Raw genomic sequence first — 117,409 nt, forward strand, 5'->3', positions numbered from 1 at the left:
GTGCGCACGAGGTGGCGCGAGGTTTCGTTGGCTGAGCCGCTGTCGCACTTCTTAACTCAGACGCTCACTCGTTACGACGGTCCGGAAGGGACAGGCTGGTGTACTATCGAGATATATGAAAAGCCATGAGGATTGCGCAGAAGTACGACAACAGGACAACAAAAGACAACAGGATGAGCGCTCTCCTGTTGTCTTTCCTGTGTGTGTCGTCCTTCTGTGCAATACCCATGCCTTTTCAAGTATGAGTCCAACTAGACCGTCAACAAACTTGGTGAACTTCACTGGGCTAGAAAGGGCAACATACGCAGCCCCAAACAGGATACTGAGCAAATGGCAGTCAGTGGCGTGGCGACGGCTGCAGGCCGATTGTTTCCCCAATCTAGTGGCTTACAGCCGATGTTACTCAGGGCTCTATACAGATAAATTCAAGGCGTGCGGTGACAGCGCTGACCTACATCACATGATATCGTCGTGCCCTCTCCGGAGAAATGACTCGCAAAAGAGTAAGGCAGGACAGTCTGCCCTCAACACAAGTTCAAAGGAGCAGCGGGAGACCGCGCTACTCAGCGCCGACTTTGTAACACTAGTGATGCTTTTGCCCGAGCAGGTCTGCTGCTCAACTTTTTAAAATAACTGTTTGTCCGAGCGCAAATCACCACCGTGGCAACCTTGATGATGCCAAAGGGACCACGTCGACCACGACAAGCTTACCGACAAGCTTCTTGCTCCCCGTTCGGCGGTAGACGTGAGAAGTTTTATGAGAATACGATGCTAATTCTCTTGCTTCCGGCCGAAAGCTGATTGGTAGTGTCTTAATTCGAGAGCCTCACTGGGTCTGATGACCACCTTGAAGTGGCTTTTCGGCAAGGGTGGTGACAATGTGTGTCCCTCGCCTAACATTAAGGCATGCGAGACAGGTTCACCCTGCGGGACCCACAGTATAACCATCTCTGTAAACCGAAGTGTGAACTGTGGCAAGATGATCACCTCTCCACCAGCAAGGCCTGGAAGGAGCCATTTCGAGAAGCCTCTTTTCTTCGAAAAAAGCGATGGGGGAGAAAGAACACCCTCACTAAGCAGAACACTAACCGCAGGTCTCGCAGCAGCACCCGGAGAGGGTGGAGCGGTCGCACGCCCCACTTCAAGATCGGCCGCAGCTCAGAGGAACTGTGCAAGATCGCGGTCAGAGCCTCTATTCGAGAGGCGACATTTTCAAGGTCACGGCGAAGATCTTAGGTTAGATGCCCAAACGTTCTTTCTGCAAGCACTCAGTCCCCAAACCCCAGTCCAGTGAATGTGATCAGCTGTAACATGACATTAAAACACTTAGATCAAAGTTACGATTGCTGAAAGCTCTCGTGACAAAACAGTAAAGGGTGGCAATTGCCCGAATCTCCTAGACAAGCCGCCACACCCTGCAAACGACACCAGACGCACCCCTTGGGAGCCCCGCATAGGAAAATGCCACGAAACAGAAAAGAAAATGAGACCGTACGCCTCAAAATCCGAAAGCAAAGACTCCGAACACCATCACGAATAAAATTTTTCAGAGGAGTTTCGAGCAACGCATCATTTTGCGCTAACAAGTGCTACCAATCACGACCCCGAGTGGTAAATTGACTGATGAAATAACGGAGCTATGATAGCGGGTGCAAAGAACAGAGATAAAAATTGATCACATTGAGCTACAAGACCTCACAACAGCCGGTTGTAATTAGAGAAAAGATAAGCCATATCTTCGTCCATGACAGGCTGATACAATTAGGGAAAGTTCTACAAGCAACACTGAACGCTAACAGATTTTGAAGCTCGCAGCCCGTATCCTAATTTCTCAATGCAATTGTCACAGTTATAAACATGACCAAGTTTGTTACATAAGCCAGTAAGTTTTATCATAACAAACAATGCCCCCGGCGTCCTAGCTATACAACAAACGAACCACATGGTTGAAATTCTCGCATATGCAACGCAATCGGTGGAGAGCGACAGGGTCGTATGGGCGCTCATCTGAAGAAATACCACAGCAATCAAACATCCATTGTCGACAAATACAGATGGCCAAATTCTCACTGAGCTAGTCCCCTAGAAAACATAGACCGAAAGCAAATTTAAAGGGGCCCTGAAAGGAGTTTTGAGCGCACTAAACTGACTAGCGCAATCGTTAGATTGGGTCGTCAACATCATCTGTGCCAAGTATTACTATTTTACGCGCAGCGGAAAGCTCACACTTTTGTTGCAAAGTTTGTCGCTTTTTTCTCACCCTTCCCTTCGTCTTTTTGGACGCCGCCATATTCACATGTCTACGTCATCGATTCCCAGATGCTCGTCATGAGCTAGACATCCTGCTATTGGGCGGCTTTTTCACGCACTTCTGGCAAAGAGATGAGTCGTCTGCTCCGCGTCGGCTTGCCGGCTAATCTGCCAGTGGAGTGCCGGAGTGCTTGGTCATTTCACGACAAACGAAACAAGTGTAAACAAACGCTTAACCGTTTGTATTGAATGCAACAGGGCCATAACACGACATGGATATTCTCTTACATGAGTACGTTTCATAAAGAAATCGTTGAAGCCCCGAGGCACTTCTTTCTTGCAATCGCAGAGAACGCCCTGAGCCGAATGCCCGGGTTTGACGCATACATTTTATTCAACTTCCAAACAATCCAGAGATGCGTTTCAAACGAACACAACGTCAGAACATGCGTTGCAAGTTCGAACCGCGATTGACAGACGATGGGTTGCCTCCTCCTGCCCCTCGTAAATTCGGCACTCACCTCGCGCGCGGTTTGCGGGGACGAACAGCAAGTCACTTCATTCTGGCGCACAAGCCGAGATGGCTTTTAGCCACGCACACTGCACATACCACATGCGAGGTTGAGTCGTACGTCGGTCGAGGAAGATAATCCATACCATGGGAAGCACTATCCACCCGCAGAAGCACAACGTCGCATTTCATCGCGAAACAAAGGCGTCCACAACACACACACCATCGCCTCCTGTAATGCCAAACGCATCTCGCACTTCCAAATGGGAGTGCCTGCAGTGCCAATATGCCGCGAGGTGGGGCCCCAAGCTAAACCGGGATCACGCAACCGTAACTGACTTATAGAGCGGTTTGTGCCTTGTTGCCAGGGCAACCGATGTTTGATATTGTTAAAGAAATGGCGCTCGCTCCAGCGCTAGAAAGCTCAGAGCCGCTGCGGAGCATGTTTTGCCAACGTTGCCGCTCTCCACCACACGTCGCCCCAAGCTGAACTGGCGTAGGGAGCCTACATGCGCCGCGCCTTCGTCGTGGCGCATGTAGGCTCCCTAAACTGGCGTTTTGTGCACGGGTTCTGTATCGGTTTAAAATGTCTTTTCCACATGCCGCCGGCAGGAATTACCACCGCCACAAAATAAAACCCTGCACCAGCGGGGCCACATCTGATACGGCGCTTTTTGGATAAACAGTGCGCTGTGCATCCAAGGGAGCGAGCGCACGATCCCCCCGTGCGGCTGCGAGTTCGCCGCCGATAAAAAGTCACGTGCCGCCGATAGCAATTAACTCCAGCAACGTACACCGCGAAAGGGCAAGGCCAGGCCGCCGCACACATGCGGCCAGATTTTTCGTTCGCTTTTCCAGCCTTGAGCGGAGTGCGGGATTCATGGTGTCAACAAAGCTTGCCCGTAGCAGACGGCAGTGTGAGCAGCGCAATATCGGAAGTACGTCACCGCCGAGGAGCGCCGCATCATGGGAGGGAAGGCTCGCTCGCCGTCAACAGCGGAGGGTAAGTTGAAAGGAAGAGGAAATGCGGAGCGAACAATAATGCGCGGTTTTTGATTTACGATTTCTCAGCTAATACTCATCGCTTTAACAAAATTCTTGCGGGAGGAGATTGTTAATACATTGCTTTATTTGGTTACATGTACATCCACGCATCGGGGGAAGGTATTTCAGGACCCCTTTAAAAACTATAGAAAAGTTTGTCTTCAATATCAACTGGTGTCCGAAAAGCAAGGGTATTGTAGGTTTAGCCGAATTTCGCTGGGAGCAAAACGTCCAGATTGGTCCAACGAAGTTATCAATGTTGTAGCATTTCCTAAATTCGCAGTACTTCCTATTTTCAAACATGGGACAACCACTACCAAAATAGAATAGAGGAAACTCACACTAAGGCGAAAGATATGTACGGAGCGAATGTCTACGCAACCTTCCCGAGCGTCACGGAGACTTATGTCTACGATTGCAGCCCATTTGCTTCTTCCTTATTTCCGCAACGACATTTACTTCATCATTGTTGCTATAAGTGTGAGCTTCCTCCATTTTAGGAGAAATAATCTTTGGACATCACCTTGGAAGGGCGTACCCTGGGACGAGCTTTTTCTCGTCCCAAGCACGCGTTGTCACGATTCGAATGGTGGAGTATTTCTCGTTCCGAGTAACTGCGGCCATGATTCCGGCGAACACTGAAATTTTTCACCAATCTTGGCCAATCTTCTTAGGTGCGTGTGCTTGGCTTGACAAAGGCGTGGGGGGTGGGGGGCGCTAGGCGGTCGTCAGCACCCACTCACGAACGCTCGGCAGTTTCATAATTTTTGCAACTTCCGGGCGGTCGCCGCAATCTTTGCCGATCTTACTAAGTGGATATGCTTGGTTTGGCAACCGTGCGCCTGTACGCTGGGTGGTCTCCGCGAGGCACGCACACACGAGGGCGTAGCATTTTCGTGGTCTTTTAAAGACGATAGTCTTTCTTGGGCTACTTAAACCCAGAAATTTCGGCCTGTGTGTCTGTTTGTATGTCTGTCTGTGTGTGACCCAATTCAGCCACACAGCCATAATAAAACAAGCCCTGCGCGCAACAGTCGTATATAGTCACAGCTAACTCTGCCCGTCTAATTCCTGTGTAATGTTGAGACTTGTCAACATTGTTGAACACGGATGAGACATTACGCAAATATAAGACAACACAATATTTCACAAGTGATATTTGCAGTGTTCGTTTATAAATCATCATAGATGAAATACTATATTATGAATACTATACTAAATGAAATACTACATCCACTGCAGAAAAAAAAATTCATTCAGCCGTCGCCTTGTGCCGGCCGCGCCACTATAGCTTCTGGCGGTATTTTAAGAATCCAAATGGCAACAGTTATGAATGGTTCCACTAGGTAGCCTCCACGTTCTGTTCGGAACGCTTGTGGACTAGGGAAACGCGGAACTATAAGCATTTAGTAGGGGCACCTCAATTCACGCGCGTCTCCACCGTACGGCAGCGCTGGCATCGAGGCACCCGGCCTGGAAGAGTGGAACGCGGTAAATTTAAATCGACTTGAGGAAAACTTTAGCGAGTTTACCTTGAGAGGAGCGCGACAGAAGAGGAACAGCATGAGAGGTGAGCGGAATAGCAAAAGGAGGGGTTTACTTGGCAAATGTCGGCAAATTCTATTGTCTTTTGTCGACATTTGCAACAAAAGGAGCAGATAGGCGGCCAAGTTTTTTTAAACTATCGGCAGGTCTCCGCGAGGTACGCGCTCTCATGCGCGTGTTTGGCTTTTTGTTGGTATTTTAACTATGAAAATACAAAATAACCATTAGCTTAGCAGCGTCGCTGTTAAAAAACGAGTGCGACAGCATTCAGAAATTATAGACGTCGAAAAAACTACCCTTGCTACCGAATTTTAAGTACCAAGGCGAATAGGCCCGATCGTACCATGGGATACATACTTGCACCTAACTCTTACAGTTAATTCCGCACATACTAGCTGGCGGAACCGCGAGGATACCTTGAGAAACGACTACGTGATTATTAAGACATCAGGCGAGGGCCCCCAATATTGAGGAAAGTCCGGATCGGTAAAGTTGACAAATTGGGGCGTTCCGAAACAAACGAAGCAATGAAGTACACGCGCCCATAGAGCATATACAAAGATGCCCTGCACGGGGTACCTTGAGCGCTCTTGGTGACGGTATTGGTGACACCGCCGACCGCGAGCCTCCATACATAAGTTGTGATGAACCGTGCCGATGTGTTTTAAGGTGAAGGGTAGAAACCTCAAACGGTGGTCGTCGGAGCCCAGGTACACCTCCGGCAGATGGGCTTCGGCGGAAGGTCTGGTGAACTCCTGATCGAGGTTAATGACAAGCAGCAGTCCACCAAGCTTCTAGCTCAGACTAGACTGGCTGATCTAGACATCAGGATCACGCCCCAACGGAGCCTAACCAGCTCGCAGGGTGTGATATCCGAGACAGATCTCTTGAATGAAACGGATGCGGATCTCCTTGCGGGCTTGAAGGATCAGGGCATCACCGGCGTGAGACGCATCACCATCCGCAGAAGCGACAAGGAGATTACCAACAAGCACATCATCTTGACCTTTGACCGCGCAGTACTTCCACAACATATAAATGTAGGTTTTATGCGGTGCTCAATACGTCCCTACATCCCGAACCCTTGGCGCTGTGTTAAGTGCCAGCGGTTCGGACACGGTACAAACTCTTGCCGTGGCCGAACGACCTGCGCAAAATGCGCGGCGCATAATTCTCCGAGCGACAACTTCCCATCCGATACCCTCATTTGTGTGAACTGCGGGCTGCCGCATGCAGCGTACTCCCGCAAATTTGAAAAATTTCAAACGGAGAAAAAGATCATGAACATCAATGCCACTGAGAACATCACCTTCCCAGAGGCGAGAAAGAGATTCACCTATTTCCCCATGGGGAGGTACGCCGACGCAGCTCGCCGGGGCGCAGAGCGGCTTCTGGTTTCCACAGGGACCCAGTTCAGCGAGTCTGACCTGGTCCCTCACCCGCCGCCCGATGGGTTGCTTTAGGCAACCCAACCCGTCCGTCACCACGCCGCTTGCTGAGGAAGCAGCAGTTGGGCTGCCAACCCTCTCAGTTGGGACCGATGCCGCTCCCGCCACTGCCCTCCCGTCCTCCAGTACGTTCGAGAGTGCCGAGGAGATCGACACCGGGGGCCCCGCATCGGCTCCCACCGCCCCCGCACCGCCCGTGCCAGCCCTGGCGCCCTCGACCCCCTCCGCGGTGGCGGCTCAAACTAAGTGAAGGGTCCCCTAAGGGGGTCCAAGTCCAGAAGGCGCGGCCTGTCGGGCAGCCCTATGACAACTTACGAGGAGATGGATGCCGGGCCGTTCCTGCCTGCAACGCGGCGCAAGGAGCGGCCTGCGATGTCGAAGCCTACAGAGGAGGCGGCGGGAAAAAAATTAAAGCCGTTACACTCAACGTGAAAGCTGTCGTAAATGCAGAGCAGTAATTCGCGATAACGGCCTGTGGCACCGTTATCCGCTTGCTGCTACTACCCATCACCCTTTTCGCCTCCATGTCTGACTTCTCTCTTGATGAATTGAACGGAGGTTTGTCCAAAGCAGTTCAAATTTCCCGCCTTCGCAGTGCTCGCGCGCCCCCTTCCTGGAACGAACAGCGCGAGCGGTTCTCGCACGTGCCGGCACCTTACTGCGCAGTCCACAACGCGTTGTTCTTAGCGGTCCCATTTCCCCGCGAGGGGGACTCGAGTAAATGCGTCGCATAGGGGGTGGGTGTATTGCGTTAACGTTTAGTGTTTGGGGAGTTGGTGGTAGTGAATGCGTTGTATCAGCAGCTTCTTGACGTAGTTTGAATGAGTCAAGGATATAAGGCGCGTTCGTAGCCTCCCATTCTGTGTCGGCTTTGTGGCGCAGTGGGTAGAGCACCATGTACATGGCGTTCTGCCCGCAGGGTCGAGGTATCGAAACCAGGCACCGGATAATATTTTTTTTATATAGTGTAGGGAGGGGTGCGGACAACGACGGTGCGGACTACGACGGACGCCAACGCGGGTGACATCGTGAGTTACTGAAATGCTCTGCATTTAATAAACTTTATTTATGGGAGCCTTAGGTGCCGATTCCGGGCACCCGCGTGGTGGGGTGTTTCCTCTAGTCCGGGATACTAGCGCAGGCCAGGCCTGGGTGGCCTGGCCTGCGCTGGCCACCCAGGCCCTCTCCACCAGGCTACGCTGGGAGGAGAGGTCGGAGCTGGTCAGCTGTGCCACCCACTGCTCGTATGTAGGTTGGGGATTAGGAGTAAGGGACGGAGTTTGTTGACACCCCCATAAGGGATGGTAGAGGGTGCCAGGGTGGGGGCAGTATTTGCAAGATGCGGGGTATAGGGTGGGGTAAATTGCATGGAGTAGGGTATTGTGGTGGTAAGAGTTCGTTTGCAGTCGTTGGAATATTGTAGCTTCGGTTCTGGATAGGTGTGGGTTGGGTGAGGGTATTGTTGGCGCCCGCACCGGTAGTGGGCGAGTAAAGGCCCAAAAAGCCCAGTCCGAGAGTAACAGCCCTGAAAAACGACACGTGAACACACACACACACACACACACACACACACACACACACACACACACACACACACACACACACACACACACACACACACACACACACACACACACACACACACACACACACACACACACACACACACACACACACACACACACACACTCCAGTCATTTTAAATGCAAATAATGGGAACAGAAAACATCACCAAATGGTACTTAGGAGGCCTCCTTAAAAATCTTGACAATGTGCATTACATGCTGCATGCCCGTCAGCCAACTCACCTCAATTCCAAACAGACAAATTTCTTAAACAGGTACATGTTATTCAGAAAGGACAGGGTTGGCTGCACCCACTCTTCGGGCGGTGTGGCCATTGTCGCCAAGAAATCATTAGCATGCCAGCCTCTCTCTTTAAACCCTGTCCTTGAGGCTGTAGTAATTCGTACAATAATATTTAATAGGTTGATAACGGTATGCTCTATTTACATCTCTTTTGATTTTGCACTTCTGAGCTCCCATTTCGAGGCACTGGTTGACCAGCTATCTGAGGCATATATCCTCACCGGTGACCTTAATGCTCACAACTCTCGTTGGGGCTCCTCCCGAACGGATGCCCGAAATCACCTGATATAGAAGTTTCTAACATCGTCTGGAGCATGACGTTTAACAAAAAACAGCTTACTTAACATACGTTAGGACACAATACATACTCGCATCTTGACTTGGCTATTGGTTCTGCAGTTCTCTTTCCATGTCTTGAGTGGGGTGTGGGCACGGCCCCATATGGTAGTGACCATTTCCCCACTTCACTAACGTATATAGGTACAGGCCCAAGCAGTCCATCTTCCCATAGGAGATTTAATGAATCAAAAGCAAACTGGATCACATTCACAAAACATATGAACTACACCACACATCCATTAAACACCTACACGTGGAGGAAGCCGCCAAACTCATCACGGCGCACATCCTCGACGCTTGACAAAAGTGCATTCCCCAGGCCTCCACTGGGTCCCGCAACCCAAACAGGCCCTGGTGGAATGAGGACTGCAGGCGGGCGCGAAAGGCGTAGAACAAAGCGTCGGGTGTCCTTCGCCGGTTCCCCACGTCGGATAATCTCATTTCTTTTAAATGTGCAAAGGCTTTCGGGAAGTGTCTGCGTCGTGAGGCGAAAAGGGAAAGTTGGCACGCCTTCCTCCCTTCCATAATCTCATAGACAGACACTCACAAGGTATGGACAAGAATAAGTAAACTTGAAGGACAACATACACATATCCTGCTCCTGGTCAGTACAACAGGGGACACACTCGAAGACCAGGCTAACACACTTGCACAACATTCCCAACACGTTTCGACCTCTGCACACTACACACTTCCCTGAAACATAAAACCGCTTGCGAAAAGAAGTCCCTACATGACAATAACAAGTCAAAATCTGGTTAAAACTCTGAATTCACACGCTGTGAGGTGAGGGCTGCCCTGAGCACATGTAAACCTTCAGCTCCAGGCACAGGTAAGATTACATGCACCATAATACAACACCTACACCCAGACACTTTTGAAACACTCTTACACCTATACAATTAAAATTGGTTTCTGGGAAAATTCCAAAACCTTAGAGCGAGGCTATTGTAGTGGCGTTCGTGAAGGAGGAAAAAGGACCCTTTCTTTCCCGCTAGCTATCGTCCCATCGCCCCCACAAGCTGCCTGTGCAAGTTTCTCGAGAAGATGATCAACAGGAGACTCGTGTACTTCTGGGAGTACAATGGTCTTCTGGAGAGCTGTGAGGCAGGCTTAAGGGTGGGGCGATCTATCAACGATCAACTTGCTGCGCTGGAATCTTTCATAAAAGATGCATTTGTACATAACCAGTTCTGCCATGCGGTATTTTTTTATTTTTAAGAGGCTTACGACACAGCCTGGTGATACGGCATCCGTAGCGACCTCAAGTCCGTTGGAGTGTCAGGTAACAAGTTAAACACCATTTCTAGTTACGTGTCCACCAGGACATTTCGTGTCAAGGTTGGGTCATCCCTGTCCGGTATACATGTGCAGGAAAATGGCGGGCTGCAAGACGGAGTTTTAGGCTGCACATTGTTTATTGTTAAGATGAACAACACCCGAAATGGACTGCTGCCACCCATTTCCTGTTCCACCTATGTAGAGGATGTACAAAGATCTTTTAAATCATGCAACCTGTCAATTGTTAACGTCAAGTACAGGTCGGTGTTAAGAATTTTGCTGGCTGGGCGGATCTTAACTGGTTTAAACTAAACCGGGGCAAAAGTACTTGTGTTCTGTTGCAAGCGCGGGATTATTGCGGACCCTGAGATTACCCTTCGCCATGCATCTATTCCTGCAAAAAAGGAGCACAACTTTTTAGGTGTTATATTGGATGAAAAACTCATATTCATCCCACACATCAGACAACTTAACCATAAATGCCTGAAAACAAAGAACATTCTGGAGGTCCTCTCCCACAAATATTATGGTGCAGACAAAGAACTCCTTCTCCGTTTCTTTACCGCCTTGGTCGGGTCTCGGTTAGACTACGGTAGTGTCGTGTATGGGTCGGCCCAAAAACAGCACTAAAGATGCTTGATCCAGCGCTCAACTTGGGCCTGCGCCTTGCGTCTGGTACGTTCCGCACTAGCCCAGCCCAGAGCGTGTACGTTGAAAGTAACAAATGGTACCTGGAACTTCAACGAATGTACATAGATTTATCATATACTTTTAGGAATTCATCATTGAATGACCATCCTTTTAAACCTGTCCTCAACAATACATCTACAATCCAGCGATTCTCAAATCGTCTATCTGTTTCTTTGCCCCACACACTGAGGGTGAGGGAGGGAGCCTCAATTCTTTCCGTTGGGTTTTTAGATGTATGCACATAATCATCATTTTCTGATGTTGTACCACGATGACAACTGCAGCCCGTTTGTTGTGATGTTTCTTTCATAAAAAAGATGAAAGCAGGGTTCCGAGTGATGCGATTATACAGCACTTCTTGTCCCTGCAGGGTAAATTTAAATGTGCCGAATTTTACAGTAATACCTCAAAAAATTCAAATATGGTGTCTTGTGCCGGGCATGGTCCTAACTTTAATTCACCAAGAACAACGAGCGTACGCACCGCTATCTTTTCAGCAGAAGCCTATGGCATTTTAATCACTCTTCAGCAAATCTAAAAAAAACAACTTCCTAAGTCTGTCCTTTAAGACTCTTTGAGGGTTGTGGATGCATTGTTGTCACACAGAAATAGAAAGAACCACATTGTTAATCTAGTTTTAAATGCCATAATGTATGTGTATGCTAATAATTTTCACCTAATCCTGTGCTGGGTTCCAGGCCATGCTGGAATCGTGGGGAATGAGACCGCGGATCGAATGGCCGCTGCTGCTGAACATACAAAACACCGACCCCAAGCCACACATAAGGCAACACCTACGCAAAACGTTGCAAGCCAACTGGCATACACAGACAGACAACAAGTGGCACATAATAAAACCACCCTTTGGATGATACGCTACTGACTCACACAACAGATTCATCGAAGTTGCCCTAGCTAGATTACGAACAGGCCACACACACGCGGCACACTCCCATCTGCCACTCGATCTCCAAGACACTTGTGTAGCAGATGTGAGGAGGGCCTATTTGTAATTCACATTCTCAATACATGCAAAGCAATCCACAGAAGAAGACGCAAACATTTCCAGCAACTATGCAGAGAACACACCCCACTACACCCAGCACTGTTTTTAGCGGATGATCCCATGATTCCTCTGTAACACACCTTTAAGTTTCTTAAGGACATATGTTTTTACACCTGATTTCCAATCAAGCGTAGTTTTAAACCTTATATCATGCTACGCGACATCACAACTTGGGCTTTCACACCCGATATCCTCGTTGTCTTTTACTGATTTTACTTTTTTTAACGATTTTAGAGTTTACGTTTAGATCCTTCATACCTAACCACCGTTTTGGCGCTCTTTGCCCTAGTCGGCCTTGCGCCATAAACACCCAACCATCATCATCATATACATAGATGGCCACAAGACATTGCTAGTAACGTAAGATAGCACACAAAAACAATCCAAAGGTCCGACCTAATCCCAGAAGTGGATAACTACCTACTCCACCACCTGAACGCCAGGCGCAGTTTCTACGAAGATGGCAGCGACAGCGACGAAAAACAAATCTCCCAACCTGACACCCGGTACCATATGGTATAGGAGTGTCAGAAAACCCCATCTTCTACCCCCAATCCTCACCAAACGTACGAGCAGTGGGTGGGCCAGCTCCGACCTCTCAGTAAAGCGTAGCCTGGTGCAGAGGACCTGGGAAGCCAGCGCGGACCAGGGCTTCCCGGACTATGGGAGGCCCCGCACCGCGAGGGCGCCAAGCATCAGCGCCTGAAGCTCGCGGTAATAAAGTTTTCACTCACTCACTCGTAATTTCCTTATCCCATCCTAACGTGGAGGCAGCCAACTATGCTCCGCCTCTCAGCCGGCAAAGCTGGACCTCATCAACCTGCAAACTACTCTGGCACCTTATTGAACATACCAAAAGCCGGGGAGAAACGAGGTAGGCCATGGAAATCATCTACCAATTCCCGGGCTCGACAAAGGACCTCATGGAAATTAATACCACAGAGCAGTTTCTAGCCTGCCCTGAAGAACGCCACCATGTGTACATGTGTCCACCCACCCCTACCCTCGACCAGCTATTAACCTCGGCTGAGATACTGGCGTCCCTGGCGAAAGTCTGTCGAAATACATCGCCAGACATGGAAAAGTCAGCACAAAGACACTCGAAAATCTAGAGGAAAGCTGCATCTCAGCCCTGACGGATTTTATGACTGAATGCTGGATCTTTGGTATGGTTACGATTGCATGGAAAGAAGCAGAGGCGAGACTGCTACCAAAGCCGGAGAGGGCACTATGAGTGGACACCCTTCGACCGATTGCTTTTACTTCGTGCATCGGAAAAACTGTACAACACATCGTACTTATCCGACTACGAACGTTATAAAAAAACTGCAAAATTGCCACGCCCGTGATGTTCAGTTTCCGCCCCTGCCTCTCGACACACGACATCCTCCTTCAACTAAAAAGTTACGTATGAGAGGCTGCCAGCATGAGCACACCTAAAGCTATACTCACCCTGGACCTCAACGGGCATTTGGCAAGGTGGTAGCATGCTTACATTCTTCAAAATCTCAACAGTGTCGACATATTGTAGAGAATATATGATTATTGTGCAGACTTCTTCAGAGACGGAAAAGCCGTCAATTAGTTCGAGACGTCCGGTCCGGAAAGATCTCTTGCGGCAACAGGGGAACTCCCCAAGGCAACGTCTTGTACCCCGTATTGTTCAAAATCGCCCGTATGAATTCGCCCATATAGCTGGTTAATATTCCCGGTATTCAACACAGAGCAGGAAGGTAAACATTTATATGTTCAACATTTATATAAATAGCATAGTAAAAATTGATGAAACGGCGAAATTCATTATTTACGCGGATGACAGTACCATCTTACTTTCAGGTTCCGACAGCAACGATTTAGGGGTAAAGTGCAATATTCTGGTTTCTGAACAAATCCACTTGTTCTTATGTCATCGCATTAGTATTAACCCAGCAAAAACTAAAGTAATGGTTTTCCGAGCGAGAAATAAAATAGTCAAGTTAGACGTCCCTATTATGTGTTCAGGACAGGAAATTGAAATTGTTGAAAAATACAAAACCTTAGGTGTAACTTTTTCCTCGACGTTTGCATGGGATTCTCATGTCGAGACTCGAGAACCTTTGCAAACGGCTGTCTTCAGCAGCCGGCGCATTGTCACGTTGTCGTGCCCTACTTCCAACAAAAATCAAACTACAGATTTGTAATGCGTTGTTCGCATCTCATGCAAACTATTGCAGTTTAGTCTGGCTAACTACTACTATATCAAATATCAATAACATTTTTCTTTTACAGAAAAAGGCTGTCCGTCAAATCGGCAGTCTTGATTATTTGGCCCCTACACTACAACACTTTCGCACGTGTAAGATAGTCACGGCGGAGAATATGTACAATTTCCGTATCTTTCGATCATTTTAAACGTCTTCACCCATCAGCGTTCACACAGTTTTTGACAGTTTCTTCTTTAATACATCGCAGCAACCATCCTGTTAACACGCGAAACAATGATATTTGGCAAATTCCTTGTTTTCGCAGACTACAAAAATCAAATGTTGCAACATAACCTGCCTTATATTTTGAATAAATTTGGAACACTATGCAATCCTTCTTTAAGGGAACTACGGGAAATGTTTGTGAATATGTAGTTTTAATGCTTACAAAGTTTTCCTGTTTTTTGTACTTTTTTCACTATTGTACATGGCTGTGTATTTTGCTTATGCATTTCAATTGCTATTTCTTTTTTCATCTGAAGTCGCTTTTTGTTGTTACAATGGCATGCGTGCTTGTAGCGTTTTTACATTTCTCCTATCTATAACATGCATGCAATTGCCAATTGCACGCGCAGTGCTGACTGATGTATCTTTTTTTTCTTTGCTGCCTTGTACTGGCTGTCTGGGCCCCCGTCAAGCTGTTCCCGCAGCTTCTAGCCCAGGCAGCCCAGCAGTATTATCTGGTGAATAAAACGAATTGAATTGAATTGAATTGAATATGCCGTAGACATCACGTAATGGATCCACAATGAGTCTGCGGGCACAATATAAGACTGCCTCCGACCGGCCGGCAATGTACTCCAGGTGTATGAAAGAGGGTACGGACTTACCTTTTGCCCCCCCCCCCAAATTTGAGCTCTTACTCGTACAGAATAGGTGACGCGACAAAGCCAAGAACATAACGATAAACTGGACGAACATAGTATCCTTCCTTCCTGAACTGTTAGGATCCCGGGCATGACTAATCAAGAAACTTGCAAAAGCAAAGCGCAAACAAAAAGTAGAAGCAAAGAAGCAACCACGGCATAAATAATAGGAATGCTCCGAAGGAATGCGAACCAAAACACGGCATGAAAGAGCAAGATATGCTACGTTTGGTACAAGCATTCAACGTTCTTCAAACAAAAACCGTCGTTCCCTACACCATGTTTGGGGGGCGAAAAGCAGAATGTATACCCAATTAACCGCAAGGATGACAAAGAAGTCCGTAGCTTTGCTTACAAGTACATAAACTGCTCGACCGCTAGCATTTGGACCGCACAATTCTCTAGAAGAATTGGCCGAAGCCCACCTCACCACGCACAGAACACAACTAGCCATTAGCATTTTCGCTCCTGTACGCTACGCACTCCACGGCCTGGGCTAGGCACTCCCACAAACCATTAAAAAAACTTTGGACATATCCCTGGACGTTCGATGAAGGCTGAGAGTCTCCACTGCCTCAAAAAAATATACGGAGACTAGCGCCACGGTGTACACAATGCAGCAGACTAAACCCACGGGAACAGCAAAACTGCAGTTGTTGCTAACCGCACTGCCCTCACCACGAGCCTCCGTATAAGGCACTGCAGTAGCATTTAAGCGGAAGAGACAGCGATCGCTTAAGCCATTGCACTGACTCAACCTAGTACCATCACCACCAACTCTCAAGAAGCGTGTCTTGCGTGTCTCTGGATGGTAGATGCGTGTCGTTCGTAAATCCAAAAACCAACGCATGTAATAGAGCACCATCCCCCTCCCGAAAAATATTTAAATAATTTGAATGCCTGCCCACTTATTACTTCGCGGCAATCGAGGAGCCCCTGCCTAATCCCGAGGACTTGCAACCCGAGCACCATTGGAGGATGACGACCGGGCAGATCGCGGTTCGCCATTTCCAGTGACATAGCACAACACTAAATGCTAGCCCGACGCACTCACCCGCCAGGCGCTTGCCCGGTGTCAAAAGAAAAGAAATCACCCTGCATCCACTCCAAAAACACTCCCACATTCTCACAACCTACAAGGCTACACGCCACCGACCTCACAGTCTACAATCCCCTGTGCCGAAACTGTGACCAACGCTGTGCTCTCTATCACGTCGCATAGGTGTGCCAGAATAACCAAGACTTGAATCCAATTTCCCAGCCTCACCTAAGAGCAGCGGGAGTGAACACGCCAGCTCCGACCAGAGTAGGCAGCTATGGCTGATCGGCAGGGCGAAGACGGCAGGCAGAACCAGTGGAGTCCTCGACTAAAGACCACTCCCAGCTACCAGCTTTTTAGTGGAAGAATGTTCCTCCCCCTCCTGGTCCGAAGGTTTGCCCAGAATGCTCGCCGCCTTACCTCATCTTTAATAGCGATCTCGAGTTTAATGGGGGACTTCACAAGGCAGCTGCTTTTACTTGGATTTGATCTGACCACCTTTCCTATTCTAGGGCGCTTGGGATTTTTAGACAGAAGTCTGGACCGACTGTCCCGGCTTTTACACGGGCGCTTTTCTGACTTAAGACCGGACTGGCCGAAATAGCGTAACTGAGCACGCCAGTCGGCGCCGTTATTGCATTAATAAAAGGCAGTGCCTCACCCATCCACCCCACAGTCATTACGACGGAATGGGTCTCCGGCCTAGTCACTTTGTAGGGCAATGCTCGAGCACACGCGCTTACCCGAGAACGCTTGCCGGGTCTGCCCATCTCGTGGCTGAATCTGTTCCAACCCGGCACCCGAGAGAATTTAGATCATCCGCCACGCCGACAGAATGTCTGCGCGCTACGTGCCCGCAGGCAGTTCCGCAGTTCCCCACCTCCCCATCTCCCGTGAAGCCGCATTGGTAATCCGGAAAGCCCAAACGTCCGCTGTTCTCGCTCCACCCCGTATCTGCTACATAGATGGCATCTTCTCGTGCCCTATTTTCCCGACACCCAACTGTCCATCCCGCTCCTTCATGTCACCTTTACTGGGAGTGCGATGCGCCAGATTTGCCGCCACACCTGAGTTGTCGCATCACTTCCTGGGAGGACTGGATGAACCCGGCCATGACGTGCACGTGAAGTCGACGCAATAATTCTTGGCGGCCGTGGCGAAGTATGTAGGTAGGGCATAGCCCAGCCGCTTAAAAAGCAGTCTATTGAACGTTCATTCCCTTCAAATATTATTGCAACTGACGTAGCTACATTCGTTACAAAAAAATTTATTTTAAAAAGCCCGGTAAAATAATTTCGTGTGGCTTTACTTATTTCAGCAATTAGGCTGTCGTAATGTGCATTTTTCCCGAGACTTCATTCACCCCAGTGCTTGGAGACCAGAGTGCTGAAAGGGAAGAAAAGTATTTCTTATTACGATTACTTTCGCAAAGAAAAATATATTAATAAAAATTGCTCGCGTCACCTTAGTCTGATTCCGTGGTTTAAAGGGTCTGTTTACGTGTTTTAAACACTGCCAGTACTTAGTATGACTTTTTCAGTGCAATATCGCAATTCCATCTGTTTTGTGACTTTTTTGTGTTCGGGCGCCAATTACTTCCCATAGCTTGTTTGTGGCCTTACGTGACCTTACATTTGTACCCTTACGTAAGTGTTACGCTGCACGCACTAATCTTAAGACCTTGCCTTTTTAATTACAATTTTGTTAATGTTGTGAACCATGCACTTTAGTTCTTCAAAGCTCTCGGTTGCTGACCCATCCCCTAAGACTGTATGTGCCTTGAAATCAGATACCAACGCCTGCACAGCGTGTAGGATCATTGAAGTGGGTCTCTCGACTGCTTTCAGAGTTTCAATTTTGCCTTATGAATGCCTCCCTTTAAATGCAAGTAGAATAATTTTGTTGTAGCTTCAGTTTACTTTTGATGTTTTTGCTGTTTTAGTTTTTTTTGTTTGATATGCGACTACAGCTCGCCACCCTCTTGCTGGGGTTTTTCGAGTGGAAGTTTTTTTCACATAATAAAAAGAAACTGGAAGTAGCATGGTGCTAGCGCATAGGAGTTCTTCTCTGGAGGCTCGAATTTAACATCTAATTGTGCATGTTTTTTATTTACATACCCTTTTCAGTGGCGGCCTGTATTTTACCCGACACCAAGAATTATATCAACGGTGATTTTTCACAGAAAGGGACAGCTATGTCATGTACAAGCAACGGTTCTCATTTTGTGCGCATGTTTGTTGTTTCAATGTTTGGCAATACCAATACCCGCCCATTGTTGCATCAGCATGGCCCACTGTCACACGATTTCATTCCACAATTAAAACTCAGTTTCCCAGCTTATGTTTATGCCGCTAAATAAAAAAAACTATTCTCCTTCGCCTAAGGTAATATTGTACTCATATTATAGCTATATTAGGTTCAGCAGGTAAGCAATGAAGATAACATAAAAAGACCAGTCTTATTTTATCATAACTAACCGGATTATAATTACCCAGATGACAAAATTTATACATGAATGTCTGCGGGAAGAAAATGTCCAACTGCCTATTGAAGTTCTTGTTTCCCAATCCTATGTCTCGTTCAGGGCAAATAGTTCCCTTATTTTTTCATCCGCGACATAGCATTTGAAATACATTGAACACAGTGGGAATCAAAACTGGGTGTGTCTTATTGGGGTGTTAAGGAAAAGGCGAAAGAAATCCCAACACGCCAAAAGGGAGCGAACACACGTGCAATATATTAATGGCAGAGCTGTTTAAGCTTTCATTTCCGCCATACCGCGGGCCCAGAAAAAATAACAATAAAAAAGATCGAGCGCACGTCAGCGTGCGCCCTATAAAGAGCGGCAGGCGTCAGCCAGATTTGAGCATGGACTTCTTCAAAGTAAGGAGCTCGCCAAAAATCGCAAGACGAAATAACGGGTGCACGTGTGCGTGCGCACTGTGAGGAGCGCCCGGCGTCTGCCAGCTTGACTTTGGAGAACACTCATCCCAGCGTTCATCGTTAGCGGGTCTTGCCCGTTGGAGTGCGTTCGCGCCTGTAGTGGGAAGGACAGACGCCGAGTTACGATGCCTGTTGCCGCGGCTTCTAGCTCGTGCTTACGTGGTACACCTTGGGGGAGAAGTGAAACACAGCGGTTTCTAGCGCGTGCTTATGCGGTTAACTCTGGGAGGGAAGTGAAACCCAGCGGCTCCTATAGCGTGCCTACGTGGTCCTTTTTTGGAGAGAAGTAAAAACCAGCGGCTTCTGGCGCGTGCTTACACGGTCCAGTTTGGGAAAGACGTGAAACCCAACAGCTTCTAGCGCGTGCTTATGCGGTCCACTCTGGGAGAGACGTGAAACCCAGCGGACAAGACTATGCCGAACTTCTAGTCATGGAGAACCTTCAGCAGAAGTTTGAAAACCCATACGCGGTGCAGCAGCCGGGTCTTCGACGGGGGAGAGGGGCCACCTGCTCTGCTGTTCTCCAGCCTTACACCACTAGTGCAAACTTTGCAATATTTTACAACAAAACTTTATTTTTCCTTGCCAAATGCCTTGTTTCTGTTTAGTAGAAACCATTCTTTCTTTACGTAGCAGTGATTACCGCGCTTGATGGTTAAGTGAGATAAGCTGATTTTGATGAATGGTGTGGCTAAACGGTTAGTACAATCTTTGTCATGAAACTTTAGTTTTATTTTGTAGATTTTAGAAATTGAATACTTTCTGAGCGATGTACTGTAACATGAGACAGCACGGACTTCATCAAGCCGTCTATGATTGGCTTTTTGTGTGTACTCCTGGCATTTGTACCCATTAATTTTACGCAGTTTGATCGATTGATGGAATGATTGATTCATCAATTCATGGAATGATTGACTGATCGATTCATGAATTAATTGATTGGTCGATCGATCGATTGATTGATCAATCGAAAATCTTCCACAAAGAACCCAGGTTAGCCAAACGAATACAGAAAAAATGTACTGTAACATGTACGGTACGGTACGAAGCGTTTTATGAGTACACGATCTCAGGTGGACGGCATCATAGCTAAAATTACTAAAGTGGGATTCGCGTGGGCATGCAATGCGCAGAAGCTTAACCGATGGAAATTTGGCTTACAAAGCTGCTACATTCTAGAGTGCTTGCTAGGAATTCCGGAAACCTTGCACCAGAGGCTGGCTGCTTCAAAGTGAAGTTTTATATGGTTACGCGAAAAGAAATTCCGCTGTCCTGTGTACGCAGAAAGCGCTTCGGACACAAACCCGTGCATGCTGAAAAACACCGTATAAGACGAGTTGGAATGTTGGGGAGACAGATAAGCTGGGGTTCATGGAGTGACTGCGTAAATTGCCATTCAAGCGATAACAGCACCCGGAGTGGGCGGAGCAGCGTCCACTTGGCAATGGCAAACACCGGCCACACGTTTGTTTATAATGGTTGGGGCACGCTGCCTACGTAAAAGGCTGGCAGCACATTACAGATTCACTGGTTAACTATGTAAGAGAGTGCTGTGCGGTAGGTCGCCCTTCTTCTCAAGCGTCCCGAAAGCGTGCAATATGAATACCTGATGAGAGGAATGATTTCTTCCCAATACGTGCGTTCGAAGAGGAGCTGGCTCTATGAAGACTGAGTTCATGAGCCCAAGGCACATTCGGCAACAATCACCCATACAAAAACCAACAAGTTCAAGAATATGGCATGCTGATTCCGCATACTGTCACAAGGTCATTACCTTGTGACAGTATGCGGAATCAGCATGACCAGTAAGAACAATATACAATATAATGACCAGTAAGAACAATATAATTGAACATCCTGTCATTGTAAGCGTGTTTAAGTTGCCAGAAGGCCTCACTGTAAAAATAATGTGTGTAGTACGGCTGGTGCCTGGATCCGGTCAGGATGTTTCTTTGCCACTGGAGACCACCTGGCCTGTTTTCAAGCTGACATATTCCCCTCAAATTGCGCTTATCTGGAGGGTGCCCTAACATCACGGCTTTTTAGTAATAAAAACTTTATAGTTTCTCTCTCTCTCTCTCTCTCTCTTGATTCCTGGTCAATCGCTGGGCATTGCTTGCATGCCATTCTTTTTAATAAAAGAGGTGCCCTACATTTCAATTTGCAGGGAGTGGTTTCCCAGGGCGCCAAAACCCATATCTATTGTGTGCCAAATTTTTTCCCTTGATAGGCACAAACACTAGCAGGACCGAGATTCATCTACTGGTTGCCTGCATTCGTATTCGTCTTCTGGTTGTAGCGTTTCGTTACGTTGGCTAAAAAGGGTGCTTCCCTCATGTTGAATAAGAATAACCATCGACTAATTCATATTTATCTGTAACCCTGCGGAAAAGTTATCTGCCTGCAGTTGTTAAACAGTTTTCCAAAGTGTTCTCCAAACTCAGTCGACAAGACTGCGCCACGCTCAATATCCAAGTGGATCATGCAATTCGTGTTTATGCGTACTTCTTCCTTCGGTCAGTCAAGCTTCATGAATTCCCCTTGCAGACATGCTGTAAACAATTTCAAGTTGCCGAGATGGCATCTTCGTGTCCTGCTTTGTAATCTGGAGCTCCTCGCTCCTAATGGGGGGATGCTCCCTTCCTAACACTTCTTGTAGATTTGATTTAAGTGTCTTACACAGGTCCCCTCTATTTCCTCCTCTTTAGGACTTTTGATAATTGCAACAGGCTCTACTAAATCAACCGCATCTTTACAGTTCATACATTTCAGCTAAATGAATTGACTATATTACTCCGCAGATTTTTCTCTTCCTCCATCGATGATGTGAATGTCATCCATTGTTGAGCACCGCTTTCTAGAACCAGCCAGTTCTCTCTGTTTAGGGAAGTATGGGTGGTCGTTTTGGCGGCTGTTCAACTTGGTAACCAACTTCCATAGATCCGACATTAGAATCATGAATGAGTAGTTGTTGAGCTCTTTGGTATCGTCCTTTATGAATTCAGAATTAAGTTGGTTTTTTTTACAGGCTAGGGGTACTGTAAAACTCTTCGAAGATTCTGAATGAAGTTCGGAATATTTTGTGGTGCCTATTTTTTGCACACCTACCACATCTAGGTGACCAACGGTTACCCCATCGTTAACTGCAGCGTTTTCCTCCCTTGTTACCCTTGAGGGCCTTTCTCCTCCCTATTTGCACAGTAGGGGCACTTAGAAGATAAGCTTGTAGTTTCACATGTGTCCCCTGGCCTAAGACTGGTACCGTGCACACTTGTTTATTTCGTTCAGCCCCTTTTATTACCTCATCTATACTGTGTTCAATGTTATCCAATTCGTGCCTGAGTGTGTATGATTTATTTTTGCCAATAGCTAGTTCCTCCTCAATTCCTTGGAAGCTGCAGGCCGCAAGAAAATTTCTTTTCGAGGAGTGCGTCTCCTTCTGAAACAGTGGGCTAAAAATTTTCTTCGTGGTATGAAAGCAATGCACGAAAAATTTTTATCACTGCGTAAAGCTCACATTTAACACTACTTGCTATGTTAGTTGCATTGAAAAGAATGCACATGAATACATTCCATGCAGCAGTAAAAGAATTGATTCTCAGGTTCTTACAGCCCAGTCTCCGGAGGTAACCATACATGTTATGGCCAACCCCCTTTATGACTGTGTTAGTGCTTTCCTAAATATTTCAAAAATAAAACTTACAAACTCCATTGATTGAATTTCGATATTCTGGAAGATGAGATAAATAAAGTCGGTTGATTTTAAGTGCATATTCTGTAGATGGTATTGTCCATCGCCGGCAACCAGTGTTCCCTTGACGCTAACTGTGATGGAGAAGGTCTTGGTGTCCGTTCCCAATATCTGCGGGTATTTACGGCCGCCCCGAATTTGTAGGTCAACGATAATTCTGGAAGAATAGGGACAAAAGACAACAAGTTGAGCGGAATGTTCATGCAGTAATTTGCTTTTCAAATGAGTGAACATTTCGTGTTCGTAACAACACGAATGTGTCGTGTTCGTAACAACACACTGTAGTAAAGATAAACCACCGCATTACGCAAGCGTCGAGTAAAAGAGGAAGACGCAATTGTATACAAGAGACCACAAAAAGTGACAAAGCAAGAACCTATCTAGTTTCTGATGATTTCTACGTGCTCTTACAATGTTGCCATAGAGTTTGTAGCAGCAGCTCCAGCGACATCGCTGGATCGAGCGCCGCTGCTCGCGCTGCAGCCCGAGCGACATGGCGTTACAGGATGCATGGCCGCGTGGTCGCACGAGCAGACGGGACCTCGCGGTGTGCTCACAAAATAGAATCTCTTCTGTCGTGCCGATGAACGGTCGTACTGTCCGAGGCTCCTTTCTTTCTCCCCGACCCTTCGTACCTGCCTCACATCGTCGCTGCTTGTTTGACGCCATTTACAACATGGCCCACCACGGCATTCAGGCATCTCACAAAATCATTGCGTACCCTACGTTTGGCCACGTATGAATGCTGACATTCGAGACTGGGTACGAACCTGCACGCTGTGCGAGCGTTCAAATGTCCAACGCCCTTCTGTTCACCCTGCCAAGCCATTTCTCAGGCCCGATGAACGTTTTTTGTCCCCTCATATTGACCTCGTCGGCCCCCTGCCTCCTTGTCAATGTTACCTGTACATCCTGACCTGTGTTAACCACTTCACACGTTGGCCCGAAACCTGCCTTCTTCCCGACATCAAGGCCTCCACAGTAGCTTCAGCCTTTGTATCTACCTGGCTGACACTCGCCTTGCAAAGTAGCAGACGGCTTACACATACCCAGACCTCAATACCGGCACGCATGTTTTCGTGGGTTACGGACCCGTACGAGGACCATTGCGTCATCATTACCTTGGTCCCTGTCGGGTCGTTCACCGACACTCAACTACTTTTGTCCTGGACATAAATGGAACTGAAGACACCCTGGCCATTGAACGACTGAAGCCCCCGAACCTCGAGCCCCCCGCCGAAACTACTTCGTTGGAACCCGCCGTGCCCACTTCAAGGAGACCTTTGGCGTGTGCACTGGAATTTCGCACGACTTTTTCGCTCGTCACTCCCGCTCCTCTCTGGGGGGGAGCCCTGTAGCAGCAGCTCCAGCAACATCGCTGGATCGAGCCCCGCTCCTCACGCGGCAGCCCGAGTGACATGGCGTGACTGGCTGCACAGCCGCCTGGCGCACGAGGACACGGGGTCTCGCTGTGTGCTCGCATAAAAGAATCTCTTTTGTCTTGCCGACGAACGGTCGTCCAGTCCGAAGCTCCTTTTTTTTTGCCCCGACGTAGCGCCCTACAAGCTCAAAGCATGTTTCCGGCCGACTGTGAAGTTGTGTGTTAACAAGTTTCCTATGAACAACTATATAGTACAGCGGTCTCATTTTTACTGGCTTCTTCTCCCTCTGTCCTGGCGTAAGTCTGTCCATACACTTCGGCTACAAAGTAGCCAAAGAATAAACACGTTCGTGTACACTCTTGCGAGCATGAGGTAGCGAATGGCAGCGGCTAACGTAATGCATGTGTACATGTGCATTCCTGTTACCGAGTGAATCGCAAAGTAAAAATTCAGAAAAAAATATCAGTAGTTTTGTTCCGTGCACATTCACGCCTGTTGAGCTGGAATTCGGTTACTGTCAGAAGATGTTGCCGTACTCGAGTTCAAATCAGCTTTTCTTCACGCGTAAAGGCTGTAATGCAACATGCGCTCAATAAGGCACGTCAAACCTTCATGAGATAACAGTGTTTATGGGGCCTAGCAGGCATCGCGAACACCACGTCAACTTTCTTATTTCATAGTCTTGAATACTGTGATGTTATGGTCACGAGTTTTGGACCATCAGGGTGTCGCGAGATCTTCATGTGAGATGGACCCCGGGTGAAATACGTCAAACGGTTTCTGTCGCATAAATTCAAGGAACGGTAGAAAAACTGTCTCACATTTCCTTGTGGAAGTGCGCAGAAATGGTGGCTGACAGCCGCGGCGACAGAGGGCAGGTAGCGCAACTGCGGTGGACTATCAGCAGCCGGCGACCTCGATGGTGCTTCAGCCGCACCTGCCACGCAGACTCGGACGACGGCGTCTATACTTCATTTGCGCAGGCTGTGCTTTATGGCAGGCTGAGGCGTCGGCCTTGTGCACTGGCAGTCCGTTCGACTGCCGAAAAGTTCACGTCCCTCTAACCAGGCGTCCTAAGGGGAGCGCAATTACGACGACCGATCTCTTCTTTCTCCTCACCAGGCTTTTCCCCCTATGCGCTTTGTGCCATCTCCTTCATGTTCATCTTGATCTTCGTCAGTCTCTTCTTTCTTTGGTCGGTTTGTTTTTGTCTCCGCTACCGTCTCTTTTCTTCGACACCATGCCCACCCTTTTCATTACACTACTCCCCCCCCCCCCCCCAAACAAAGTTGCGTGGGTGACGGCACGCATACTTAAAAAAATATAGAAGTACATCGTAGAAAGCAAAACCACACTAACGGACGGTGACCGGAAGAACTACATTCCGCTAAAGAATTTTGTATCTAAATTTTCGCTTCTCTTACAGCACTGAACTGAGAAGTAGTGCGCTTCTCAGGCGGGATGCTTCATTCTGAATACGAAAGTTCCTTCATTCGGCTGGCGCTTGTAACACAGGAACAGATGGCGATACCTCTGCCCATATGCAAAAGTCAGTTTTAGCTCGGCACGCCACTAGATCGTGTGCTTTGCAGATGACAAAGAATTGGACGTATTTACTGACGTCGGCAAACATGTTTGGCCAAAACAATGAATGCCAGATCCTGGTGGTTGTTTTCCGAACGCCTTGACGTCCAGCTGCCATATGTCCGTGCGCTGAGTAAAGCACTGGTTCTCTCATGGAGCAGGGGGCCATGAGTTGTCGTTATTTCCTGCCGGACGGAAGTTCATATTTGAGATATAGCAAGACATTGCCTCGAAATAACCTGTGCGGGTTACATTCCTGAGGGGCAACGCAATACGTGTTTTCGGGAAGCAGTCTTTCAGCAAGTGGTCTTCAGTTTGCTTCGCCTTTAGTTTCTCTCTCTTATTTTCACTGTTGGCAATGTGACTCGTTGAGCTCAAACAGGAAACCCGCCATATTGGAAAAATCTTCCAAAATAATCCCCGTGAGTAAGATAGCAGCGATGTCCATCACGGTACCTTAAGGTTGTTTGAGGAATGAGATGGTTTTTCTCACATAGTGGCCCTTCAGATTGATTGTGATTTGACAACCCGTGCTCACATAATTAACATCTGCCCCTTGGTTCAACATGCCTGTTAAGCATAGGCGTCACCACCTCGTGCCGCACACGTCATACATTGTATATATGTTGCTGTTTGCTCTCTGGAAAATGTCATTGCAGCAGTCTACTTCCTGTCGTTGGAAAATCTTGTCAGAGCTGTCTACTGAAGCCCACGTGAATAATTGGAGGATGAAAATTGCAGTAAGGGAGGAAACATCTATGCCGCCGAGCTTGCGCTTGGGTGGCCCCGCTAAAAGCTTCCAAGCATTTTTGAGTCCATTAGCAACCCGTACGGGAGCACCGCGGCCCTGTCATCATCGTAGCCGGTCGTCTACTACCAGTCGTCAACATTCCTACTCTACATCAATGGTGACGGGGAGACGGTGGAACTGAATGCTTCAAGTGAGCTGTCTCCAGTTTGCAGCAGTCACCTCCCTTTATTATGCTCTGCACCCTTCAATGCAACCAACTTGCCGTGTCAACTTACAACTAACATGACTATCTCGCTTCCCTCTCGGGCAGCTAGCATCAGCATAAACAACCAGTGGCCACGCCGGGCTAAGCAGAGCCCCTCGGGTGAAGCCCCTGCAGCCTGGAGCTACGCTGACACGCTTGTGCACGAGGCTTCGCACTGCTCTCTTAGAATATTTTCTGCTTTCACGCCAACGAACGAACATGTGGCGTGAGGCTCATTACTGATTATCCCTTAAACTCATTAAAGTTACAACAGTTATTCATGGTATGCCCTAGGAGCTGTATATGTATTTTAAAATCATGTTTACGAAGTCCTAGGACACCTTAAAAGTCATTCATATGTTGTAGGGAGTGCGAAGCTGTTAGTGTGGAATTGTACAACAGATATGCAGGTATTGCGGGCGCCGCCGTTTTGCAGCTGTGGTTGATGTAGGCAGTTCGAGTCCTTCACCGCGTACACAGCACCAATTTAATTTGTAGAACAAGTGCTGTGTTGAAGGTACCGCGGTCATTCTGCGCACGACAATAACGGGGTTTTTATACGTTCAACATGCCTGCTCAGTATCATCACTCTCCTCTACGTTTCGCCAATTGTAATTACCTTTTCACTTACTTTAGTTACTTTAGTTTAGTTCTGTTTCATTAAGCTCTTGGCCCACCACCGTTGCTAGCCCTATTTTTATGTAATTAGCGGAAATGTGCTTTGTCACTCACCAAATTTCTAAACATGCTCATATTTCTAGAATATTACAGCTGGAAAACACATTGATAAGTAGCAGCCTATAAACGTTTCGCAAGGTTCTCCTTTGGTTAGGTGAAATCATCGACCTGCAGGTCCTGAGGGGTTCACCACTCATTTGCAAGTGTCGCGGAACTTGGTTGTAATCCCCCTTTGGCGAAGTCTTACTTACATAACCAACACTCAATTAGCTGGTGTGTTTAGAAGAGCTTCCACGAATAACTTGGCGTTACCACGCATATTTATGGACCTGTTTTTTTTTATTCTCTGCGCGTTTCTCACCGTAATTCGACCTTTATATATGTCTTGCACGCTGAAGATTCAGCTGACACATTTATCTAACGCTTTTGCAGTTATAAATTCATTCGAATGCACACAGTTTATTATCCCAACTGATACTGGAAGCGTTTCCCTTTTGCCCTATACTGATACGCACGAAAGCGAGCCTACAGCTCATCATAGGCAGCCCAAGTTACAGATAAATAACTGAAGTAATTACTCACCCATCTATACTTGTGTCGTTTGGCACGTATGATCCCGTGATAATGGCACGTCCACCAATGCTGATGTGGGTGAGGGTTGCTCGTTCAAGCGAAACGTTCTACCCGCACGGACATTCACAAGGCAAAAAAAGTATCAGGCACGTTGTTGTCTAAAGAACCAATTAGCACATAGGCTTGTAGATTAGAAACTTGAAAGGGATAGACGGATGATGGGAGTAACGTTCAAGAAGAAGAAACGAGTATTTTAAATGCAGAGCATTTCTTAGCCTCGCCTCTTCCTGCGTCGGACGGCGTCCACAGCTCCGCGTCCGCAGCAGGTGCGCCTCTCCTGATTCCCTCCTCTCTCTCAACAGCAGCTGGCACGCGCATGCGTCGTAGCCAGCCCGTTCGCTCCATCGCGGTCTCGGCGTAACGGGTGCGTGATACCAGCGCGGTGGGGCGTGGAAGGGCGCGCGCTGCTTGCGCATGCGCGCTCTCCCCCCCGTACTGCTCTTCCTCTACTGCGCGCGCAGCAAATATAAAGCGGCTAGCGGTCGTTCGTGCTTTAGTCACTGCGTTGCTTCTTCCTTCCTTGGTTGACGCTCGCTCCCACGTTTACTCGTGTCTGCTACTCTACCATCACGGAAGAGGCGATGGAAGCAACACTGCATTCAACCAGTACTGAGGCCCCAATCGTCTGCATTTACTCGTGTTCCCCTCGCGGGAAGGCGCGGGAATTTTTTTTATCACGGAACAAACTCAAAATTCAGGAATCGTGGAAATTAGGAGTTAGTGTACTTAGGCTGAGCAAGCAATTGGGAGAACTTACAGCTGGTATTCGACCATAGTCAGAGAGGGCTGACAGATAGGGATAGGAGGGGAGCACGGTGGGGAACAGGATAGTTAAAAAATATCAAACATTCCTCGGCTGTTTCCCTCGGTGAAGATGTTGATCAGCGGAGCTGTTCATAGTTCTTAAATCAAGTAGTTTTGTATTCCTGAAGCAATATATATACAACTGAAGCATCCGGACAAAAACACATTCGCTTTTGCCTATGACGGGCCTTAGCGGCATTCTGCCAGAGGTGGCAATATTCCCACTTATGCTCGCACCGCGGTTGTTACGGGCTCAGGCGGTTTTTATCGGCCCCAACGGCCGAGAGGTAGTCTCACGGGAGGACACACGATTGGAATTGGAAGCTTCCAACCACCGCCGCGTCCATTGTCGCTTTTTCTCCCGTTGCCGTTCTGGGCAAAGCCGCACCTGGTGTGCACTAAGGATACGCGTCGTTCCCACGAAATTACTGAAGTAGTGCTGATAAGGTTGCTAGGTGACACATGTTGCATTTTATTGTTTCGCACATAGTAAAGTAACCGAGATGAAGTAGGGGACATAACACGGAGACGCTCTGAAGGGAGAAACAAAAGGAAATAGGAAACATCATCGGCCGCCATGTGCTTTCTATCATACTGGTTTATCATAATCATCACCAGCTTATCCACGCCTACTGCAGGGCCAAGGCCTCTCCCAATATTCTTCGATTACCCTGGTCCTGCGCAAACTGCGACCAATTTTCCCCCGCAAACTTCTTGATCTGATATGCCCATCTAACTTTCAGCCGCCCCCTGTCACGCTTGCCTTGTCTAGGGATCCACTATGCTCCCCTAATGACCAACGGTTATCTTGCCTTCGCGTTGCATGCCCTGCCCACGGTCATTTCTTTTTCTTAATTTCTGCTACTATGTTCTTAACACGCGTTTGTTCCCTTATCCACTTTGCTCTCTTCTTGTCCCTTAATGTTACACCTATCATCTTCAGTTCCATCGCGCGCTTAGTCGTCCTCAATTTAAATTGAACCCTCTTAGTGAGCCTCCAAGTTTCTGCTCCGTAGGTGAGTACCGGTAAGATGCAGCTGTCAGTTCAATTCCGGTGAGTTTAATGTAAAATACAGTTAGTCATTCCTTCTCGTGGTGTTGCACCCGTTTCTTCATCATCGTATGGTGCCGCAAAACCAGGAAATGGAGCAGTCGGGCCAATTAAGCCAACGACCAGGGGCCAAGCAGAGTGAAAGTGGCAACGGAGTGCACAAGGTGAACAATCCTGCGGTGTAGCAAGCACAGCAGAAGCTAAACGGAAAGAGAACGGCCCGTCATAAGCAGAGCACACGGCTTATCAGTGAAGCCAAAGCTGTTTTGGATACTGCCCATTCGCAGACTGCGCTCATATAGTGGCTGAATTTCAGCAACGAAGAGGTCAGCAAGCTTAATGCAGAGCCTCCGTGGTCAATACCAGGAGATGACTTCGCTGAGGAGTTTGCCGCGGCGATGAAAGGCAAGGACACCGCAAAAGACCCCCTCGTAAATCTCACTTTAGGCATTTAATGTTATTTAACGTTTTTTTCAATATTTCCCGTTTTCCCTATTTTCTGGCCAAATTTCTTACTGTTATGGTTAAAATTGCACAAATTGTACAAGGTAAACAGCGTTATGAATGTGCCAAACCTGCATTAGGTTTTTGTAGCTGCTTTAAACAATGAAACACTTTTTGAGACTTCGCTGATGATCTGAACAGATAATTCAAAGGGACACTCCGAACAGATTCACAAACCGGTTCAAGCCTGCGAACTGGTTGGCTAATCGGTTCGGGTTGTGATTTATGTAAACGGGAACTGAACCTGAAAACAACAAATTCGCCCGAAGCCGAGCCGTAACTGTATCGGTATTCTTCCTCTTCGTCACAGTGATTTTTGAACTAAACGACTTCGTCGGGCACGGGCCTCTCATCCACTGGTATTTCTCGGTCCTCGTCGTCTGATGCTCTGTTTAATTTTGAGGCAATGAACCAACCAATTCAGCAAAGCCTTCTTTAAGGATTGTTTCTAATGCGACGTATTAGGCAATTACAAAGTGCTCATCTGCCACGTGCTGCTTTATATGCCTAACGATGACGACAGTTGGTGCGGGAAAAAACAGTGTGTACTTGGAATGTTTGAATGCTTTTTTATTTAAACCGTGGTAAAACTCACCAATGTTCTTGGATCTGGCACAAGCCCTTCATTTATTCTAGAGTAGACAAAATGATGCTCTAATGTCTCCATGTCATTCCAGTTAGCAGAGTGATGCTGAACATTATTCCACAAGGCGTTCAGATCCTTCAAGGTGAAGCGCAAAACTGGCATCGTAATGTTATTTAGTGTGGCCTGGAAAATAAAGAGAAAATTAGTTCTGTTTTCAAGACCCGGAAGCATTTCACGTCTTCGGCTCAAGATTCATGAGAGGCTGAATCAAGGTGTTCCACCTATAGATTTGCTTTAAAGGCAAGGTAAAAAATTCGGGCGGTCTCGCTACAGTACAGGTGTAGCCTAAACCGAGGTAAAGGCGACCTCGGGACGTCCCGCCGCTCGCTTCTTAATTCCAACAACAAAGCAGTGAAGGAAATGCACTGACGAATGAAGAATGACCACTCCGTAGGGGCAGAAGCTTGAATAATTAAAAAATAAGCTCTAGCATGGGAAATGTGAGAAAGGCGATGACCCGGCACTGTTACTTCTTGTTCCTGATTTTTAGGCGGACTGCGAGGTGCAATCACATTTCTGCGGAAATGATGAGCAGCGCACTAAGCTGGAGGCATAGCGCCAGGCCACAAATTGTTAAAGCGAAGCCTTCTATACCACACTGATCGCTCTTGATGGCATGCTAAAACACAGTACGCGAAAGTCAACTTTACGCAGTGAGGTTCACAAAATGATGATGATGGTAGGCCAAGGTGCATCAAGGAGCCCAAGAAAACAACGCACCTGTGCTCAAAATGCAACCCAAGTCCCTCACGTTTTCAAGACGACGTCTGTGCGATTGCAATATTTTTCTTAGTTTCTGATTGAGCCATTACGACACGTTTAAACAGTTTGTATATGGGTATTATGTGTAAGTATTTACGCTTCCTCTCAGCTACTCGAACTTTTAAATAACTCGAATGGAAACAAATGAATAGCAAATGTCCACCTGCCTAATTTCCACCAGAGAAAGCTTCACGGTTCTACGATCTTCTCGATAGTAGAAAGGGTCTTTGAGTTTCTCAAATACTTACGTTTGAGAGCCCCCCCATTCTGGTAATGGAGGCCCTCAAGTCATTCAAATAAATCCTTCATTTTCGACGAAGCCATGAAAATTGGGCCTGCCGTGAATGGGGCTGTCAAGACGAATGCAATTTTTTTGTATCTCCAGCAGCCTTCCGGGCTGCTTGCACCTCACTTTCTTTTGTTGACTCTTTGTCGTCTCTAACGGCGCTGCTGCTCCGTTCTCTCGTGCTCAGAGCGAAGGCGTCTGCTTCTGGGGAACGCTTGGCAGCAAAATCAGCGGCAGTTCATTGACACCAATGAACGATCCGCAATGGGACGAAACGTGAGACTTGTGCGGATTGGACGCACTCCGATTCTGAGATCGAAGTCATGCTGATAACATTACGTTGTTGCCAAGTGGAGAGTAATGGGATGAAATCGGCATGAAGGGGGAAGCCGAGGTACAGCACGTGGGTCAAAGGGGGGCTGTCCCCTAGAGACCCCCTGGATCCACCATTGCACCGGAATAACCTAAGAGTAAACTGAACCGTCAATCCTATATCGTGTTTAACCTGTCTAGCTCTGGTATTTTTTACCGCGAGCTCTTTTTCTGCTCGAGCAAAATTGATAGTTGTGGACCTTTCGAAAGGGATTTGGCAATGTTAGCCAGGCGGTGATACTTGAGGAACTAGCCCAAGCCTATCCTAGCAGCCGAGCCCAAACCTGGATTCGCAATTTCTTGCAAAGGCGCCCCATACGACTGCAGAGGTCTCACTCGGGACAGGATCCTGTTACTTACGACCTGGATAGAGGAGTCCCTGAAGGCCAATTTTTGGATCTCTATTGTTCAACTTGGCAATGTCCCGGATAGCGCACCAGTTCGACGCTGAAACTGCGGCCCGCTTCACCATTTATGCCAACGATATTACTATATGGACAGAGCAGCTGACGTTCCTTCCCTGGAAGATCAAATAATCGAACTTCAAGCGGCTTTCCACAGTCTAGAGTCACCATTGTCCGAGATGGGGCTTACGCTAGCTCCAGAAATAACAGAGCTCTATGCAGTGTACGGCTGCGAACTGCCTCCGTCGATTCCTACCATTCAAGTGACAATTTCGAACTAGACGATAATCGCCTCAACAGAACCCATAATGTTGTTAGGACTGCCCATTGGAACGAAAAACAGCCCTAACACGGGGCTGCAGCGCCTTAAGAAAATGTTGAAAGGCATCCTTCAAAACATTCAGTGTCCCTCTAACAAATATGGAGGAGCAACTCAAGCCGCCACACAGACGTTAGCCAGGGCAGTCCCAGTGAGCCCTATTACTTACGGGGCACTGGCTTATGACCTCAATGAAACTCACAGGAAACCATACAGGTGCTACATAGACCACTCTTCGCGTGATCTGCGGACTGCCGTGGCCCACCCCTATCCACAGTTTGGTGCAATCGGCACTCTTCCACCTGTCTCAGGAATCATCGAAGAGGCCATAGCACAGGCCTACTTCAAGCGGCCGCGACCCACCAAGGGCTGTCACTGATTGCATGGGACGGACGCAAAATCCTTACAACATGCACATTTCCAGTGCCCATCGCTCCTTGGACCCGACCGGACTGCGTCACAGCTCCTCACTCGCACCCCATTGGACTCAGAAACCCTCATTTCCGTAGACAACGCATTCTGCAGGTGCAATCGGCGCAGCAGAACGGCGCAGTCAATATATACACTGATATATATTTATCACGGACTCTTACGAGGCCATACAGGCACTTCGCTCCCATACCACCACTAACTGCATGGTGCATGAAATTCTCTTCCAAGTCCAAATTGCTCAAAGGAACCACATAACTGTCTGCTTTGACTGGGTACCTGGCCACGAGCCGAGCTTGACTGGTAACGAGGGGGCTCATGCGGCTGCACAGGAGTGTACAAAAAAATCAAACTCCGCTGGTCTCTGCCGAGGGACCGTCTCGTTCGTCTACACTATCTCCGTCGTTGCGGATTCATGGCTACAAATTGGATAGACGCGTACGACTAAAAAACCTAACTCCTACAGGCTACAGAAGTAAACTTCTGCCATTACCAGGTAGTGGCAAGATCTTCTTCAACAAGTTTATAGCAAACACTGCCTTCATACCGGAAACACTTCGTAACTGGTACACGCTTCAGCTTCCTCCCCGATGTCCTGATTGTCAGTCAGCCTCCCAGCCGACCTCAGCCACTTGGTGTGGACATATCCAGCCTTCAATCGCCACCGTACCTTCACCGCCCCGAATCCTCAACCAGACCCAACTCTACTGGACACGTGTTTACTAGTACAAATAGCGACGTATTCCCTCAAGAGTGGCCCAGCACGACTGGTATAAGGGCGCCATCGCTGACTGGTGTGCTTTTAATATTTACCAATGGACCCAATTAAGACTCGGGCCTACGACTGCCTCAACTATTGGACTTCATCAAGACATCAATGTGGACAAGTGCTTAAATGATTGGTGTTAATTTCCCGCCTTTCTTCCCTTACCCCGCTCGGACGTCTGGTTTTCGTGTCTTAATAAATGTTTTTCAATCAATCAATTTGTAAAAATGCCATTCCGTCAGGGCAGGCTCACACTGGAAACCCCGACAGGAGTCATGCAGCGGCGTGAGCATCGTCCTATAGCAATGACGTGTAAACACCAACACGCATTTGCAACGCAGCCAGGTACGCTAAATCTCAGAAATTCTGAAAAAAGCCACTCATTTCCGTGCGTTGTGCGGTACCAAGCAGCAGTCGGGTAAACCGTATGGTGTGTATTTCGCGGTGTCCCGCCCATTTCAGATTGACCCCTCATTTTCCGGCGTGCAATGTAGCTCAGACATGGAGGCGTCCAAGGCGCGGCGCTGGGGAAAGATCACGTTTAGTGTTTTGATTGAAAATGGGAGAGTGCTCTTCTGGCGCAATCGAATCCGCCTCGTAGCATGTGGGACCAATGATCCGTTCCAGCCAAGAGAAGTATTTTTTAAAAGCCTCTGATCATGTGCGTGCTCAGTTGTCCCATTAAGGTGAAGGGGCACCCAATCGTTTAATAAGAACAGTGTTCATAAAAAATTGTACTTTGTCGAAGACTCCAGAGATGGCTTTGTCCACCACTTGGGCTCAAACGTTTCAGGTTCACCAGGCGCTACACCACGGCTACGCGGAGGATGGCGTGGTTGGCCACTGGGCTTGCTGAACGAAAATTCATCCACTCTAAGCAAAATAGTTTCCTTGTAGATTCTCTCCTCGGAAAAGTGAGTGGTACACGTTTTCCTCTCCGCCAACCAGAAAGAGTGCCACCGAGGTCTCCGCTCCTAAGCCGAACATGCAGACGCTGCGCCGCGTCGCTTTGGCCGTGTGCGGGGATGCCGCGAAATCCTTTTAAGCTACAGAGCGGATGCAGAAAAACCAATGTATCAAAATCATGAAAACTTTCATAATCCAAGCCATCGCTACTGGAAACCAAACGGAGGAAGACGACGAGAACTATAAAGTAGTAGTTGGGGAAACGACAAGCAAAAACCTACATAGCGGCATCTTCGAACGAGTAGAAAATGACACTATCGAGTCAACATTCCCTGGAGGCTCCATTAAGCAGCAGCAGGCTGGAAACACGCGGTTGGTAGGAGAGTCGAGTAAAAGCTGGACAAAAAACCGGCAACGTACGCACTCATAGGGAGAGCGCCTTCCTTAAATCTCACCGAGTCGGCAACAACTCAAAATAACGCCAAAGCCCGTCATTCAGGATGCCACAACTCCATCAAAGAAGGAAGTAAAAATATTGGGTCTAAATAAGCAATAGTGCTAAGAGAATAATTCAACCATTGAAATCACAAACTTTATCGCAAGCGACGGAACTAGCGGCATACAAAACCTGCACGATAAGATTACAAGACCGAGGTGTGGATCAAACGTTTTGATTGTCAGCACTACAAATATAGAGGCAGAAACGCAGTTTGCACAGGTCAAACCAATACACTTGAGAGGAAGAGATTACGACCTAATAGGCTATGTTGCGTTCTTAGAGAACGAAGTGAAAGGCGTAGTGCGCGGTTTTTTACGGCAACACCATCCAAATGACTCAGGCGAGAAATCAGGGTCCGAAGCCAAACCATCAAGATCATTCAAGCCAGAATGCTTGCTTAGGATGTAGAAAACAGATCTTAAGGAAATGCTCTTCCAAGGGCAGTACATTTCTACGGTGGCGCACTTCCGTGTTTTCCATGCACACCTACAAGGTAGCTCTGCGGCATCCGCACGTGGCCCGGTAGCAGATCGGATATATAACGTCACCCTACAATGAACTTCACAGAAACCCGCACGACCACAGCGAAAGGCGCCGTGCGCGGACAACAACACATCACGGGATCAAAAGTATGCGCCCTCGAATTCCGCTTAGGTCCGATTCCCAGCCGCAAACTAATACCCCGACAAAACACGGAAAAAAGAAAAAGAAACAACGCAACACAGACGGAAATGGTTCGGCTTGTAGGGGCCAACCTTGGAATCGGCGCAAGAAACCAAGGACAAGCTAGAGCGAAGCCGTCCCAGGACTACAGAGAATCACCAAGACCTAGCTAGACCAACAGACAGCAACGCAGCAGAAGAAAACACAAGGGAACGGATTTCAAGTGAAGGCCCCAAAGACCGACACCAGGGACTATCCCAACAGGTGAGCTGGCAAAAGGTAGCTGCCTCCTTTAAAAAAGAACACTAAGATCAAAAGACGCCAAAGCAAATGAACAGAGAGAACGAATACATGAACAACATGCCGAAATGGCCAAGCTAAAATAATGCTGAAAGAAAGCAAAAGGGAAGTATCCCGCAGTTCCTGTAAGCCCATAACAAGCATTCCGAATTTTAGCACACAAAACGCCCCAGGAACCATGCCACAATCTAACGTAGCTAACCACCTAGTAAAGGACCCAAACGAAAAAGGACCCTTCTTAGCTCAAATGGAAGAGCGATCAACAACAGCGTCGACCAAATTTATAAGAAATAAGTAGCATACGGTAATCCAAGTCACAGAGGGGAAAAGAAAACAAGACATACACCAAACCCTGAAAAAAGAGAATCAACTAACAGTGCATATTGATCTAGAACGCTCTGGAACAGTCGAAGGCTACGAGGACGGTGATGAACAACGACAAAACATCAAAAGAAACTGAACGGTTTGAAATATGACGAGGGAATTGTCGTAGTCTACGAAATATAACACACCGCCAAGAACAAGATATAGAAGAGAAAACAAGGATCCCGACATTACGTGTATTCAGGATTCAAGGAGCAAAATCAACTTCAGCGGATGTACCCTTTATGCTCACATGACAGGCCTAAAGCCGTAAATTACGCTAAACAGGATGTGACCACGATACGCCATGAACATAAAAAGGTTAGGAGAGGCCCTGACGTCACATTTGTGAAGCCGAGTCCCGCCAAGACTTGAGCCCATGGAGCCCAGCACTCTATGCCATCATCCTTTGCTGTCTCCGGTTCGATTTGACTAACATGGCGTCGCCCTACCTTCCCGCTTCGAAGCGAAAATAGCTTCGTCGCTAATTCCTCGGTGCGATATCATGTTCTAAGATGTTGATTTCTCCTTCAATTTGCCCATTCTAACCCTCACCCAAAGTTCCTATCGAAATATATTCAGACGAGGCAGGCGCTTAGATGACATTTTATTTGTCCTAACCCAATGCATCGAGATGTCAATGGCTCAAAAGCGACCACAAAGGATATAATTGCTGAATAGAAAGGGAGCCTACGACATTGTAGATAGAGAACCTCCATGGAGGCTACTTTAGCGGGAGTAATTACTCCAGGACTTTATACAGCTGCTGCAGAACATTTACGAGAGCGAGGTGGAAAATACCTGGGAAGACCTAAATTGTGCACCTAACTGGCAGTCAAAAAATCTATTTTGTAGAATTCAAATTTGGCGCCCATGGAAGACCGCCTCATAGTCTCTACAATGGCAGAAAGAGGGCGCCAGGAGTGCGCTAGAAGTATGAGTTCCTGTATAAACATCCCCCTAGCGAGGGGCACGATCAAATGCAGAGCATTTCCGGGGGCGCACGACGTTAAGTAGTTTGCGTTACGTTAATGTTGTTGCACGTGTGGAAACTGCTGACAAGAGAGCACTCATCAGCAGTAATTTGAATGAGTCAACGATATAAGGCGCGTTAGTAGCGTCCCATTCTGTATCGGCTTTGTGGCGCAGTGGGTAAAGCACCATGTACATTGCGTTCCGCCCGCAGGGTCGAGGGATCGAAACCTGGCGCCGGATAGTATTTTCTTTTTTATATAGTAGGGAGAACGACGGTGCGGACTACGGACGTCAACGCGGGTGACATCGTGAGATACTGAAATGCTCTGCATTTAAAACAACGCACCCACGGTAACTCTTAGTGAAAGAGATCCCCCACGAACTCTACTGCCGTATCCTTCCCAACACCGCGTAAAATCACTATAGCTCCAGCCCAAGCCGACGTCCCCGGCAAGGATGCTTCTCAGCACCATGCCCTAGTGATGACACAAAGGGCAAGCGAGGCCTTCGGCAAGCGCTGGCAAATCTGTCCCCGCTTGTCCTTCAAAGGAAGTACGCAGCATAACTGCCTCCAGCGAACAATAATCCCTTTTCAGTGAATAACGTCACGAAAGAAAACGAACGCCTCCTTTTAGGCGACCAAGCCTTTCCTCAGCCCACCAAAGCCCACATTCTAGCCCCTCCGCTTTGCTTCTCGCAATTTCGCTTCCGCAATCCTCCGGCTACCTTTTATCATATCACGTGGGGCGGTCATAAGAACCTCCTCACATCCGCCCTGAATTTCTTCTCCACTGAGCACTGGGAGAGGGCACTGTCGAGCTCGAACGCGTACGACCAACTTTGGCTGGGGAAGAGAACGCAAGAAGCCGGGTGGTCTCAAGATGTTATGAAATAGGCACGGTTCGCAAAGGTTAACTGCTCCTTTTCCTACTGAAGCGCTTACTACGTGAACCGGTACAGTCCTGCATCGGATAAAAATGAATGCTTCGAGCACCTCTCATGGGAAACCAAACAAACGTCTTTCCTGGATTCTATCCCTCCAGGAGATTTTTTCCCTTCGCCTACCGCAGCAACCGCGGCTATATATATATATTTATATATATATATATATATATATATACATATATATATATATATATATATATATATATATATATGTGTAAATGTATATACATAGCAATATATATGTATAGATGTATGAATATGTATATATATATATATATATATATATATATATATATATATATAGAGAGAGAGAGAGAGAGAGAGAGAAAGATAGGTCAGCAGTCTACAACGCCAAAGGAGGCATAGGGGTGTGGTTAGGCTCTTTTCCTTATCACTACGGGTAATTAAGTAAACATTTTTTTTTAATTATACAGAAGAAAGAAAGAAAGAAAAGCACGCGCCCAGAGTGGGGACCGAACCCACGCCTTTCGATTACATGTCGAATGCCTTACCAATATATATATATATATTTATATATATATATTTATATATATATTTATATATATATATATATATTTATATATATATATATATATATTTATAAATATATATATATATATATATATATATATATATATATATATATATATATATATATATATATATATATATATATATATATATATATATATATATTTATATATATATATTGTAGGGAAGAACCTGGACATTAGCAGATGGTCAATTTTTCAGTGGCTATGTCCTGACATAACACAGCAGTTGCTGGACAATCTTCCGATAAGGTTATGTGCCATGCAGCGCTTTTGGAAGGAGACGAAGTGTGTGCTCGCACAGCTCGAACCTCGGCCCCAGTTTGCTACGTCCGCTCAGACTCTGCCTGACTTGACGACGTGACCGTTTGTGGGAGTCATAAACGTCACCACATTTTTGGTGGAGGTTGCAGAATCGCGATCTTCGCAAGGCCTGACAGTCTGGAATTGCGCAGCAGAAGACTCCCGGTCACCGACCACATGGCGCCTACACCTCAGCAGCCCATCGTCTGTTCCGGTACGCTCCGGCAACGAGACCCGCCCTTCGTTAGTGGCACCGATGACCGCAATGTGGAAGACTGGCTTGCAATCTTCGAACGGGTGAGCACTTATAACAAATGGGATGACACGATGAAGCTCAATAACGTCGGCTTCTATTTTACGGTACTGGCTGACACGTGGTTTAACAACCACAGATCAACCTTCACTACTTGGCCAGACTTCACAGCTGAATTTACGAAAGTTTTCGGCCGACCGGCAGTTCGCAAACTAAAGGCAGAGCAGCGGCTGCGAGAGCGAGCGCAGCAGGGCGGTGAAACCTTTACGAGCTACATAGAGGACGTCGTCGACCTCTGCAGGCGTGCAAATCCCGCCATGACCGAAAACGAAAAAATCAAACACATTCTCAAGGGCATTGAGGACGATGCGTTTCAAATGCTGCTGAGCAAAAACCCGCAGACTATTAGCGACGTCGTGACCTGGTGTCAGAGCTATGACGAGCTCCGCAAGCAGCACATTTTCACCCGGCAACGCCCTTCGCTGGAAGAACCGCAACGTGGGTCGCTGCCGGCATTAGCTGCTTCTCGTGACCTCTCGGCTCTTCTACCTCATATCGAGCAGTTCGTGCGAGAAGAGGTTTCGCGTCAGCTGTCCCTGCTTCCCTGCGCTACACAGCCTCCTTGCACGTTGGCTCAGGCTGTCCAGCGGGTGTTCCGAGAACGTGTTGCCGAGACCATCCCTTCCGTGCGCCAGCCGCCAGTTGCGCCGGCATCAATTCTTTCACCAGTGGCCGCGCCGGTCGCACCTCCTGTCGTGTCGCCTGTTGAACCATACGTCGAAGCCCCACTCACCTGCGCTTCCATCGTCGCAAGACCGCCGCTAGCACCATTCCCTTCCTTTGCATGTCGCGCGGAGCTGCCAGCAGCGCCTTATCCTCGGATTGCGCCTCGGACCCCGAATCCATGGCGCACCCCCGGCAACCGCCCAATCTGCTTTGCTTGTCGACTTCCGGGACATGTGGAACGTTTATGTCACCGTCGAACCCAACCTCCTGTTGACGCCTACCAGTTCCCAGCCTATGGATTTCCACCACTTTTCGCTCCCGCTACTTTCAGCGCAAACCCCCCTTCGTACTCAGCTGACCAGTCGACTTCAACGCCTTCAAGCCGCCGCTCCTTTTCTCCGCGTCCCCGCTCCGTTTCCCCGATGCGCCCGGGTGCCAACGCCGCAGATGAGGGAAACTAGCGGCCGCAGTTCCGGAGGCAACAAGTGCGCCCACGTCGAAATGCTCAAGTCCTCCGTTTTCGCCCAACAATGTGATTGACGTTTACGTACAAGGTCTTTCCTCATTCGCTCTTATCGACACTGGTGCCGCTGTGTCTGTAATATGTGAAAGTCTTTGTCGTTCCTTGAGGAAAGTCACCACTCCGCTTTCTGGCCTCACCCTCCGGACCGCGAATGCTCAAGACGTGAAACCATTGGCCACGTGCACTGCCCGAGTTACAATCCAGGAAAACGTCTATATTATCCAGTTTATCGTTTTGGCCTCCTGTTCACACGATATCATCCTCGGTTGGGACTTTTTGTCACGACATCACGCTATCATTCGGTGTAGTCACGCTGAGGTTGAACTTTTCCCGTTTGACGACACCGCTATCCCCGAACGTACCGCCAAATTGATTGCCACCGATGATACCGACATTCCGCCCGGCACCTCAGTGCTTGTTTCGGTGTCTTGTGACTGTCTGTCGGACGCCACCGTTTTCTTTACGCCGTCGACACTCTTCAGCGCCTGGAAATGTTTGTCGCTGCCTTTCGCGGTCCTTGAAATTCACTCTGGTCTCGGTACCATCCTAGTTTCAAACCCGTCGTCATGCCCCGCCACATTGGTTTGCAGTGAATGTCTTGGCCACGTCGAGCCAGTTGACGATCATCTCATCGTCGACACATCCGAGAACGCTGCATCACTGCACCTCACCGCGCTTGGGCCTAGTGTAAACTGTGACTCCGATGTCTTTTTACGTTCCCTCGACGACGCTTTAGCTCCTGCGCAACGAGACGAGCTTCTGGCCCTTCTACATCGTTTTCGAGACTCTTTCGATGCCCAACGCGTCAAATTGGGCCGGGCATCCAGTGTTCCGCACCATATTGACACCAGTTCTCACGCACCCCTAAGACAGCGGCCATACCGTGTGTCACCCACTGAGCGCCAAGTCATTGATGAGCACGTCGCGGACATGCTCAAGCGCAACGTTGTACGCCCTTGTACAAGCCCATGGGCCTCTCCCGTAGTACTTGTGACGAAAAAAGGTGGCTCAATTCGCTTCTGCGTGGACTACCGGCGTCTAAACAAGATCACGCGGAAAGACGTCTATCCGCTTCCTCGCATAGATGACGGCCTCGATTGCTTGCAAGGAGCCGAGTTCTTCTTTTCTCTGGATTTACGGTCCGGCTATTGGCAAGTTCCTATGGCAGAAGCGGATCGTCTCAAAACAGCCTTTGTCACACCTGACGGGCTGTACGAATTCAACGTCATGCCCTTCGGGCTTTGCGATGCGCCAGCAACCTTTGAAAGGATGATGGACAACGACCCGCCGCGGTGGCTCAGTGGCTAAGGCGTTGCGCTGCTGAGCACGAGGTCGCGGGTTCGTTTCCCGGCCGCGGCGGCCGCTTTTCTGATGGAGGCGAAAAGCAAAAACGCCCGTGTGTACGAGATTTCGGCGCACGTTAAAGATCCCCAGGTGGTCAAAGTTAATCCGGAGCCCTCCACTACGGCGCGCCTCATCGCCTGCGTTGCATCGGTGCGTTAAACCCTACAATCAATCAGGATGATGGACAACATATTGCACGGCCTTAAGTGGAAAACATGCTTGTGTTACTTAGATGACATAGTCGTGTTTTCCCCTGATTTTGCGACGCATCTTACCCGCCTCGAACAAGTGTTAACCTGCCTTGCCACAGCCGGCCTGCAGTTACATTTGAAGAAATGCCGCTTTGCAGCTCGAAAACTTACTATTCTAGGCAACGTGGTGTCAAAAGATGGTGTCCTTCCTGACCCAGCAAAACTTCGCGCCGTGGCGGAATTTCCCGAACCGACAACAATGAAACAACTTCGCAGCTTTATAGGACTTTGCTCTTACTTCCGGCGCTTTGTTCGCAGTTTCACCACCATCATTGCGCCTTTGACGAAGCTCCTTGGTGGTAACGAGATCGGCGATTGGTCACCCGCCTGCGAGAACGCCTTCAATATGTTGCGCCGCCTTCTTGTTTCCCCAGCGGTACTGCGACATTTTGATCCCAGCGCTCCCACGGAAATCCATACCGATGCCAGCGGTGTGGGCCTGGGCGCAGTACTCGCACAACGCAACACTGGATTCGAGGAGTACGTCGTCGCTTACGCCAGCCGTACCCTTACAAGAGCCGAAGTCAACTACTCCGTGACCGAAAAGGAATGCTTAGCGATCGTTTGGGCTATTACAAAACTTCGCCCGTACCTTTACGGGCGCGCATTCGACGTGGTGACGGACCACCACGCCCTTTGTTGGCTCTCGTCGCTAAAGGATCCGTCTGGCCGCCTCGGTCGATGGGCCCTACGGCTGCAAGAGCATGACATACGAGTGGTATACCGGTCCGCCCGCAAGCACGCAGGCGCAGATGCCCTTTCTAGGTCTCCTCTACCATCCGACGCTGAAGATTTATCTTCTGTGGAGTGCACTCTGGGCCCCCTTGATATCACCAACATAGCTGCTGAACAGTGAAAGGATCCGTGGATGGCTTCCATTGTGAAATGTTTGTCCCGTCCATCGCCAGCAGCCGCACCCCGCTCTCTCCTCCGCCAAGCTGCCCATTTCTCTGTCCGTGACCAACTCCTTTACCGCCGAAACTATTCGTCCGAAGGTCGCAAATGGCTCCTGGTAAGCCCTCGTAATTTACGCGTGCACATCTGTTCTTCGTTCCACGGTGACGCGCAGTGTGCCCTCAGAGGTCAACAACGAGCGAAGTCCAGCCTCTTCCATGCCCTGCCCTTCCCTTCGATAGAGTGGGCATCGACCTCTACGGGCCGTTGCCGTGCACCTCCAGAGTCACCGCTGGCTTATCGTTGCGGTAGATCATCTCACGCGATACGCTGAGACAGCAGCCCTTTCAGCAGCCACAGCCCGGGACGTGGCGTCCTTCCTCCTTCGTTGTTTCATCCTTCGACACGGAGCGCCCCGAGAGCTGCTGAGCGACAGAGGTCGCGTATTTTTATCGGATGTTATCAAAGCGCTCTTGGCCGAGTGTAAAATTGTTCACCGCACTACCACAGCTTACCATCCGCAAACCAACGGCCTAACCGAACGATTCAACCACACTCTGGGAGACATGCTGTCTATGTACTTTTCATCAGACCATTCAAACTGGGATCAGGTCCTTCTGTTCATGACGTACGCGTACAGTACCGCGACGCAGTCGACTACCGGATTTTCACCGTTCTTCCTCCTCTACGGACGGGAGCCGACCTGCACGCTGGACACGGTACTTCCATACTGCCCTGATCCCTGCGACTGAACACCGATTTCCCAGATTTCGCAGTTCGATGAAGAATGCCGCCAGCTCGCTCGTTCATTCACTTCTGAACACCAGCAGCTACAGAAATCTCGCCATGACGCGTTCAGTGCACCACGCGATTTCTCCCCCGGCTCCCTTGTTCGGCTTTAGGTGCCATGTCCCACTCCAGGTCTCTCTCCGAAGCTTACATCGAAATACCACGGTCCTTACCGTATTATCAAAAGCACTTCGCCAGGGAATTATATCGTCGAACCAGTTATGCCCTCATCGTATCTTCGGCGCCGCGGCCGTGAGACTGTGCATGTTCAGCGACTCAAGCCCTACTATGATCTGCTGGTTCCGTCGTCACCATGAGACGCTAGGATGGCTCCCTCTTCTCGCCGGGGCTGATTGTAGCGAAGAACCTGGACATTAGCAGATGGACAATTATCCAGTGGCTATGTCCTGCCATAACACAGCAGTTGCTGATAAGGTTAAGTTCCGATAAGGTTATGTGCCATGCAGCGCTTTTGGTAGGAGACGATGTGCGTGCTCGCACAGCACGAAGATCGGCCCCAGTTTGCTACGTCCGCTCAGACTCTGCCTGACTTGACGACGTGACCGTTTGCGGGAGTCATTAAACGTCACCACAATATATGTATATATATGTAACGCAGGAGACATGGCGTCCGTCGAACCAACACCTTTATTAACAACTTCTTCTTCCTAGTCCACCACTATCACACCCCACCGTCTCTTGGTGGCTAATCTCCCATTCTGGCCAACTGTCCTGCACCATCCACCTGTAGGACTATATATATATATATATATATATATATATGTGTGTGTGTGTGGGATGAGGTAGAGGACAGAGTGGCTTTAGAGATCATTTAGCAGAGCAGAGACAATCACCCTCGGGGGGTATGTGCCGTCAAACTGTCGCCTCAAAGGGAACCAGGAAAATTGCGGGGGCGATAATGTGACGTCGGAAAAGGAGGATGAGGAAGAGAAGATCGTGGGTGCCGACGAAGCAGGGTGGTGTTCGAAAGAGCGATGATTCGGAGAGCTATCCGCAAGGTGCGGTAGCTGTCGTCTACCGAAGCCGTCGTTAAGGACGCCCGGAGACCGAGCCAGGCTGCAATGCCAGCCGCTCGTCGATTGCGCATTATATCGCCGGCTTCGACTGAGCAGCATTGTGTACCCTGTGACCACCTCCAAGAAGTCGCCGAGAACAGGGAAATAGCAGCCCCCACTGCATCGACAGTGCCAACGCACGTGAGACATTTGATTGCTTACCGGTTCCTGTTGGATGTGAACCTAAACGTGTTAGTTTTTTCCCCTAGTAGAACTCTGTGTGTTCAGGATTGACTTGAGTGTCGCAGTATGGTAGTAACTGTACCTTCATATCGTCAGCTAGGTTCATCCAGCCAAATGTTCGTCTTCGTCTTATACGCCGGTCTCAAGCACCTGTCTCGTTTTTGCAACGTTAATCCCGAGGCCTAGCCATGAATAACATCACAACTGGCGTCCGCGACAGGACCTCTTCTTTAAGATCTTGAAGAGGAAGGCTAGATTTCGGGATAAACGGGGCTAATTCAACGTATGGACATTGAGAGGCTGATGACAGTCTGAAGGTGAACATGACTGCCTTCTAATATCTTGTAGACTGTGACTTCAACGAGCGAAAGATACTCGCAAGTTTGAGATTTTCGGTATGGGAATTCAAGAATTGGAAAGGCTTGTTTCTGAAGGAATGAAGGCAGGACTGAAAGGAATAGAATTGCGGAGGTGGGTAAACGATGAGCGTGCAAAATTGAAAGCAGAGCGGGAAGCAGAGTATGAAGCGCAAAAGGAAGCACAAGAAAAGGAGAAGGAAATGCTAATGCAGCAGTTAGCCGCTCTAGAGAAGTTAAAAACGAGAAGGGCCATTGAACGAGCTGTGTTTACAGACGCAGAGGCACGACATATTAGCGTGGAGGACACTGCCACCTCAGGAAGTCCACTTCAGTTCACTACAGCAGATATGCCGGTGCATGCATCTCGTGGAGGCTTCATCAATGGTCTGGAAAAGGAAGTTAAAGTACTTATTATTGGCCAAGGCCAATCTCATTCAGAGGATCAAAGCTTGATACCTCAGTCGAGCAGAACACCACCTCAAACCGTTGAAGGTAACCTTCAGCAAAGCAGCTTGCAGCTCATTGACGGCCCATTACCGCCCAAGATCAAGGTGAACGAAGCAGCAGCTACGGGCGCCAACATCAGCCAAAAGAGCGATACATCGCTTTCCACTGTTTCCAAGCAATATGGAGCTTCGGCGATTGGGTTCTCTGATTTGCAATCCAAGCGTCCACAGAGAAAGCCCCGACTTCCGGTTCCGGCGAGCAAAAAGCAACAACCTGAATGCAATATTCAAGAAGATGCCTTTTTCGACTATGGGTGCGGCAAACCGGAAGGGCCTTCAGACGAACTGGAGCCACAGATTTCTGAGGAGGAAGGTGTCGTTACCTTACTTGTCGAAGCGGAGGCGGTTGCAGTTTAAACCAAGTATCAAGACGCTACGCAAGATTAGCTCTGCACTGCTACAGCCACAGCAGTGGCGAGGACATATGAGCTTCTCAACTGGGCAACCGATCTTCCCAGTGCACCGTACCAGGCATCCCTACTCACGCATCCGTATGGCGAGACTGGGTCAGCAAGACTCCAAGAACTTGTCTGTGCTACCCCAATTTCTTGATGCCCAGAAAAATACCAGAGGACACTGCATGAGCAAGAGCACTGGCTGGTTGTTGATGAAGCTGCGCCGTGTCGTGCTTCACGGCCAGCCCTGCTGGAAATACAGAACTAATCGAAAGGGCAGAACCGATCGGGTTCTCACGGCTTGGAAGGACCAAGGACTGGAAAACTTCACACTCCCGTGGGCTAAATATGAAGTTTGCGAATTAAAACCTTCGAAAGAGCCGCCTAAACACCGACCGATTATGCCAGTCGTCGCCAACTGCGTGACCGGACATTTGTGCACTGTGTTAATTAGTGTGATTTGTCATTTAAGATTGTTTTGTTTGAAAGTGTGTTGGGTCTCCAAGAATTTTCTTAAGTGGGGAGCATTGTGATGAGGTACAGGGCAGAGTGGTGAAAACTTTAGAGATCATTTAGCAGAGCGCAGACAACCATCCTCTGGGGGTATCTTGCGTCAAAGTGTCGCCTCAAAGTGAGCCAGGAAAATAGCGGGAGAGATAATGTGACGTCTGAAAGGGAAGATGAGGAAGAGGAGATCGTGTCTGCCGACGCAGCAAGGGGGTGTTCGAAGAAGCGATGATTCGGAGAGCTATCCGCAAGGTGTGGTAGCTGTCGTCTACCGAGGCCGTCGCTAAGGACGCCCGGAGACCGGGCCAGGCTGCAATGCCAGCCGTTCGTCAACCACGCATTACATCGCCGGCTTCGACTGAGCAGCATTCTGTATCCTGTGACCACCTCCAAGAAGTCGCCGACAACAGAGAAATAGCAGCACCCACTGCATCGACAGTGCCAACGCACGTGAGACGTTTGATTGCTTACCGGTTCCTGTTGGATGTGAACTTAAATGTCTTAGTTTTTTTCCCTAGTAGAACTCTGTGTGTTCAGGATTGACTTAAGTGTCACGGTATGGTAGTAACTGTACCTTCATATCGTCAGCTAGTTTCACCCAAGAAATGTTCGTCTCCGTCTTATACGCCGGTCTCCAGCGCCTGTCTCCTTTTTGCAACGTTAATCCCGAGGCCTAGCCACGCATAACATCACAATATATATATATATATATATATATATATATATATATGTATATATATATATATATATATATATATATATATATATATATATATATATATATATATATATATAGCAAAAAAAGAAAGACACACGTCGAAAAAAGAAAAGGTTTAACGTTTCGGCCGGAGACCGGCCTTCGTCAGAATAACAGCAGCGGCTGTAGTCACACAGCATATAAAGGTGATCGTTGCAAGGTCACGTGATGGGATGACAAAGGAAGCAATTCAAATGCAATATACCGAGGCCGCATGCGACAATCTTTTCGGATGAATACAACATAATTAGTCCGGCACGTGCAGTATAAGAAATCAGCACTGTCAAGCACACACGCGCACAAAACGTAAGGGGAGAGAGAAGAGGATACGGTCACTGATGCAAGCAACTAAGTTTTCCTGCGCTTTCATTTAAACCACGTGCTATTGTCTCGAATTTATATATAAGAAAGAATTCGCGGACTTCCCTGTCATGATGCGTACGGAAGCCAGATTCAAGTATCGTTGCTTAGATATGGTGAAATAAGTGGCCCGCGACCTTGGCATGCTTTGATATCGGAAGGTGAGGTAGTGTAGCGATATGAGCCTTGTGGTTGTTGAACCGCTGCCGGAAGGGAGTTTTGGTCTCGCCAACATACTGCATTTTACAGATATCGCATTCAAGTCGATAAACCACGTTGCTCATGTCGCAAGTATAGTTCCCATTTATCTTTGAACTGAAGTTAGATGCTGTGCTGCTTGCGTTTATGGATGTAGTCATATGATTGCACACCTTGCAACGCGGTTCGTTGCAAGGGCGGCAGCCAGTAGGCACTTTACGTTTGTTATTAGACGATGTAAGCAGGTCGCGTAAATTTTGCGATCTTGTGTACGTTACGTTCTGGTTCTCGGAATATTGATTTCAATCGCTCGCTCTGTAACATGATGTTATGGTGCTTTTTTAGAACGGCATTTACATATTGTGCAGGCGCGGGAAATGTGAGAATCAAGTTTGTATTGGAATAAACCGGCTGAAGAAATATTTTCCTGCAATATATATATATATATATATATATATATATATATATATATATATATATATATATATATATATATATATATATAGCGAATCAGAATAGGAAATTAGGGGCTCGTTGAGAATAAGACAAATAAAGTTTGGCAGTTCACTTTCTTTCTTTCCAAATTCTTTCTCTGTTTCAATGAACTACCATATCCACCCCTTTGCTTTCCGAGGTTTTCTTGCCTGCCAAACTTTATTTCTGTCTTATTTTCAACCAGCCCCTCATTTCCTATTCTGATTCGCTACATGCATAGCAAGGGCCTCTGTTCTATCAGTCTAGGTGCCATTGGAAGCTTAAGAGGGTTCAACGCTGGTCGGCCACTCTAGACATGTCGTAGATACTCGAGTGACGGCCCGGGGGTTAAAAAGAAGGTCCCCCTCACCCTGAGAAGTCGGAGGGGTGCTGGCTACCACCCCCAAGCACAGGAAAAAATTACATTGACATGAATACCCCACTGCAATACCCCACTGCGCTGCTCACAGGTATTTGTAGCGTAAACTACACTGGAGGACGTTGAGCAGTTTCGCGTTGACCTTGAAGGGCCGTGATGCGCAAGCACGAGGAGCATTGGATTGGATTGGATTGAATTGGAAATCCAATCCAATTGGAGTACGGGTGTGTAGAGAATTGGGTCTGCACATTCGCCGGCGAGCGTATTCCAGTGGACTGACGTCATAGCCACGTAGCCGCACTGGTACCGGCGCGTACCCAGCAGTGCGCCTCCGTTGCACAGCAGCCAAGCTTGACGCTGCGCCGGAGCCGCTTGATAGCCGTTTCACGTGGCTCCTGTACAGCCGTGCTGCGCGTGCGCGAGGAGCAGTGACTGAACTGGACTGGACTGGAATTCCCTGGAAATCAATTTAGTAGCAGTAAGCATGATAATCAGCTAATCCTAGACAACCAGGACACCTAAGAATACCCACCTGAACCTTAGCAAAAGCTACGTATATCCGGGCATAGCCGAGCTAAGCCACTGTTAATTTTTTAGCGCTTGAGCACCTGATTGATTGATTCAGGTTTAACATGCCGACGCTACACAGGAGATGAGGCAAGCCAATGTGGAGGGTTCAGGATTAAGTTCGACCACCTGGGAATCTCTACGCTCCGTCGAAATCTCGAACACACGGACATTTATAGCGTTTCTCATCCATCAGAAAAGCCGATACGGACGGGAATCGAAAACACCTTTGGGCAGCTGATTTAGGAAATAGCCACAGAACATTGTGACTCTGCTTGTGCAAATTTTAAACTAGTACGACGCAACATAAGATTATCGACGCTTTTCGCCAATGATACTTTCGAATTTCCTGATGCGTTTTCGGAAAACGCTCTCAGTATACCGCAACTTCTCGTTAACTCAAAGTCATAAAATTATCTGAGAATTTCAAGATAAGCGGATTTTCGAGATAAGTGAGATGCCAGAAAATTTGTTCCCCGGTCACTGAAATGGACGCCAATGCTGCTAGCAAAAGCCTTGCCGACAATGGGTTTCGTAATAAAGGAAAATTATTTCGCGGGAAAGGAAAATTTTATCTATTGCAGAACAAAGAACTGCGTGATGCTCGCCTCTTTTGCGTTCGTATCTGCATCCCAAAAAGCGTTCTCAAGCTGCTGAATGGATCACATCTATTATATGTCCCCACCGCCAGTTGCTATCTTGCTGCGAAGCAAGCTCTGATATTGTTTCTGCCATTGTAGGAGCTTCTGGAGACTTGTGGTCGTCCGCATGATCAGCAGCGTCATCCGCAACTATCTCAACGATGTAAGCGACATCGGCTCGCGTGCAGAAGGACCGTGGTTCCAATCCCAGTGCCAGACAATTCCCAACGGTTTAAATTAAAAAGAAAATCCGCGTGTTGATGGAATGGCAGAATGGGGCTTGGTCTCTGGTCTGACCCCAGTGACCACTGCCAGTAACACACTCCCGCAGAAGAGCAGGATTGGCCACCCTGGTGTAGTAACGGCCACAACTCCCAAGAATACGCCAATAAAACCACGGCCCTCAGTCTCCAGTGGCTGCAAAGGAGCTGACCACGGCGGCGGCCAGACCTGTGACGCAGCAAAGGATGCTGAGAATCTATGGATCCGGACAGGCCCCCATTGGAATCTGAACCTGGCAACGTTTAAAACTAGAACCTTATCTAGTGAAGCGAGTCTAGAGGTGTTGTTCGAGGAATTAGAGGGCATAAATGGGATGTCATAGGGCTTAGTGAGGTTAGGAGGACAGGTGAAGCCTTTACGGGGCTGAAAAATGGACACGTTCAATGCTACCGTGGTCTAGTCGATAGAAGAGAACTCGGAGTGGCATTTCCAGTCAATAAAAGCATAGCTGGCAACATAGAAGAATACTATAGCATTAACGAAAGGGCAGCAGGTGATGTAATTAGGCTCAATACGAGGTACAAACTCAAGGTGGTACAGGGCTACGCGCCCACATCCAACCACGACGACCAGGTAGTGGAACACTTCTACGAAGATGTGGAATCGGCAAAGGCCAAAGTAAAAACAAAGAACACCGCAGTTATGGGGGACTTCAATGCTAAAGTAGGCAAGAATTAGGCTGGAGACAAGGTAGTTGGGAATTATAATCTGGGCTGTAGAAATAGCAGGGGAGACCCACGAGTTGAGTTCGGAGAAGAGAATAACCTACGCATAATGAATACCTTCTTCTGTAAACGGGAGAGCCGGAAGTGGACGTGGAGGAGTCCGAATGGGAACGATAAAAGTGGAACAGACTTCATATGATCTGATAACCGTGGCGTCGTGAAGGATGTGGAAGTGCTCGGAAGGGTAAAGTGTAGTGACCATCGTATGGTAAGATCTCGAATTAAGGTAGATATTAGGAGGGACTGTAACAAGCTAGTACGAAAGAGGCCGAATAATGAGCTAACAGTAAGACGTAAAGTCAAACAATTCAGGATCGTGCTGCAGAACCGATATTCAGCTCTTACCGAGGAAGCAGAGTTTACGACACAGGAAGCCAGCGACAACCTTACACGCATTATCACGGAGTGCGCAGTAGAAGTCGAGGGCACGATGGCTAGACAGGATACTGGTATACTTTCCCAGAAGACGAAAGATGTAATCAGGAACCGGCAAACCTTGACAATCTCTGCGCCATCTGACACAAGAGAACGAGCGGAGCTTTCGACGTTAATCAATAAGCCAAGACAGCTGACATACGGAAGTATAATATGGAGAGGATTGAATACGCTGTAAAGAACGGAGGTAGCCTGAAAGCAGTGAAGAGGCGTCTTGATGTGGGAAAAAAATCAGATGTATGCACTGAAAGAAAAGCAAGGCAATGGCATCCCAAATAGGGATAAAATAGTCACAGTAGCCGAGGAGTTCTCTAGGGATACTGAGCACAGTATCTACTACTACTAAGTACAGTATCTACTATCTACCGGCTATTGAGTACAACAGCCGGCACACCCAGGATAATGCCGAACGAGAAAGTAGTTCAGAGGAGATAGACATCCCACCAGTAACGACCAACGAAGTAAGGAAGCCTGTGAAAGAAAGTAAAGGGGGCAAAGCACCTGGTGAGGATCAGATAACAGCAGACGTCTCAAAGGATGGCGGTGAAATTGTACTTGCGAAGCTGGCAAAGCTGCATACGCAATTCCTAATGACCGCAAGTGTACCGGAATCTTGAAAGAGCGCGAACATCATCCTAATCCACAAGAAAGATGACATGAAGGACTTGAAAAATTACATGCCGATCAGCTTATTGTCAGTCGTCTACAAGGCACTTACCAAGGTAATCGCTAACAGAATTTCTGTAACCTTATATTTCAGTGAACGTAAAGAAAAAGCAGGGTTCCATAAAGCCTACTCAACAATGGACCATATTCACAGGACCAATCAAGTGATAGAGAAGTGTGCAGAGCATACTGAACCCCTATATATAGCCTTCATAGATTACGAGAAACCATGTGACTCGGCTGAAACCTCAGCCTTCATTAAGGCATTACAGAACCAAGGTGTATATGACCATATGTAAGAGTACTAGAGGATATCTACAATGCAATGGGTCCACAGCTAGCATCATGCTCTATAAAGAGAGCAGCAAAATACCTATAAAGAAGGGTGTCAACAAGGAGACACAATCTCTGTAATGTTATTCACAGCATGTTTACAAGAGGTATTCAGAACATTGGTTTGAGAACAGGTGGGAGTAAGGGTTAATGGAGAATACCTCAGTAACCTCAGATTTTCTGATGATGTTGCCTTGCTAAGTATCTCGGGGGACAAATGAAATTGCTAACCATGCTTTCCGCACTGGACAAGGGGAGTAGAGCCGTAGGCCTTAAAATAAAATGCAGAAAACCAAAGTAATGACCAATAACCTCGGGAAAGCAGAGCGGTTTGAGATAGGTGTCGAGGCAGTGGAATTGGTAAGCGAATATATCTACTTAGACCAAATTGTAACCCCGGATCCCAACCATGAGGCAGAGATAATTAGATGGATAAGAATTGGGTGGAGTGCATACGGCAGACATTCTCAGATAATGAATGGCAGCCTACCGTTGTCCCTGAAGAAGAAAGTGTATGACAGCTGCATCTTATCAGCACTCACCTACGGAGCAGAAACTTAGAGGCTCACTAAGAGGGTTCTACTTAAATTCATAACGACTCAGCGGGCAATGGAGTGTAACATCATAGGTGTAACATTGAGGGACAAGAAGAGAGTGGAGTGGGTCAAGGAACAAACGCGTGTTAAGGATATATTAGAAATTAAGCAGACGAAATGGACGTGGGCAGGGCATGTAATGCGAAGGCAATATAACCGTTGGTCATTAAGGGTAGCAGAGAGGATTCCTAGAGCAGGCAAGCGTCGGAGGCGGCGGCAGAAAGCTAGATGGGCAGATCAGATCAAGAAGTTTGCGGGGATAAATTGGTCGCAGTTAGCACAGGACCATGGTTATTGGATCATAATGCGAGGCCTTTGCCTTGCAGTTGGCGTATATACGCTGCTTATGATGATGATCATCATCATCATGAAAGCTCCCCAAGGCACAAAGACTGCCAGAACAGAGGCCCCCCTTGCTATGCACATAGCGAAGCAGAATGGGAAATGACGGGTTCGTACAATAGAGACAGAAAGAAGTTTTGTCAATCAAGAAAACCTCGGAAAGAAAAGGGGAGGAAGTGGGTATCCCACCCGTGGGCATTGTTTTCTCCACTTTCTCTCAGTCTTTCCAAATTCCTTATCTGTTTCAATGACCTACTACATCCTCCCCTTTGCTTTCCAAAGTTTTCTTGACTGCCAAACCTTATATCTGTCTCATTTCAACAAGCCCCTCATTTCCCAATCTGATTCGCTATATGCACAGCGAGGGCCTCTGTTCTGGCAGTCTTGGTGCGATAGCGAGCTTAAGAGTGTTCAACGCTGGTCCACTACTCTAACATGACGTAGACACTCAAGTCATGGCGCGGAGGCTAAAAAGAACTTCACCCAGAGTAGTCCGAGTGGTGCTGGCTACCACCCACAAGTGCGGGAAACCAAAACACCTTAACACAAATACCCCAGAAAGTGGAGGGGCAAATAACTCCGCCGGTAGAGTAGGGGTCATCGCCCCAAGTGCGTGCTGTGGAGGTCGTGGGCTCGAATCCACCCGGCGGGCAATTTTTCTCCACTTACTTTTTCTCTTTTAAAATTCCTTTTCAGTTTCAGTGACCTATTGTATCCTCCCCTTTGCTTTCCGTAGTTTTCTTGTGTGCCAAGCCTTATTTCTGTCCTAATTCAACGAGCCCCTCATTTTCCATTGTGATTCGCTATATGCATAGCGAGGGCTTTTGTTCTGGCAGTCTTGGTGCCATAGGGAGCTTAAGAGGGTTCAATGCTGGTCGACCACTCTCGACATGTCGTAGACACTAGAGTCACGCCCGGTGGTTAAAAAGAAGGTCCCCTTCACCCCGACTAGTGCAATTGGCGTTGGCTACCACCCACAGGCGCAGGAAACAAAAAATACCTTAACATAAATGCCACAGAAAGTGGAGGGGAAAATAGCCCCGCCGGTGGCGTAGTGGTCATCGCAACAGACTCGTATTCTGGAGGTCGAGGGTTGGGATCCCACCAGGCTGGTATTTTTCTCCACTTCCGTCCTCTCTTTCCAAATTCCTTATCTATTTCAATGACCTACCACATCCTCCCCTTTGATTTCCGAGGTTTTATTGACTGCAAAACCTTATTTCTGTCTTAATTCAACGAGCCCCTCATTTCCAATTCTGATTCGCTATATATGTATACATAAATTATACATACATACATATATATATATATACATATTGAAGAGGTGTTTATTGGCAGGGAATGGTAGCGTTCCAGGTGACGGTATTCAGGTAGGCAGTGAGAGGACCAGCCGGAGCGATGATCACAATGCAGCGAGCTATCAGAGATCGTGGCGCGTTCTCCACGAGGCCGGTGCTATATCCTCGTCGTCTACAGAGTCCCCATTCACGACATACCAATTATTGCCCATGGACACCGTATCAGAGCATACCCACACGGGGCATAGTGCGTCCTTCGCAGTGTCTGATAGAATACTCTAAATGGGCGAACCTTTTGCACTACAATTACCCCCCGCGGACAAAAGGAGCCATCGTGGCGACCTAAGGGCAAGATAAAACCATCGGTTCGTGTAACCCATGAGACGTCAACGTGCACAGTTTTGCGACCGTGACAACGAAGGTTCGGAGACAACGGGGGCGGCTCAACTCAGTTCACTGGGGATGTGCGCTCGATTACACGGTACAGACCAAGATATTTGAATAGTAACTTCTGAGCAAGACCAGGAACAGTCGAGGGTATCCACAGCCACACAAGTGAGCCGGCAGCGAACTCAGGGGGCGGTGTTCCACCGTCGTGATGCTGCTTCTGGCGAGATTGCTCCTCGGAAGTCAGGGTCCGGCGAGCTGGCGACACTCTTCGGCGTGCCGAGATGCCTGCGACACAAGGGTACATTCAGACGCATCCGGTCGGTACGGCAGGATGGTGTCGAGCGGACATGACGGCTCGCGGCCGTAGAGGAGAAAAAAAGGCGAAAACCCCAGTAGTTGCTTGAGTGGCGGTTTCGTACGCATAAGTTACGTACGGAAGACCTTGGTCCCAGTCGGTTTGGTCTGCCGAAATATAAGTTGCCAACATATCGCCCACTGTCTGATTAAATCTTTCCGTGAGCCTATTGGTCTGTGGATGGTAAGAAGTGGTGCGGTGGATAACGTTGCACTTTGCGAGCAGGGCTTCAATTACTTCAGATAGAAACACACGGCCTCTGTCGCTGAGCAACTCTCTTGAAGCACCGTGACGAAGAATGAACCGGCGTAGGAGAAATGAACCGACCTCACGGGAGTTAGCGGCTGGTAGTGCGGTGGTTTCAGCGTATCTTGTTAAGTGGTCTACCGCGACGACGGCCAAGCGGTTTCCGGACACTGTGTATGGGAGTGGCCCATACAAATCGATTCCTACGCGGTCGAAAGGTCGTACTGGACACGGCAGGGGCTGCAACGGAGCCGGCGGTTTCTTTGGTGGAGTCTTACGGCGTTGACAGTTTTTGCAGGAACAGACAAACTTGGTGACAAAAGTGTACATTCCACGCCAGTAGTACTGCATGCGGAGACGTCGGTAGGTCTTCAGTACACCAGCATGACAACACTGCGCATCAGCGTGAAAGCATGCGCAAATGTCTCAATGGAGATGGCGGGGAATAACGAGGAGCCACTTCTGGCCGTCTGCGTTATACTTTCGGTGGTACAGAAGCTCGTTACGAATAGCGAAAGTGGCCTGTCGCCGCACAGCTCGAGGGGCATTGGGCGAAGCAGGGTTTTTCAGAAGTCCAAAAGAGAAGTCATCCAGGGATCCTTGCGCTGCTCGCGAGGCATGTCGTCAAGTGACAGAGAGGAGAGAATTCCGTCTACGGACGAAAAAAAGGCACTGTCGGCGGTCACAGGAGAGCGTGAGAGCGCATCGGCTTCGGTGTGTTTGCGGCGTATTCGTCGAAGCCAGGTTTCCGTTGAGCGAGCACAGCGCCCAGGCCAACACCGCTGGCGTCAGTTTGAAGCTGAGTATGGGCCGACGGGTCGAAATGGTAAAGGATCGGTGCACACGTAAGCCCAGAACGGAGCTTTTTGAAAGCCTCGCCACACTCTCAAGACCAATGAGCGATGTCGTTGGACCCGTTCAGAAGCTTCGTTAAAGTTGCCATTATCGACGCAAAGTTCCTCACGAATCGTCGGAAGTACGAGCAGAGGCCGATAAAGATACGGAGCTGCCTGGTGGTGGTGGTCTTAGGAAACTCGGCGACCGCACGAAGTTTGTCAGGATCAGGACGGACGCCATCTTTGGACACAACGTGACCTAGAATTGTAAGTTGGCGGGCAGCAAAGCGGCACTTCTTGAGGTTAAGCTGAAGTCCTACATCAGTGAGGCATTTCAAGACCTGTCGAAGCGGGTAATATGCGTGTCGAAATCGGAAGAAAAAACGACAATATCATTAAGGTAACAGAGGCAAGTTTTCCACTTGAGGCCACGCAAAATAATGTCCATCATGCATTCAAACGTTGCAGGCGCGTTGCAAAGGCCCAAAGGCATGACGGTAAACTCGTACAAGCTATTTGGTGTTACAAAGGCCGTTTTCACACGATCAGCATCCGCCATGGGGACCAGCCAGTAGCCAGACCTTAAATGAAGGGAAGAAAAGAACTCGGCTCCTTGCAAATGGTCGAGGGCGTCATCGACTCTGGGAATTGGGTAGACATCCTTGCGTGTTATTTTGTTGAGTCGGCGATAATCTACACAGAAGCGAATGGATCCGTCGTTCTTTGTGACGAGAACAGCCGGGGACGCCCACGGGCTGTTGGCTGTATGACGCTAAGTTCAAGCATGTCGTCCACATGACGGTCAATAACGCCACGTTGTTTGGCTGACACACGATACGGCCGTTGTCGTAATGGCGGGTGAGTCCCTGTGTCAATGTGGTGAGTAACCGTAGATGAGCGGCCCAAGGAGAATTTCTGGCAGTCGAAAGACGAGAGGAACTCTTGAAGCATGGCGAGAAGTCGGTTTTGTTCCGGCACAGGTAGACTCTCGTCGATTGAGCGAAGGAAAACCGAGGTTTCCGGGGCTGGAGCGGAGGAGTCCAGGAGAGCAAGTGAAACGTCCGTTGAGTGTTTGGGAACGTTGGTGGCGAGGAGGGCGTCAATTTCTTCTACATGGCCCAGGCACTCATCGCGAAACAGTGTAGCTGGAGATGAATAGGGGTTGCAAATAAACATGGAGCTGAACCCACGCTGCATTTCTAAAACTGCGAAAGGAAGCGGGAAGCATTGTCGGCGGCCAAACAGCTCGGAATGGCTGAGCAGCACTGTGGCGTTGGGAACTGGGTCGCACAGAACGGGTACAAGTACGGCAGAGCTAGGAGGAACGTCTGTGTCTTCGGCGTCTACGAGGCGAAAAAGGCAGGGGGCTCGTCCGATGAGGCGTCTTGAACAGAAAATAACTCCAGCTGAGCACGGACGCGGTCGATGATGGAGTGGTGGGTCGACAGAAAATCCTCACCGAGAATGACGTCGTGGGAGCACGAAGTGAGTACGATAAACTGAATGCGGTAAGTGATGGTTAAATAGTGACCCGTGCTGTGCACGCAGCAACGGGCCGGATGTGTTGTGCGCTGGCGGTGCGGAGTGTGAGGTCGAACATTGGCGTCATCACTTTGCGTAATTTGCGGCAGACGTTTTCGCTGATTACTGACACGGCAGCTCCGGTATCGACAAGGGTGAGTACGGTGAGCCCTTCAACAGTAACATCAATGGCATTGTGGGGTGAAAATCGAGAACTTAAGGTTTTCGACGTGGACGCAGCTCTTGCCTCAGGAACTGCGGTGACTAGTTTTCCTCCTGTGTTGGCTCAACGCGGGGACGCATGGGCGAGATAGATCGTCGACGCGGCGAGGACGACCTGCGGCTTTTGAATGTCGGTCGGGCTGCAGCAGAGTTCGACTATTGCATGATAACTATTGCATGATAATTCGTTTCGCCCTCCCTCAAAACCCCTCAAGGTGGTTACGTCAGTTTCGAAAGCAACTCAATCTCCCTGTGGTGTCATTTATTCATTCGGTAAACGTCCGAAATTTATGTATAAAGAATGATTGTCTTTGTTCCCGCTGGACTGAATTAGGCCGGCCTGTATTTTTGCAAACGAGTAACTCGGGAGTCGGAGAGGCCTGGAGAGCGGAAAGTCGGAGAGGCCCTTCAACTGTGACTTGTGATTGTTAAACCTTTTGCGGAAAAATGTATTTGTTTGGCCAATATATTCCTCTTCACAGACAAGGCAACGGAGTTTGCAGATTACATTAGGGGTGTCACAGTTGAGGTTGTCTTTGATTTCATATTTAAAGGTTGACCTGGTGGCCTAGGCAACATTGGTGGTCTCCATGTGGGGGCAAAGTTTACAGCGCGGCTTGCCGCATAGCCGGCAGCCTAGAGTTCGCTCAGGTACTTCTGTTTTTGCCCCGATTAAAAGGTCCTTCAAGTTGCTGGCCCGTCTGTTAACAGCACGGGAGGGCCGCTGAAAAACAGCTGACATGCGCTCACTCTGCCTTATGATATTAAAATGTCGTCTCAAGATGTTGTTTACTTGGGAACTTTTGGACGAGTACGTAAGGGCTAAGTTAGTCTCATGGTGGGTTTCTTTCGGGGTTTCAGTCAGAATGTCTTCTCTTTGTAAATTGCCTGCTCCGCTAATCGCATCGTCCACAATTCCTTCGGGATTGTTTTTGACCAATCAGGGAGGTTTTTAGCTCCTGATCGTGTTTTTTCGAAATCGTTCCGTCCCGAGCATATCCTGCGATACCGGTGTGCTTGTGAGTAAAGGTATACTTCCTTTACAATGAGGGGGGTGGGGGAGGATGGCTGCTGTTGAAGTGAAGGTATCGTTCGTGGTCAGTGGGCTTCCTGTACAATATTATTGAGACTCTCCGTTGGTGCAATATCAGCGTGACATCAAAACAATTATGGTTTCAGTGGATATTTATTAGGTCAGTTGGATTGGCGGATACCGAGAGTTGGTTTCTGATAGACATAAATTCCCTTACGCTGGCCTCATCAGTATTCCAAATGAAGAATATGTCATCGAGGAATCGTTCATAAATGATAGGGTTTGGACAGCATTCTGCAATGAACTCTGTTTTTAATGACGGTATAAAGATATTGGCGTATGTAGGTGCCATTTTGGCACCCATAGCTGTGCCGTTAATTTGGAAGTAGTGGCTATTGTCGCATTCGAAGTCATTGTACTCAAAGACGAGGTGGAGGAGGGTTTTCAGTGTTCCAGGGGTTGCGTCCAAGCAGAAATTATTGTCACCGTAGCATGAGACTGCGGCAAGGATGTGATCAGAGTGAGAAATGTTAGTGGACAGGGACGTAACATCCATTGTTACGAGAAAACTGCCGGTTGGCACCTGGTGGCCTGAAACCTCGCGGAGAAAGTGGCCTGTATCTTTTACGTATGAGGAGAAAGACTGGGGGATGTCTTTAATTAAGTGGTCAATGAAACTTTACATTTTTTCCATTGCCGTTCTATTGCTGGATACAATGGGCGACCAGGATTGTTTTTTTGTGTATTACAGCTGGGAGATTGAAACGTCCTGTCTTAGAATTTTAGGATAGCATCGCTTCATACATCGGATCGGTTATTATCACATCACGCAGCAAGGACTTAAGTGTATCCACAATTTCAGCTTGAAATCGCAATGTTAGGTTGTCTGTGAGTTTGTGGTAGAATGTCTTGTCAGCTAGCTGTCGCTGTCCCTCGCGCTTCGAAGATACATTGAGCTAAAGTTTTAAAGTGAAGTTTTATTGTTTCACTGGTGCCATTGAACGCAAATACACACTGCAGGGAAGCCAACCTTATATTACGATGATGATGAATGGTATAGGGTAAAGTGAACGAGAAAAATCAACTACCGTCTCTTGAACAACAATGATGACAAAACCAGAAACTTTAGTCGTGGAGATAGCCATTTGATCTTTGTTTTTGAGTTTAATCGCGACGATGGTTGAACTTGAAGCTTTCTTGTGATAGTTTCTGGTTGGTCTATCCCAACCAAAGTGTTGCGTACCTCCAGAGTAGCACATATTGCATCCCACTTTGGGATTGGCTGCCGTAATGGGAAGACCGGGTGCGTCTCGTTCTGAGTAGGCTGCCTTTAAGCAACGTCTAACACACCGAACAGAACGTCGACCGCGATCTGATGAAGACGTGCGACCGCTCAAGAAAGCCGCACCTGGACACCGTCGCAAGTCCGTGTGGAGAAAGGAACGACGAGCTGCCGAGACCCGTTCCTATAAGTGGTTTAATAAAATTTGATCCTGATGATGATGATGGGAAAGAGGAAGGCGAGGGGTCTTCTTTTTCAACTTCCTTCCCCACGCGAAAAAGGCTAAAAGTATCACGGCATGCTAGTGTCCATGGCCGCAAGCAGTCCAGTTAAAAGGTACCAAGAATTCAAGTCCGTTGAAGTAAGAAAGGTCAGAGAGCTCGCCGCTTCTGCTTCAACCGATGAAATCGATGCTTAATACCCCGCCGAAGCTTGGAACACTGGCCTCGATGAGCAGCTTCTGAACCTTGCATGTAGCTGAGACGCCTGCAACAGAAGAAGTCACCACTGCTTGTGGATCCAAAAGGCTTTGTTCGCCGGCAGTCTTTTCCGTTCTTCCCAGAAGCTTGCGTCGTTTGTGAAACCATGAGAAGCCTCGGAGAGTTCTTTTTAATCGAAGGCGTTGCTTCCTTTTGACTTCCCTTTGGCCTAACTCTCTCTGTAGTCCTGGGGCTTTCAGCGACTCGGTGTATCCTCTGCATATTGCCACACCGCATCCATTGGGTCCGCTTGCGTCTTTCATGTGCCACGTTGCGAAGCAAACCACTCCTAAATTCATTCTCTATCGGGGTGGTTGTTCCTTTTCTGCCTATCTGTCGGCCTTTCATAAGTTTCATGCGATCTCTTACTTTCACGAACATAAACATGTGCGGACGCTCCAAAAACATGGTAGTGTTTTCGTCTTGCCACTCGGCTATCCGGCTGCTAACTGTTTCTCGCAATTTCTTGTACCTCAGCTGCCGCATTTGTTATTCTTGGTGTCTGATAACCAACGGTCGAGTCGTCAGCGGTGTTTTCTGCTTGCTCTAGTTTGTCTATACTCAGAAGAATTTCAGTTTGCGCTGACCAGTTATCGTCCGTTAGATGGTATGATGTATTTCCGGCGCAGCACCCAATACGGCCGTTCTCCATTGGCAAGATATCTTGCAAATTGAATGCTGAATTGTAGGGGCATCTGTGATTTAGGGGGCCAATGTTGCTCTTTCTATTCGTTGGTTCCATATTTTTCGCATCTGCATCTTCATCCTTTCGGTGCTGTCGGAGGTCTGACCCAATTGTTGCTTTGACGGACGCTATGCGAGCTTGTCGGTTACTCATGGCATGGGTGATCTTCATTTACAGTTGAACTTTCACCGATATTACCCTGCCTCCAAAATCAAAGGCGTCAAACATCTCCGTCTTGAGCTATTCAATCTCCATGATATTTTATGTTTCTCTGTTAATCTTGTCCTGACAATCATTTTGGTCGGTCAAAATTCTTAACAGATTAGTTAACTCACATATAGGTGGTAGCCCGATGCGTAGAAAGTCTTAACAAGTGTTAGTCGCTCCCGCACGACCCGCCGGTTTTCGATGAGGGCCCCCATGGTCCAGACCAGTGTCACAGACGTCAATATTACTGGGGTCACGCTCAAAGGGCAAAAGTCGGCGCCATAGTAGCGGGAGTCACGCAGCCACGAAGGCACCATCCATAGGTCGGCAAAGGCGGCGCAATATGAATGGGTGCGGCTCGCTTCTTCTTCTTAACTGGCCTAAACTTTCTCAACGGGTTCACTGGAACGGCGGGTTCATTTCTGTTCCCCAGAGGTGAGAAGGCGGTCAAAGGTAATAAGACAATTCCGCTCGGAGTGGCTCACCTACGGAGGTCCCTTTGTCCCGGATTTCAGCAAAAAAATGTGGAGAAAAAGACGATGAGGCGCGACACCCATTCTGATGAGTGGTTTAATCGAATATGCTTATGATGATGATGATGGGCACAAGGGAGGCCAGGCGTCTTCTTTTTCAAGAGACCGTGCTACAGACGTAGAAGCGCTACGAAGACGAGCAGGAAGTCATGATCGTCGCTGCACTCAACCTTAGGTCTCTTCAGAAGCACCGGGAAGCCGTTACACAGGAAGAAGTCCTGGGCACAACTGACATCCTCTGCTTCACGGAACTATAGTCGACTGCACTGTTGAACTCATGGGGTGCCGATTGCCAACATTGTCGTCCGACCTACATCACCATGACGGCAGAGTGGATGTCCACACCAAGAGTAACATGACTGATCCCTTCATGACCACCAACGTCTCCTAAGCGCCCAACGTCAAGAAAAATGCGCGTGCGGTCGTCGCACTGATTTGCTCATGATCGTCACTGTGTACTTGTGACGGAACACGTCCCAGACCCACGTTCAGAGTTGCCGGGTCGAAGTAATGCATACACAACAGGCACAGATAGAAAAGACACTGCAGAGACAAACGTGGACGTGACCAAGCAATCGGTTGAAGGAAACAAGATCATCATGTTGCACAATACTCGTTGCTTCTGAAGACACCGATTGACCCACCACCCAAAACCATTCCAGCATAGATGTCACGTTTTCAAAAAGACTGTGTCGAGTCATGATGGCAGAACCTCTGATTGTCTACCACAGCGATCAAAAGGCCATACTGTGTAATGTAAAGCCTTTCTTTTCTAATTGATTTAAGGAAAGTCAAGACTGCCTGACTTAACGAACGTGTCTTCATCATGTCCCGTTTCTTCAAACAAATTAACTACACCTCTGTCTGAGGACAACGATTGGAAAACGCGAAGCTTTACAGCGTCTACCCTTGTCAAACCCGCCAAACTAGCGCTAAATCCGAGCCAAGCAAACGACAAACTCAATATCTAAAAGTTCGCGTTTTAGCATCAATGTACTTAAACATAGGTGTAAATTGATTTGTTTTTATATGCAGTCATAAAAAGCGGCCTTGTTCGATTACAAGGCTCTAGATACCACCGCTCAGTACTGACAATGAATGTTGGCACCAGCGCCACTCCCCCTTCATAGCGGTTGAAATTTTCCCCGCACAAGCCGAGAGGCCGAGCCGAGGACGGGGATGGGGATATTTGGAGTGTGGCTTAAACCTGCAAGGTATGAAGTCACGGGGCTGTTCAATCAAGAATAACGTATCCTACTCGCAATTTGGAACATGGCTCGCGGTTTATAATGTCTCGCGGTTAAAATACACGCGGAGCTGAAGTATTGAATGAGCTGTCATCAGAACGTAACTGAAAGGTGACGTAATACAGCGCTTCTGTAAAAATGTCGGTCGGTGGCTTGTCGGTTAGCAGGGTTGAGTAGCTCCCGTACAGAAAGCTGCTGCGGAAACAAGCTTTGTCATTACAACTATGCTTGGTTGAAACTGCCTCAGCGTATCACACAACAGCGGCGTTTCTCGTCGTTATTTGTGCCTCACTGGCCGACAATCACTAGTTCACGATGCTGCTTTTGGCTGGATATAACGTCATATCCTTACACCATGACACCAGTGCAGCTGGACGATGTAAACACCTTCTTCGGCCTGCACAAGCGCCATTCCACACTGTCTTTAATCTCTATAGTCATCCAAAATATACTGAAAAGCTTGGACACATAGTACTCAAATTTGTGCGTGGGAAATACTGTGGTGTATCATCGTCCAATAAGCTGCACAGGCGGCTTGAGCACCTTCCACATCGTACTTATCTGATAAAGCAAGGAAAACCTTATGCAAGTGTTGAAAATTGCTTTTTTCTGTCTTCTTGTATTATACAATCTATTTCATTTTGGGTTAAACACCAAGCCAAGCGTCTCTTTTAAAAATTCGCAACGCCTTTATAAACAAAGAACGTATAGCACAGAAACGACGAAAGACAAAAGAAACATCACACGAACGTGAGCGCTCGTCCCTGTCTCTCTTGTCTCGCGTCCCTTCTGCGCCGCGTATTATTTCTAAAAACCATGTGCTAACAGGCCCGAACATGCTTTCCTCCTGAAAAGCATTGTTTAGATTCCGAAAACTTGGGTAGGGCTGCTGAAGACCAAGTCGTTGTCGGTACAGATATGGCACTTACCGTGAACTCCTTTTTGTTCGCCATGGCCATCTGGATGCAGACGAGTTGACCCTTCTCAAGGCGAAGGGCATCAGGATGGTCGAATCTGTTTGGTGACCATTTTTGCCCACCGTCCTTCCTATCAAAGTAAGGTCTAAAGTTCTGCTCGTCCATTCCAACTTCAAGGGCATAGTAGGCGATGTCGTCCACAATTCTGAGAGCGAACCTACAGGCACGGTACCAAAATTTCATTTATGAGTATGCTGCAAAAAGGGCATCAGGTTGTCGAAAGCAACGCGGAGAAGTGGGTGGGAAAGAGCTTACAGAAGAGGGATAGCACCGCCCAGTCGGCGATTCAAAACTTTCTCGCTTTTGCTGTCTGACGCTACATTTTGAACATGAGGTGGGCTGAGTGGAAAGGATACGCATGATTTTAACCGCAAGTGAGGATCTTTACCGTGCTCCTAAATGTATTCACTGATTGATGATTGATTGATTGTGGGGGTTTAACGCGCCGACGCAACGCAGGCGATGAGGCGCGCCGTAGTGGAGGGCTCCGGATTAATTTTGACCACCTGGGGATCTTTAACGTGCGCCGAAATCTCGTACACACGGGCGTTTTTGCTTTTCGCCTCCATCAGAAAAGCGGCCGCCGCGGCCGGGAATCGAACCCGCGACCTCGTGCTCTGCAGCGCAACTAAATGTATTCACACGGCCGGTTTTGTGTTTCACCTGCATCACGAGAACAGACGTCGTGGCAGGACACGCAACGCCTCCGTTGGCTCAGCAGCATGGCATTTAGAAACTGGGGTTCCACGGGCGCTTAGTTGATAACACGCCAGGGAGTACAAATGTTAATTTATTAATAATACGGACTGTCTTCTGAAAAACGCACAAAATTTCTTCGGGTACAAATTGTTGCTAAGAAATTATTTGGTCGAAATACTGCCTTATTTTGAATCCTTTGTCTTGTAAAAATCTCCAAATTTGATCTAAAACCTATGAAATCTTGTGGAAGTAAGAGACCCCTTTAAACATTTTCCTCCTCTTTTCCGTTTGACTACGCGACCTATCGTAGCACTGTTCTTCATTTTCGTTCCCAAGGATTCAGACGCCGTCGGAAAAGTGATAAGCAAATCTGAGACGCCTCTACCGGTCAACAAGACGTTGCTGCAACCACTGTTTACGGCATCATGTGCGGGCAACTTTTTATGCGTAAAAGTATTTGGCGAGTAGCCCCAGAGCCGGCATGATGTGATGGTTTTCACGTCCACAAAAATGCCGGTTCGGTGGAAATAACAATTTTAGTCGTTATAATAGTCCACATGCGGCAAACAAACTGGACTGAATTTTTGAAACCCAAAAAGTGAAAAATTGTAAAACAAAAGTTTCACTAAACCTACCCCTGTATATTTTATGCTTAAAACAAAAACTAAAGACTAAGCAATCAAAGTCCCCAAAAGAACTTTAAAATACGTGTAAAAGTGGGATAAAAGACCAACTCGGCGTACGCCTTGCATCTTCGTAACCAACATATTTAACGTAGCAAAAGCACTTCATCACTATAAGGCTAGTCATTTGCATCATTGGCGAAAACAAACAAAGTAAAACTACAAAAACGACAATAGAAGAACGCTACGTATTACAGGCAATTCTCTAAACTTCTGCTGATTTTTTCTTTATCGCATTCAGAAAACATATTTTCTAATCTGCGCTTCACAGGTCGCTAATGGCGATTCATGAAGCGACAGCTTCTTTTAGTCCTCGTATCGTACATGTAACATTCGCGGGGATCGGGCTTCAAATCCAGTCAAAATTTAGTAACCTAATTAGCTAAGAACCCCTGTAAAAATTACCCAGTTCCTGAAAGAGGTCCTTAAAATGTGTGAAATCTCCTCTGCTACAAAATAACATGCTGGGTTCAGTTGTATGTACAATTGCTATAGATTCTTCACCGGCTAATCTGAAATCCCTACCAAACATGACTATAGGTGAACCTGGTAGCACCAAGTCAAACTTCCTTAACTAACAATACCGGTTGCCATGAAGGGACCATTGCATAGACCTTGCTTTTTAACAGATGTCGTCTTGTACAGTCGTCCATTGTGATAGCTGGAGCAATGCGTTACCCACTTATTTTCTTCCTTGCTTTCGTGTAGGATATATTAGTGACAACCACTTCCCTCCATTCAAAATTAAGGAGGTCCTCCAGATCCCTTTAAACAGTTTGGATCAGACCTTTTGAGATCTTCTCTGCTAATGTCGAATCTTCTGTTCCAGCTAATCCTGTGGGCGACTGTATTATCGTTGAATCCACATACACTGTCATATGCTCCAAGAGAGATTCGAGAGTAATGCTGGACCTTTTCTAACTGTCATAATAAATACAGAAAATTAGTCATTACCAATGCAAGTCTTTTCTTTTCTTTGTACAAAGCTTTATGCAAAGCAAGAAAAGCACAAACTGAGGTGTTTTATTTTAGAATAAACCAGTTATTAACGCATCGGTGCTGTGGGTGGGCTTTTTTGCACCTTTACCGCTCTTTTTCTGGTTTGTGGTTCCGCTGTAGGGGGGTGCTATAGTAATATGCCGAAGCTGTGAGCTAAAAAGTTCACTTGCACACATGCATAATTTGACTCCGCTTGTACGCCAGCTGGAAAGCTGATCGAAACCGAAACTTTAACAAAGCCGAACCAATTTTATTATGGTTTGCTAGATGCGGTTTTTTATTTTAAAAGCACACGAATAGCAAACGTTCGGCATACAGATACTTTAAATGGGCACATCTCTTCGTACTGCGTGTTTACATCGAAAAACGGTTGGGCGAACGCAACCTACCTAATCATGGCTATTCAAGATTTGGAGATGTCAGAAAATCTAGTGCGGGAAATTTTTCGGTGCGTATCGTTGCCTGTTACAACACTTTCCTATCTTCTCCTTTGAACTGAACTGAAATATTGGTACTCGTGACACTCTATTCTAACAATATTTCGGCCAATTCGATTTCATACTTCATTGGTCGTTTCATTTGGATGGCAGGTCATGAACAAAAAAGAAACACAATTTACTTGATTAGACTTTGTCAGAGTAATATGAGTATTACAGGGCGTTTGCTATCTGCTGACATATTGGCATTAGTTTGTGTACCAGAGGTAACGTAAATTGTCGGTACTACAATCAATGTCGCATGTTGGGGCGTTCTCAGCTTTAAAGAACCCAGCGGGTATTACGACAGGGTAAATACCATCGCTTTTTACGTAGCCAAAGAAAGCAATATTTAGCACAACACACAAGTCTTCCACACAAATAAATACATATAAGCGCGATTTCAAGCTTCACAGAACCTTGAACCGTGTAGCTGGCGATAATGTGATTGAAGACCGGCCGAAAGTTTCCAATCTGTACTCCGCCAGGAGACATGCGGAAAGAGAGTCACGTTGTTCTTAGCGCACGGCGTATACGCAAAACACAGCTTTTTAGGACTTTGTGTAGATAATTTTGTCACCGCTAAAGCGTGGTCGCTAATGGTGAAATCCCGAGTTCATGATCAGAGACACGTTCGGCGGATGACCTTAAATTATCACTATACATGCGGGATTTTTTATTCCTTCCCACGTTTCCTGACACACAAACGAGACCAACAAGACCCGGTATTCGAATGCACTATAATTGCAAGTACACGACCCCCTTTTATTTACCTTAAAAACCTACTTCACAATGGGGAGCTGTGTAATATCTATACGCGACCAGCACCACACCTCCTGGTTCTGCGCGTTGCACTTCCCCACCGGGCTCTACCTGGTGGTTCGGTGTAATTTTTTATGAAACCAACAACAGGTGAATTTTGGCTCGCGATAAACAGTTAATCCTGCGAGATTCAATAGGTTACCTTCTCTCAAGCACACTTTGCAGCGGGATGAAGGTATTTTTGCAATACATGTGTTACGTAGTTGTGAACGTTCACATATATAATTGTGGTATTATATTGTTACCTAGGATCTTAATGTTTCATGATAGGATGCCCCACCAAAGCGTGTTACAAATGTCAAGAAGTGTATACTTCAAGTTTTATTGCCCTAAGTGTTTGAGGCAGGATAGAAAAAATAGGCGTGTCCGTTAAAAAAAGCCGCAACCCTTTTTACGATGTCATATGTGCACATAGACTGCCTCAATTAGGGCGAAAGCAACTTGTTCAATGCACGCCTGCAGTAACTTGATGAAAGAATGGCAACAAAAGGCAAACATTTCCGCCGCTCTGAGATCATAGCGTGCCAACAGCTTTCCCGCATCGGCAATACAACATATTCGTAAGATTGTTGCAATGTCGCCTAACACCCAAACCCCATCTCTTTGCCCTCCCTGGTGAAGTAGAAGTCCGAGCTGACGAGCTGCGTTCCACACATGCAAATCAACCTTGTGTCTCGTCTCAGAGCGGCTGCCACGGCTTGGTACATCCCGGACTAGGAACGCCGCCCGCAAAACCATATTTCCATGGGGAAATCTTTTGTCCTCGAGCACAACTACTTCACATTATATCAGAATTTTATTAGCTTGTTGTGACGCGTTTATTTATTCCTTCGGAAGAACGCGTAAAAAAAGATTTTTTTATTGCCCTCCCCCCTTTTCTTTCAGCAGTGTGGTAGAAGCTTTGCGTAAAATACTAGCTGGTCGACCTTTTTAATGATTTTTAGGTATACTGTCCAGGTTCTTTCGCATCAGTGTACCGCCTAAGCCGCGTGGTTTTACTTCACGTTACCGCAAATGCATTAAGCGCTTTGTTGTTTGTGGTCTCCTCAACGGTCATCCAGATGTTGGTAAACAAGAAACTAAATGGTGTTTCGAAGGGCTCAGGTCGATGTAATGAAAATGTGTGCTCAGTATTTGCATTTGCCTTAGTTAATTGGAACGTAGAACGACGGTTTTTTCTGGGCGATGTGACTACTTTCGTTGTATCAGAATGTTAACCCATGCCTCATTTCAATGAACCACCGGTTAGCGGACCCTGCCTACACTTTTTGTGACGGCCTAAAAGCACAATACTTCGGCCGCCAGGATAGGGTCTTGAAAAAATCGGCATAACAGGCTCCGCAGTGTCGTGCCCTGGTGTTCATGCCTTGCGCATACTTACTTTGCATCTTTTGCCCTTGCTCGTAAGAGAGCGGTGTAGGTGATATCCTTCACATCCCCCTTGTCGGTGTCCCGGATTGTTGTTCCGAGCCTGAGGCCTGGCGCAGTGAGCGGCACCTGGACGATTAAGGAACGCGATAATTAGCCGAATTGTTTTGTCTCTTCAAACCGTGCATACGCTTGCGGCAAAGCACAGAAACGAACAGTGGAATTATAACAGAATAGTCTTGCAATAAAGAAATACACAATAGGTGTACGTCAAAGGGAAGGATAGAATAAACCCACCAACCGCGGCCGCTTAATGCCTACGGCGTTGTCAAGCTGAGCCCAAGGATGCATGTTCGATTCCCGGCATCGGCGGCCGCTTTTCAGATGGAGGCGAACAGCCAACGCGCCAGTGTTGTGCGATATTAAGTGCGAATGCACTTCTTAAGCGACCCTGAATCACGCGTCCACCGCCGTCCGTCCGTCCGCACCACATACCCACTTAGGGCGATTGGCCAAGAAGAATTCTTTCGCATCACCCGTGCATTCCCACTTCCCAATCGACGACTGCTGCTTCGCCAGGAGCGGAAGTCGAGGCGAGTGCTGCGGCGTGTACCTCGTCGGTCACGTCTACGCGAACCTCGTGTTGCACGCCGTGTCCACCTCGCCGGTCAGGGACGAGTCGCCGTACAGTGTCGTCTACACCGACGCGTACTCGTGCGACGGAATAGTGGTCGTCACCCCCTACCTCGCGCCAAACATCTCGCGCGACGACGTCGTCGAATACGTGGACGCGGCGATGGAGAGTGTGGCCAGGCGCGTAAAGCCCTCGGACGCGGTCGTGGTTGTTGGGGACTTTAACGTGGACGTGCGAAAGGGCGGCGAGTGGTTGATGGAATAAATGCTCGCCAACCACTCCATGACGTGCCTACCGCTAGAGGCTCCCACCACCATCAACGGCAGCTACATCGACCTGGCCTTTGCGAGGAACTGTCTGATACGCGCGGTCTTGCAACAACTCTTGACCGTACATTTCAGTGACCACAGGGCGGTCATAATGACCGTCAACTACAACGACAACACCAACAAGTGCTGAATAAAGAATACTGTCGTTTCACTTTACTTGCGTGTGTGTGTGATCTCCTCGAACATACACTTTAATTCACCAAGATTTCCAGAGAACGACTAACGGGGTGTGTGAATCCCCACTTGATCACGCGGGGGTGCTAAATGCAACTAACGGGCGAATGCCACCACAGTTCAACATAACTCCCCCTCATAGCATCACCCGTGCATTCGCACTTCCCCATGCTCCCCTTCGGGGAAATGCGGGTGTTTTTTTTTCGGTGTACGTTAAAGATCCCTATGTGGCTAAATTAATCCGGAGCCCTCCACTACGGCGCGGCTCATCACCTATGTAGCTTCGGCGCGTTAAACTCTATTAAATCAAACAATCAGAATAAAACCCACATTCAGTATGTTAAACATAGAGGAAACACCCTGCTGTTAAGGTATACTGAAAATTCTTTTCCACTCACATTTTATGTTTCCTTCACGCTGCTGTCACATATGCTTAAATATTTTTGTTCACGCCACCACCACTGCTCAGAGAGACCTTGCGATTGCCCTTGAAACAAAGGTTTCCTAGGATGGTAGATCCTACCTCCTTATCAGCAGGTGACTTTCAATCGTATTCGGGCTGCATCCAACCTTTCCCGCTATTTGTCTCACTTTTAGGTAACCTAAAATATTTTCCATTGGAAAACGTTTGCCACCTTCCCTATAAGAAAAACGGGGGTCACAAATGTGTCTGCCCCGCGAAAATTACTCCTTTTTCACGCTCCGGGACCCTAGTGGAAAGTCGCCCAACAGAGTCGCGACTCCGTTCCGGCTACTTTCCTGGCGCAATTCTGCGGGAGACGGGGACAGATACGGTGACCAAAAGAAACCAAAAAAATGTTTGCCGGTAAGACAGCACTGTCATTTGGCGCTGCAGGTTTGACGTCACACCGTTTCTTATACACCACGCGCCCGGTCGTCGACATGCAGGTGGAGTGGATTTTTTTTGCCTTGGTGGCGGGATCTGCTGGCGAAGAGTGCCCTGTACGGTGGCCGTTAAGGTGGTGCTTCATAAGTACGTGCTCTGGCCGGTTGGCGTCATGACAATTTTACCGTGTTTTTGCTCTGATGTCCGTGAGGACAGCATAAGTGATAATGGAATCAATGAGGACGGTGCTGCACCAACACAGCAAGTGCATCTGTTAGAGGTAAGGAAAGCATTCACCACGGTGAGAGACTTTCCCTCAAGAATCTAACAAAAACAGAACTCAAGACGGGACACATAAAAGTAGGCTTCACACACATAGCGCTGACTATACGAAAAAAGTGTTTATTTGCCGCTCAGCAATATGAACACAAAGGTTACACCGGGTTAAGGGCGGAAATAATACAGAAACATAAAAGATTACAAAAAAAAAACTTTAAAAGTTTAGACAAGAAAGGGGTCTTCGCGTAAACATAATACTAGTTCGACCTTTCGGCCTAGTCCTCCATAAACGCAATCTCCTGTGGAGACAAGGCAACCGAAGGTTTGCTTACACAACCAGTGCCACTCAAATAAATCGTGTATGCATCCAGCTCACGCGTGCGCTGATTTCCGTAGTGCTTTATCACTTTACACTGCTCAAATTCAGGAGTGCACTTGCAGGACGACACGTGCGAGGGGCGCCAGCCACCGGATTTTGCTTTGACACTGGACGCGTGCTCCATAAGCCGTACGTACAGGCACCGCCAACGTAATGAAGTAAACCACGCCGACCCTGCACTTGGTGAAGGGTCGCACGTGGTTAATCTCCCGATCTCTACGAGAACGCGAACCACCATTAACTCCCGCACACATCTTTCTAAGTCTGTTGTGAGCCGAAAAAACCAGGTGAACACCTGTTCTTCCCACAACCTTCTTCAGCCTGTGGCTAACACCGTGAATATAAGGCATCGCAGCAGTCTTACCACTGTTGCTTGAAGGTTCCTGTTTATATGAAGGAGTGCGCAGTTCCCGCAAAATCTTGTGTCCCACGGTCTGGAGGAAGAAACTCCCGGAGAAACTCTGTACGCAATCTCTGCTAAACACCGTCAAATGTGTAGGATATGCTGGCTCGCATGCATTTGTGTCACAAAAGTCGAGCCGCATTTCTGCCTCTTTTAGCAGGTTTTCGACGGCCTGTCTGAGTACGCAAACGAGGCAGCATGTGCATTGGCCGAAGCCGCCGCCGAAGGCTAACCGATGTTAGAGCGCCGTAGTTGATCGCGCTGGCCGCTGTGCGACCGAGGTATATATAGTGAAAGTTTATTTTGCTTCCTCTAGCGCTTCCAATTACCCCAAAACAAGGGACGCTGCAGTGTGTGCTGTGATAAGTTTGTCTCAAGCTCAAAGATGGACAAAATGTCAATTTGGAAAGAAACGGGTAGGTGATGACAGCGGCTGATTTTGGAACCCAAGCTGGCAGGCGTTTCTCAGAAATGCACTACTCGTATATCTTGGGGTAACATAGTTTTGCGCGCAATAAGCCTTTTGAAAAAGCTCGCGCACCCGACAAATTTCTGTAGAAAATAATGACTTGTCGACTGTGCACGCCGCTACGTTGTTTCTAGGCTGGGGGGCAGAGAGGGGAGTGTGTACTCTTTTTTTTGGGGGGGGGGGGGCGGGGAGAGGGGGTTTCTCGCGGGTCGCCTTACTTATTTACAATACGTAGAGTTGGAACTCGAAATAGTTGCATCGCCCGTTCAACTGGTACGCAAGTGCAGTAATTTTGTAACCATGCTGGTTCGAAGGTGGGTGACACCAAGCGGGTTTTCATAGCAGTAGACGGACACGACAGCATCACCGTAACTATTATGACGTAGCGGGTGTATCCCCTTATCCTGGGTTCTTTATATTCAGCATGCGTTACCGACCGCCCTTGCCTAACTGCCGCTATGATGGTTGGTAAGGTAAATGAGTAGGGAATAATTTTCCTTCCATAAAGGTGGGAAAGTTAGCTATTTCTTCGCAATGGCCGCTTATCATAGGAAACAGCTGCTACCTCGAGGCAGCTTGGGTAGTTCTGTGGTTATAAGGTGCGACGTGGCTTGTAAAATATAGGTTTTTATTTTTCCCTAAAGTACAAACGATAACATGCGTGCGAAATTTGAGTTCGCAAGCTTGTACTGTAATCGCAGATGCCTGTACCTGTAGTCAGTAGCACGGGAACACTTGAGAAGTGTATTACCAAAGGGTCTGAGCAAGGTATTTCATGAATGTGCAAGGTTATGCAATGTATTTTTTTTTGTTGAACATCAGCTTCGACCTCACATACAGCTCCATTCTCTCTCATTACACACACACAAGAAGGATATACCCACCTCCTCATCACACTCTTTCCAACCATCAAGCGTATATCTACCGGCGACTGCAAACCGAGACATAGTACAACCACACCATCCTGTCCCACATCTGCCCATCTCTGTTCCCCTACAATTGCCCACAGTGTGACATCCCACTCTCAACTTACCACCTAGTATACTCCTGTCCCCACCACCCTCACCCCATCCCATCCCCTTCCCCTGAGCAGTGGGAGTCTGCGCTGACCAGCTCGGCGCCGGAGCGTCAACTCGCGCTGGTGCAACGAGCCACGGATGCAGCGCAGGCCCGCGGCCTCCTGGACGAAGGAGGCTGACCACACCCCTTTCCCTACCCATTGAGCTCAGTAAAGAACGTTTTTCACCACCACCACCACCATCAGCTTGAGCAGTAGAGCAGACTTTCCTGCAAAAGCAATTGCAGCGGTCTAATTTTTGGCCGTAGTTATGTGAAACCAGGGCACGCTGTTGATTGCACGTGAAGGTGATCTATCATTGTCATGTTTTCATGGCCATGGTTATATTCGACCCACCCGATGGGCAAGGCAAGGAACGGATGAATGACATCACACATAAGTTGCTTACCCTCAACAAAGTTTTTTAACGTTGTAAGATTCAGTCACCTACGGTCACCGTTGTGCGCATGTGATATAAAAGGTGGCGGGTAAACCTGAAGGCATGACTAAGCAAGTTCTAAAACAGGTAGGCCATATTCGGGTTCTTTCAAAAATATTTTCATTTGCCATACAACGCTCCCTTAATTAGGGGCATTTTCTCACTGTACCCTGTCTTGGAGAATTTCATAAAGTCGTCGAATATTTCCAATGGGAAAAATGTAGCATTGCAAACACGTTGGGGAAGCATGAGGTATGCTGACCTAAACTGCATACTTACTGTATAATAGGTGAAAATAAATTATTAGTTCGTAAAGTGTGTGCTGAAAGCACGTAAATTTCTCCCATCTTTCTCGGAAAGCCAAGAATTTCTTAAGAATAATGCCTGTGAGGAGGTGTGTGAACCTCTTCAAAATGGCTTTTCGTATTTAAAGGGGCCCCGAAAGGCGTTTTAAGCACACCAAATGAACTAGCGCGATCGTTAGAATGGGTCGTCAATGTCAGCTGTGCCAAGTATTACTCTTTCACGTGCAGCGGAAAGGTCACATTTTTGTTGCAAAGTTTGTCGCTCTTTTCTCACCCTTCCCTGCTTGTTTTTGCAAGCCGCCATCTTCACATGTCTACGTCCCCGATTAACAGATCTTCATCATAAGGTAGACATCCTACTATGCTTTTTCACGCACTTCCAGCAAAGAGATGTGTCGTCTGCTCAGCGTCGGCTCGCCAGCTGATCTGCCAGCGGAGTGCCGGAGTGCTTGGACATTTTACGACAACCCAAAAAAGTGTAAACAAACGCTTAACCGTTTTTATTGAATGCAACATGGCCATACCACGACGTGGATATTCTTTTATCTGACTACGTTCCATAAAGAAAGCGTTGAAGCCCCGTGGCACTTCTTTCGTGCAATCGCAGAGAACGCCCTCAGCCGAATGCCCGGGTTTGACGCATACATTTTATTCAACTTCGAAACAATCCAGAGATGCGTTTCGAATGAACACAACGTCACAACATGCGTTGCAAGTCCGAACCGCGATTGACAGACGATGGGTTGCCTCCTCCTGCCCGTCGTAAATTCGGCAATCACCTCGAGCGCGGCTTGAGGGGACGAACAGCAAGTCACTTAACTCTGGCGCATAAGGCGAGATGGCTTTTAGCCACGCACACTGCACATACCACATGCGAGGTTGAGTCGTACGTCGGTCGAGGAAGATAATCCAGACCCTGCGAAGCACTATCCACCCGCAGAAGCAAAACGTCGCATTGCATCGCGAAACGAACGCGTCCGCAACACACACACCATCGCCTCTCGTATTTTTACAATGCGAAACGCACCACGCATTTCCCAATGGGAGTGAGTGGTATGCCTGCAGTTCCCACATGTTGAGAGGTGGTGCCGCAAGTTTAACCGGGATCACAAAACCGTAACTGACTTCGAGAGTGGTTTGTGCCTTGTTGCCAATGCAACAGTTCAGACTGTCAGGCGCTTGCGCCAGCGCTGGAAAGCTCATAGCAGCGGCGGAGCATGTTTTGCCAATGTTGCCGCTCTCCACCACACGTCGGCCCAAGCTAACTGATCACATGATTGAAGCGCTGGCAAGGCTACCGATTGGGGGAGAGTGGCCAGACTAGAAGGAGAGGATTTGTTGGCCGGGCCGGGCTGATTCACCCCCACACATAGCTTCGGTCGCTGGCTTGGCTTAGCTGCAAGCATCGTTCGGACAGTGAGTGATGTTACGACGATACAGAGCTGCGTGAGGGCGACGTAATAACCAGTCGACGTATTTTAAAACACAGTGGCAAAGACCTTTGTTCATCGGAAGCAAATTACTGTCCACAGAAGAGCGCTACCATGGATGTTTGTCGTGATACTTGCCGCCATGTTATAATCACAAGAGACCTCACGGACTGTACGCGCGCTCTTTTGCTAATATAGCGTCCGCTATTCTTCCGTCTGCAAAACGCAGAAGCGTCTTAACGTACGTCGCATACGCGGTGCGAAAGATGCAAAAAATAGTCCTCGCTAATTGTTTGCGTGCAGCTGCGTACGTTATTCTAAAAATCTCTATTATTACTATTCACTAGATATCGGTGCAGCTTGTCAGAACACGGGTACACGCCACTCGAGTGCGGCGTCGGTTTGCTCTTCACCTTCCCGTTCATCGCCACTGATGAAGCGATTCGATCCGGCGAGTTTTGTGCACGGGTTTTGTATCGGTTTAAACTGTATTTTTCACATCCGCCGTTAGGAATTACCACCGCAGCAAAACAAGCCCAAGCACCAGCGGGGCCACCTCTGAGACAGCTTGGATAAACAGTGCGCGGTGCATCAAAGGGAACGAGCGCATGGTCCTCCCCATGCGGCTGCGAGTTCGCCGCCGATATCAACTGCAGCAATGTACATCGCGAAAGGGCAAGGCCAGGCCGCACACATGCGGCCAGGTCTTTCGTTCGCTTTTTCAGCCTTTAGCGGAGTGCGGGATCCATGGTGTGAACAAAAATTAAAAAGCCAAAAGAGCTTGCCCGTAGCAGACGGCAGTCTGAGAAGCGCAATAGCGGTAGTACGTCACCGCTGAGGAGCGCAGCATCATGGGAGGGAAGTCTTGCGCGCCGTCAACAACGAGAAAAAGTTGAAACCAGGAGGAAATGCGGCGCGACGATAATGCGCGGTTTTTGATTTCTCAGCTAATACTCATCTCTTTAACGATATTCTTGCGGGAGGGGTTGCTAATGCATGCGTTTATTTGGTTACATGTACATCCATGCATCGGCGGAAGGTATTTGAGGACCCCTTTAACATGATGTTGCACGTAACTGAAATTTTAAAATCAATACTTGGCGCATTGCGTTTTTTGTCGTGATGTCTCAAGTTTCTAGTGGAACATATTCCGGGTGGAATTTGTGTAACACGATGATGGTTTCTAGCACATCTCAAAGAATAAAAAAGGGGTGATGAAGATTTGGCAACAAAGTCTGTGGCGGTAACACCAGACGCATCGGTGTAGCCCAGCGGCTAAGGCGTTGTGCTGGAGAGTACAGGTTCTATCGCAGCACTGGGAGTGTTTCTGATGGATTCGAATAATGAAAACGCCCATCAGCCGGTATTTTAGCCCACGCAAAATTCCCACACATTTTCAATTACCCGTGCTCCTCTATTATGGTAGTACAATTAAAATTCTCAAAAGTTTACAGCTTATTGGGCCTGGAAAAAATTTTAAGTCATCTGAATCTTGCAATTTTTACCAATAATTAAAGATGTACAAAACCCTCCCCCCAAAACACGTCATGGCCCAGTGGTAGCTTCAGCGCATAAAGCCTCGGAATTTGAATGTTTTAACTTTTAACGAACTCCGTTAACAAGTATGTAGAAGGTACAGCATTACATTAACATTAGCGTAGTCTTTTAGCTAAGAACAACGCCATGTAATGTGCATACCTATATGCATGAAGAGTTTGTTTTTTGTTTGCGAATTTTTTTAGAAGGGTAGCATGTATCCCACCAAAATGTTCTTCGAAAATAATTGAATGTCATGCACATCGTATGAGACCGGTTATTTTTAAATTCGAAAAATAGAGGAAGCTCACACTAACGCGCAAGACTTGAAGGTAGCGAAGCTGTACGCAACCTTCCTGACAATCACAACGGTTTATTTTACGATTGCAGCCGATTTGCTGCTTCTTCGCTGCAGCAGCGAACTTTACTTCTTCATTGTTGCTTTAAGTTGAAGTTTCCTTCGTTCTGTTGGAAGTGAAAATTATTGGACGTCACATTGGAGGGGCTCATGCTATGACTTGTTCTTGTCGTCCTGAGCAAGCATTGCAACAGTTACAGCGAACCCTGGAGTTCTTTTTTTCTGGCCAATGGTGCCCAATTTCCCTCAGTGGGTGTCCTTTGCTTGAGATAGGTGCACCGTGGACGTTCGGTGGTCACGGTCAGGCACGCGCTCACGTGAGCGTGTTCTGCATTTTCTTTATGTTTTCAACTGCGGACACGAAAACATACAGAAATTCACGCCAGTTATAATGTATTTTTTTCATTCCGAAGTAAAGAGAGCACGCAATTATAGTTGCGGAACCGCATTCCTTCGCAGCCTACAAAGGCCGAGTGGAACCAACGGGCTGCGTATTCAAGATGCCTATGCACAACTCCGCCCGCCTAGCTGATGATTTTTAAAGACGACAGTCTTTTTCGTATACATGACAAAAAAAAGTTTGGTCTGTCTGTCTGTCTGTATGTATGTATGTTTGTCTGTCTGTCTATTTTTGGATTCAGCCAACCGGCGAAAGTTAAAGCAGTTGTTAAACGCGGCATTTATATAGTCCTAGCCATTCCCAGACAGCACATTCTGGTGGCTGCGTTCATACTTGTGAACAATTCTGCGCAGAAACAAAACATTACGCATATCTGATGCACAACATAAATACATGAGTGATATTGGGAGTGTTTTTTGTTAAAAAAATACGTGGATGCTTCATTTTAGAGACGCTAGTGTTTCTTGAGCTCCGGTTTTGAATTGATATATTTGCCACTGCATGAATACGAAACGCGGAGTCATGGCGGAAAAAAAATTCCTTCCGCCGGGGACACGGGGCACCACTCGTCTGCAGCCCTGTATCCGCGGCTGCGGACACCTACGCCGGCGAACACACGACTTTGCTACCCAGGGACAGTTCCTGGTGGCTCCACCGTGTTGATTAGGTGGTCGCTTTAGTGGTGCGCTGGAAAGAACCGCAATAGATCATGCCATTTTCGACCCTTCGTTAGCCGTGGCAGTGCCGTGAAGGGCCACCTGTACACGCGAGGCCATGCCCAGAAAGGACAAGGAACAGATACGACGACTTGTTTAGTAGAGGTGGCAGAAGACTTTCTTCTTTGAACGACATTTACAGCAAATGTTTCTGCAGTCGCTCTGCTGGCGTGTTACATCCCGGGGAGTATGCAGAGGTCCTTCTCTGCTGGGGTGTGGGACTGGGCGAAACCGTTTCAAGAAAAGAAGGGCTACGGCGTGAAATGTCGCTTGGAACTTTGCTGGAAAGAGCGACCAGCAGCGAGTACCTCCCTCACTGTTTGTTTCGAGGAAGCTACCTGCGCTTGAGATACCTTGTTGCGTGCAATAGGCTAAAATCACTAATATCCTTTTCTCCAGTGGTATATTACCTTCATTATCGGGTTTTGCATCTGGTGGTGCATTGGGATTTAAAACATTGTACACTGGCAAGAAAAGGTCCGCATATTCACATGGCAAGTTTGTAAAAGAAAGGTATCGTTCTCCACCTTTCTATTGTAGCCTAAGCTACACTGGCCGAGGTTGAGCGTTTTCACGTAGACCCTGAAGGGTGTGCTGCGCAAGCGCGAGTAGCATTGGGTTGAATTGGATTTGGATTGGATTGGACTAGATTGCATTAAAATAATTGTATTGAATTGGATTGAAAATGCAATCCAATTGGGCACGGGTACAGCCGCCGCTACTGGCGATTTTGCGGGAGTCACGCCGGTGACGGAGGCCACTGCACGGCCCCTTCTAGTACAGTGTACGTTTTGTTCTAGTACAATGTAGAGAATTGGTTCTGCACATTCGCCGGTCTGCGCATTCCAGAGGAGTCGCCATAGGTGCGGCAGCCGCACTGGCGCCGGCGCGTGCCCAGCTGTAGGCCTTCGCTGCGCAGTAGCCAAGTGTGACGCTGCGCCGGAGCCGCATGATAGGCGTTTCGCGTAGCTCCTGGACAGCCCTGCTGCGCTTGCGCGAGGAGCAGTGACTGGACTGTACTGGATCGGACTGGACTGGACTGGACGGGATTGAACTGGACTGGACTAGATTGGGTTGGATTTAATTGAATTGGATTGGCTTGCTGAACCTTAGCTAACGCTACTTATATCCTGGCGTAGCCAAGATGAGCCGCTGCTAATTTTTTGGGCCTTCTTCGCAGGAGCAAGAAAAACTGATAGCGTATTTAACAAACAACCGACGACGCTGAATGCAGCGTTTCCTGCACTAGGCAACTAAAAAAGCTAAAATATATATTTCCTCAGTATTCTGCAGTTCAAAAGAAATCTTCCTTTGCGTGCAAGGTTTCTCTTAAAGAATGGTAACCCCGAAGTTCACAGTAAAAGCCTGTATGTATATAAAGATGTATGTTCTATTAAACCTGGATGTAACAAACCTCTATGTAACGAACTCCTGGATTTAACGAAGTTTTTCGATTCCTCATTGTGAGCCCCATTGAAGCAAATGTGTTAGCAACCTGTATGTTACAAAGGTGGTGCGACGGTTAACCTTAATGTCACAAATTCGCTACGCTGATGAGGGATTGTTTTTAACGCGAAAGTGCTTTATTCCCGGCTACACGAAGACTTCGCTGACGTCATATCCGTCACGGAAGTGACGCCATTACAACGAAGCAAGCGGCCTGTTAAAGGGCCACCCCTGCCCACAGCATCTTCGTGTGGGGAAGCACCCTTTAGTACAAAAGACTACGTTATACTTAGGGTTGCTCGTTTTGAGATTTTATATTTACAAGAAAGTCTTTCATGCCGTGATACCCTAAGTTTTCACTGACGTGATTTCCGTCCCGGAAATGACGCCTGTACCCCTTTGTCGAAGCGACCCACCAGAAGGATGTCATTCGCCAAGCACTCCGAAAAGACAGCCTGCGACCCGCGAATCATGCTGAGCTGCAGATTTCGCTGAACATTTCACTTTCATGTTTTACTGATTCCTATGACCAAAGAATCAACCACAGTTTTTTTTGCACTTTCTCTAAAAAATGGGTTGGAGAAATGCGCTAATTTAGGTAACTTCACCCACACTACAAACTGTGGGGGGGTGAAGTTACCCACCCACAGTTTCAGGGTGGGTGGGTGAAGTGTGTGTGTTGCCAGCTAGGGGGTGCTAGGCCTGCCTGTAGGCATGTGGTCGCCCGTCTGTGGTGCCATCTGCGGTGTCCGTTCGTCGGTGATGAGTTCTGCTGTGAAGAGGCGAAAAGTTCGAGACAAGCTCGCATTTTTAAATGCCGTCTCCACTGGTGAGAAAGAACGTCGCCGCTAGGCGCCGTATCCCATCTAGCAGAATTTCGAGAGCGGAAAAGAACGTCGAACGCACCAAAAAGACGCCCTCTCAGGGTATGTTTTTCCCTTCAAACGCGTTCAGGCACCCAAAAGTGTCAAAACGGAGAAGTACTATGTAAGTTACGTTTGTGAACGCGGGGTAAATGACTTTACTTCTTTGGAGTGCTAGCGAATGACCTCGTGGCAAAGCAGCTGGCGCATATCACGCAGTTTATCACTGTGAAATAAATCCTCGAAGGGCGAGTCCAACCTCACTTATGTATAGCCTTTTGGTTGCGTTTCTGCATCATTCACGCAAGCTTTAACTCGAAACCTACATGTAACGAAACCTGCATGTAGCAAAAAACTGGGAATTTTTGTCAATTCCTTTATATACAGGTTTAACTGTACATGTATGTATATATAGTTAGAGGGAAACTGTTTTTTTTTGTATTTCCCCGCAATTCAGCAACGTTTCTCCTTACCGGAGCTGATTCAGAGATTGATATTCTGATTGTTTGTTTTCAGTAATACAACGCACCAGGTGAAAAATGGTGAAAAAAAACGGTTGCCGAAAAAAACTGCAATATAGCAGCTTGACCGTGCTCCGGCAACAGGGTCATACAAAGGTACAGGTACCGTGCTGGGTACCGTGCAGGGTTATCCAAAGGTACAGCAGCACCACCGGCGATCGACTTACATCTCCAGTGACACGCTTTAAAGTGAAGGGAGGAAAACTTACGTCGAGGTATATGTGCACACCATCTCCCTCCCTTGCCTGGCTGAGTACTTCAAGTATGGCGGGATCCTTGATGATGACCTCTTGTGAAAGCATTTTTTATATACACTAATAATCGCTGTGAGTGCGCTGTGTTGCAGCAACTCCTAATACGCAGTGGGAACTTGTACGAATTGCGCCAGCACGTCTTCAGGAGCAGAGATCAAACAATTGGTGATGTTGCAAAAGGTAAACACCTTCTCCGTCGTAAATCTATCATTCTAAGTTCTTACAATGCGGCCTCCATAAGGTGTAGCAAAAGCCTCGCCCAGAGGAAGCCTAAACGAACGTTCTAGAAGGCAACTTTAGATCTGCTGTAAGGCATTGATCAGTTCACTTCGTTCGTCATTCTGGCATATGAATACACGAAGCAAGCGCTTCGTCCGTGGAATGGTTTATTCGCTTGGGGAGATCGCTTAAATGTCATATTTAGAGAACAGCTCATGCGTAGATCGCGTTTCGTGCTCCCAGCGTGGAGCCCCATTTCGAGCCAAAAGCTCTTAGAGCAATTGGAGAAAATATTTTAATTGCTATCGTTCGAAGATTTCCCTATCAGTTTGAGAATGGCAAAGTTAGCTGAGGATTCAGAAGTTAAGTTTAATATACACGCAAAGTGAACCACATGAGGCTCCCTCTCACGTGGGTCAAACTATGAAAAAGACAACAAGAAAGCCAGAAAATTACACACCTATATGCATCATCCTATTTTTTCCAAAAAGGTTGGAACGAATATTTCATCACTGTTTCCAATTTTTTTCTTTCGAAAGCAATCGGTAAGAACAGACTGTCACTATAATTTTTATTGAAAATAGATAAACCAAACACGCAGTAGAATACGTCCTAAAATTTGAGCTGCCTCTTCGTACACCGGACATTTTCGTCGACATTAGCATCGCGCTTGATAGCCAGGATTTTTTTCGTGGGTGTGTCTAGGGTTGCATGCGGCCGCTCCATACTTTACAACAAACTTGTGTATTAATGTTTTTAATACAAGGTTAAGTTGCAAACTACACCTAAGTACGGATACTGCGTCGAGAAAATCCCCTCCGCAAAACAGGACGTGACGCACTCTCGAGCGCCTCGCGGAGGCCTTACGTTCTGTGATTACTGGCTTTATATCAACGGGGAGTAACCAACGAGTGTTATATCCACAATAAAATGACGTAGTCCATAAAAGTGAATCTATTTTATTTAGTTGTAGTACAACATATTTTATAAAACGAAGATTTCGGGCATACAAAAATTCTAAACTAGATAAAATACAGAGTACAGTCACTAAGGCACACAAGGCAGCAACGGCGGTCATTTTGGTGTTTATCAGTATTGCCGGATTTCCGCTGTTGCGGCCTCACCACTAACTTTGACTTCGTCATTTGTAAACAACACTGCCTAAGAGGCAGCAACACGGCCTCTTAGGACACAATTCTGCAGCTGAACTGCTGCGAAGCAGGTGGTCATTAATGCGCGTTCGGAACGAAGTCAGTCACGCGCAGCCGCAGAGCAGGGAGGACAACTGACATTAACACAGTTGACGGACAGAAAACGCACAAACAATAAAATGGCGGCGCCCATTAACCGTCGCAGTGTAAACAAATATCGTGTGACGCGAAGTGGCCAATAATCACGTCCGAGTAGAAGGCACCGGAGGAATGCCAACTTTACCAAATGAGTTTCACAAAACGGTAGTGAAGGTGAAACATTCTCTGAGCATGTGCATAGATGTCATGTTGAGTGTTTCGGAACACTCAGCATTTCCTTTGGTTTGGTGAGTGGTCGGTGGCTTTGCACTTTGACTGAGTTGAAGTGACTTTTAAATTCGGAATTTTGTGTTTGACTTTGACTCAGTTTTTGAGGGAGGAAACTTCGCGTTTTCACCCTCTGCCTGCTAAAAAGGGTTTTGATTTTTCTCTTCTTGCTTGATTAGTTCAGAATAGGGGACGCCAGGAAGCGACGCGCTAGGTGAGCGAGCGGATCCGGGTGTTTCTGAGTTATTGCAATAATGAGCCGATTTGGCAAATAAAGCTTGCGGCACTTACCAACTCCTATTCCAAGAAATCTCTTAAAAAGGAGGCCTAACGTACGGCTACATCCAAACACCAAAGGACGGCAACGGCACATCCCAACAGCAGCCGAACATCCAATGCCAAGGTTAAACGTCCACTGTACGTCCACTGCACGTACGTGTTTGAACGTGCTATCTGCAGTGTACGTCCAGCAACCGATGTACAAAGGACCGATTGCGCGAGGATATCCGCCCGTGGACGTGCGAAATTACCACTAAGCGTAAAAAAGGCGAAAATGATTATATTGGAAAACGTTTATTGAGCATAAAATTAGGTAGCCTTCTTAGTCCAGATAGCTGCGAGCCAGCGCAGCTGCTTGGGCGCGAGCGATAAGGCGATCTTGGTCTTCACATCATGAGCTGGACAGTTCCCGCTCCCACTGCACGGGGGATGGGGAAGGGAGGGGGTTTGGCGCGTAAAGGCATTCCCAAACCAGGTTGTAGGTGGTGTTCGGGATGGAGCAAAAGGGGCAGTTGTAGGGGCAAGGGGAGGGAGAGATATAGTGGAGGATCGAGGTGTTCTATATTGTGTTGGTCTGTAGTCCACACGAAATGCGAGCTGCCTGTCTGCTGAGGGATGGGTGAGAAGAGGGTATTGAATCCGCAGTTCGCGATAATGATATTAGATTTCAGTGCATCTGGCAGAGACCAAGGGATAAATGGAGGGTTCGGAAAGGTCCTGTTGCGTCGATTAAAACGCCCGCAATGTATCAGCGCGGGCAGCGTCGTGTGCCACCTCCGACAACCCTGTTTCCATAGAGGGAACAATGGTTTGGTGTCCGCACAATCTGAATGTGGGGGCGGGATCCTTTATTGAGCATATGAGGATAGAAACTTGAGCGCTGAGGGAGAGATGTCGTGTGTACCGTGGTTTCGGCACACGTGTTACGAGTCTGAGAATTGCCACGTCGATGGAGGAAGCCGTGGTTGCTGCCAGAGAGATGGCTGTCTTTTCAGCCGTCCTGGTGCCTGCATGAATAAGGCTGAGGGAGGTAATATTGCCCCATTTGGAGTCGATGACAACCAGTGCGTGAGCAGGACAGGATGTATATAGAGCAACGTCGGTGTATCGGGCGTCCGGTTTTGTTGGGGTATTCGGTTCGCAGGCGGGTGACGCGGGCCTGTCTTCTGCCTTATTCAAGGAAAGGTGGATGTGTTTTGGGATGGGAGACACGAAGATATAAGCGCGGACTGACGGAGGAATATGGTGGGGGGTGTCTAAAGGCAGAAGAGTGGGGTAGCCTAGTTCGTGCGTCTCGTAGGGGTGAGGGCAAGGCGAGGTATTTGCTGGACCCCCTGTGCTCCGAGGATATGAGAAAGAGAATTGTGGATACTGTGGGGATCGCGACTTTCACGCGAACCCCTTTCTGGCTAGCTTCTCATCGCGGCCGGCGTGGCACAATGCGCCTCGCTCGCGCGACGGGAGTCATACGGGAGGGCGCCAGCGACCGGAGGGTTCGGCAGCGCCAGGGTGCAGGCGTTGACCCTTTTCCCCTCTGCCTTACCCGAGAACCAGTTCTTCCTCTGCACTAGCGCCACCGTAAGGCGAAGTCTAGTGCGACGTAGCATGATGAGGGGACGTTCTCTTGTCTTGGGGATGCGGTAGTCAGTAGACGTTTCGGAGCGCCGGTCCGGACCTGGAGAACGCGCCATAATCGGACGCGTCCGGGCGAGCGGGGAGACTGCAACTGCGCTCGCACGCACAGCGCTCCGCTGCTCCGGTATGCCATCGGTGAGTCGAACCATCTCGATCTCCAGCATAGTTTAATGAGTCGCTCACAGTGTTACCGTTATTGCCTACAAGCAGTCTGTATGCAGTGTATTTGATCCGCACTTTGCCATAAATGCTGCCATTGATATTTCGCCCTCACCGCCTCCTGCCTTTGTGTTTCTCCGCAAACAACGGACCCGTCCGCTGCCGGCGCTCGCAAGGCATGTTCACTGAGTGCGGATTGCTGCGGGGTGGGAAGTGACTAGTTTGTGAGATGTAGAATTCAACAATACCTAATTGCAGAAGGGGAGCAGTAGGCGTGAAGGCTTCGCACCGAGGGCGATTTTGTGCGATTTCCTGATAAGGGCGTCTAATTTGGCATGTTTTTTTGGTTTGAGGTAGACGTAGGGAGTACCATATGTTAATGCGGCTGATCAATAGGGCTTGAACGAAACGGCAGGTGCCTGGTTCTTTTCTGCCAAGGCGCCAGGTGCAGATTCTTCTCACGAGATTTGTGAGCTGGGTGACTGCAACCTGAAGTTGTGGGAGAATCGCCGCCGCAGAGCCGTCTGCGTGGAACGTCACACCAAGTATCTGTCGCGAGGGTACTTAGGGAACGGGCGTGGAATCGTTCATGACAGACGGGTCCGGAGTGGAGTTTCGAGGTCGGCCTCGCGAACGGGCTCAAAAAACGAGAAGTACGGATCTATGTGGAGCACATGTCAGACCACGCTTTGTCACGTACATCAGTGTGCAATCAAATTCTTGCTGGTGTAGCAGTCAGGAATGTCGGCTGCCGAAGGAAGCGAGAAAGCAGCCGGGGAGATGGTTTGCTGTTTCAAGACACACTGTTTATTTTCCAAAGATGCGAGAGTTGCGAGATGCGAGATGCGAGGCCGAGAGTTCCCACCGACGAGGAAAAGAATGGCAACCCCCTCATCCTTCTAAAAAAGAGCGGAAAAAGGGCCCCCCGAGCGAGCAGACGGAAATGCTGCCAGGACTAATCACAGGAGTCGGCCGGACAACAAGTTGTTACCCGAAGAGGGTAGGGAGCTGGCGCCGGCGTCGCGAATACCAGTCTTTCACAAGGGCGTTCTGCCGACAGCCCGTCTGCAGACGGGAGAGAAAGTAATGCGGCGGTACTAAGCGGCTTCCACTGCAGAGGCTCCCCGCTAGATTGCGGAGCTTTAAAAGAAAGGCAGCCGTTACCGGCTGAATGGAAAAAGGTCAGAGTCCACTGGTTATCACTGAAAACTTACGTGAGAGGCTGCATGAACAGAAACCTCAATATCAGCAGACTTGGAGCGACCAACGGCAGCGACTTCTTGTTTGCCCCGCACGTCAATTTTGATGGTCTTGTTATTACGTTCCAAAACTTTGAACACGCCATCGTACGGCGGAGTGAGCGGTGGCTTCGTTGCGTCATGTCACACGAACAGATGTGTGTGTACCTGAGTCCATGTCGGGAAAAGTGGAAACCTTCCTGTTGTGGGCGATGCGAGTGCCGTTGGCCTGAGTTGCGCAAGCCATGAGCGCAGCTTCTCAATGTGGTCGGCGCTTCCTGGAACGGAATGTGTCTGGTCGGAGAAGAATTCTCCAGGGATGCGCACTGTTGAGCCGTACACCATTTCCGCTGCGCTGAAACTGATGTCTTCCGTCACCTTTGAGCGTAGGCCAAGAAGAACGAGCGGGAGCTTCTCCACCCAGTGCTGGCGATCGAGTTTCGCTGCAAGGGCAGCTTTGAGTTGCCTGTGCAAGCGCTCAACCATTCCGTTGCTGGCGTATTGGTAGGGGGTTGTATGCTGCATCCTCGACCCGAGGAAGGTTAAAAGTGCGGAAAAAAGGTTGCTCTGGAATTGCCGTCCCCGCCCAGTTGTTACGAGGTCTGGGTAGCCAAAACGGGACACCCATGTCTGAATAAAGGCCTGCGCGACAGTCTGAGCTGATATGTTCTCAATTGCTATAGCTCCGGGCCACAGGCTGTACCTGTCGATGCATAAAAAAGTAGGTACCTGAAACATTGGTAGGGCGGTAGCAGTCCAAATAGGTCGAGTTGGACGTGGTCAAACCCCGACTCAGGAGTCAGAAATTGCTGTAGTGCAGCACGAGTGTGGCGAGTCACCTTCACTTGGTGACACGTTTCACATGTCTGATCTCAACGTCGCGCGTCCGCGTTGACTTCTAGCCAAACAAAGAGTTCTGTTATCAGCCGCTGGGTGGCGCAGACACCAGGGTGGATGATGGAGTGAAGTGTTGAATACCGCTCGTAGAAAATTCAGTGGGACGAAGATTGTGGGGTTGCCTGGGAGGTATCGCAGGCTATCATGCCCTGTACGTAGGGAAGCGCAACCTCCGAGAGCACGAGTGAAGATCTCCCACCTTTCAGTCTTGTCAACTCAGTGTCCTCTCATTGAGCCGCGGCCATCGCCTCGAAATCCAAGACTTTTGTGAAAAGCGTTGACGCGAGACAAAGCGTAGTTTTCTGCTGCTTCGTTTTCTACCCCTGGAACGTGTAGGATGTCTGTAGAAAACTCAAAGATGAATGAGAACTGACAAATTTACCGTTCTGAGTAGGAGGAGCTGTTGTTGTGGAATACGTAGGTGAGGTGCTTGTGGTCTGTCAAGATGCAAAACTCACGACCTTCGAGGATGCAGCGGAAATGCTTAATGGAACAATTGATTGCGAGCATCTCCCTTCCAAAAGTGCTGTACCGTACTTCTGCAGTCTTCAGACGCTTCGAAAAGGAGCCCAGTGGCTTCCACTGTGCACCCTCCTGTTGCTGCAGCACTGCTTCGACCAATGTGGAGGAGGCGTTCATCATGAGGCGTATAGGAGCTTCAGGCAGTAGATGAATGAGAAGGGTAGCCGCGGCGAGCTCGTCCTTAGCCTTCTGGAAAGCGTTCTGGTGTTCGTCAGACCAACAACATTCTGGTGCCTTTTGGTCGTCTCGGCGCAGCAGGTCGGTCAATGGCTGGAGTACTCGAGCATAAGACGAAATGAACCGCTGGTGGGAGTTTAGGAGCCCGAGGAACTCTCTCAGCTTGCGGAAAGATGTTGGAGCTGGAAACTTCTTGACGGATTCCACCCTCGATTCCAATGGCATAATGCCTTCAGCAGTGATGTGGCCGAGGAAGTTGAGCGCCTCGACACCAAACATGCACTTTTGAGTTTCAGCACCAGACCATGCTCATCCAGACGCTGAAAGAGCTGGGGGAGGTGATCTTCGTGCTTCGTAGGCATTCTCCTGGCCACCAAATTATTATTCAGGTAGCAAAGACGAAAGGAAAATCTCGGGTGACCTCATTCATGAACCTTTGAAAGCTCTCTGTGGGATTTTTCAAGCCGTAGGACATGCTGACAAACTCAAACAGGCCGAACGGAGTTGTTATGGCTGTTTTTGGTGTGCACTCCGGTTCGACAGGGATTTGTTGGTATGCCGCTACGAGGTCGATCTTGCTGTATATTTTCGTACCTGCCAGCCACGCACTAAAATCGTGAATGTTTGGCAGAGGATACTAGTCTGGCGTTGTCGATGCGTTCAAGGCTCTGTAATCACTGCATGGGCGCCAGTCGTCCGCATCATCTTTAGGCGCCGTGTGCACCATCGACGAATGGCCGCTAGCCGACAGGCGAATATTTCCCAGCTGCAGCGTATGCTCGAACTCACTGCGTGCCGGTTGTAGCCTGTTGCTTGGCAGCCGCCGTGGCCGGATGGTGAAGATGAGGTGAGTCACGTTATGTTTCACCGGCTGTTCCGTGTTGCGGGGCTTGGTGATAGAATGGAATTCGGCCATGACGTGGTCGTAGGCAGATGCTGGCTGGAAGGTGCAGAAGCCAGATGAGCAGATGTTTGACTCCAAACCACGTACTTTGAGGTATGTGTTGTTATCCTTGAGACAATGGTCACGTACGCTCACATCCAGGTTGAAGTGGCTGAGAAAGTCTGCTCCGAGTATGGCGAAATTAACGTCCACCACAACGAAGACCCAGCGAAACAGTTGCCTGAGCCCGACGTCTATTGTCAGAGAGCGGACGCCGTACGTAGCGATGGCAGTGTTGTTCACTGCCTGCAGCGGCGATGTGTTCTTGCTACGTCGGCGATCCTCGGCGTCTGCCGAAACAATAGAGATTTCGGCTCCCGTGTCGACTAGCAGGCGAGAGTTGCTTACGTGGTCGACTACGAAGAACAGGTGGCTGGGTGAAGGGCCGATGTTGTAAGCCACCGTTACCGACTGGCTGGAACGTTTCCCAGAAACGAGCAAGGTTCAGTGCAGCGGCTAGCACCCATGCCGAAACGGTCCTACCAGCAAACTCCTTCCTGTCTATCTCGTGACTGGCCTCTCTTGGAAGATCTTGGCTGTCTTGAAGGGGATTGGTTGCGTCTTTTCTCGTCTTGTAGGGGAGCGCTAGATAGAAAAGTTGCTGCATGACCTCGGTAAGTTGTTGCACTTTCTCCTCAAGGCGCAACAGTCGATCTGGTTGGTCCTGTGTTCTTGCAGCAGCTATGGGAGCGAACGTTGGAGTAAAGTATTCCGTGAAGCGATCGGTAAGTTGCGCTAGTCGATCAAGGAACATCTCATTTGAACCCGCGAGCACCACACGTACCGACTGGGGCAGCCGTTGCAGAAAACGTTCTCGAAGAAGTGTGAACTGGCCGTCCTGACGCGCGTGCACACCGAGTAGTTGCCGCATCCGGTGCAGCAGTTGGGAAGGTCGTTGGTCGCTTAGCTCTTCACGACACAAGAGCTGCTGAAGTCTTTCTTCAGGGGCCTCGAGGCGGTCAAGCACCATATGTTTGAGGGTGTCGTATTCCCCTTGTGTCGGGGGCGAAACCTAAATGTCGTCGATAGCGTCGGCGATTTCTGGGCGAAGGGCTGCGACGACTTTAAGGTACTTCGTCGACTGCGAGGTTCTGTGCTGGACCTGAAAACGGGCCTCCACTTGGCTGAACCAAACTCTTGCATTTTTAGGCCAAAAATTTGCTAGCTTCAGTTCTGTGGCGATGATTGCAGGCGTGAGGCATGAGTGTTGTCGTCAGAGCTCATCGCGGCGTGTACGTTGAAGCATTGTTCGGGTCACAAATTTTGTAGCAGCCGGGAATGTCGGCTGCCGAAGGAAGCGGGAAAGTAGACGTGGAGCTGGTTTGCAGTTTCAAGACACACTGTTTATTTTCCAAAGATGTGAGTGCCGAGAGTTCCTCCCGACGTGGGAAAGAAGGGGAACTCCCGCATCCTTCTAAAAGAGAAAGGTAAAAGGGCCCCCGAGCGAGCAGATGGCAATGCCACCAGGACTAAACCCAGGAGTAGGCCGGACAACAAGTTGTTCCCCGAAGAGGGTAGGAAGCAGGCGCCGGCGTCGCGAATACCAGTCTTTCACAAACGCGCGCTGTCGACCGGCCGCTGCAGACGGGAGAGAAAGAAATAAGGAGGTTCTAAGGAGCTTCCGCTACACTGGAGAACATCTTGTTGCTCTCAGGGGGATTTAGTGTTTGTCCATAATGTAATGTCATCGGCATATAATGCGTGATGAAGGTTGGGGATTGCACAAAGCTGTGCTGGAAGTTGAAGAAGGGCTGTGTTAAAAATGGGTGGAGAGATGGCAGAACCTTGTGGTCTTCCTTTGGGCAGAGTCGGGGAACGGTCATTCTAGAGGGGGCCGATTCAGGAGGTTGCGGTGCGGTTCTTGAGAAAGGCTAGGACGAAGTTTTTTGTGGCCGCCCGGCAATTGGTTGTTTGGAGTCCATGCCGTATTACCGCATGCGTGACAATCCAATGCTCCTTGTACATCGAATCCAAGTATGAAATTGGGTTGCGTTTTACTTACATTTTCTATAATTTGCTTTTTTAAGTTATAAAAGTGCATCTCGAGTACTTGGGTGTGCTGGAAACTGAAAAATTATGTGAGGATATAGGTCATTTTCTTCCAGTAATGCCGCAAGTCAGGAGTGAATGAGGTGCTGGAAAAGTTGACCAGGCGTGAGGTCAAGGAAATTCCGCGAAGATTGCCTCTGGAGATAGGTTTGTGCGGTTTCGGATGGGGGTGGTGTCGGCCTAGCGCCACTGAGGAAGGAAAGTACCGGCTACCCAAGGCTTGTCGAAGATTGAGGGTAAGGAGGGAGTTGAGGGTGTTTTTGTCAAGATTTCCTGGGGTCTTGTTTAATAGATATTTTTCAGGGGTGCTATTTCGCGTAATGCGGGCGAGGGCCTGCCTATATTCTTGAATCGAGGAGCTAGGGGGCATCAAATAAGCGCAGGGTTTGCTGTACCCAAGCATGTAGTCGTCAGATGGAGGAGCTGGCGGAGTTTGCGAGGGACTATAAAACTTCGTGCATAAGATGTCCAAAAGGTGGGCTGGGGGATGGGGGTAGTTATGAATCACATGTTGAATGTGGTGATACGTGGTAGTCTTGGACGGTTTTGAGCCCAGAACATGTCTCAGCTTTAAGAGGCCATGCACGCTTGGTGCTAAGCGTACCTTGATTGGTCGCAGAATGAGCGCCAAATTTGGGTTTGTAGGGTTCGATGGTATTCAGCGATGCGGCGCTTTAGCGAAACAAAAATTTGCCACGCATTTCAATTAAAAAGCGGCCTAATTATTGATTCTTTTCCCCTGCACATTTGTGTCGTGTTGTGCTGTCGAAGAGCAGAAATAGAGAAAAAGAAGAGTAAAGCAAGGTTACTGTGCTCGGTAAATCGTGTGTTCATGTATACTTGTTTATAGGTTAGTGTGGTGCCATTCTCTGTATTACCCTTCGTGGGAAACAATTCTTCATCGTTGTACGCAATTACATTCTGTAACAGTAACATCTAAACATGTCACTATGAGGTGAATACCTTAACACATTGTTGCCGTTATTTAACCGGACCACGGACGGGCAGAGCGGCGCCGCTCGCCCGCCGCCGCTCTAGCTAGCCCGGCCGTGAGTCGTGACCGGACAAGGCGTGCTGGGCGCAACCCTTAAATTTGCCGCCCGTCTCTCGCCTGAGCCGCGTTGCCATTGTAATCATTTGAATGATGGCAAGACCGAAGAGTGAAAGAATGAAAAGGAGGAGAGTGCTGCGAAATTGTGAGGGGAGCGTTGTTCGCCGTGGCGGCAGGAGCCCTCTCTGAAAGATTGGGGGGGTAGCGGCGGCTGAGTTCTCACGAGACGCTCGTCTGCGCGACGCTGGCGTAAACGGGAGGGAGGCATGCGCGTGACGATGGTGTGCGTTCCCAGCCTAAGAAGCGGGTCGCGGTCCGTTTCTGAGACGCACTTCGCGCCGCCGACGCGGAGGCCCATCATCGTTGCGGTCGAGAGAACCAACAACTGAGTGCTACCCCAGCGCACTGCTGTTGCGCCCAAATGTAGCATTAGGGAGTACCGTAATCGGCAGCCATTTTTTTTATTTCTTCATTGTTTCAGCGTGCCAAGCCCAAGATATAAAAGCATTTTCGGTTATGTAAATTCAGTAAACATCCAATTTCAGTTACGTCTGATTCGACGTACGGAAGTGTTAAATCCTGACGTCCCCTGAACACGCATGGGATGCCTAGGGGATGTTATTCTATAGGACGTCCATCGGCTCTGCAACAAAATCTGCAACGGACGTCCAGCGGACGCCCGCTAGAACCGGAATTTACGTTCGCCGGACGGCCGACGGACGTCCATTGGCTGTTCATTGTGAGTTCTTCCCACTGTATTCTTATTCCCAGAAATTTCCAGCAACGTTGCAGCACCATCAGGTACGCGACAAACTCCAAAGAGGAAGCTAAAGTTATCGCAGTGGGTTGCCACTGGTTTTCGCCGAACGCTGCCATCACGTCTGGCATACACGACTTTTGTGTTTGTTTTTCTGGTTTTTGTAGGCCTGCCTTCTCGGCTAGTAGGGAAATCATGTGTGCCGCCGGCTGTATGCGCGATGAGCTTCGCATGGGCGTGCGTGCTCATGTGCGCGAAAAGCGTAATTGAGAGTAGGCCAAAATAATCGGAAAAAGAGTGCATGAAGGCAGTGGATCAGAACCCGCGATAGGTATGCTGAAACGCTCGCACGACACTTGCCTCGTCAAAGTTGTGTGTGTACTTTTGCTTCTCCCCACCCTGAAAGGCCCCTTATGCGCGCTGGTGGTCAGTTGTGTCAAGAAACCAAAGTTCGCGACGCCGCAAACTTTTGCTTCAAATTACGGCCCGGTGGAACCAACGCACAATGTTACTAGACCAACTGCGGGGTTCTCCTGTGTTTATTGAGTGGTGTGAGGAAGTTTGTCGTGTCGGTGAGCTGTCCAGCCCACCGGGCCAACGAAAGATTGGTTGCCCCGCTCATCTCGCGACGTTGCAGAACTCGGCATGCTCGAATTCTTTTTGTGACTTTTCATGCAAATAACGCTTGTTAAACCTACTTTTGCGTAATTATAGCTTTACATCTGCCTTAGTGAAAAGTTTTGCATTTAGATTACGTGCGAGATTTTCGAAGGGTACTTCAAATCTTCAAATGTACTTAGGTGCTTGTAGATACAATAAATTTGCAGTAAAAATGTATTTTGCAAATTTTTACTCAGTACTGAAAATACATTTCTAACAATGCAAGAAAAATGCTGTAATAAATAGTCTCCAAATAGATTGAGAATGCAGAGAACCTCTTAAGTATATGCTTTAGGTATTCAAAATATAGTTAAAATGCATTTGTTTCTGCAAAATGAACAGTGTAGAAATTTAATCTCAATGCAACACAAGTACACTGATTTATACACAGTTAGAGCTGTACTCTGCGAATACCATAAAACGTTGCTCCAGCATAGCAAGCTATGCCTACTATAATTGAAATATATTTCGAATTTATTTTGTTTGCGGAGTGAACGGGTTAAAAATACGCCATAAATACAACAAAAGAAATAAATGAATTACGTTTTCAATGTATTAAAAATTTGTCAAAATTTATTTGGATTACACTGCAGGCACTAACTAAGGAATTGAGTCAAGATTAACGCACAGCCTACCTAAAATTCGGGTTAAAATATATTCGTAATGAAGAAAAGCAGGGCGACATTTTTGTCATGACTGCCAGTACGATAATGCGAAAAACTGATGGAGAAACGTTTGGGTACTGCACTGCCTGAGGCAAGCATACAAATAAAGTCCGAAATGTTAGAGAGAATCTCTGTGAACAAATATGTAAGCGACGTTGTTTCAGCCCATGCGACAAACCAAACACACATATTTCGCACTTAAGTTTGAAGAAACTCACAATAGCAAGGGCTGGTACAAAAGTATTACTGCAGAAGGGGCCAAATAGTCCTTTTCTAAAAAATAGTGGCCTGAGATATCCAAACATCGGCTATTCTTGCGACTTCCAGCAGCTGAGCGCAGCTCACCAGATCCTCCTCAGAGCCCCGGACCTGCAGAACGAGAAGAGGTGGCGCTGCGGACCACACTTTATCAGAGCCTCTGCACTTTACTATTCGCCCGCTCTGGCTGCGTTTCTGTGGCCACTCTTGTGGCAGCACAAGTTCTTAAAGGTGGTCGTCGCTAGGTGGTTGTCGTGCGGGCGCAGGCTCTGCTTGGACAGTGTGTTGGAGCTGCGTGTTTCTCGGTATTGCCATTTCGCGGAAGGTAAGAAGGATGTTCTGGCTATTTGCTTAAGAGTGTCGCATTACAGGTAATCCAGATGTGGTTTCCTTGAAAAGAAAAGGCTATACACGTCCCTTATGCAATCCGCACGCGGTTGTTGGCATTACCTCATCTTGGCAGCCAGACGTTCTACCACAACGACTCTGCGGAAGTGAATGTGCTCACTAGTCGACAACACCGAGAGAACGTAAAATAAATACAAGTGTCAGCTTATTTACATTCGCGCTTATGATTTACCCCGGGTCCCGCTAAGGGGCTTAGGGACAAACCACCTAATATGAAGAGGCTATTGCTATGAGTTTCCTTCTAAATCAAGTTATTCCGTCCCAATGTAACGAGAACTAAAACTTGAAATAAACAAAGAACTGCCAGGGGCGCTTGCAGGACAGCCTATTTATAGAAGTCCGCCGTTCATGTTTACGGTATAGATTAATTATGGAGGTGAATCCAAGAACAGAACTTTTTTATTTCTGCCGGTTCATACCTCCCCCACTCGATTTTTCCCTTTAGTCGACGTCACAGCAAGTGGCGCAGATGTTTGCAGGGGCTGCCGTATGGGGAGCGAACACAGTTTTGGACAGGAGTATCCGTGATTAGTGCGCATGTCCAGACCGGACGTCGAGGAGCGGAGTCGTCTGCTGCGAAAGTGAAGACATTTTACGCATTTTCTGGCTTGAATGACGCCGTTCTGTCACCTAAATCCGATAGTCATGAAATAGTTCGTGTTGTCTGTTTGGAAGAAACGAAGACTGTTTGAATTGACCCTCGGAACCTTCGGAAAACATGGGTGAAGTGCCACTAGGCGGTTCATGCTCATGGACTTAAAAAGATTTGTCGATCTAAAACACGCTGTACGAGATTCGCCGATTTGTTACACCATTATTTGTTATAATCAATTGCCGTTCGTAGCGCCAAACACAATGAAGAACCATCAAGGAAAGATCTGATGTGCAAAGAATTGGCTGGCGATTACGATATACCTTAAGGCGATATTTGGGAGAAGCAGCAGTCCACTCAGGGGGCATTCACTCTTGGGTGTCTCGACGGCAGCGATGATGAGCCTCTGCGTCGGCGACGCAAAGTGCGTCTCAGGAAGGAACCGCGAACTGCGTCTTACGTGAACGCACATCATAGTCACGCGCACGCCTCCCTCACGTTTTCGCCAAGCGTCGTGCCGTCGAGCGCCTTGTGCGGGCACAGATACTTCCCCCTCCTTTCGACCACCGCACACTTTTGGAAACGCTGGCTCGTGCCGCCAGGGCGGTGAACCCTCCCCCCCTCCCATTTTCACTACACTCTGCTCCTTTGCTTTCTTTCACCGTTCGCTTTTTCTTTCACTCGTCGGTCTTTGCATCGTTCACTCGGTTAGGCCGACAACGCGGCTCAGCCCAGGGACAGCCGCCAAAGGGCTGCGCCCTAAAAAAGGGAAGGTGTGCTAGGAGGTACGCGGTCCCCGCAAGAGCCCCCTTGGTTTCCATTACGGGTCCCATGCAGACATGTTCGTCTTTTTTCGTTCATTGAAACAGTTCCCCCACCAAACTTTCAAAACTTTGACCTTCCACCCTTCCTCTTATGTGCTTCCGGTGTTTTCTGCTCGCTATATTCTTTTCGTGATGCACTCATGACCAACACGTGCGCGGGTTTTGAGTGGCCCTTTGGAAGCTTGTGGTGGGATGATTGATGAATTGGAAAACCTGTTTTATTATTGCATTATGTGCGACGATAGGTGGTGGGTGGACAAACATAATGTGAATATGGGTGCGGCCGAACCGCAAGTGTAGGGTGATTGCACGTCTGCTCCCTGGCTGGTTATGTGTGTGCTTAGCGTTTCATTGGTGACACGGGTGTATTTCAATTCAAGTTTTCATAATCCCACTACATTTTAGTTCTTGGTGCCTGGCGCTAATAGATTTCCATCAGTGGTTTTTTTTTTTTTGCTCTCCGGTAAAGAATCCAGCTTTCACACAGCCTTTCTGCTTTCCTCATCAATTAAGGATTGCTTTTTCCATGGACAGCAAAGGCTATAAATTCTCCGTGGTATGCGGCGCAGACGAAGAAAAATAAATGGGCGTATAAGCAGAACCGAACGTTTTCTTTTTGTTGTGCGTGTTTAAATAGCCTCGGTTACGTGCCTACCATACGAGAACTTCTAAGGATTGCTTGAAAGATTTTATTTTTATTCATTTTGGGATAAATTCCTGTGCCTTTATTTTTAAGCAATACTTTAGTGCGCATGCTCACTAAGTAATTTGTATATAGTCCTGCTGCTAACTTCCGGCCTTTCAATTTGTAATGTTTTGTTATAAAATATTTTTAGAACGTGATCTCTGAAGTAGGCGAGGCCTAAATACGGAATACGTAATAATAATGATTGTTATAGCAGTTTTATAGTAATATTTATTTTCTTCCTGCGGTGTCACTGACCATGTTTGTCCAAGTTGAGAAGCACAATGAACATCACGAAGTTAAGTTAAGCGCCTCAAAAAAGAAAACAGCACAGCGCAAGAATCACGTTGCATGTCTGGTACCATTCCTGTTAGTGTCAAGGTGCATGTAATTAGGGCCGAAGTACCTTAGGGGCCCGGCCTGTCGGCGTCTTATGCAGTCACGGTACTAAAATACCGGGACACTCGTTTTCGACAGCCTCTTGCTATAGCATAACGCGTACTAGAAGAACACGCCGGGACACTCGTTTTCCAGCGGCTCGCACTACAACGCCTCGTGCTTCTAAGACACAAGAATCATACAGCAAAACTGTATACCTGTACCCCCCAACACTTTGCTCTCCGTGGGAAAAACTCTATAAGGTGCTAAGGCCTCAGACGCCGAACGCTCACCATCGAAACCACGCCAGACATCGAAACGGCATCATCGAAATCGCTTGATGCACTTATACACTGCAAGCTTCACCCGTCCCCAGGTTTCGCGTTAGTGTAGGTGCTCGGGTTTGTTTCCAGATATGCGCTTATTTTCATCCCTGCATGATATTCATCAATACCTCCCGTCCCGGTAAGCATTCTTTGCAAAATTAATAAAAATGCCACACCAAATGTCAATATACGATATGCTTAAAACAACATACATTCAACTACGTCCTTGAACGTAGCATTGTTCGCGTATGAAAGATTTTTATTCTTTGTGCTGGGGCTGCAAATTCAGCTGACAATGCCCTAAACTTTGCCCATTTTTTAACTCTTCGTTCTCAAATTTTCCGAGCATGTAATCAAAGCGGGCTCAACATTGGCTGCCATGCCGCTTGTGTGAAATCGCAATACACCCCGTTCGCATTGGCGCCACTTCTCAATTGCTGAAAACGCACATGAAGGCAGATAAGCATATAGGCGCTTTCTGTCAATGTCACTATCTTTTTGGGGGTGTTTTGTTTGTGGTTCGGGTATTGAAGTGAACACCATGCAAGAAATGATTCTGTTGGATTAGACGAAAAGCGAAAAAAATGTTTCGCAATTTCTAAGAAGAAAACTCAAATTTACAATTTCTCAAGCATGCCTCAGTAACTAGCGTTTCATCACAATCATCATCGTCGTCGCCCTAGTCGTCATCATCGTAACAATATTATTAATAGTAATAGTAATAAGACTAATAATATTAATGTCGAGAGAATATACACTTAAAACGCAAAATTTCAAGGCCAATAAAGCTGACACACAAAACAACTTCTCATATGCACTATTCAAAACTAATTAGTGAATTTTCTCACGTGATAAAAACAGCAGTGAAAACAGCTGAACAAAAGTACTTAGATGTAACTTTCAGTAACTTCATTTAAACAGCCCCTCAAAAATTTTGGCACAACCGCTAATCTCTTATTCAATTCGATCCGCCGTACCTGACACTTTCATGTTCTTAGGGATGACAAACAGTTCCTTTGTTTTAATAATTATTTTTCAGTTTGTTCTCTACAAGTCGCTTCTCCCGCAGCTGCTGCTGATTAACTGATTTCTGTTGTTAGGTTGCCATTTAGCCTGTCTACACTAACTTCGTTCTGCTCGTATAGAAGCGTGATTTTGTTTTGATGAGTCATTTTAAATTCCCATGTCCTGGCTCTGACGAACTCCAGGACGGGTTCTTTAGTTATCACGAGTTTCCTTCTTTCTCTTTTGAGATTCAGCCTTAGCGTGCATCTAACCATCTATGACCGCTGCTCCGAATCTTACTTAGCTCCTCTTCACCTTGAACAATACCGGGGTTGTCACTTCAAAATTAAGTAGTTCCGTTTTTGTAGAGCCATGGGGACGTTTCTATGTCCATTTCCTGTTATTTTGTTTGTAGAAGAACGTAACCATCAACCTGAGGTTGTTTATCTTTGAAAATATCACCAGTACATTTCCTCAACTGTTGCAACTGTCTACCACAAAGTTTTCTCTGCTCTCAGTTGCTACATACCGATCTTTGCGTTAAAGTCTCCCACCAAAATGGCGAACTTGGTTGTATCCTTCTTTATTGCTCCTTCGACGTCTTCCTAAAAGCTGTCACGCGGCTTCATCATCATAGCTCATAGTTGGCACATAGGCCTGTACAATCTTTATCTTGTATTGCTTGTTTAGCTTGATAACAGCCACCACGAATATCTCGGTAATGCTGAAAAACTCCTTCACGCTTCCTGCAAATTCTCTGTGGATTATGAATCCCAGCGCGTGTTTTTTTCTTCTCCTGAGATACTCTTCAACACAGGTATTCCCGCTAGGGAGCTCGCCGAAGCCTTCTCCTCTCCCTCTAACTTCGCGTAACCCTGCAATATCCCACGTAATGTTCGACATCGTCTGCAGTAATACATCCACGCTTCCATCGCTGAACAAGGTACGTGCATTGAACGTTGTCAATATCAAGTTCAAAAGGCGGCCTGTCTGTACCCAGAGATTCTTAGCACCCTCTGGTGTGTCGTTCTTCTGACTTCCACCATGGACAGATGGGTACGGCTGCTGGGGTCTGAGGGCCGAGAGTTGAATTGGTCAATCTTGAGACATGGCGGCCAACTACTACTCCAAGGTGGCCAGATCCTTTTCTCGTGAGAGCATGCTGTTTGTCTCCCAAGAGCCTTCCTAGTGCGGTTGAACCTTTCTCGTGTAGCCTCTGAGGTATTCCGGTTGATGGTTATTTCTGGAGCAGGCAGCACTCCATACCTGCATTGGTTCGCCTCAGAGAGGCAGACGAGAAAATGGCCGCGTATCTCCTCCTTTCGTTGCAAATGTCGACTTCAGACGATATCCACTGGCGCCCTTGCCAAGTAAATGCATCCCTTCGCTTTCCGCTCACCTTTTATGCGGTTCCTCTCCCGTATGGTTCTTCCCAAGATAACACGCTAGAGGTTTGGCCATATCAATTAAAATTGACCGCGTTCCACTGCTCCAAGTGGCGTGCCTCATGCCAGCAGCGCTGCCGTATAGAGGAGACGCGTGAATCGAGGCAACCTACTGAGGCATCCTTCGCGTGAGTTTCAAGCAGAACGTGGAACATGTCTATTGGAACCTTTTTTTTGCTGTTGCCATTTGATTTCTTAAATGCCGCGGCCGCCAGGAGCGCGGGAAACAGCAGAAGACGGTTTTCTCTAGTTTATGTAATATTTTATTTGCCATTTCAACAACCAAGCATCCATACATTTTATTAAAGGAACGCTGCATATATCACTTAACTAGTGATTCTCTGCCTTATATTAACGCAATGTCCAGTTCTTGTTCAAGAATGTTGACAAGTATCCCTTACAAAAATAATCATTGAGGAATGAAGGTCAATTGACTTTACTCAGGGCATTGTATTGACAGTCAATCGACTTTGAATGGGAATTGTTCTCGTTGAAAATCGGCCGTAGCGTTTCAATTGAAACTCAACTTCGTGTTTTAATTCAAAGTCTATTGACCATAGTAACATGCCTTCAGATTTCCAATTTACTTTATGTTTAATCTCAATACAGTTTTTCGGTTGAGTTCCTGTTGCGAGGTATCAATTGAAATTCTATTAAGAAAAGTCTGTTGAGTTCTAGTTTAGTTTGTGTTGACTCTGTATTGATTCTGCTGTTCAGTTTCCGTTGAGAAATGTCAAATAAAACCTATTGAGCATATTTAAGACAGCCTGTCTGATTTCATTTGAGTTTTTTATCAATTTATTTGAACAATAGCCTGGTAAAGCTCAGTGGACTGTACTAAATATATACTGAGTCTGCTTCAATATTGACAAAATATTCTAAAAACTATCATCAAGGGGTCCATTGAGCAGGTGAAATAGTGAGGTGTTTCAAGGCAAAGCTTGATCTATTGCTCACGGAAGTATCATGGGAGGGCTGGGAGCCTCGCACGGTCCACTTGGCTACTTGACTGTGCAGCCTGCAAAATACAAGAAACAGACGTCTTTGTTTGCACCAGTATATTATGAAATGATGATTGCATTACTTCTTCATTAAGCATGCTGGTCTAAGTAGCCTAATATTTTAGAAGTTTGATGGTTTGCATTTTTGCAAAGCAAGGCAAGAAGACAGCAGTTCAACAAATGTATAAGCTTTTCTCAAGTTTTAATGTTTACGACAAGCTAGCCACATCAATATTTCTACAATGGGTAGGTTGTGGAATGCATTTTCTTGAATGCCTTCCGCATTAAAGCGCCTGAAAGAGGGAACGACTATGTTTCAAGGCCGACCAGGAGCGCCAAAATCATGAGTTCGTTTGTAATCGTGGAGCATGGGTTTCTTATCGTGCCTTCCACGTCAAGCATGAATTCATTATCGTGTCTTCCACATCTTGCAGGGCCTAAGGAAATCCACATAGGCCTGTCAAGACTGGTTGAGCCACTACCTGACAGGAAAAACCCCAAACCTGTCCAAAAGCATACGTGTCAACCTGTGGATTTTGTTTTTTGAAATTATATTGCTTGAAATTTCATAAGACACAGTGAGAAAATTGTGAACTTGCAAAAACTGGTTTGCAAAACTGTAGCCTTGATAAAAAAACTAGTGTCAGATGGTACTGTAAACTAAAGTTACTACAACAAGCAATCATTGCAAATGGCTTTATGAATGGGTGAGGGCATAATGCTTTCTGCTTACGAACTAGTGGAAAAAATTCACCAATGGGACTTTAAAAGAACGTGACAGAAAAACATACATTTTAACTTAATTTTTCCAGTCTTTCACACTGTTGTAATTCTGAAGTATGGTTTGTGCCCTACAGTACCTTTTACAAACAAGTTGCACTAAGCATCAGCTTGAAGGGATCATATGAGACATGGGCTTATCCACATTTTTGCCTTAATTATAACAATATAACATGAGTGTCCCAGTATAACAAGGTCATCTGATGCCAGTTTACACACAAAAGAACACGAAACAGTCTTGTCTGGTGACGTAAAAAACAGCAGAATTGCTGTAAATGACATATAATTTGAAAGCTTTTCTTTGTTTAGCTTGGCAAGATTTTACATACAGTAGCACCAATAAAACCGTAAAGTGATACCGTGCCGACCAATCGTTTGGGCAATTCCTAGAGGCAGAACATCTGTCTCAACAGACTGACTAAACCCTCAGTAAATGACGGCTTAGCATCAGTCAGTGGGATCTCGGATTCCACGTTCAGCCAACATGTTATTCAGCGATTTTGCTATTACTAAAACGACATTCAGCCAAACTTATTCGAAACTGTGCCCAGAAAGGCAGTCAGCAGGTTGTGAGTAGAAGCAATTACAGAGTTCAATTGATGCTAGTAAGTCGAGCAAGTGCTTAAGTCAAAACCGGTATTCATCAGTTTTAAAGTTTGATACCTGTGCATTTTCTAGCACAAGCTGCCTAGTAGCCAAAACAAAAATTAGCAAATAAAAAATTCATGGAAAGATACGTAGAGAGTGTAAGGTCCACTTATGAGGTCAGTGGCCAGGCGCGGAGGCTGTGCATGAGAACCCGCCACCCTATCTGGTGGCTCAGCACTATGGGCTCTACGCAGCAGCCGTCGCCAATTCGTCACGGCACGCATAGGCGCCGGTTGGTCCGGCCAACGGAATCCCCCATTCCCCCATTCAGGAATTCTCCCCGGAAGCGTGATTCCAAACGCTTCGCTGCACAGAGCACCCACGTGACATGTGTGATGTCATTGCGCGCGCTATTCTTTTGAGCGCCTGCTAAAACGGGCCCTCCGTTCGGGCTCTGTGGCCTTGATGTAAAGTACGGCAAACTGGCGCTGAAGGCTTGGGTTCGAGCCGCAGCAGTGCAAGTCTAGTTTTTTTTTTCATTGCTTCAATTTTTTTTCTAAGTTTAATTTTTTTTTCTAAACTGAAATGTACGGGTTCTTTTTGTTAAAATAGTGATGTGGTATGTTTTAGGTCACGTTAGGTTTGGGGCGCCGCCAATGACGACGTTTAATTACCGTTCTGCATCGCACAAACAGATATGTCACGTGGGTTGTCTGTGCAGCGAAGCGTTTGGAAATACGCTCCCCGGAATCCCCCATTCAGGACGCAGTCGGTGTCGAAGCAGTTGTAAGACCCACTGATAAGATCAGCGGCCAGGCGCCCGGGCTGCGCGTGAGAACTCGCCACTCTGTCTGGTGGCTCGACACTGTGGACTCTACGCGGCAGCCATCGCCAATTCTTCACAGCACATATGGGAGACGGATTGTCTAGCCCACGGATTACCGCGGGGATAATCCCCCATTGAGAACGCAGACGGCGCTGCCGGATTCCGAGAATCGTCGACGTGACGCTCGGGGGGTGTGGAATTACTGGCGTCGGAGCGCGCACCGCGCGAGACACCATTGTCAAAGCGCCCCGGTCGGCACAGTGCACTGTCGCCGCCTTTCGCCCTCACCCCGCGGGGTCGCGCGCACTTGGTCGTCCGCGAGCGGGCCGTTGACCCAAAGATGGTGGCACTCCATTGAATATTCCGTAGCGCGCTGAGTGACAGCTGTCTACGTGAATTTAGGCACTCCCTTAAGCGTGTCCGAATGCTACAGGGGCGTTCCCGAGAGAGCATGAGCTCGAGGTGTTATAAGGCCGAACTTGGCCGTTAGAAATCGTTCTTGTCTGAGCGCTGAACTGGACAGTTCCCGGCGGGACAAGGAGTCTCAAGCGTTAAAGCTAGGTTCGGATTTGTGAGCCCCCTAGGCTAGAGGTTAAGATCGCTTCGGAAGTTCAGGGTACAGCGCCGTACCGGGCAACTAGGCAGATCTTGCGGCGAGACAGTCTCGGCCATCGTTTCTCGAGCGGTTTGTGCACGCTCCGAGGATAGGAGATTTAGACAAAATTGCGAAGCTCGAGTAATTTGTACGCACTTAGAGCTAGCGTCTAACTGCAGTTTGATGTTTTTCCTTTTATTACTCATGGTACCCAGTTTTCCCAGTGTAAATAGCTGTATATAAACTCTTCGTTTCACTTATTCAACCCCAACTTCTCGAGTTCGTCAATTCGACCGCCGTCTCGAAGAACTTCAACGCCATCGCCCTGCCAGCTTCCTGTCAAATCAACCGGAGCCTGGGCGATTGGGTTCCTGATCGACACCGGACTTCGGGGAAACGAACCACAACAATCTTTACTGGCGCGGCCAACAGCTTTGGCAGAAGAAATCACCAGGCCACAACCACGGGCAGCAAGCGGACGCAAGCCCGCCTTCATCGGCAGCAGCCGAGCTCCGCGCGGATTGGAGCGGCAGAGCCAAGCCAGCGCAGGGAGTCAGGGACGCGGCAGCCGACCCCCGAAGGTGCGGGTGAGCGGGATTTCTTGCGCTTCGTTGTGGCGGTGTAGGTTGAATCTGGGGTTGCATATTTGTCACGCCAAGCATGCAGGAGAACATGGCGGAGGAGACGGAAATGGTCAGACACATGAGGCGCCACCTCAAGGAGGAACGGCGGCAGGAGGGTCTCTGCAAGCGGAGTCTGAAACTAATTCTCAGACGAATGGAGTTGGAGTTTCAAGAGGGAAGGGAGCAAAGAGCGCAAGAGGCGGCGGAGCGAGAGAGAAAAGAAGCGCGCGAAGCGGCGGAGAGGGAGAGAAGAGAGGCGTGAGAATCGGAAGAACGCATACAAAAACTGAAGTTCGAATCTGAAGAGCGGTTGCGAAGGTATAAATTGGAGCTGGAGCGGAAAAGGCAGACGCCCTTACGCTCGGACAACCGCGAGTAGAAGCAATGGGGCACAGACCCAAAAAGTCGTATAGCGACAGCGAAGTTGATTGGTTCCGGCCAGTGTTTGGGTGTTGAACATTGCGATGACAAAGTAAGAAGCCGTGACTCCCTACACGAGGGTAGCATTTCCGCCGGTGTCGAACGCGAGGACACGGACATTGGGATGAGGAGCGACGAGGTAAGTGCGTCTGGTGATACCATAGAGCGGTGTAACGAAGCGATGCTCGAACAAGACGAGCAGCCTCGGGGGCGAAATTGGGGGATGGAGCAGCAGCGCATAAAGCAAAACCCTTCGAGCAGGCCCAGTTATGCGCTGACAGCAAAGCTGAATGGGGGCAGCCAGTTTTTCAACCAAAAGCCGCGCGAGAACGCGATAAGCGGCTATGGCTGCACACAGGTGGCGAGCGGCTCAGCTGGGAACAGCTGCATGGAAAGGGAAGTGAGTACGTGGAGTGTTCCAGCGAGCGCGTGCGGTATAAGTGCAGAGTCCAGGGGTAGCCCCGTTGTCGCGAGTGTAGGGCCGCCAGTTACTTTTGCACCAAACACTGAGTATATGCATGCTGAACTTGCTAGCACGGGAAGTACCCAAACTCTAATGGATGAACAGGAGGACATTGGCGTCGCGCAGGAAAGTCTTGAGGCCCGCCGCGCTCCAAATGCCCGCTCGAAAGTTGCACGAGAAAGCGAACTCCGTGGTGGGCGTTCTGGAGATCATCCAGAAGAGAAAGGAGATGGAAGACCAGAAAGCATGTGACGAGCCGGAGCGAGAAAGAGACGGAGTTGACGATTATGTTGAGGAAAAGCAGGAGTTAAGGATGGATAAGGGAGCTGAGAAGGTAGACTGTGTTGAACATGCAGAAAATAGCAGAGAAAGTGAGAGAAAACGGGGGAAGGCGGAAGACCAGGAGGTGAGAGCATTTGACGAGGGTAGGAACCATAGGGAGATGTCACGTGGGTTAGGTAGTCTTGATGGTGAGAGTGTACCCGAGGAGGCTGATGGAAAACACCAAAACGCATGCGTGGAGACTGCGAAACAAAGCATGAGAGCTCCCGAGGAGATTAGGAAGGAGAGAGAAAAACCATGTGAGGAGACAGATGCCGAGGGGACAGGGGAACGAGAAGCAATCAGCAGTCTCGCAAAACCGGTGTCTAAGATAGAGCTTCGCAGCTTTACTGTCGGTTGCGGCCGTTACCGAGATTTAGTCGGGAGCCGCGCTGTAAGGGTTGACGCACTAAGTTCTGCGATCTGGCCGTGTCTCACAGGCCCGAGTTCTGAGTTGCGCCAGGACGAGGGCATGCCGGGACAGCTAAAAAACTGTCTTGGTCAGGCCACTGCTCAGAATGCACATAGCGTGTCCGAGCGGTTTTTGGTAATAACAGATGTTGGTGAGGTGATTGCTGTGGGGCACTATGTACGTAAGAGAAAGAATGACCCCGACAAGGTCGTCGCGTTCGCGGGCCGACAATCCACTCCAGTATCAGTCTTTCACACACGCTGCCAGCACGTGGCATTGCTTTACGTTGGGGCATTGGAGAGGCACGGCCACTTGGCCTACGGGACAGGAAGCGAAGTCGCATTTTGCGATACCACTCCGTCTTCCCCGAAGTTGTGTTCGCCCCATGGGGCTAAATTGTCGAGACTTGCGTTGACATTGCAACGCCCCACTGTCGGGGCCATTTGCAGAGGGTTTGGAAATTGGCGAATGTACTACCCTGTTTTCAGAATGTTGCTTGGGGAGGCCACTATTGAATTACCTCCGAACCTCAACACTGCCACGACGGGCGTGAACGTTCCCGTTCACCCGTCGTTTTTCGTTGGTGGTGTGTGTGTGTGTGTGTGCCATGGTTGTGCGCGACGAGATGCCTTGGGTGCTCTATCCGTGAACCATATTGATCGATCCGCGCACGAACTGAACTTTGTGTGCTCCTCAAGTGAGAGAATGCACAGCCGAACATTCTTGAAGGAACGTTATCAGGCTACGCTATTAAGGAGCACATTTGTGTGCGTGCGCACTGTGATAATGCAAACTTTCTTAACGTTTTATTTTTGGTGACTGCAAAATTGCCCGTGTTCTTTGCCAGCCCTTATTCCTTTTGTTCTTGTTGTCGAGTCCCGGAATGTTTGTGCGTGTTTGCAGTTACAGCGCGCATCAGTGTTATAGGTTGAGTTGTCTCTTTATTCGTGGTGTTTACTTAGTGTTTTTAGTATTTTTTTGGTATGTTTCTAGTTTGCTAGAGTATTCCGTCCCGGTTCAACGGCTAGTGAATACGTTGTGTTTGTAGTTTAGGTGAGAGAGGGTTCAGATCAGCTGCAGAAATGGAAGGGGGCTCATTTGTGGTTATACCTAGCTCCTTCCATGTGTTTTTGTTTGTTTGTTTGTTCCGCTGTTATTACTGAAGGAGAGATGAAACGAGTGGCCCTTTTAAATTCTTTTCGGATTGAATGAACGAAGAGGTCCAGTAACCCTCTTAAAGGGGAGAGTTTTAAGGTCCACTTATGAGGTCAGTGGCCAGGCGTGCAGGCTGCGTGTGAGAACCCGCCACTCCGTCTGGTGGCTCAAGACTGTGCACTCTATACGGCCGCTGTCGCCAATTCGTCACGGCACGCAAAGGCGCCGGATGCTCCTGCCAACGGAATTCGGCTGGGATGATACCCTATTCAGGACGCAGTCGGTGTCGAAGGAGTTGTAAGACCCACTGATGAGATCAGCGGCCAGGCGCCCCGGGCTGCGCGTGAGAACTCCCCACTCTTTCTGGTGGCTCGACACTGTGGACTCTACGCGGCAGCCGTCGTCAATTCATCACCGCACGCATGGCAGACGGATTGTCTAGCCCACCGAATACCACGGGGATAATCCCCCAGTGAAAACACGGACGGCGCCGCCGGGATGCAAGGATCGTCGACGTGACGCGCGGGGGAGGTGGAATTACCAGCGTCGGAGCGCGCACAACGCGAGACACCATTGTTTACGTGCCCCGGTCACCACAGTACACTGTCGCCGCCTTTCGCCCTCACCCCGCGGGGTCGCGCGCAGTTGCTCGCCCGCGAGCGGGCCGTTGAACCAAAGATGGTTGCGCCTCATTGAATATTCCGAAGCGCGCTGAGTGACAGCTGTCTACGGGAATTTGGGCACTCCCTTAAGCGTGTCCGAATGCTACAGGGGCGTTCCCGAGAGAGCGTGAGCTCGAGGTGTTATAAGGCCAAACTTGGCCGTTAGAAATCGTTCTTGTCTGAGTGCTGAGCTGGACAGTTCCCGGCGGGACAAGGAGTCTCAAGCGTTAAAGCTAGGTTCCGATTTGTGAGCCCCCTAGGCTAGAGGTTAAGATTGCGTCGGAAGTCTAGGGTACAGCGCCGTACCGGGCAACTAGGCAGATCTTGCGGCGAGACAGAGTTTCGGCCATCGTTTCTAAAGCGGTTTGTGTGCGCTGCGAGGACACGACAGTTAGACGAAGTTGAGAAGCTCGAGTGATTTGTACGCACTTAGAGCTAGCATCTAACTGCAGTTTGAAGTTTTTCCTTTTATTACTCATGTACGCAGTTTTCCCACTGTAAATAGCTGTATATAAACTCTTCGTTTGACTTATTCAACCCCAACTTCTCGAGTTCGTCAATTCGACCACCGTCTCCAGAAGAGTAACACCATCGCCCTGCCAGCCCCCTGCCAAATCAACCGGAGCCCGGGCGATTGGGTTCCTGATCGACACCGGACTTCGGGGAAACGAACCACAACCATCTTTACTCAGAGTATTGGTACTTAGTGGTAAAAGACTAATTTATGACCCATCAGGGTGCCCATCAGACACCCTCACTTGTGTAAACTGTGGTGGCCGCATGCAGCGTACTCCCGCAAATGTAAAACTTTCAAATGGAGAAAAGAATCATGAACATCAAGGTCACTGAGAACATGACCTTCCCGGAGGCGAGAAAAAGGTTCGCCTCTTTTCCCCTGGGGAGGTACGCCGACGCAGCTCGCCAGGTGGCGGAACGGCGTCTGGTTTGCACAGCGACCCAGTTCAGCGAGTCTGGCCTGGTCCCTCACCCGCCCCCCCCAACCCGTCACCACGCCGCTTGCTGAGGCAGCAGCGATTGTGCTGCTAACCCTCTCAATTGGGACCGATGCCGCTACCGCCACTGCCCTCCCGTCCTCTAGTACATTCGAGGACGACGAGAGGATGGACACCGGGGGCCCCGCATCGGCTCCCACCGCTACCGCACGTGCCACCATGGCGCCCCTCACACCCTCCGTGGTGGCACCTCAAACTAAGTGAAAGGTTCCTTGCGGGGGTCCAAGTCCAGAAGGCCCGGCCCGTCGGACACCCCTCTGACATCTGACTAGAAGATGGATGTCGGCCCGTTCCTGCCTCCAACGCAGCGCAAGGAAGGAAGGAAGGGAGAAAGACTGTTGAATGCCTGCAACAGACACAGTGTGTACACTGCTCCCGGACGTAGCCACTCGTCGATCCCCACGTCACCCCTACTCGGACCACCCCTTCGCTACTCCATACGGGGTTGGACGCCGCTGCCCCGTAAGGGAGTGCGTCGCCCCGCAGCTTTCGCTCCGGTGCTGCTTTTCGAGAGCCGCCAGGACCTGCTGAACGGCTGATAGTTGGGTGTCCTTGTCAGAACTGCGCACTGCTTCTTGGATCTTCGGCGGTTAGTCTGTCCTGGTTGCCGCCTCGTTAGGTCGCACTTCACATTCCTTGAATAAGTGGGCGGTCGAGGCCCTAGCATTGTTACATAACACGCACGTGTCGTCCGTATAGGGTTCTGGCTTTATGTGCTTTATGACGACCGGGGTCATCAGTGAATTCGCCTGCAGCTGTCTGAACGTGGACGCTTCCTCCCTGGTTAGCTCGGTGTGTGGCGGTGCCAGCACCCTCCTACAATTTCTATAATATTTGGTGATACCCTGAAATATATCTTACCTGTCCTTCGTCTCGGTTCACCACTCTGCAGACGATTCAACTGCTGCCGCACGGCCAGCTAATCCTCGCCCGACTGCGTTCGCCGTCTTGTTGTGGTTGGTGGCGAGTTCCGATACCTCGTTCCCCGCATGGGCAGGAAACCACTTGATTGTCGCCTTGCGTCCGTCGATGTTTACCCGTTCGAGCACTCGCACCGGCTCACAGTATAGCTAACCCTTGGCGAAACTGCGTACTGCACTCTTTGAGTCGCTAAGCACCGTCGTCGTCTCTGGGTCCGCGATGGCCAGGGCGATGGCCAGCTTTTCTCCTCGCCGCGCATCTCTCGTGACGATGTTCACGGCGTTCACCGTGACTCCCGTCTTCCCATCTCCCACTACCGCCGCGAAGCACCGGCGGTCGTCGTACTCTGCGGCGTCGACGAATCTGGTGCCCGGAACGTTCAGGTGATGTTCCAACACAGCTTTCGCTCTGGCCGCTCTCCTCTCCGCGTTGTGGGTCGGATCCATGTTCTTTGGTAACGGGTACACTCGGACGACGTTCCGGACTGCCGCCGGTACTTCGCGCTCTTCCTGCTTGCCGAGGCTCTGAGGGGCGGCCACCGTCTCCATTCCGAGACGGGCGAGAATGGTCCTCGCCATTCGCGAACCCTTGAGCGGCTCTATTCGGCCGACCCGCTGGTCTTCCATGATCTCCTCCAGCGTATTATGTATTCCCAGCTGGAAGAGCTTCTCCGTGCACGCGCTGTCGAGCACGCCTATGGCTGCCTTGTACGCCTTCCTCATGGCGCGTTAAGGCGGTTGCGCTCCTGAAGCAACCAGTTGTGGAAGGACGCCGCGTAGGCGACGTGGCTTATTGCGAAGGACTGGATAAGTCTGAGCAGGCTGTCCTCCCTCATCCTGGATCTTCTGTTCGCCACTCGCCTGATCAGCTGCGTTGAGGGTGCTACCTTGCCTACCAGTCGGGTGACCGTGTCGTTGTTCCGGTGGTTGCGCTCGATCAGGAACCCCAGCACCCTGATCTTGGCTACCTACGGGATCGCCTGCCCGTTGCTCATGCGCAGTCTGATGTCGCTCTACTGCTTGGGTCGGGATTTCGGCGGAATTACCAGTAACTCCGGCCTGTTCGGGGAACAGATAAGGCCCGTGCCAAGGAGTGGCCCTCGATGTCCAAGCCTACAAAGGAGGCGCACGAGGAATAAACTTCATTTATGCGAGCCCTAGGTGCCGATTTCTGGGCACCCGCCTGGTGGGGTGTTTCCTCTAGTCCGGGATACCCTGGCCTGCTCTGGCCACCCGGGCTCTTTCCACCAGGCTACGCTGGGAGGAGAGGTCGGAGCTGGTCAGCTGTGCCACCCACATCTCGTATGTAGGTTGAGGATTAGGAGTAAGGTACGGGGTTTGTTGACAGCCCCATACAGGAAGGTATAGGGCGCCAAGGTGGGGCAGTATTTGTAAGATGCGAGGTAGAGGGTGGGGTGCATTGCGTGCAGTAGGGTGTTATGGAGGTAAGAGTTTGCTTGCAGTCGTCGAAATATTGTAACTTCGGTTCTGGATAGGTGTTTGTTGCGTGCTGGGTATTGTTGGCGCCCGCACCGGTAGTGGGCGAGTAAAGGCCCAAAAAGCGCATTCCCAGTGTAACAGCCCCGAAACACGACACATGAACACATGCACACTCCAGTCATTCTAAATGCAAATAATGGGAACAGAAAACATCATCCAATGGAACAGCAGAGGCCTCCCTAAAAATATTGACGATGTGCATGACATACTGCATGCCCGTCAGCCAAGTACCATGTGTCTCCAAGAAACTCACCTCAATTCCAAACAGAGAAATTTCTTAAACAGGTACATGGCATTCAGAAAGGACAGGGTTGGCTGCTCCCACTCTTCGGGCAGTGCAACCATTGTCGCTCAAAAATCATTAGCATGCCACCCTCTCTCTATTAACACTCTCCTTGAGGCTGTAGCGATCCGTACGATAATATTTATTAGGTTGATAACGTTATGCTCCATTTACTTCTCTCCTTATTTTGCACTTCTCAGCTCCGATTTCGAGGCACTGGTTGACCAGCTACCCGAGCCATATATCCTTACAGGCGACGTTAATGCGCACAACTCTCTTTGGGGCTCCTCCCAAACGGATGGCCGAAATCGCCTGTATAGAATTTTCTAACATCGTTTGGAGCATGATTTTTATCAAAAAACAGCCTACATACCATAATTTAGGACGCAATACAAACTCGAATCTTGTCTAGGGTATTGGTTCAGCAGTTCTCTTTCCATGTCTTGAGTGGGGTGTGGGCACGGACCCATATGGTAGTGACCATATCCCCACTTCACTAACGCATACAGGTACAGGCCCAAGCAGTCCACCTTCCCATAAGAGATTTAATGAGTCAAAAGCAAACTGGAGCACATTCACAGAAACATCTCAACTACACCACACATCCATAAAACACCTACGCGTGGAGGAAGCCGCCAATCTCATCAAGACGCACATTCTCGACGCTTGACAAAAGTGTATTCCCCAGGCCTCCAGCGGGTCCCGAAACCCAACCAGGCCCCGGTAAAATAGGGACTGCAGGCGTCCGCGAGAGGCCTAGAACAAATCGTGGGGTGTGCTTTGCCGGTTCCCACGTCGGATAATCTCATTTCTTTTAAATGGTCAAAGGCTTTCGGGAAACGTGTGCATCGTGAGGCCAAAAGGAAGAGTTTGCGCGCTTTCCTCGCTTCCATCAACTCATAGACAGAGACTCGCAAGCTATGGACAAGAATACGTAAACTAGAAGGACAACATACACAGAGCCTGTCCCTTTTTAGTACAACAGGGGACACACTCCAAAACCAGGATAACACACTTGCACAACACTTCAAACAAGTTTTCAGCTCTGTACACTACACAAACACTTTCCTGAAACATAAAACCGCTTGCGAAAAGAAGTCCCTACATGATAATAACGGGTAAAAATCTGGTTACAACACTCAATTTACACCATCTGAGTTAAGGGCTGCCCTGAGCACATGTAAACGTTCACCTCAAGGCGCAGATAACATTACATACACCAAGATAACACACCTACACCCAGACACTCTTGAAACACTCCTACACCTATATAATAAAATATGGCTTTCGGGCACATTCCAAAATCTTGTAGGGAGGCCAGTGTAGTGGCGCTCCTGAAGGAGAGGAAGGACCATTCTTATCCCACCAGTTATCAACCCATCGCCCTCACAAGCTGCCTGTGCAAGCTTCTCGAGAATATAATCAACAGGAGACTCGTGTACTTCTTAGCGTACAATGGCCTTCTCGAGAGCTGCCAGGCAGGCTTCAGGGTGGGGCGATCTACCAACGATCAACTTGTTGCATTGGAATCCTTATAAAGATGCAATTGTACAAAGCCGACTGGCATACACAGACAGACTACAAGTTACACATAATAAAACCACACATAGGACGACACACTACTGACTCACACAACAGATTCATCGATGTTGCCGTAGCTAGATTACGGATAGGCCACACACACGCGACACACTCCCATCTGCTCACTGGATCTCCAAGACCATTATGTAGTAGGTGTGGGGAGGGCCTATCCGTAATTCACATCCTCATTGCAGGCAAAGCACTCCACAGAACAAGACACAAACACTTCTAACAACTAAACAGACAACACACCCCACTACACCCAGCATTGTTTTTAGGGGATGATGCCATGATTCCTGTGCAACACACTTTTAAGTTTCTTACCTGCATCAACTTTTTGCACCTCGTTTCCCATCACGCGTGTTTTAAACCTTATATCTTGCTACGCACCATCACAACCTTGGCTTTTAAACCAGATATCTTCGTTGTCTTTTACTGATGTTACTTTTGTTTTTGTTGAACAATTTGAAAGTTTATAAAGAGCGCCAAAACCGCAGTTTTGGTGCTCTTTGCCATAGTCGGCCTTTGGCTATTAACACGCAACCACCACCATCATATACAAATATGGCCACAAGACATGGCTAGTAATGTAATATAGGACACAAAAATAATGTAATATAGTAATATAGTAATAATAATGTAATATAGGACAAAAAAAAACAACTGCAAAACTGCAGTTGTTGCTAACCGAATACCCTCACTATGAGCATCAGTCTAAGGCACTGCAGTAGCCTCTTAGCGAAAGTGACAGCGATCCCATAAGCCGTTGCACTGACTCAAACCTGTACCATCATCACCAACTCTCAAGAAGCGTGCGTGCGTAGATGCTGGATCGTAGATGCGTGTTGTGCGTAGATATTAAAACCAATGCAAAAACCAACGCATGTACTAGCGCACAATCCCCCTCCCGAAAAATACCCAAAATATTTGAAGGCCTCCCCACTTGTTACGTCGTGGCAATCTAACAACCCTTGCGTAATCCCGAGAACTTGCAAACCAAGCATCATTGCAGGATGACGACCGGGCAGATCACCGTTCGCTATTTTCAGCGACAAAACACAACACTAAATGCTAACCCGGCGTACTTACCCGCCAGGAGCTGACCCGTTGTCAAAAGAAAAGAAATCACCCTCCATCAACTACAAATGCATTCTCACGCTCGCACAACCTACGAGGCTACACGCCACGGACCCCACAGTCTACAATCCCCTGTGCAGAAACTATGGCCAACGCTGTGCTCTGCATGACATCACGTGGGAGTGCCAGAATAACCGAGACTTGAATCTAACTTCCCCGTCCTCCTAAGAGCAGCTGGAGTGAACACGCCAGCTCCAACCACTGATCAAAAGGGTGAACACGGCAGGCAGAACCTGTGGAGTCCTGGGCCAAAGACCACTCCCAGCTACCAGCTCTTCAGTCAAACAAAGTTCCTCCTCCTCCTGGTCCGAAGGTTTTCCGGGAATGCTTGCCACCTTACCTCATCTTTAAAAGCGATCTCGAGTTTATTGGGGGATTCACAAGGCAGCTGCTTTTCCTTGAATTGTGACCACATTTCCTATTCTAGGGCACTTGAAGTTTTTGACAGAAGTCCGGACCGACTGCCCTGGCTTTTACATGGGCGCCTTTCTGACACAAAACCGGAGTGCCCACAATAGCGTAACTGAGCACACCAGTCGGCGCCGCTATTGCAATAATAAAAGGCACTGCTCCGCCCATCCACCCCAAAATCATTACGACGGAATTGGTCTCTTTCCAAGCAACTTTGTAGGGCAATGCTCGAGCACACGCCCTTACCCGAGAACTCTTGCCGGGTCC

The 117,409-nt window shown here is 48.3% G+C and overlaps 1 protein-coding gene across 3 annotated transcripts; it reads right to left on the bottom strand.

Moving 5' to 3' along the window:
- Nucleotides 1–17,364: 17,364 nt before the first annotated feature.
- Nucleotides 17,365–83,936, bottom strand: LOC144147285 (uncharacterized). Of its 3 annotated transcripts, XM_077679381.1 has the most exons (6): nucleotides 83,718–83,935; nucleotides 70,937–71,052; nucleotides 65,829–66,033; nucleotides 28,106–28,203; nucleotides 22,837–23,041; nucleotides 17,365–17,576 (listed from the first exon to the last, which is right to left on the bottom strand). In XM_077679381.1, the coding sequence occupies exons 1-6, from the start codon at nucleotides 83,808–83,810 to the stop codon at nucleotides 17,550–17,552; spliced, it is 744 nt and encodes a 247-aa protein (XP_077535507.1). In that variant the 5' UTR covers nucleotides 83,811–83,935; the 3' UTR covers nucleotides 17,365–17,549. The 3 variants fall into 3 exon arrangements, with proteins under 3 accessions (XP_077535507.1, XP_077535506.1, XP_077535508.1); XM_077679380.1 differs by lacking the exon at nucleotides 17,365–17,576 and having other exon boundaries at nucleotides 22,557–23,041; nucleotides 83,718–83,936; XM_077679382.1 differs by lacking the exons at nucleotides 17,365–17,576; nucleotides 22,837–23,041; nucleotides 28,106–28,203 and adding an exon at nucleotides 30,606–31,284 and having other exon boundaries at nucleotides 83,718–83,932.
- Nucleotides 83,937–117,409: the final 33,473 nt, after the last annotated feature.

Source organism: Haemaphysalis longicornis, unplaced genomic scaffold (genome assembly GCF_048455015.1).
Source record: "Haemaphysalis longicornis isolate Haplotype H1 unplaced genomic scaffold, Haemaphysalis longicornis Haplotype H1 scaffold_7, whole genome shotgun sequence".
NCBI classification, from domain to species: Eukaryota; Metazoa; Arthropoda; class Arachnida; order Ixodida; family Ixodidae; genus Haemaphysalis; species Haemaphysalis longicornis.

Coding starts and splice junctions, on each gene's coding strand:
- LOC144147285 (XM_077679380.1), bottom strand. CDS start 83,810: ATGCTTTCACAAGAGGTCATCATCAAGGATCCCGCCATACTTGAAGTA. Junction 71,053..83,717: donor GTGTGCACATATACCTCGAC/GTAAGTTTTCCT, acceptor TTAATCGTCCAG/GTGCCGCTCACTGCGCCAGG. Junction 28,204..65,828: donor CGAACAAAAAGGAGTTCACG/GTAAGTGCCATA, acceptor CCGTGCGGGTAG/AACGTTTCGCTTGAACGAGC.